The 123,283-nt window shown below is 41.3% G+C and overlaps 1 protein-coding gene and 1 pseudogene across 1 annotated transcript; both read left to right on the top strand.

The window, feature by feature from the left end:
- Nucleotides 1–16,162: 16,162 nt before the first annotated feature.
- On the top strand, nucleotides 16,163–122,605 carry USP13 (ubiquitin specific peptidase 13). Its single transcript, XM_069472896.1, has 21 exons — nucleotides 16,163–16,330; nucleotides 38,005–38,130; nucleotides 44,092–44,152; nucleotides 52,016–52,137; nucleotides 57,190–57,332; nucleotides 59,259–59,443; nucleotides 72,105–72,199; nucleotides 73,335–73,522; nucleotides 78,648–78,719; nucleotides 79,070–79,163; nucleotides 87,967–88,092; nucleotides 89,507–89,660; nucleotides 91,971–92,145; nucleotides 98,530–98,618; nucleotides 101,180–101,302; nucleotides 102,678–102,704; nucleotides 105,650–105,793; nucleotides 107,531–107,697; nucleotides 109,218–109,371; nucleotides 120,651–120,735; nucleotides 122,482–122,605. Exons 1-21 carry the CDS (start codon nucleotides 16,163–16,165, stop codon nucleotides 122,573–122,575), a joined length of 2,592 nt encoding a protein of 863 aa, XP_069328997.1. The 3' UTR covers nucleotides 122,576–122,605.
- Nucleotides 63,108–65,153, top strand: LOC138386467 (mitoguardin 1-like; annotated as a pseudogene).
- Nucleotides 122,606–123,283: the final 678 nt, after the last annotated feature.

Genomic DNA, 123,283 nt, shown 5'->3' with positions numbered 1-123,283 from the left:
TTGTTGCCTGTGCTTTTGAAGTCTTACCCCAAAAAATCTGTCCAGGCCAATTTCCTATATCATTTCTCCACTGTTTCACCAGTTTTATAGTTTAAGGTCTTAACATTTAAGTCTCTATTTTGAGTTGATTTTTTTGTATGGTGAAAGATGGGGATCTAGTTTCACTCTTCTGTATATGGGTATCCAGTTTTCTCAACACCATATATTAGAAAGACTGGCCTTTTCCCAATGTATGTTCTTGGTGCCTTTGTCAAAAATCAGTTGGCTTTAAATACGTGGATTTATTTCTGGATTCTCTATTCTGTTCCTTTGGTCTATGTGTCTGTTTTTATATCAATATTATGCTCTTTTGGTTATTACAACCTTGTAATATATTTTGAGATCAGGTAGTGTGACACCTCCAGTTTTGTTCTTTTTGCTCAGGATTGCTTTGGCTATTTGGGATCTTTTGTGGTTCTGTATGAATTTTACGACTGCTTTTTCATTTTCTGTGAAGAATGTAATTGATATTTTGATAGGGATCACATTGAATCTGTAGATTGCTTTGGGCAGTGTGGTCATTTTAATGACCTTAATTCTTCCAATCCATGAGTATGGTATATCTTTCCATTTTTTTGTGTGTCCTCTTCAATTTCTTCCTACAGTTTTCCTTGTGGATGGAGATCTTTCACTTATTTGGTTAAATTTATTCCTAGGTATGTGTGTGTATGTATGTACATATGTATGTATTTACTTGCTTGCAGAAAATAACCTTTAGAGTGCACTTAATCCAACCAAAATCCTCTGGGGTGGTTGCATTTTCCTATTTCCCCAGAAGAGGGCTGCCTTGCCCAGCTCCCAGATTTTGTTTTGAGTATTCCCTATGCAATTTTCCAAAGGATTTGAGAGAAGGGCATACTGTTCCTAAAGCCCCTGCTTCTGCAAACCAATTTTGTAGGAGAAGGATAAGGAGGATGGAAATGGGTAGGTCTTGGTTCACAGTGATAGTAAACATGTTAGATCTGTACACATTGGTATGTATACCTTTTTGGACCCTACAGGGTTTTTTTTGACAGTAGCAATTTTTACTTTATTTTCTTCTTTCTACTAGTATAAATGTAAGAAAAACTTAGCATAGAAAATATGGAAAGTAGACAATAAATACTGATAATCCTACCACCCAAAAAGAAATTTGAGAAATTTCCTTCAGTCTTTCTTTTTTTTTAACATAATTGGGAATCTATAGATAGATAGATATCAGGATTGGCTGCTTTTTTTAAGTTGTAAAGTATTTCTTGGGGAAAAGTGTTAATAAAGCTAACATATATGGTTGTATTGATTCTTATGCAAACTTTTCTTATACAAATATTTAAGCTTATTATAAATTGGTCGCTATACTATGAACTGGAAATAAAGTGGTCAGCTTTTTCCAAAGAGTTTACTCTTTAGCATAGACAAGAGACATTAAATCAGAAATTATGATGCATTATGTTTGAGAGGGAAGAACAGGACCCTTCTAGCAAGCCGTGGGATCCCAGGCTAACCCAAGGGTACCTGGAATGACTGAACTGTAACCTAGGGATGGGTACCGGGGAGGGGAGAGTACTGTAGTCCAAATAATGAAAGTCAGAGGCAAGAGAAAATGAGAAATGAGAAAAGGCTAGTCAGGTCTGAAATGTGAGTGGGAAAAGTGAGAATGTGGATCAGATTATTCAAAGTGTTGCAGCTCTTGTTGAGGGTTTGAATCTGATCCTAAGTGCAGTTGAATGTCCCTCAAGAATTTTCAATGGAGAAATGACACAGAGTTGTTTTTTAAAGATCATGCTGGATATGGAGTGGAGAACAAATTAAAGGGTAGTAAGTAAAAATCATTCATTGTCAATGGAATCAATATTACCCCTAAAAGGAATGAAAATTGGTTCTTGGGCAATGAAAAATATCTTACTCTTTTTATGTACAAAGCATATATATATACATATATATGCATACACAGCTATACAATACCTTTGTGGTATTAAAATTTCATGAAAGGAGGGGACAATTAGGGGAAAAAGTCTAAAATGCTCCAGAAGGTATGATAGTGGAAGAAAGGTTGAGAAAAACTCATTCAAATACAGGGAAGACCAGTTAGAGGTTTGTTGTGATCATCCAAGTGAGAGATGGTGATCACGTGGTGAAGGCAGTAGCAATGGGAATGGATGAAAAAAGTGTAGGGATTTGAAGACATTAACAAGACTTGATGAGTCAGTTGAGTGCTTTGGGAAATGGAAAGAGGGAGTAAAGAATAAATCCTGAGTTTCTGGCTTAAGCAATGGGATATTGCTGCTATTTGCTAAGATGGAGAGCACTGATGGTAGGAACAGGTTTAACAGAGAGACAAGGTCAAGTCTGGACTTTCTTGATTTGAGGTGCCTCCAGGCCTGGGCAGACTTTCTCCCCTGTGTAAAGTAGGAAGATAAAAGGACCTAGGATGGAGTCCTGGGGACAGAGCAGTATTTATGGCAGAAGAAAATGAGAATGTGGTGTCATAGAAGGTAAGAGAAGAAAGTGACTTGAGAGGAAAAAATAAGGACTAAAAGATCAGAAGTGTCTGATTTAACAACCTGGGGTCCATTAGTGCCCTCGGTGGAAGCAGACGCTGTGGTAGAGTGACACAGAGGCCAGTGTCGGCAGAGGAAGATGGGAAGTGATGGAATGGTGAAAACTTCGAGCAATTTGGCTATGCAGAGGAGAACAGTGGAAGGCGGGTATTACAGAATGGGGGGGGGGAGCTGGTCAGTGGCCGGTGTGTGGGGAGAGGCATCCACATACTTCAATGCTGGTCAGAAGGGTCGGCAGAGAGGAAGGGGTGGAAGATCGAGCAGAGGAGGGGGGCTTCACGGGCTGAGATGCCCAGGTAGTGGGCAGGGAATGAGGCCCCAGCCAGGTGAAGGGACAGAGGCTTTAGAAAAGAAGAGGACATGTCTTCCATTTAACCAAAGGGTCAGAGGAATAAATGAGTGGATGCTGGCACGAACAGGGCTGCAGGCTTGGTGGGAGAAGGCAGAAGGAGTTTCCACCCAGTGATCTCTTTTTTTCCAATGCAGGAGGGAAGGTCATCCATCTAGTGAGAGTGAAAGGAGAAGTGGGACTTTGAGACAATGAAAAAAGAAAATGGTTGTGGAGGAAGGGAGAGTGAGATAACACGGGGAAGGGGGTCTGATGACTGAGACCAGTGACCTTTTACGAATTGTGGCACTATCTGTAAAATGGATGGCCTTTTTTGGCAGCACTTAACTAACTGAGTGCAAGGGCAGGGAAGGTAGATGTTGGGGGTTGGAGGTGGTTTGGGCAGGAGCAATGGAAGGACAGGGGAAAGGGAATTTACAGCATTAATGAAAGAGTGGTTGGAGCAATGAACCATGAAATAAGCTGCGTGGGGGAGGAAGTGAAGCAGGAAGGTGCTTTGTTTACATTGAAGTCTTGGTGTATTATGCATAATTGAGCATGGAAGCTGGAAGGATTTGAAGATGCCTTCAAAGAGTGGGATGTCATTCAATTCTGCCTCCTAATTAGCTCTTTATACCCTCCCTCCCGCTCACCTGGTGTAAATCCCTCTTTCTCAACTGGATTATAACAGTTTCCTTGCTTCCAGTTTTTCCTCACTGCAAACCTTTCCCTGCACTGTAGCCTAAGTGATTTTTTAAAGCTTATAAATCTAATCATGTCTTGTGATAGTTAAAATAGCCTTCAGGTAGTGCCCTCTAACACTGTCTGATCTTACCTCCCACAATTTCTCCCATCACTCTGGCCCATAAACTTACTAAGCAACTTGCTCTTCCCAGAACAAGCCACACTGTCATCTCTGCCATCTCATCTGCCTCTTGAATGACCAGCTGTATTCTCATTCTTCAAGTCTCTGCTCAGAAGCTACCTCCTTTATGAAGGCTGATGGGAATGCATACCATCGTATATTGTTCCACAGGATCATGTTTTTAAAAAACTCTTATAAAACTTTCTACATTGTATTATAGTTATTTACAAATAGTCTGTGTCCTTACTGACCTGAGAAAAGGTGCCATGCTTATTCATTTTATTATTCCCAGCTCATTTTGTAGCGTCTGGACCATGGTAGACGGAGTAAAGATCTGATGAGTGAATGGTGCATGGATAACCCACTGTTCTGGGTTATCTTTAAATGACCTTTTTTCTTTTTCTGCAATTCTAGAGGACCGAGCATAGTGTTATAAAAAGGCATGCCTTGGATTGAGCAGACTTCAGACTAAATCCAATTACAAGAAAACATCAAACAAAAAAAAAGAAAGTAAACATTTTATATTTGAAAAGCTGGGTGGACTGTATTCATTGAAAGTGTGAACATCATAAAAGACAAAGGCAGGCTGTGGAAATTTTCCATATAAAATGAGGATGAAGACACAGTCAACTAAATACAATACTTGACACTACCCTGAATCCTGTAGTAGCAGAGAGAGAAATGTTATAAAGGACATTATTAGATCAACTGACAAAAACTGGAATAGGGAAGGAAGGTGGGTTAGATAAAAGTATCATATCAGAGTGAATGTATGAAGTTGATAACACACTGTGGTTATATAAGAGAATATCTCTATTCTTAGGAAATACACACTGAAATATTTAGGTGTGGATATTCAAGTGGGATAGATCACATACATCAAATGGTTTGTACATGTGTATATGTGTGTATATATACATACACATGCTTACACAGACATAAAATATACATATGTAAATATGTGTTGTGGGCTGAATTGTGTCTCCCCTAAATTTATATATTGAACTTCTAACCCCCAGTACCTCAGAATGTGACTGTATTTGGAGATAGAGCCTTAAATATTTAATTAGATTAAAATGATGTCATTAGACTAAGCCCTAATCCAACCCACTATGACTGGTCTTCTTTTAAAAGAGATTAGGACACAAAAGAGAAAGACCATGTGAAGACCGAAGGAGAAAGCCATCTACAAGCTAAGGAGAGAGGCTTCAGAAGAAGTCAACCCTGTTGACACCTTGATCTTGGACTTCTAGCCTCCAGAACTGTGAGAAAATAAATTTTGTTCTTTAAACCACTCAGTCTATGGCACTTTGTTAGGGCAGCCTTAGCAAACTAACACTATACAAACTAATACTATACTATACATATATCTATGGTATATATACAATATATACACACATATATATACATAAATACAATACATTTACACATATGTACATACACACAGAGAATGAACATAAGAGCAGATGAAGTAAAAGGTTTATAGATAATCTGGGTGAAGGATATGTGGGTGTTCCTTGTACTATTTTTATTTGTTAACTATTTGTAATTTTAAAATGACTTTCAAATTTAACATTAAAATAAATAAATGATATATTTAAAAATAAGTACATGTACACCACAATGGCAAATATGAACAAAACCTAAAAGTGAAAATAAAAAGATAAAATGGTTGCCTTAGGGTAGAGGAATTCTTTTCCCCTTAAACATCCAACTTTTGTGATATTATTTTATTGCTTTTTACATTGCTTTTTAAATAAATTAAAAATAGCTACTATTTATTGAGTCTAGTATATAGCAAGCATAGACTAAGCACTTTGTATAGTATATTTTACCCTATTTATTTCTCACAATAATGTTTCAGTGTAGATGTCACTATCCTCACTTAAATAAAAAAACTGAGGCTCAGAGTCTAAATAAAGTAGGTAACCTAAGGCTACATCTAATAAGAGTATCAGATTTTTAAAAGGAACTGAAAATAAATAAAAAGTCCACCGGTCTTGGGAAAGAACTGACAGAGTGGGGCTTTGGCAAGTTGTAAAGTGACTCTCACTTGGCACCTCCGTCTCCCTAAGTGCCCGGTGGTCTCTTCATTTTCCTTGGATGTTTGGATGTGAATAATTTCTTTAATGATACCCCCTTTTGACATTTATTTTACTTCTAATCTCATACCTAAATATTTGTATGCATTTTTTTAAACACAGGGTCTCGCTGTGTCCCCCAGGCTGGAGTGCAGTGGTGTGATCATAGCTCACTGCAGCCTCGAACTCATAAGCTCAAGCGATCCTCCTGCCTCAGCCCCCCAAGTAGCTGGGACTATAGGTGCCCACCGCCATGCCCACTGTATGCATTCTTGATTGGTTCCTTAGTATAAACTGATAGAAGAAAAATATTTGGTCAAACAGTATGTTTTTAGGCTTTCGGTACATGTTTCAAGGCTGTCCTACTGCAATGTTGTACCAATTCACACTCCCATTAGCAGCATAAGAGGGTATCAATTTTCTTAAGCCCTAAAGTCTTAAAGGCTTCAAGTCTCCTGTCAGCCTGATGGTAGGATTTTATGACATAGTTTCTTTCAACACCCCCAAGGTCTTGTGAACAGTGTAATTCTCAACATGATGTTTCCCACTCTGCACAGACCTTATACCTTTGCATTCCAGATTTTGGCAATTTGACTCTGTTTATGAAATTGTGTGATATACTCATTGAATTGCAATAAAATATAATTAATCCTAACAAAACAAACTTATTCAGAAAGTAGTCATCTGTTCCCTGAAGTTATTTTGTGTTTGATTTCTTTAAACACGATAACCATAGCATTATGGATTCCCTATAGCGAGCAAGAATGCTAAGTTCTTTGTGGGTAGAGACACTGCATTTGTCAAACACCTACTAGGTGGTCGGACTGAAGGAGAAGATGGAGATGGTCAACGTGTTCAGCACTGTGGCTTTGCCGTATTCCACTTTGTCTCCAGTTTTAATCAGGGCCATGCTCTTTAGGCTTTCAGTGGTGCCCCTGAGATCTTGGTCGTGATGCCCTAGGATGGAAGAAGAAAGTCTTCCCAGGCCCAGACCAATGTTTTGGGCTGACTTGTGTGTGACTTTGCATGGAACTATGACATCAACACAGACAGTGGCTGGCACCTGTTTGACAAGCAGCATGGCTCTAATTTCAATGAGTCCTTCTTGGAAAACATGAAATCCACTTTACTCTGGCTATGAGGCCACAGTTTCTCCAGATCCAGGCTGTTTTCCATGGGTTTTCATATCACAATGTTCTTGCCCATCAGCACCAAAACCTAGGCCTAGAGGAAAATATGGATCTGCTGCAATTGCTTGGAGCCCACATTTTCTGCTTCCACAATAAATATTTTGGATAATCTTCTAAAAGTTGAATGACTTTTAAGAAAGAGATAGAATTCTAGGCTGCTCTGTCTTCTCTGGACATCATGTCAGTGTACCAGCTGTGACACATGAGATCTAAAGATGATGTCATGCTCCTGAGAATGCCTGGAGAGAGGAAATTAATTCTTATAAATTCCCCATTATAGATCATGTGGTCCTGGAACCATATCACCATTAAGACTCCAGAGAAAGGTGGAGATTAATGCCACCTTGAAGGTAAGGGAAGTTCTGACCAAACAGGAAAGGAAGAGAAAGAAAAAAAAAGACCAAGACCTCAGATTCTTGGAGGGAGGAAGGGGGGCAGGGGAAGAATATGAAAAAGAAGAAAAACAGGAGGAGGAAGAGGAAGAGGAGGAGATGGGGGAAGAGGAAGGAGAAGGGGAAATCAAAAACCAATATTCTTTCATCTCTACCTACTAGAGGACAAACGTGTGTGTGTGTGTGTGTGTGTGTGTGAGAGAGAGAGAGAGAGAGAGAGAGAGAAAGAGAGAGAGAGGGGGAAGGGGGAAGAGAGACGAAGGCATGCTGTAGTGGAAATATACAGATAGGTGTTATAGACCCCAAGGACACTGGCGCTAGTAGCCTGCTTCCCTGGAGAAGGCAGTGAGCCTCCTGGGAAAGCTGCCTTTGGCACAGTGCCACATTTGTCCAATGTGGAGCAGAAGCAGGCACGGGTATCCTTGAGGTGGAGATGTAAGAAGGGAAATTTCCAAGAAATAAAGGAAGAACCTAATCTGAAGATAAAAAGGGCACACTGTGTTCTAGGAAATATTGGAACACTAGACGCTAAGACATATCCTGGTTAAATGATTTAATTTTAGGACTTAAAAATAGGGGTAGGGGAAGATTTCCAGGCCAAAAACAAAACAAAACAAAAATCAGGCCACTTATAAGGTAGAAAAATCAATCTGGCTTCAGGTATCATGTGTTACCATTTTTGTAAAATCATTTCTTTTTAGCCATCCATCTGTCCATCCATCCATCTATCCGTCCATCCATCCATCTCCTATAGACACATCCATCCATTCTCCTATAGACACATACAGAGATACTGTACCTGGAATGAAGTTCATATAGTATTAACAATTATAATTCTGAGTAAAAGAATTTTGGATGACTGTTATGCTTTATTCCTTGTAACTTTGTTTTGTCTTGATGTTTTTATATTGTTTCTGTTAAGAATACTATGGTGGAAAATTTTGAGAATCATTTCTATTTGAGTCAACTAATGTTCAGTTTAACAGAAACATTTTTGACTATATTCTTCAAAAGTAAGAAGGAAGAGGGATAGTCTAAAATGCCTTTAAAGGATATTGCTTTTTGTCAGGGAAATAACAGAAAAGGGAATAAAGTTTAGCAGGAAACCTGACTGCCTGTAGCGATATTTCACATTTTAGTCTGGATTAGTCAACTTCTGATGTGGTAACAAACAATCCCAGCATCTCAGCAGCTTCAATAATGAACAATTATTTCTTGGTCTTAAAGGCTGAAGGTTAGCTTTGGATCTTCAGGGCTCTGCGAGTAGCATGTATCTTTTCTTTCCAAGATCCAGACTGAAAGAATGACCTTTGATGATACTGGAGTGAAGAAAATATTCAGCCTACATGTAAGCATGAGAAGCATAGGGCTAGAATGAATAAGTTTGAATAAATACTGCAATATACTACCTGGGCCACCTTGATTCCATACTGTCTTATTTCTTCATTTATGTCACATAATCTAAATTTTGCCCTTCTGTGAAACTATAAGCTTCTTGGGGACAGGTGTTAGGGCTTTGGATTCCAGCTCTTTTATTTTCTGTCTGCTAAATGATGACAAAGGGCTAGATATTTCTTGCCATAATACAGGGGAAGGGACTCAATAGACAGAAATGCTGAATTTGATCTATCAACTATGTCTCCAATGGGGCCCAGAATCTTTCAAAGGTAATGTACTAATCATTCCATCTGGCTCAAAAATCTGGGACAGGAGTTACCCACGAAGTGGGCTTTCTGATCCCTGTGGGGTTGAGAGGAGTCCTGGGTGGACATTGCAGGTGGCAGCAATTCGCTGCCAGAAGGAAAGCTGGCGCAGTTACGCTATCAGGCAGCAGTCCAGACATGATTAACAGATCTCAGGGAATGGCTCATTTGTAGCTAATTCTGGCTGTGGTTCATCAAAAGGTTCCCAGAAGTATAAGCAGTGGGCGTACCACTAAGATACCATATCCCCAACTCCAAGTTTAGCAAGCAGAGGCCTGAATCGAGCCATCGTGGTAGGTAGACATGGTCACGGAGAGGAATTAGTTGGCACACTTGGAGCTCCTTGATTAAAGGAGAGGCAGGATGCCTTGAGGAAAGATGCTGCAGTACTATCAAATATGGACAGTGTACATCTAGGTGAGGTGGTGAGCACCTGTAGTCCCAGCTACTCTGGAGGCTGAGGCGGGAGGAGTGCTTGAGCCAGGCGTTAGAGGCTGTAGTGTGCTATGATCATGTGAATAGCCACTCCACTGCAGCCTGTACAACATAGTGACACCCTGTCTCAAAATACATATATATGGACAGTGTGAACCTTCCTCCTGGCCTTCTCTGTGGCCACTCCTCTAGTGACTGTGCTGTCCAAACCTTTTAGAGACTATTAGAAACTGGCTCTGAGCAAAGCTGGAGCCTGTTGGCATATGCCACTCCCATGTGCCAGGGCGGAGGTTTATTGGGGGCAGATGATATATGGGATTCTGACCCTAGTTCATCTCATGGGATGACCCTAGTTCTAACCCAGGTTCATCTCTTAGGCCCAGTGGGACCCTAATCTCATCTTGTGATATCTCAGTTCCTGAAAGTATTATTGTCATACTTAGCTCTAACTCCAGAATCTCTGCATTGACTCCCTGACCTGTGGAGTAACAATTAGTATAATAGGAAGGACCAAGAGGATGAACTGGTATTCTCCCTCCCGCACACAACAGAAGTATGAAACAAGACTGCAATCCTAGTGAAACTGTAAGAATTTGGGCCATTATCAAAGACCAGGAAGAAACAGACTTGGTGATTCCTACCATGTTCCCACTCTGTATCCTGGTTTCAAATAGAAGGAAGAATGATGATGATGGTTAACAATGTGGTGATTTCAAGTTGGCTGATATTCCAGAGATGACCTTCTTACTGAATCAAATTAATATATCCCCTGGCATTTGGTTTGCAGCTACTCATCTGGTAAAAGCATTTTCTCCATTAGGATAAACAGGTTTGACAGTACCTGAGGATAAGTAGCTCCACTTTACTCTTTTATTCAAGGTCATGCCAATTCTCTGATTCTGTATCACAACATACAGCCTGCAGGGATCTTGGCCCCGGTTTGGCAAACTTTTCCTGTAAAAGATCAGATAATAAGTAGTTTGGGCTGTAGTCCATATGGTTTCTGTTGCAACCACTCAACTTTGCCACTGTAGCACAAAAGTAGCCATACACAATAAGTAAATGGATCAATTTGGCTGTTTTCTGACAAAACTTTATTTACAAAAGCAGGCTGCAGGCTGGATTTGGCTCATGGACTGCAGTTTGCCAACTCTCAGTCTTGACCATCAACATCTGTAGGACATGGTGTTAATCTCTAGTGTGATGACAATGCGCAGATGGGACCTACAGAACAGGAAGTGGCCGGTGCCCTGTGACAGATGGCGGATATATTCTGAGGAAATACAGGGGCTTACCATCCCAGTGAAATTTCAGAGTGGAGTTTAATCATTTAGAAAAGTGAAGGTCAAGTTCTTCATCTTTAGCACTCTACCATTAAGAATGAGGCATGATCTTTGGTGAGCTTCTTTGGATTTTGGAGGCAATATTTGTATCATATTTAAATAGTTTGTTCTGACCCATTTACTGGGAGATCTGCAAAGCAGCCTTTGGCCCAGTGCTGAGTATTTTATTACTATGTCCACATTGAGCTTCTCTACACCTAATTGGAGGACAAGTCTCTCTGTGTGTGCAGGGAAATGGTGGTGGACATGAGAAGGGATGGTGTTGTCCGATTGGCTTGAAAGACAATCTGCCTACCTCTGTGAGTATCTTATGAGTCAGGCCCCTGGAAGGACTGCGGGGAGTGCTTCACATCATGGCACTTGAAAAGGTGAACAGGCATCTCAGATTTCCTCTGAAGCTGAATAACAGCTTACCTCATCCCGATGTTAAGAGCTGCTCAGAGAGTTTGCTCATTCCAATGTGAACCTACCTTTTAGTGAGGTGGATTTTCTATAAACCTAATAGCAGAAATCTGCTTACTTTTAAATGTGTGGTCAAGGGGGGCAAGCAGGTAAGAAAGAGGACAGGAGGAAAAGAAAATTGATATGATCAGTGGTAGTGTAAAAAGTTAGCACCTCCCTCTTATTCAAAAAAATAAATGGATGCTTAATGTAAAAGACTTAGACACCACAGAAAAGCACAAAGAAAACAATAACAACATAAATAATTTTATTAGCCAGGGGTGGTGGCACATGCCAGTGGTTCCAGCTACTAGGGAGGCTGAGGTGGGAGGATTGCTTGAGCTCAGGAGTTTGAGTCCAGCCTGGGCAACATAGAGAGATCCTGTCTCTTAAAACAATAATAATAATTTTATCACCCAGAGATAAACACTGTTAAAATATGGCTTGTTCCAATCTAGTCTTTCTTCTATGCTATGGATATATGTGCATGTATGTATTTAAACAGAAAAATATTACATATGTTTGTAGCCTGCTTTTGAACTGATCATCTTTCCATGTCAATAAGTATTCTTAATATTACATGATTTTTGTGGCTACATAGAATTCTCTCAAACAGAAAATGCCATACATTTCTTAACCAGTGCCCTATTGTCCTACATTTAATGCTACTTACAGAGGCTACCTGCCATTATAGAAAATTTTATGAATGAGCCTCTACAGCAAGTTTCACCATATATGGCTTTATGGGATCACTGCATATTATTGGAAGACATCAGAGGTCAAGAGTAATTCCATTGATTAAAATAATTAAGGTGTCTTTTTTTCTCTGTGGATTTCCCCAATTCCCCTTTTTGACGTTAGTCATACTAATATTCATATCACATTTTAATGTAACCTCCGTCAGCTTTTTGAATAACATTTGTGCAGCAATGAATTTTACCTAAAAGACACAAAGCAGATTGCAAAACAATTTTATTACAATGCCACTGATGTGAGTCATTCATTTGGTAGGTATTTACTGAGTGCCTAAAATAAAACCATTCTAGGAGGGCAATATTCCACACACACTGAACTTCTATAAGGTATAAGGATATTAAGATATATAACTTTTTTCAAAGGATTTGCTTTCTATAAAGAGGTGGAAGACACGGAACCAAGACTAATTAACAGCACTAAAAGATATCATAAGGCAGTTTCCAATAATGGGTACAGGCTATTGCTGTAAATGGGCTGTTAATTTTTTAAAAATCGGTCCCTGAGGGTTGGAGTAGTCAGAGAAGGCTTTATGGAAAAAACACTGACTATTGAAAGGTTTGAGAAGATAGAAATGAGAGAGAAGAGCTTTCAACTAAGTCTAGGAGACAAGCTCACTTCTCCTTAGGGGACGGTAAGCTGAGCTCACGAGAAGTGTAAGAGTAGGAGGTAAAGTCTGTAGAAGATGAGTGCTAGGCAGGGAAGCTCTTGAATGCCAGGCTTGCTGTCAGAGCCCTGGCTCCACCGGAACAGCATTGGAGGAGGCTTTTAAGCAGAAGAGTGATGTGGTAGCCAGATACCTTGTTATGGTAAAAATCAGTTCTTAGGCTTTATGTCTTCTGAAATCTCTGTAGTAAGACTTTAAATTTATATTGGAAGTTAAAATTATTTACCTATCATCACTTCTTTACTCTTGACCATTGATTGAGATCCACATGCAGAAACCAACTTATTAGTAAAATAGTCCAGTTTTACACTTATATGTAGAATTCGCAAAATTAAGTTTAAAAGGCCCAGTAATTAAATCAGAACTTTTCCCTAAAATGTCATGATTAAGACAGTGATCTTAATTCAGTGAAGTTTCTTTTACTAACATTTTTGTCTTGATAACTTTGTATTTTATAAAACAAATGCAACATTATTAGAGATATTTTCAAAGTAGAAACAAAATCTTACACATAAATCCCAAACATAACTATTCAAGTTTTACATGTATTTCCAGTCTTGTCAAAGTGCAAGTTTATTTGTACCCAGTTGCAATAATATTATTGTAAGCATTGTAAGCATGTTAAGCAATATATTATAAACATATTAAAACAATCATTTTTCATAATGATCATTTTAAGATTTGTAAAAGCATCTTCGAGTATATGTACCCAATTTAATCATTGCTCCATGTTTAAGTGTTTTCCATTTTTTCCTGTTTTGATTAGAACTGTCTATGTGGTGTATGCTACTGCCATTCTGGTGTGCAGATTCAGGCGCAATATCTCCTCAGTCCTGTGGGAGGCCATGGATGGAACTGGTGACTGGAACCCCCACACGCTCTGGCTGTAAGAGACATCCTTGACTGATTACTTCAGTGGGTTGTACAAATATCTCTGATGTGCCATTATATGAAAAAAGTTGGGATGCATGTTTATAGTGATGCAGTAATCATCTTCACCTTCTATTACTATTGCTGGTCATTGAACTTGGAGTGTAGTTACAAATGAGTGTTTTTGTGTGTGGGTTTTTTTTTTTTTTCCTTGAGATAGGGTCTTGCTCTGTCGAGGGCAATGGCATCACCACAGTTCACTGCAACCTCAACTCCTGGGCTCAAGCGATCCTCCTGCCTCAGCCGCACCCAGCTCCCACCCTGTCCCCCGTCCCTGTCCCCCCCAGTACCTTGGACTACAGATATGTGCCACCACACCCAGCTAATTTTTTTGGTTTTTGTAGAGGCGGGGTCTCTCTCTTGGTTAGGCTGGTTTCAAAATCCTGGCCTCAATCAATCCTCCCACCTTGGCCTCCCAAAGTGCTAGGATTACAGGCGTGAGCCACTGCACCTGGCCTGCTTTTTTCATCTAGTAATGTGATTTGGAGATTATTCCACATCAGTACATGTAGAGCAACTTCATTCTTTTCAATGGGTACTGTATTTTAACTACTTCCTACAGATGGATCTTTAGGTTGTTTCCAGACTTTTGTTACTATAAACAGTGCTCCAACAAATATTCTTATATAGTGTGAATTTAGCTGTGGCACAAATGTCTAGACAAGGAATTGCTGGGAAAAATGGCATAATCTTATAAAATTATGATCAGTATCATTAAATTTCCTTCCAAAGAGGTTTACTGTTTTTACTCCCACTAAGGATACATATGAAGGCCTATTTCCCAAGCTGAGAATAACTCGATATATCTTTATCAGCTTGAAGGATAAAAAATGGTGTCTCACTGACTTGATTTGCATTTAATATAAGATTAAATTTTGTTTTGAACATTTTGAACCAAGTTTTTCTCTGTAATTACAGAAAAAGTCATCTATGAATCTGAAACAGGCACAGATACTACTAGAAGGTGATAAGCTGATGAGAACAAATTCAAAGCAAAAGCTGGTTGGGAGCACTGCCAAAGATGAGGATAGCAATAGTGTTTCAATTTTTGCTCTGTGCCACCTCCCCTTCTCCGTTTCCATTTGCAAACAGGTAGCATTTGGGAGTTACAAGAATGTGTGGTGTGCTTGAGCCTCGCTGAGGGCATGGAAATCTGGAGATACGTCTGGAGAACCAGGGCGAGTAACAGGGAAATAATGTAAGAAAAAAAGAATTTAAGGACTATTTGATCAGGGAGAGGCTTACAGAAATCAGCGTTTCGGTTCCTTATGTATTGCTATTTCTGCATTTCATTAACTGGCAGGCATCCCTGCCTTAAAAGTATGTTGGGCATAGTTGGGGAACATTATTGGCATTGAACCCGTCTTGTGAGAGTTTCTTGGAGAAAATGAGAGTATGTTGTGAGACATGCTCTGTTCGCAAATTATCCATCCCCCGACTCAACCCCATTCGTTACTGATTTTGAGGAACTGATGAGCAAGACAGGAATATGTATGTCTGCACATAAGATCCTCAAATCAAGCCACTCAACGTTCGACATGGACCTTGAATCAAAACAGAAGGTATTCCAAAGGTAGAGAAAAACATAAAGCCTCCCGACGCCCTGAAAAAAATCCTAACCATCTCTCACCTCTCCCAATATGTAAGAAAAACCTGTATTATTCCAAACAAAACAAAACAACAAAAACAAAAAAACTGCCTCTATCCTCACTGTATTCTATTCTATTCTAGTCTGTTTTATTGAGCTTTGGATGTTAAAAAAGTGAGGAACAAGGCTTAGTGAGGTAACACCGAAGCGTATGGCGCAAATTCAGACTTGAGCCTCACGTTGGATTCCAGATTTGCACATCGAGTCCCACCCCTGCCCAACCCGGGGACGTCACCGCTCTTGTCTTCCGTTGTTTTAAAAGCAAGCGGTTTTTAAACCCCCAGTCCTGCTCTTTGTGTTGGCCTTCTCCGAATTGCCCCCTCACAAGCTACCGATCTAGGATAGCAAGCACCGCGGTGGCGCCCCGCGGCAGCCGGCCGGAGCGGGCGAGGCCCCATCCCAGCCGAGAGTCGCGCTGCCCGCGCGCCCGGGGCTCCCGCGCCCCCGCCCCCGGGCTCGCCCTCCGCCCCCGCCGCCCAGCCCGGCCCGGGCGCGCGGCCCCTCTCCGGCGCCCCCTCCCCGGCGCGCTGCGGCTGGTGCTCCCCAGCGCCCCGCCTGACGCTGCAGCTGGGCCGGCGACTCGCCATTGGATTAAAAATAGCAGCGTCTCCCGCCCGCCCCAGGCCCCGGGTGCCCGCTCCCGCCCCGCGGCCCGCTCTCCCCACCCGCCCCGGCCCGGCTCGGCCGGCTCCAGTCACCCGCGCAGTCCGCCCGCCCGCCCGCTCGCTGGCGCCGCCGCCGCCGGCAGACCCCGCGCTCCGGCTCCGGCTCGGCTCGGCTCCGCTCAGCCCAGCGCGCGCCGCGGCCATGCAGCGCCGGGGCGCCCTGTTCGGCATGCCGGGCGGCAGCGGCAGCAGGAAGATGGCTGCAGGAGACATCGGCGAGCTGCTGGTGCCCCACATGCCCACGATCCGCGTGCCCAGGTCCGGAGACAGGGTCTACAAGAACGAGTGCGCCTTCTCCTACGACTCTCCCGTAAGTGAGGCGCCTCGAGGGAGGGTCGCGGCGCCGGCGGCCTGGGGCGGCCGCGAGCCGCGGAACTGGGCGGCACGTGAAGCTGGGGGAGAAGATGCGCAGTGGCAGCCGGGGACCTCCTCCTCCCAGCAGAGTTGGCTCGGGGGCACTGCAGTTCGGCACACACTTAGTGAGCGCCCCAGGGCTGCTGCCGCTGAAGCCCGGGTCGTCAGGGTGGTTTGCTCCACCGGCCTCCCTAGGCTGAACGGGCCTGATTCCCAGCAGCCTGTCCCCAGCCCCGCCACCGTTTAAAGATAAGAGTTCCCCATTCTGAGCTGCACCGTGCAGATTGTTTGCGTCTTCCCCGGGGCGAGAGCGGAGGGCGGGTAGGCGGATGGGATTGCACCTCCACGCACTCCCGGACGCACAGCGCGTCTCTTTCTGGGACCGCTGGCTTTGCCCAGGGATCCCCACCCCTGGGCATTTCTGATTTCCTCTTTGAGCTTTTCTTCTTCCACTTCTCATTTCTCCCCACTCCTTTTCTTGCCATTAGCATGTCAGAAGAAACCTTCGGGTGCCTCCACTCGCGCAGCAGAAATAGGGGATCTACTACTGGATTATGATGGTTTTCTTAAGCCTTTCCCACTTCGCCGTCTAAATGAGTCGCTTAGGCTGACATGCACTAGTATAAATTATTAAAAGTTCAATCCTGAGTCGTGACCTCAGAGATCGGAGGGAGAAGTTAGGACGGATCACCACCTTCCACCCAGGGCGGTTGCCGGTGGTTTTCACCTGGTTGTATGTGAATGTTGAGAAGCAGAAGCAGGGTGAGTGCCCCTCACAAGAGTCAAAATGGGCTTCAAAGTGACTCAGCTGTCTGGCGTTTATCATGTCTTTTTGAGGACCAGGTTATTTTTATCCACCCACTTTAGATCTCATATGTCACCCGGCAGATCTCAATGCATCGGGAGGTGCATGGGTCAGAGGGACAGTGGCAGGTCTTACAACAATAGTCTGACACATTTTATTCATAGTATGTGAACTGTTGTCAGAGGCAAAAAAAAAAAAAAAAAAAGAAGAAGAAAAAAATCTAAATGAACAGTGAATTTCCCAAACTTTCCTTTATTATATGTGGGTTGATTTTGGCTGGTTTCAAAACATTTTTGTTTGGTATGCATTGGAGTACCAGAATTAGTATACTCTCTAATTGTGACATTCAGTTTTTCTTTTATGCTAATTCCAGGTCATTTCAGGATAAAGTCTAACTTATTTGTTGATTAGTTATTTTTTTTTCTTTCAAAAAGATCCACAGAGTGGAGTGTGACTGTCAGTAGTGTCTTTAGATCCTGTTATCCACAAAGTATTCGAAAATGTCATTTTCAGATTGGCCAGTGTTGGGCAGGTTCCCACTAACACCTCCTAAGGGTGGAGAGGGATGATAGTCCTAACTAACTTAAGCAACTGACAGATTGAGAACTCTAGGAAGAAGAAAATGGCCTAAGTTAGGATAGCACAGAATGTAAAATGGGTCAGACAACTTTCTCCATGTTTGATTTGGGCTGCTCTCCAGGTTCTGCTTATAAACTTGGCTATTGGAAATCTTTGCCATGTTGATACAGGGTATAGCAGTTGTGAAAAAAAAAAAAAAAAGCTGATCTTTTTAATTCACTTCTGCAAGTAGTTATTGGGAGCTTATTGTGTGCCAAACAGTATTTTAGAAACATCTTGTCCAGTGTAAGCTGACGATTTCATTCATATCACAGTAGTTTGTTTGGGGAGACTGGGATTACTTACAAGGCTGATTAATTAGTATATTTCATTATCTGTGTTTCAGGGGAGAAAGAGAAGGTTTCATAATAGGTTATCTCAAAGTATGGTGCCTGACAGTGGAAAGTCTATGGTGTTAAATACTTAACACTTCATTATGAATCCATAAGGGTTTCTTGAGCACTTCCTGTGTGCCAACTCATACGTACACGGCTGAAAGAGCCATAGAGAGCAAAATCCATTGGTGCTAAACACACTAGAAACTGTAGTCCACAAGTGCTGTGGGACTGTGTTAGAGAAAAGACCAAAACCAGCTGAATGGGAAAAAAAAAAAAAAAAATCATCCTTGCATTGTATACTTTTGAAGAAGGTCACAGACAAAGATAGATACAAAATAAAGGAGACTAACATTCCAGACAAGGGAAATTCCATGTGCAAACACAAAGTGTGAATATTTTCTACTAATTTGCCTGTAGTGTGTTTGTAAGAAAAAAATTGATTTGGCAAGTAACAAGAATGAGGTCAGGACTAAGCAGAGAATAGATGATCGGGGCCTGAATCCTGAAAAATATTTTTCAGGATCTCTGTTTTATATAGTCCGTTATGGAAAGCTACTGTAAGTAATGTGTTACGGGAAGACTGAATCAACAAATTTTTAATATGTACCTAGCATGTCTAAGGCACAGTCTGAAGACCTTTGCCATTCTTTACTTTTGTGGGATGTGAGAATTGGGAATCACAGGGGATTATCATGTAGAATGTGATGACTTCATTGACTGTGGGGGACAAACATGAAAGAGAGAGCGAGATTGGCAGGGTTTGAATCCTAGCTCTGTCACCTGGCTAGGTAGCTTCTCTGTGCCTCAGTTTTACCATCTGTAAAATGGAGACAGTAACAACCTATCTCAAAAAAATCTCTGTTTTGTGGATTAAATAAATTAATATGTAAAATGTGTCTGGCTATATGTATTTGCTTTGAAAAAAAAGGAGGAAAGAAACAAGAAAGAAAGGAAGAAAGAAGGAAAGATGAAAAAGAGTCAATCACAAGTTGTAAGGCCAAGTTTGGTTGTCTGGTGTTATGTAGAAAGTTTTGTGTGGTTAAGTGGAGGAATTATCTCGGTTCACGCTAGTGCTCACAAGCCTTCCTGGATCACCATGGACATCTCCTATCTCCTTGATTGTTGAGCTTTTCCCTTATCTAGGTGTACTTTGTCCCACCTGTTCAGTTTCCAGGTTGGCAGCTCCACTAAGACTGGTCTCTGGCTTTTGCTTTTCTAAGACCAGCTTCCTCTTGTGATCATTTTTCAGGGCTCTTTTTCAAAACTTCCCCTTCTGTTTCAGATTTCATCCTTTCCTCTGACTGCCTACATTACTGTGGCATGCAACACAGCGGTCTGTCCTCCATAGTTTGCTATCTTGTGCTAATTATGCCCCCTCCTCACCCGTACTGTGAGTGGAGCAGTTGTTTATACCTTGTCTTAGCTTGGCTCAACTGAATATGTGGAGGCTTAGACAAGGCTTTGGAACAGGCAGTTTATTTTGGAGCAGGGAGCAGATGACCAAGGGAATAGTGACAAAGGGAAGGAAGGAAAGCCAATCTAAAAGCAAGTTAACTGAGCTGACTTCCACAGTGGGCAGCTGGTGGTAAATCCCACTGGGCACTCTCTGGGGAACTGTAGAATGTGCCTCAGAATTATCCACTTGAGACATGGTGGAGGGGAGTAGAGTATTTATCCACTGGCTCCCACCCTCATTGGTCAAGGGTTACTCCAGAGATGGAAACACTCTCACTCTTCCAGGAGGATATTTGTGCCTGAAGGGTTAAGCAGGCTCCCACAGACTTCGCACAACCAGCAGCAGCTGAGAAGCAGGAGATCCTCCATGAAGCTGAGGCTAGGACTGTTGGGCCACACCTGCTGTGACAGTCAGCTGCACACAGTGGCTGAACCAAAAAGGTGGCCTGATGGGATAGGAGACTCAGCATAAACTGTGCCTCCCCAGCATCAGGACTATTTTGTTAGAAGGAGCTCCCCCCCGCCCCCCACCCCCCAACCCTGTTCTCCAAAGTTCTGAGATGGCTTGGTGATGTGGAGATGTCATGGTTGGTTCTCCGTCTTCCTGGGCATCTTTGCAAATCTCTGATGGACAGGGGCCTGGTAGTGTAACAGTGGCTGGCTTAGATATCTACCAGGAAAGACTCTGAGATCACCATCTACTGTGGGAACACTTCATGTTAGGGGTCCAGTAAATCCTTCTGTCCTTCCTTCTGCAAACATTTATTGATATTCCTGGTACTGTCTCAGGCATTGCCAGTAATACGAATGACAGCTGGTGTATATGAAGCAGTGGTTCTCAAAGTGTGTTCTCTGGACCAACAGCACCAGTATGCCCTGGGGACTGCTAGAAATGATAATTCTTGGGTCTCATCCCAGACTTTCCAAAACAGAAAATCTAGGGGCGGGAGCCAGCAATCTGTGTTTTAATAAGCTCTCCAGGTGATTCTGATGTATGGCAAAGATTGAAACCCAGTGATAGGGCACTTACTAAGTGCCAAGCATCATTGTAAGCATTTTAAGCATACACACAGACACACACACACACACACACACACACACGATTTTTTTTTTTTTTTTTTGAGACTGGGTCTTGCTCTCTTGCCCAGACTGGAGTGCAGTGGCACCATCACAGCTCACTGCAACCTCCAGCTCCTGGGCTCAAGCGATCCTCTTGATTCAGCCTCCCAAGTAGCTGGGAACACAGGCACGTGCCAGTGTGCCTGACTAATTTTTTAAAACTTTTGGAGAGAGGGGGTCTTGCTATATTGTGCAGGCTCATCTTGAACTCCTGGATTCAAGGGATCCTCCCATCTTGGTCTCCGAAAGTGCTAGGATGACAGGCATAAGCCAGCATGCCTGGCCCCATTTTAACCACTTTTAATTACACAATTCAGTGTCATTAAGTACATTCATATCATTGCAACCATCATTGCTATCCACCTCCAGAAGTTTTTCATCATTCCAAACTGAAACTCTGTACCCATTAGACAATAACTTCCTATTTCACCCTCCCCCTGGCCGCTCATAACTACCATTTTCCTTTCTATGCCTATGAATTTGCTTATTTTAGGTACCTAATATAAATGCAATCACATAATATTTGTCTTTTTGTGTTTGGCTCGTTTTACTTAGAATAATGTTTTGAAGATTCATTCATGTTGTAGCATGTAGCAAAATTTCCTTCATTTTTTTGAGACAGAGTCTTGCTCTGTTGCCCTGGCGTCATCAGGGCAGAGTGCAGTGGCGTCATCATAGCTCACTGCAACCTCCAACTCCTGGGCTCAAGCAATCCTCCTGTCTCAGCCTCCTGAGTAGCTGGGACTACAGGCATGTGCCACCATGCCCAGCTACTTTTTCTGTTTTTTGTAGAGACAGGATCTGGCTCTTGCTCAGGCTGGTCTTCAACTCCTGACCTTGATCTATCCTCCAACCTTGGCCTCTCAGAGTGCTAGGATTAAGGAGTAAAGCAAAATTGAGGAGCTTACAGACTTCTTTTTCCACTTTGAAGATGTAAACTTAAAGTAAATGTAATTAGTTTCACATGTCAAAAGTTCTCTTCCCGCTGAAGCATCCAGCTGAAAGATTGTTCTAGAGCAATGATTCTCAAGCATTTTGGTCTCTTTATGCTCTTAAATATTTTTGAGAACCCCAAAGAGCTTTTATGTGGTTTCTCTTGATATTTACCATATTAGAAATTAAAACTGAGAAAAATTTAACGTAATTTGAACAATTGCATTCTATTAGCTGTTGGAGTGATGATGTCATCAGATGTCATGTAGCCTCTGAAAAATGCCACTGTATTCTGTGAGAGAGTGAGAGTGAAAAAGACACATAACTAAATGTTATGAAAATAGTTTTGACCTCACAGATGGCTTAAAGGGTCTTTGGGGTGTCACAGGGTTCCCAGGCCATACTTTGAGAACCAAAGTTCTGGAGTTTAGGCCAGAAAAGTGCAACCACTTACTCCAGTCACGTACCTCACCTGAAGTGTGGCTTTTATGGGTTTATATTAAGTTGTTATCTTAATCTTAGCTCAGCCATAGATGTCATATGTTGCATGCACATTCTTTTTGAAGCAAATTAAAATTTAGAGAATTTGACACCTTTTGAAAGAATTGGAACTACTTGATTTGGGAATTGTTGGCTGTCTCAGAAATAAGAATTCTTTATTCTGTTGACTGTGAGTTTCAATGTAGGGTGGTCTGGCTGGGCTTTTCTTTGGGGAACCCTAAATGTTAGTATCTTAATTTTTTTTTCCTGTGGCTACTGGTTAGGAGACTTTTCTAATCTCTTGTGAAGGCCTGTCTGCCAGTACTGAGAGTGCTGAGTGGGAAGAGAGAATAAGTGTCTCAACATCTGGATATTGGATGCTGACTGGATTTTGCCTGTTGGTTCTCAACTGTGTCCCTGCTTTCTAAGCCTTTTCCCATTATTTCAGGGGCTGGGGGCCTGGACATTGCACTTCCCAGAATCCTCTGATGGCCGATTGTGATATTGATTCTGCCAGTAAGAGATTTGGAGGACAAAAGAGAAGAAGCCACTATTGCTATTGCAGCTGTGGCACATGGCAGATGTGAGGTTTTCCTAGCAGCTTCTAGGTGTTCTCCTGGGAGTCAGAGCCACCTCAGTGGTGGGGGACCTGAGATCATCTGTGCAGTTTCTTGTGATGCCTGGACATCCTGATTTCCTGAACATGAGCAGTGATTTCTCTGACCTTGGCTTTCACAGCCCTTCCCATGATGTTATAAGCTTTTAATTTTCTGTATTAAATTCCTTCCTGCCTGAAATACCTAGAATAGTCTATTTTCTGACCAAATCTGGACTGTTACACATACGTTCTGTTAGTCCCTGTGTGTTCAGGATGGTTCCCTATTCTTAATGGAGCCCATTCTCCCACAGTCCGGAGACCTTTGTTTTTACCTGCTTTAGAGAATGAATCTCCAGTAGTTTGCCAGGTGGGGGAGGGGCTGCTTGGAGTGGAGGAGGGATCTGGGGCTCTGACTGCTACTTAGATAGATTTTCAACCCTTTCTGCTTATTTTCGCCCCTGGTTCACGCCACCTTCCAGAGTTATCTGGAGCTGCCCGTCCTGGAGTCTTTTGGAAATTCTGCGGTATAAATCAGTTTGGATCTTGGCTTTCTCTGCTGCTGGCCCAGGATTCAGCTCTGTCAGCTCGTCCTTGGTCCTTTAGCACTTACCCATCTGCAGTCCAGCTTTCCAAACTTTATTGCTACAGATTCTGTTTTGAAAAGATCCCTTGACTGTCCTGTTAATGGGGTTTCAGAAAGGAGTGAGATAGATGTTTCGGCGCCATCTGCCCTGTACCCTAAGGTACCTGCTTTTCCAAAATATTAATAATAATCAAGAAATCACTTGCTGTCTCTTTTTGACAGCAGTTAATTACCTTTAAAGTTGAACAATTTTTAGAGTTTTGGAAAGTGAGAGATAGTGCTGATCCTGTCAGGAAGCCTTTGGGGGAAGTTGGTGTTCCCCGCTCACTGGGTACCGAGCAAGTCTGATTCCTTCCCTCCCGGCCTGGAGCTTGCTTACAAGTGCTGCAGAGCATTTTGGTTCCCCAGGTTGGGAGATGTGCAGTATTGTCCACTCTCCCTCCTCCTCTCTCTCTATTTTATTTTTTTTAATTGTGGTAAAAATACACATAACATAAAATTTACCATCTTAACCATTTTTAAGTGTACAGCTTAGTGCATCAAGTACATTCACATTGTTTTTGCAGTTATCACCACCATCTGTCTTCAGAACTCTTTTTGTCTTGCAAAACTGGAGCTCTGTACCCATTAAACAATAACCCCCCATTCTCCTGTCCCCTCAGCCCCTGGCAACTGCCATTCTACTTTTTGTCCCTGTGATTTGAAGTACTCATATAAGTGGAATCATACATCATATGTCCTTTTCTGACTGGCTTATTTCACTTGGCATAACGTCCTCAAGGTCCTTCCATGTGGTAGCATGTGCCAGAATTTCCTTCCTTTTTAAGACTGAATATATTCCATTGTATTAATATGTACATATCACATTTTGTTTATCCATTCATCCCTTGATGGACACTGGGTTATTTCCACCTTTTGGCTACTGAGAATTGTGCTGCTCTGAACATGGGTGTCATCTCTCTTTCTTTTAACATCATATCCCATTAGTCCCCAGATTCGGGTAGAGGATCCCTCCCCCCAACCCCTGCCTTGCACTGTGAGGCTCAGGCCCTGATCATCTCTTGCCTGGACTCTTGCAGAAGCCTCCTAACTAATCACCTTGCTTTCCCTTGGTCTGTCATACTGCACTCTCATATATTTTTTTAAAACATGAGTCCGATCATGTCATTTCCCTGCCTAGAACACCTCAATGGCACCATTTAGACCTTCCTAACACAGCACATCAAATCAACTTACCTTGTTGACCCAGCTTTCCTGCCCTCCACTTACATTCGTTCTGTCCAGAGAACTTTCCGTCCTGTAGGTACTCTGCGCTCTCACCCTGTGTGGGTTTGCCCATGGTCTTCCGTTGGCCTGGCATGTCTTCTCCAGACCCGAGCCCCACCAGGGAAACCCCGTGGGTCCTCTAAAGCCAGCTCAGTGTTCTCTCTGAGGACTCCTCCCCCTGCTCTGGTCCCCCTAGCTGAGTTAGATACTTATTTTCCTTTGTTTTCAAAGCACTTTGGACAGCTCTGTCATAGGTGGGATATGGATTGTTGAAGATATGGAATAGCTGAGGTCTTAGAGAATTAAAAAGAACAGAGGACCGAAAACTGTGCCATTCGTGAACCTGTGCTATTAAGCCTGTATCTTTTCTGCTTTTTTTTTTTTTAAAAGATCACAAGCATATCTTGTGGAATAAAAAGCGTTATTAATAGCCAATATGGTATTTTTATTTTATCATAGTATCTGAAAAGTCATAGGTTTGACCGTTGAAAACCCAGGGCAAGGTGTCTTGGGTACTTGCAGAGTGTTTTATGTGTTGTGGTTCGAGATGCCCGGGGCGGGGGTTTGGTAGCAGATCCCACACTGGGCCCCTGAGGGAGCTGACAAGAGGGCTGGTCTCTCTGGATGTCTCCCAGGCCTCCCTCTGGGCTGCTGCTCAGTTCAGTCTTGTGATCAGATGAGGACTCCCCTTGTCCCCACACACAGGGAAAATGTGAACAGGAGCACCTATTTTTAGGGCTAGAACATGAGGGAAATGCAACAATGACCGGAATTTAATGAATCTGGACGTGTCTGTGGACTAGAGATGTTGCTTGAGGTGAGAATAAATATGAGCTTCCTGTGACAAGATTAAAAATGAAACATTTTGTTTTGTGTTAATTAGCAAGTATTAGTGCTTATTTAGAGTCAACTATGCACCCAGCACTGTGGTAGGTGCTAGAGGGGATGGAGAGGGTGTGAGTAACTGGGAGGGAAGCAGAGGACCGCAGGAGAGAAGAGTGGCGCACGGATCCCTATCATGATGGAGTGTGCACTGATTTCAAGATTTCAATGTTATGAATCAAACATTGGACTAGGTACTTTTATATACATAATCTCATTTCATTATGATAGTAATTGGCTTGTAAATTATAGTAACTATTGTTGCCCCTGTTTTTCAGATGAAGACTGAGAGTCAGAGGGGTTAGGTAATTTGTTGAAGAACTTGTTCAAAGACTAGTGCATGACAGTGATGGGATTTAAACCCTAGTGTGTCAGGAAGTTAGACCTTGCAGCACTTGTAGAATATATGTATATATATATTTTTTTTTTTGTTTTGGAGACAGAGTCTCACTCTGTTGCCCCGGCTAGAGTGCCATGGCGTCAGCCTAGCTCACAGCAACCTCAAACTCCTGGGCTCAAGCGATCCTCCTGTCTCAGCCTCCTGAGTAGCTGGGACTACAGGCATGCGCCACCATGCCCGGCTAATTTTATATATATATATTTTTAGTTGTCCATATAATTTCTTTCTATTTTTAGTAGAGACGGGGTCTCGCTCTTGCTCAGGCTGATCTCGAACTCCTGAGCTCAAATGATCCACCTGCCTCAGCCTTCCAGAGTGCTAGGATTACAGGAGTGAGCCACCGCTCCGGCCCAGCACTTACAGAATATTTGTTTTAAACAATGTGGTGCTTAAAATGTGTGAATGGAGATTTCAGGCCTGGGAATGGTTGGTAAAATCTAGAAGAGTTACTGGCCTGGACAACTAGATGGAATCTAAATAGGTGGCATTTTGGAGGAGGTGGAACCAATCTTGGCATGTATGTGAGGGAGTAAACTGTCTTATGGAAGAGAGGGATACTGGGAGAGGGATCCTGGGAGACCTCAACAAGGTTGAATGCTCTGTGGGTGGTAAAGGAGGTTGGTCTTCATAAGGTTAGGAGCAAGTGAACAGCATGAAGGCAGTGGTCATTTAGCGCTGCTGTCCTGGAAGTGGAATGAGAAACAGGAGGCTACCGGTAGCAGGGGAGAAAGGAATTTACATATTGTATCCTTTGTGTAAAACTGCTGAATCGGTCCTTTGGCTGTGCCATTTGGGCAGGTTCCGCCGTGGACTCTCCAGCCTGAGCTTTGGAAGGGGCCTCAGTTGGTGTGGGTTCTCTCTCCAGGTCCCCAGTTTTGTTGCTAGACACAAGTTGACTAGGGTGGGTGGACTGTGGGGGCTGCTGAATCTTGCAGCTACTTGGCCAGTGTCTTGGAGCCAGCTCCTTGGGTCTTGCCACTGTTTACGTCAGGGAGCTGTCAGCCTGGAGTGGCCACCTCCCAGGGACTCCAGCTGTCCTTTTGCGTTTGGGGAGTGGAGCAGTGATGGTGGGGGTAGAGGGGGGCTGTCAAATCCTCTCACCTCCCCTGTAGGAAAGCCTGGCAGAGCGCCTGGCACAGGTTACTTACTTGAGTGGGGTGGCTCTCCTTGGCCTGTCCCTCCTGTTTTCCTTGAATGAAACAGCCTTGAAAAAAAAGAAGGAACTACTCTTTTCCTCAAGCCCCCACGACAGTGTGTGCTTGCTGACATCCACCCACCTGGCTCCTGCCACCAAAATGACATCTGCTTCTCAGTTGCACCAGGCAGCATGTGGGGGGCCAGACTGGTCTGGGTTCAAACCCACCCCCACTTACTACTTAGTAGTCACATAACTTCAGCAGATGCTGCAATTGCACTGAATTTCTCCGAGCCTTGGTTTCCCCTCTGTAGTACCTACCTTGCAGGGCTGTTGTAGTCGTGGCTGTGTCTTAAACATTCCTTATTGCTGTTCTCCCTGGAGCTCTCCCCTCTCTGGCTCTCACTTTCTAGCCAGGAGATCTGTGGCAGAAGGTGCTTGCCATTTTCTTTGGGGTGTGGTGGGGGGATCTCTCTGAGAAGAAGGTGATGTGGCATTTATGGGGTCTTGGGGTTGCCAAAGAAAGACATCTTTTGCTTGGTAATTCTGCAGGGGCTGTGCCCTACAGTGAAGCCGTGGGCACGGGCATTTTCCAGCCTCTTTGTGGGGAACTGTGCTCAGGACTCTTATTCCTACTCAAACTCAGCTCAGAGAGATGGGTTCTTATGGGTGAGCCTGGAAACCCAATCCTCAGGTTTAACACAGTTTATCAGGGGAATTGCATCCTGAAGAAAACCATCTCTTTTTAAAAATAAAATAAAAATAAGAAAAGACTATAAAAGGTTGTACTGGTGACAAGGTGGTTTCACATTTTGTTTCTTTGGATATAAGCGGGAAACTGCTGAAGGTGCTCAGCTCAGAGTCGTCATCCATCTGGTTTTCCTATTGCCCATTTGTCCCGTGAGCCTCGTAGTAGCTGCCCCAGCCCTTCCCCAGCTGTGGCGGGCCACAGCATCCTCATCACTCAAGAGGATGGATTCGGTTTTATGCTTAGGAAAGAAGTTACTATAATAGATGATGCCTCGGTGGAACAGTAAATTTATAGTAGAGTCAAAACGTAGTTGTTCGGACTCTGCCGTTAGCTGTTTGGGACCAGGCTGTACAGTCCTAAGGCGTAGGAGTCCTCTGCAGAAAGGAGTACTTTGGAAGTCGGAGCAAGCTGGAAGAATCATTATTGCATCAACATTTCTATTTTTTTCTTAACATTTCATGGCCACAAGCATTTATCAGTGTTTATCAGAGAGGCTACACTCCCTTGGCATTATCTGCATTTGTTTTGTCTATTTAGTTTATGTGCACAAATTTACTTGGCTAGATTTGCTATTGAAACTAGGGTGTTAGATTTTGCAACTATTCTATTGGTAATTCTGTTTTACTGGTGGCCTGTTTGGGTCAGTCCCTGCTCTCCAGCCTGTTTTCTCATAGTGCTTTATCTCCATTATATGTCCCCTTTCTGTGTGTTGCATGCCTGCTGCACTTGGTCTGCAGCTTTGTTTTACTTTCTTACTGCACATTTGCTTCTCATTTGCGCATACTTAATTTTTGCATTTTACAACTCTTGTCTGGTTTGCTCTAAAAGGCAGAAGATCCTGGGGATCTGTGCTCTGGTTACTGGAATAATCATGTCTGCCATTCAGATATGGAAGTACCTGAGAGGTTGAATTAATAGGTAGATGGTTGCTCGATGAAAGCAAGAGTTGAGCAGGGAGAGGGGATGGTCTCACGGAGTCATGAGTCGAACTTTTTGGAGTTGTCCTTGGTTCCACCCTTTTCCACGCGTCTCTATGTCTAATCCATTTTCTGTGCTAGGTGGGCTCTATGCTAACATTGTATCCTGAGTCTGCCCAAGAGTTCCCATCTCTGCTGTGAACCCCCACCTCTCTTTTTCCTGCCACCGCAGGCTAAGCCATCATCTGGCCTTGTTTAGGCAAAGGCTGTCTAGAAAAACCTTCTGTGAATGATGGCTTTGTTTTGTGTGTGCACTGTCCAGTAGAGGAGGGTAGCCACCAGCCACATTGGGCTACTGAGCGCTTGAAATGTAGTCAGTGCAATTAAGGAACTGAGTTTTTAACTTAACTTTTAAAATGTAAATATCCTCATGTGGCTAGTGGCTACTGTATTAGATATAAGGGTCTGGACTATATAATAGCTTTTTTTTTTTTTTTTTTTTTTTTGAGACAAGGTCTCACTCTGTTGCACAGGTTCAGCCTCCCAAAGTGCTGAGATTACAGGCGTGAGCCGCCACACCTGGCCAATGATAGCCCCTTAACTGTATGTACTGCTTAATCCTCCCCATAATTCTTCCCCAAGTAGCCAGAGTGATCTTTGAAAAATGTAGGTGGTATCGTGGCACTTCTCATTTTTAGAGCCCCCCCAGTGGCTTCACCTGCTCAGGAGCTCCCCAGCTCTCCCCATGCCTGTGATGTCTCCTCCAGCCGCTCTTTGCAGCCCTCTCCTCCTCCTGTCCTGCCCCCTCCTCTCTCTCATGCTACTCCAGCATCCCGGCTTGCTTTCTGTTCTTTGAAGGAGAAGCCAAGCTTTTTCTGGGGTTGTGGCCTGTGTGCCTGCTGTTTTGTCTGCCTAGGTGCACTTTGCTTGCCTGGTCATTCATCCTTGAGATCTCAGCCTCCCAGAGAGTCCTCCTCACCTGGCTGTATAAAGACCCCAAGCCCTCAGGCTCCTCTTATCACTGCTGGAAATTATCTTCTACTACTCTTTCTTACTTATTTTTGTCTGGCTTTCCTAGCATGTACATGTCATTAGGGCACCAGCCTTGCTAGTGTCGCTGCTGTTGTCCTGCCCCACTCCCCCTTCTCCTTCCCTTGCCCCCTGGAGAAGACATCTCAGCCTCATTCTTTCCCAGGGCTTCTTTTCCATTCTCTAGACCGACCACCCCCTTCTGCATATGTGGGTGGCGGCCACCTGGGGTGCCGTGTCCCTGAGTAGTTTCATTTTTCTCAGTTGTAATCACAGTCTCATTTGCCTCCCTGAGACTACACTCTTCATCACCTCTATTTTACTTGTGTGTTCCCAAATTTCCTCAGCTACAAATCTCAAGATAATCTCTTAATTATTGCCACCACACTTTACTCTGAGTAGCAAGGGTAAGGCTGTGCAGTTGGGTTGCTGAAGCCTAATGGAAGCCAAATTTAAGAAAAGGGCACACTTGAAAGACTGTTATATTCCATACAAGTACATTTGGGTTCTAAATACATTCAGTTAAGAAAAATTTTATTTATTTTTTAATTAAAAAATGAATCCATGTTCCTGAAGAAAAATTAGAAAATTCCAAAAGACAGCAGGAAGGAAAAAAAAATCCCACATTATCTCCCCATGCCTAGACAACATCATATACCAGGCAGGTGTACACACTGGGTATAACATTGTACATACTGTTTTCTTACCTGCTCTCTTACTCAAAATACCATGTATATCTTTTCCTATCCTTAAATACTCATCCACAAGTCAATTTTGAATGGCTCAAGAATGTTACATTTCCTGGATGTACCCTAAATTATTAAGCAAATCTGTTCTTGGGTGTTGGGGTTACTTCCTTTTCACGATTATAAGCATTTAATTTAGTTAATTTCTTTTTTTCTTTTTTAAACAGTCAATGTTCTGTAAAAGATTGTGTTCTTGTCTTCTTCATCTTTCTTTAGCAAGGGCGTGTGAGTCACAGTCTTCCCGTGGTGTTAGTATGTAATTTGTCCTGGACGTGGATTTGTTGTGACTCCATCTACCTACATCATGTTTCTCTTTGTGGCAATGACCGCTTGTTTTCCACAGGAGACACTGTTCTGTAGTTATAAAAACAAGTGTTACGCAGCTACCCTGTTTCCTGAGTGCATTGCTCACACATGCTCACTCTCCCTTCCTGTCTTCCAGCGGGGAAGCTGGTCTCCAAGAAAACACCATCGTAAACAGTTCTCTGCAAACCAGCTGATTGCCAATGTAGTGTATTTTTATTTAAAATGACTGTTCACTTGCTACTCTGAAACATGTTGTAACCTTGACCTTTATTCTGGCCACTGTTTTAACATGCTTTTAAATGGCAGGCAATATATTAATAAAAGGAGTAATTTTGTCCTTGATGTTATTTCTGAATAGAATGTAGGGTAATACAATGTAAAATAATCAATGAATTTATATATATTGAAATGCATTGAAGCGTGGGTTTAACAATACATGGACTTCTAATGCTGCTTCTTTCTTTTGTGGTTTGATTGTGGGGTGGGAGAAGCTGTCAAAAGCAGTCATTATAGAGCCCTGTGTGGTATTTGTTGCTTTCCTTGTGATTGCAGGTGTTGAAATATTCTTGCATCTTGGTCAAGTTTCTCTTTAGTACATCATGAAAATGATCCTTAGACTCCTATTTAGCTTAGAGCATGAAGAGAACTGTTTATTGGTCATTCTGGGCTGGATGCCCTCTGAGAGTGGGAGCCGGATAGGGTCCAGGGTGGAATGGGGGTGTGGAAATGGCAGCTGCCATCCTGAAGAAACACGTGGGGCTGGCTTGGTTACAGCCTGTAGGAGAGCTGGGGCAATGGGGTTCAAGAGTCCAAGCTGCTAAGAGTGACATTAGCCAAACAAACCTGAAAAGCTAGTGTTCCTGCTGGTGCCCCAGGCTGTTTTTCTATCCGTGACCGTCAGTTTTATTTTGATAATCTCTGTTGTTTAGTTATGCCAAATGCTTTAAATAGAACCTGTACTGTGAAATATTTTAAATTCAGATCAGAAGGGCATTGAAGAACGATTTGAGAGAGACTGAGAAATAATGACACAAAATTGTCATTCATTTCCACAAATGGTTGTTCAGTCTTGCCCTGAACTGGGTACTGTTTTTAGGATTCAGTAATGAATATGACACAGTTATCCTACCCTCAAGAAGTAAATGTGTGGTTCAGCTTCCGAGTGTACTGGCCCCAAATGTAGGAAGCTTGAGTTTCTCGCAGCCGCAGGTTTCAATGAGCATGACGCTAACAATTGTGAAGTGATAGTGGATTTGGAGTCAAGGACCATCAGAACAGAAGCTGAGCAGGGAGACGTGGGAATCATTCATGGGCAGAGACTGGCAGGGTGTGGGATCTGGGGAGCAGCTGCAGTCTTGTGTAGCCGGTGTTGATGTGGGCTGCTCTGAAGGCTGGGGGCCTCACCTGTGTCCTGAAGGTCCTTGAGGTGACACTTTCTGGTGACACTCTTTGACTTGGGGAGAGTTCACCTAATCCTAGACCAGTGCTACCCAAAGTGTGTCCGCTGACTGGTGCCGAGAGATAAATGCCAACATCGAGAGTAGTGTTTAGAGATTTCTATAGCAACTTGACATTGCAGCCACATCCCAGTACATGACCTGAGAATTTGTTTGCCCAGGATGTAGACCCATTTGGGTTTTGTGGAACTTGTAACATGTATGTGAATACATCCGCATCTGGCAAGAGCTGTGAACTAGTCACCTGCGGGGACCACGCCTTCTTCCTTAATGGATACAAATGAAACTAAACAAAAAACAAAGCAAAACCACCTTTTCCTTCATGACCCTAGTTGGAGAAGCACCACCCTAGAGCAGGCAAGAATGCAGTGGGAGGTGAGGGTGTGGGCAGGAATGAAAATCAAGAACTTAAATAAATATAAAATTGTTTATCCCATTCCAGTTTCATTTCAGACCTTTGTCAACGCGCCAACTTCCCGTCCCCTCACCCCCTCCCCGACTCGTCATCAGCATGTGTTCTTTTTTCATTAACGTTATTTTTCTATACAGATTTATATACCATTCTGTACATATTCTCCATATACATACACACAATTCATAAATTTAACATTTTAAATAATGTTACAGTACTTTGTTGTGTTTACATGCCACAGTTTCTTAACTCCTCTATGTAGGGCCATTGCTCCATTTTCCTGTTATAAATAGTGTATCTGTGAATATTTTTGTACAAAAATTAGGGTTTTTTTTTCCCTCTTTCTTTTGGTTTCTTTAAGTCTATACCTAAAGGGGAAATACCATGTCAAAAGGTCATGGTTTTATTGCTCTCTAGAATGACTGAATCAATTTATATTGTAGTAGGGGATATACAGGTTTTCTTTGTGGCTTCAAGCTATGCGATTTTAATAGTTTTTCCTGGTTTACAAGGTATATACTCGTGTCTCAAGATCGTTTTAATATGCTTACTTCAGGAAGTTGTGAGGATGTGATGATTTGATTTTGAATATTTTCTCACATTTAAAACCAACTGATCTTTTATGTCAAAATAAAATTAAAAACAAAACAACACAAAAACATTTTTTTACTAAGTTGAACCTGAATATTGACATCTTATAATTTTATAAGTTTTTACATAGTTTGGATATAAGGTTTTATTCATTATACTTTACATCTTTAACATTCTGCTGTTTTTCTACTTGTTTCATTACATTGTATGGTGCAAAACGTGGCCACCAGTGTTTACATTTTTATACTCAACCAAATCATCTCTGATGATATCCTTTATTTTCTTGACCATAAATTATTTTCCCTTTCACAAGTGGGATAAATATGTTATTCTGCTCTTTTCTAGTTTTTAAATTGCTTATTTCTTGGATCTGTCTGGACCTTATTACAGTGTTTGGTATAAGATGAGGATCTAGGTTAATTTTCTTCTATACTGATGTAATTATCCCAGTAACTTTTATTAGTAATTCTTTCCCCCATTTTTGTGTTTCTTGTGGTTTGACATTTATTAAGTAATTGTCATAGAATGAATGTATTTCTGGAATCTCCATTCTTATGCTACCATTTTAAAAAACTTAATACTATATGAATTTCATTTGTAATCTATTTTAATGTAATAGCGCACTTCTATCACCATTACTCTGAAAAAGTATTATTTTGTATTCTTTCCCCTGATTCTTCCAGTTGCATTTTACTGTCAACTGGTGTAGTTCTCTAACCTGCCTGATTTCTTGGCTGCACTTTGGGCCACATGGGGCAAGTGCTTTACCATGCTTTCTGGGGTAGTGATCTTAGTGGGAGTGTGGCTGGGGCTGATTAATGAGAAGACGAGTTGAGGGTTTGAAACTCTGAGTCAGTTAGCTTAGCTTTGATCCCGGGCTATATGCCAGGGTCTGTGCTTTGGTCATAAGGGAATTGGGAGAGATTTATCAACATAGACTTGTCATCAGGATTGAAAGAAGTTATTCGGAGCACATGCCATGGATATTGACTTTGTGAAAAAAAGTATATTACAGGACCAATGTTTAGATGTTAATAGGGCAAGAGGGAAGAAAGCATAGATCGTTAGATTTGGGTGTGTTTTTTATATGTGGTAGCTTTGAAAGAGTTTTATGTCTTAATGTGTCCTGAAGGTTTAGAACTGCAGGCAAGTCTGTTGGGCAGTCCCTCTGTCTCCGCACTGCCAGTGAGGAGGGGCATGTGCTGCCTCGGAGGACAGTGTGTGTCTGATGGAAGGAAGATGCTTGTGGATGTTCATGATAGATACCTTCCCTCTGTGGCCATTCCTTTCTGGGTGTCAAAACATTTTTCTCTTCTTTTTAAAAAAAATTTTTTTTTTTTGAGACAGAGTTTCCCTCTGTTCCCTGGGCTAAAGTGCAGTGGCGTCAGCCTAGCTCACAGCAACCTCAAACTCCTGGGTTCAAGCGATTCTCCTGCCTCAGCCTCCTGAGTAGCTGGGACTACAGGCATGTGCCACCATGCCCGGCTAATTTTTCTATTTTTAGTAGAGACTGGGTCTTGCTCTTGCTCTGGCTAATCTCGAACTCCTGAGCTCAGGTGATTCTCCCGCCTCAGCCTCCTACAGTGCTAGGATTACAGGCGTGAGCCACCTCGCCCAGCCTAAGTTTTTGTTTTTGAGAAAGGGTCTCACTATGTTGCCCAGGCTGGTCTTGAACTCCTGGCCTCAACAGATCCTCTTGCCTCAGCCTCCTAAAGTGCTGGGATTACAGGCATGAGCCACCACACTTAGCCAAGAATTTTTCTCTTTGATGATGGACTTTGTGACAATATTAAGTGACTCCAAAAACTGAGAATGAATGTTTGGCATATTAAGTTTCTATCAAATTCCCTAATAAGTCAAACTCTTGATAAGAAAATTAGCAAAGACTTTATGATCATCCTAGAAACTACTACGTAAACTCTTGCATTATAGAGCAATTCTGTATTTTTCTTAAGGAAAATCATGCTCTTGAACATGTTTCTTCATTTTTGCTTGCTAATTTCTTGGTTCTTCCACTAGTTGCCTAATTTTTTTCCCTTACAGATTAATATTTGTTATCCCCGGCCTGTGTGGCTGTCACACTTGCTTATTATTCCTTCCTAAAATGATTGAGCTAACAGGGTGATGATGATTAGCCCATAATAAATAATGACCAATGTTTATGTAATGCCTTGCAGTACAGAAAGCATTTTAACATGTTTCATCTACTTTAAACTTCATGCTCCCTCTGAGGTGGGAATTATTGCCACCACCTTGTTTAAGGAGGAGAACCCTGGAGCCCAGAGACAGGGATGACAACCTGCCTCAGGCCACAGAGATAGTTGGTGACAGTGCAGACTTCTGTTACAAATCCCATATTTTCCCCGGTGTATCTTCTGGTTTGAATTCTTTGGTCAAATTATATTTTATTGAAGGAGAATGAAACTGTTATTTTTTTTTGGATCACAATATGTGATACTTAATTTAATGGGCTTAATGAATAAGTGATCATGTACTGATGCAATATTTTTTTTCTTAAGGGTTCCATGCCAAAGAACATGTTTATTTAAAAAAAAAATCTTTTGAAAATAACTAATCTGTTAATCAAATGAATGTAATGTGTTTTCTCTAGTTAAAGAAATTTTCTAATTTTATTCAAATGATCCCATTTAAAGGGAAAAAAGTTATCCACAAGCACAAGTTATGTACTATAATTATGGGTTTTTGGATGCTATTTTGTAGTCACATTTTAAAAGTTTCATTTGCAGGTATGTGTTGCTAGTATACAAAATTGCAATTGACTTTTGTCTATTAATCTTTAGCCTATAACCTTTCTAAATTCACTTATTAGTATTACTAGTTGTTATTTTCACTAGTTTATAGATTTCTTAGTATTTTTCCATATAGACTATATTGTTGTTAACAAATAGAGACCATTTTACTTTTTTCTTTGTGATCTTAATATGATCTTAATATCTATTATTTATTTATTTATTTAGCTTTATTGCAATGTATGTACTACAGTAAGAGGCACATATTTGAGTTAATGCTGTTAAATATTTTCACTGGGACAGGACTTCTTTATATCCTGGCTTATAAACCATAGATACGATGTTAGAAAATTGTGTGGTCAGCAATTTTAAAAAATTTAGTTACTGGAACTTTAAGCAATTATTTTTTGTATGTTTGTGACGAGCATCAATGTCTTTTGTTATTATAATTTGTACTCTATAGAAATGCAGTGTAAGGAGCTAGGCATGGTGGCTTATGTCTTCAACCCTAGCACTTTGGGAGGTGGAGGGGGGAGGATCACTGGAGACCAGCCTGAGCAATAAAGTGAGACCTCATCTCTATAAAAAATAGAAAAATTAGCCAGGCGTGGTGGCGCACACCTGTAGTCCCAGCTATTTGGGAAGCTGAGGTGGGAGGATCACTTGAGACCAGGAGTCTGAGGTTGCTGTGAGATATGATGATGCCGCTGCACTCTAGTCTGGGTGACAGAGCAAGATCCTGCCTCAAAAAAAAAAAAAAAAAAAAGTGGTGTAAGGAACTTGTAATGTGTTTGTTGGCAATTTTGACAGGGGTTTCAAAGTTAGGTTTTTCATTATTTGGAGGAGTGAGACTAACTGCAGCTTAATAAAATCTATTTCCATGGAGGAAAGGATGGCTAATTTTATAGCCTACGTTTACAGAGAGGCAGGTTAAGCAGAGTGAGAGAAAAGGAGAAATGAAAGTTGGATAGAAAATCAGGTATCTAAAATGTAAACAGTATCCTTGACTGTTCATTTTAGCAGTGTGTCTTTAATTAATATTATGTGCTTTGAAATGTGGCATAGAGGAATAAAAAGAAAAATAGGTTCAAATCTAACTCTGACACTTCCAAGCTGTGTGAACTTGGGCAAGTGACTTATCCTTAGTTTTTTTTAAAAACCGTACAGTGGAAATAATAATAAGCAGCTTGCAGGCATTAGAAATAGTACATGTAAAGTACCTGGCACATATCAGACATGCAATAATATTAATATGTATCTATGATTTTTATAGAACTCCATCTTTATTATTTACTTATTTTTATTGCAGGCTGAGTATCCCATATCCAAAATATCTGGTGCCAGAAGTGTTTTGGGTTTGGGATTTTTTTGGATTTTGGAATATTTGCATTATACTTAATTATTAAATTACAAATATAACTTCAAAATGCTCTAAAATCTGAAACTTTTTGAGCACTGACATGATGCTCAAAGGAAATGCTCATTGGAGTGTTTCTGATTTAGGATTTTTAGATTAGGGATACTCAACCTGTATTTATTTATTAAATTGTTATGATTTATTAATGGATTCCCTAAAATACTATATGTCACCGAAGGTAGGGAACAATATCTTTGAAGAACCCTGTCCTACTAAAAAGACCTAAAACTTTATGTTCCTGGAGACTTGAACTGATGACTGAGGAAGAATAATGATAAAATATTACAGTGATGGTCGCATTGGATCGCTGTCAACTTTCTTCCAGCGCTCTTCCCCTAGCCCATATTGGAGACTCAGACAAGCATGTTTATTTCCTAGGGCCTCTGAGGATCTCACCTGACTGAACGTAGCCAGCATTTGGTACACGGAGTGCTCAGCTGTCCAGGAGCATCTGGACCTCAGGGCTGGAGTGGGAGCTGCCACTGTGGGTGTCTGTGGAGCTGTTGGAGGGTCACTGATGGTGACTGCAGGAGCAGCGGTGGCCCTTTGCCAGGCTTTGTCTTCATCGTTTGCCTTCCTTCCCCTTCCTTTTTCTATGTCTAGACTACTTGGCTAATGTTGTGCTCTGTCTCTTCCTTCTAGAATTCTGAAGGTGGACTCTATGTATGCATGAATACATTTTTGGCCTTTGGAAGGGAACATGTTGAAAGACATTTTCGAAAAACTGGACAGAGTGTATACATGCACCTGAAAAGACACGTGCGAGAGGTGAGATATATTCACTTTTGGAGAACTGGCCTTGCTGCCTTTCCTGCAACATTGCCTTGGTGTGTTTTATCACAGGGAGATTTTACTGTGTCCACGTAACTTCTGATTTTCTTGGATGATGGGAAACAAAAGCGGCACTGTTTGCAGAAATTCAGATTCCCCAAACCTTATATTAACCAGTTTTATTCTTCTTCCTCTAACCCTCTGATTGGAGTTTTTAAGACATGTGTTGACTGATTGAGAAAAAAAATTAAAGTTAAAAAATACAGAAAAGTACAGAAAATAAACCCAGTGACACTTAGGGATCCAAAAATCAGAAATAAAAAACATTTGGGTGTTTTTTCTTCAGACTTTTTTTTTTTTTTTAAGTGAGAGAAATAGAGTTTCCCTAAAAGTTCAAGTTCCTTTTGTTCCCCTTCCTCCTTAGAAATAACTACTGCTGTGAATTTGTTTCTTATTGTCATTCATGTCATTATATTTTATTAACAAATGTGTATTCATGAAGAGTATATAGTATGAGTTTATATATTTTAAAGATGTAGAGAAATGCTATCATATTGTTAGTTATAATTTTGCAAAGAATTTTCCCCCTCAGTGATGTTTTTGGAATCTATCCCATGTTGAGATACATCTGAATGTATTTAATTCATTTTAGTTGTCATTTGATATTTCATTTTATGAATACTTTGTAATTTATTCTGTTCTGATGAACATTTAGATTCTTTCTATTTTTTGCTACTCTGTTTTATTTATTCTATTTTTGCTGCTCTGTCTATTTAGTCTCCTATTGATGAACATTTAGATTGTTTCTATTTTTTTGCTACTCTAAACAATGCAACAATTAATGTTTTTATACACTTCTCCTGGGAGTACATGTACAAGATTTCTTTAGGAAATACATCTATAATAGAAGTGGTCTTGCTGACTCATGAAGTGCTTATCTTCATTTTTACTGGATATTGCCAAATCTCTCCCCAGGGTGATTGTACCAATTTACACTTCTATCTGCAGTGATTATGAATTCCTGTTTTCCCACACCCTCACCAACCCTTCATCAGAGCTCTAATTTTTGCCAATCTAATGGTTATGAAGTGGTATCCAAATATTTGGCATTTTCTTCTTTAGAGGTTGAATATCTTTTCGTGTTTATTTTCCATTCTCTTTTCTGATTTGCCTACTTACATTTTTGTCCTATTTCTCTATGGGTTTATCTTTTTCTTATAAGTTTGATGAGTTCTTTTTACATTTGAGATACCAAACCTTTGTCTGTTATATACTAAATTTTCTTTTACTTTGTTTATGAATTATTTTGTAGAATAGAAGTTCTGATTTTTTTTTTTTAAAGAGATGGTGTCGTGCTTTGTTGCCCAGGCTGGAGTGCAGTGGTTTAATCCTAGCTCACTCCTGGGCTCAAGTGATCCTCCTGCCTCAGCCTCCCCAGTGGCTGGAATTATAGGCATGAGCCATCATGCCTGGCCCAGAAATTTTAAATTTTGATGTAGTTAGATTATTAAACTTTTTCTCTCATGAGTTGTGCTTTTTGTATCTTGTCTAAGAAATTGTTTCCCAACTCAAGGTCATAAAGATATTTCTTCTAGTTTTTTTTAAATTAAGTTAGTGTGTATATGTGTATGTGGGTATGTTTTAATGTTTCAGGTTTTTTTTTTTTTTTTTTTTTTTTTTTTGAGACAGAGTCTCACTTTGTTGCCCAGGTTAGAGTGCCGTGGCGTCACCTAGCTCACAGCAACCTTAAACTCCTGGGCTCAAGCAATCCTCCTGCCTCAGCCTCCCGAGTAGCTGGGACTACAGGCATGCGCCACCATGCCCGGCTAATTTTTCTATATGTAGTTTTAGCTGTCCAGATCATTTCTTTCTATTTTTAGTAGAGACGGGGTCTTGCTCTTGCTCAGACTGGTCTCGAACTCCTGAGCTCAAACAATCCGCCCGCCTCGGCCTTCCAGAGTGCTAGGATTACAGGTGTGAGCCACCGCGCCCGGCCGTTAATGTTTCAGGTTTTTAATCCATCTATAATTTTTTTGTATTTGAAGAGTGGGAATATATTTTTTTATATTGACAACCAGTTGTTCCAATGTTAACAGGATAATACAAGCTTTGCCAGTGATTTATAGTGCCACCCTTTTTATATATTAACTTGGCATTCACACTTGGGTCTGTTTTAGGTTTCTCAGTTGTGTTCTGTTGATCGTACTTTTCTGTCTCTGCTTAGGTATGGCAAGCCTTGCTGTTTGGTAGTGCAAGTGCTTCTTCCATGTTCATTTTTTCCCAGAGCTTTTGTGGATATTTTTAGACATTTATTTTTCTCTATGGAAAGACAAATGTCTTTGATTTAAATAAATTGATTTTTGTGGAATCAATTTATTTAGTTAAAAAAAATCTTGTTGAGATTTTGATCACAATCACATTGAATTTATAGATTAATCTGTAAACCACATCATTGTGTAAGCTCCCTGAGGACAGGAACTTTTGTCTGTTTTTTTTTTTTTTTCTATTTTTTTTCAAAAGTATTTATTGTCTTTAGTAAAAAGAAGCTAAACCATGATTAGATTCACTGCGCACTCATCTTATACATCCCTTATCTATGGACCTGGACTAGGACCTATTTTAAATTATTTCAAACCACCTTCTCCTGTGGTCTTCCCCATCTCAGTTAATGCAGCCTCAACCTTGTAGATGCTCAGGTCAAAATCTGAAGTCTATTTTGTTCGCTACTGTGTCCTTAGCACTTAACAGTGACTGGCATATGTATTAATAGTAGGTGGTTCATAAATATTTATTGAATGACTATTTAACATGGCGTACCTCTTTATTCAGATCTCTTTTATGTCATTCAATAATATTTTGTAGTTTTCTGTAAAAGAACTTATATTTTATTAGATTTTTTCCAGTACTCTATATTCCCTATAATTTTTGTTACTAATGTTACTGCTTTTATTTTTTATGTATTTAATTGGTTATTGACAGTGTTTGGAGAGGTTATGAATTTTCAAATGCTGATTTTGTATTTAGTAATGCTGTTCAACATTTACTTTAGTCCTAATAGTTGTAGACTATCTTGGATCTTCTCAGTCATCAATGCTGATTTGAATTTCATCTAATCCCTCATCCTAGCCTACCTAATATGTTTTCTGTTTAAGTTCCTAACAAAGGAAAGATCCCAGAATTGGACAGTGGGGGAAGTAGGAGAAAAAGGAGGAAGAAAGGCCAGCAGGTCAGATAAGCCATAAATTCAATGCTTAGGTTTAAAATAATTTAATTTTGCCCCAATATTATGTGATTTATACTTACTACTCCTGCATGTAGTACATAAAAATTCTCATGAAGTCTGTTTTGTTCCATATGTCTTAGTGTAAAGTGAGGAAATTACAAGAAACTCAAAAAAAAAAAAAAAAAAGAAAGAAAAGAAGCTGAATTAACTTGCTCAGGGTCACAAAGTCAACAGCAAGACTGTCCACCTTCAAAAAGAACACGCCACAAAACTGTCCCTCTACTTTGTGTCCTCCTTTAGTCATCGCATCCTTCCATTAAAGCTTCCTTCAAAACTTCTCTATTCTCAGTGTCTCCACTGTGTCCCCCTGTTAAGGCAAAACCTTGCAGTTGGATTGATCTTGTCAATCCACTAAAACTGCCCAGGTCATCAGTGACTTCTTAGTTGCCCCACTTGGTGCACATGTTTTGCGGCCTTGCTGTTTCTTGACTTTTTGAATATTTGAGCTTCTTTTCCTTTGGAACTGTTCCTCCCCTGCTTTCTTTGGCACCATTCTTTCTTGGCTTTCCTTCTGCCCTTTCTCAGTTTCTTTAATGAACATCTCTTCCTTTGTTTACTCCTTACTTATCAGCATTGCCTAGGATGCCATTTGCCCATCCTGCCTTCTTCCTCAGGATGCTCTTCCTCATCAGTGTTGTCCTTGTTTAACCACTCTCTCTAAGCTCATGACTTCCAAATTAATATCTCTCCAGAGATACCTTACTTCTACTCTCAATACTCTTACCTTTTGTACTCCCTGTGGTCAGGATATCCATCCATCCATCCATCCACTCACCTACCTATCCACCAACCCATCCATTCATCCATTAAACCATCTATCTACTCACTACCCATCCACCTATCATCATTCATCCATCCATCCATCCATTCATCCATCTATCCATCCACCCATCCATCCATCCGTCCACCCATCCATCTATCCACTCACCTACCCATCCATCCAACATACATTTACCAAGTAGCTGCTACATGCTAAGACTGCTGTTCTTCTTACCTGACCAACCCTGCCCCCACCCTCACCACCAGATGAACTGATCATTTTTTTTCTTATAATATGATTTTACCTTTTCTTGAACCTCTCTTAGCACTCACTAGAATCTGTTGTGCTGTTTGTTTATGAGTATGTTCCCTTCATGTGCTGGTGAGCTCCTCAAAAGATAAAATCTGCCTTCATTCAGTTTGTACCCTGAGCTCCAGCCCAGAACCTGATGTACGAGCACAGTTGTATTTGGTGACCAAGAAGTTTTAGTTTTTTAAACCCTGTTGTTGACTGTGTAGGAGCAGAGGTGATGGTCTTTAGAAGGAAGTCTTACTTTTTTTTTTCTCTGAAAGGTGGTGGATCTAGTGCAAGTCTGAGGTGTGAACCCCGCAATTGGGGACAGCCTTATGTTCTAGCAAGTTTTCCTGGAGCCCCTGCCCGCATTCACCCTCCATCTTTGTGCAGGGAGGGAGGGGGCAGAGAGATCGGGACAATTGAAAGGACACCATAAACTTCCGTAGAGAGATTTCAAGTGATCTCCAAGACTGTTAAATGTGCCTTTGGAACAGGTTTTATTGTATCCCTTTTTGAGGCAGGTAAGTGGAAGGGAAGGACAGAGGCTCTAAGACCATGAGGAGAGGGATTTGGGGAGAGGAGTCATGCATTTGACATCAGTATTTGGAGGGATAAGTTTTTGAGCTGAAGTGTTTTATAATTTCCAGATTCCTGAGATGTGAACTGTAAACCTACAGTAGAAGCTGTAAAAACTTCATGTGAGAATCACAAAGATGAGTCAGCCGTCAAAGTCAAATAACACAATGTGGCAGAGGAGCCTTAGGACTGATGAGAGGACAAACTAAAGAAGCAGCCAATGCGCAGCAAGGCCTTAATACATGCAGTTGCTGGAAAAGTGCGGGGTAGACTCTTACACTATGGTCTGTTGGAAACGTGCTTTTTTCCAGTAACTGAAAAAACACACAATATGGAAATATGGTTTTGGCCATTTGAAACAAAAATTAATATAATCTATTTGAAAGTAAAATGTTTTGTGTGAGCATCAGATGAATGACCTCTTTTGTATAACCGCTTGACGGGTGTTTATTTCCTTGCTGCTGAGGATGCTAGCATATGTAGAAAGTACATGTAGCTTAGGATAGGAAACATAACCACCTGTTGGTGCTCCAAATATGTTTAGGGAGGTTAGATTGAGGTTTAATATGACCGGAATATCAATGACTATATATCGATATTTATTAAATCTTTCGAAAATAGTTGAAAGGACCAAGCACTGGGGACCCACTGGGTAAGCAGAAGAAGAAGGTCCTGACCTCCTGGAGCCACCACCATCTTTCCTGAGTCTCTCATCGTCATGCTTGGACTCTAACCCTCTTGGGAGCATGTGCTGATTTGAAGTTTAGGCATCTACTTCACCTTGATCCCTGGTTTCTACTTCCCTTTCCAGAAGTGCTTTCCTTATAACTTGGTAAAAACAATTAGGTGGGACAATAGCATTGCTCTTCACCTGCCTGCATTGACCTGGGTGAGGTTCACGTTTATCCTGGAATTGATAGTCCAGGTTGAATATTTCCTCTTGGCCTTTTTATAAAAACTGGGAACCTCTGAGTTGTACTTTCCCCACCCCCCAAATTGTTTATTCTATAGGGTGCATTTTAATGATTTCTTATTTTCTTTTCAGAAGGTAAGAGGAGCATCTGGTGGAGCTTTACCAAAAAGGAGGAATTCCAAGATTTTTTTAGGTAATGTAAATAGTTATCAATAGTGTGCCCAGATTTTCTGTGTGTGTGGGTGTGTGCGTGTGTGTATGTGTGTGTGTGTTTGTACGCTCATGTGCAAGACTGATTTGGAGCAATAGGTTGTTTATTGCTCTACAATTTAGGGACAAGAAGCACAAATTTAACTTGAGAGTCTCTGACTCTATTTTGCATTTACCTACTATTGAAGGATGCTTTTAGCACTCTTAGTTTGGTTTAGTGCTTTGAGGCAATTATACTTAAGAGTGACTAGAGAGTAATTGTGATTCTGCTTCTGGTCTGTTTTAGGCTGACTTTAAAGAGCCAGTTTTTCTTTTTTTAAAAAATTATCCAAGCTACAGACTTATTCAGATTTCACCATTTTTTCCACTAATGTCCTTATTTTTGTTACAGGCGCCAATCCAGGATCTCACCTTGTATTTAGTTGTCATGTTTCTTTAATCCTTTCCAGTGTGTGATAGACCTTCCGTCTTCCTTCGTCTTTAATAGTTGTGGCACTTTTGAAAAGAGTACTGGTCAGTTATTTTGTAGAATGTACCTCAGTTTGGGTGTGTGTGATGTTTTCTCATGAAAAATCTGAAGTTATACATTTCTGGCAAGAATACCACAGAGGTAATCCGCCCTTCTAAGTGCGTGATACTGGGAATACATGCTGTTGACGTGTCTTCATACTGGTGGTGTTGAACTTCACTACTTGTTAAGGTAGCGTCTGCTGGGTTTCTCCACTGTAAAGTTATAGTGTAATTATTAATAATAAATATCTTGGGAGTGATAACTTTGATACTGTGCTGATATCCTGTTCCTCCTCAAAGTTTTGCCTACTCATATTAGCATCTATCAGTGGATATTGCATGCAGCAATTATTATGATGGTGTTTACCTAATGGTGATTTTTAAATTTCCCTCGTTCAAAAGAGCTAGTTTTATTTATGCAAATGACTGCTGATTTCTATCTTATATAATTGTGGTCATATTTTCTTTTGAGCTTCTGGTATGGTTTTCTCAGGGGGAAAAAGAGGTTTGATAATATTTGACCAAGAAAGTTTATATTCCTAAATGTCTGGGATTATGTTTGAAAGGAATTTCAAAATTGTTTCCATAGTATGATTTTATTTTGGTTAAAAAAATCTATATACACATATACATATATGTATGTGTGTATATATGCATACATGTCTATATGTGTATATATACATGTGTGTATGTATACGTGTATATCTATGTGTGTACACACACAAGTATTCATATATAACTGAGAGACTGGAAGAGCCTGGAAGAATATACTCTAAATTGTTAATAGTAGCTCTTTCCCAGGAATAGGATGGGAGTGATTCTAATTTTCTTCGTTTTGCTCATCTGTATTAAAATTTTTTCTTTAACAATTGTATGTTGTTGTAATGAAAAGACACATTAATTATTTGAAAAGTGAAACCATTGAAAACAGTTAAGGAGCTGAGTTTCCTTCCTGGTTTGATTCTCTGTTACTTTGTGCTGGGCCTGATCTTGCTGTTTTCTCCTGCTTCTCAGCTTATGGTTTTCTGTATGAGGCTAACCTGCAGTTGGTTTTTCTACCCTGGCCAATCTTCCTGACTTCGCAACATGCCTTTGGACCACAACCCAAATCAACCAACTGAACCCAAACCAGCCTAGCATGAACCTAGCTGAATGATTGAATGTATTCTGGTACTTTGGTTACTAGCCTGCTGGCTCCCTTCCACTAATATGGGTAATCTGATTTTTTCCAAATTGAATGACATCTGCATGACCTTCTTGAGGATGGAAATAACTAAACATCTTGACTTACCCATTGTTATTTTTTATTATAATTATTTTCTTTGGTTGAATGAAGAAATTAGCTGACCTCTTGGCCTTTTAGCCTTTGTGTATTTTCCTCAACAGGCCTTGAGGTTTGATTTTTCTAGTGATTATTTTGGTGGTAGAGGATATTGTCAAGGAACTTTTAAAAATTAATTCACAAGTCAGCACTGAAGTTTTGTGCTTCATGTTGTGTGAACCCCTTCCATTGTTCCCTGGGGGTACTACCCAATTTAAATTAGTTCATTCATTTCAGTAAGAATTTGGTTGTACAAGCCCTGATTTAAAGTCCCCTCAGCTGGAGCTTCTTATCTCCCAGGAGTTGGCACTTTTCTCTTGTCACATAGATCTCAGCTCTGTGTTCAAGTTGATGTTGCCAGCAAATCAATTTCAGTGAGGGTCTGTATTAGAATTACATCCGGCTTATGTAACAGAAAACTTAAAATATTGGTAACTTTAAACAAGATAGACTCTTATTTCTCTCTCATGTAGAGGATGTTGGGAAGCAGTAAGTGCAGGATGACATGGTGGCCTCATGTTCATCAGGAATTGAGACTCTTTCCATATTTCTGCTTCACCCTTTATCCTAGCCTGTGACTTCCACCCTCATGGTCACTTCATTGGTCCAAAACGGCTGTTGGAACTCCAGCTATCACATCCACCTTCTGGAAAGCAGGAAAGAGGAAGGGGAAAGACAAAATAGTCAAATCTCCCAGCAGAGTCACCTTCCTTTTGTCAGCCTTCTCGTAGATTCCCGATCAGTTTATACCTCTCTGTCAGAACTTGGTCACTTGGGCTGCCCCTGGCTGCATAGGAGATTGGAAAATGAAGTCTCCTAACTGGCTTCACTGAGTACAGTTGGAGGTCTCTCACTAAGGAAGAAGGGAGCAATGGATAGCCTCTGTAGCCTCTGCCACAGACTGCTTCCCTAAATGGGACAGTGGGGTTGTCTCTTCATGGAGAAGAAGAGAACTCTGACCTCTCTTGCAATTTTTCTGTTTCTTTGACTAGAAAGTACTATTTGCTGGTACTGAAATGTTATGATACCCCTTTCCCCCGCCCCTGTCATGAAACTGATGTAGATGACAATGCTTTATCCCAGACAGAGGCTTTTTTTCCCATTCAGTTGAAGACTTTGTGAATAATTTCTTTTCCGTTGGCTTAACATAACATTGAAACCATTGAATCATTCGGTTATAACCTTCAGAATTGATTTTATAAGGGAAGCTGATGCCATTAGCTGGTGCTGAGTGGCTTGCCCAAGTCTCCTGAGCACCGCCTGCCCCTCAGCGAACGGTCAGGCCACTCTTCCTCCCCATCATCTCTGATGTTCATTTAAGTGAAATGACCTCAGCTCTAGCTTTTGCTGGTATTTTCTTTTTTAAACCAATAAGTACAATTTTTGGAACTTTTTAAGTCATTTAAATTCTTAATTTTTTTTGTATTTCAGATTTATTTTTTGAATATGTACCACATGAACAAAGCTTAAATTTGAGAAGTTATAAAGGGCCGGGCAGTAAAAAGTAAGCTTTTCTCCCTCCCTTCCCTGTCTCTCAGCCACTTGGTTACTCTCCCCAGAGACAAGTAGTTATTTTCTGCACTTGATCTTGTATGTGTCCAGTGATAGTCTACACCATGCTTTTAGAACGTTTTTCTTGTGGGCACTGGGAAGCCATTAACCCTTTTCTTCCCAAACTGTGCTTGGAGGCATCCTGGGGTGCTACAGTGAACTCACCAGCGAACTGAGGGATATTTTAAATCCTTGAGGGAACATAGTGATGTTTGAACATTGCGTGAACTAACCTCGATGTAGTTTCAATATTAGTTTATCCTGTATTCCTAAAGAAGCTGGTTGTTTGGTGGTTTCTATAGTAAAAGGCAAGTACTAGGTGAAATCAACATGGAACAGGAAATAAAGGTAGCGGCGGCTGATCTGATTTAAAGAGAAGTTGTGTGGTGCCCAACAGGTGCACACATCCCGTTAGTAAGGAACTGTCTATTTCAGAATGAAGTAAAACATTTTTTGTTTTAACTGATGTGGATTATTTTTTTTTTCAAATGGTTACTAAATTGTTAGAACATAAGTACTTCCCAAGTTGTTTGGACCTGAAGAGAACGACTGGCCATTTCCTGTGGTTTAGGGCTGCTGTGAAAACCGTGCTGGGATGCTGAGGGGTGCTGTCACCTGAGCAAGTCTGGGTATTGCTGCATGAACATTTTTTATTTTTTATCTTTTTTCTTTTCATCATCCTCTTGTTGCTATATGCATGAACATTTTTAAGCTAGAAAGAGACACTACTGGTTGACTTTTAGAAAAATAACTTGCAAAAACATGAAAGTTTGTGAATTTGGGGAATAAGCTGATATAAAACTTAGCATTTTTTTGAGATACAAGGAGGGAAGGAGGGAGATAAGGGAGTTCATGATCCTGAAAGAAATACCCTAGGGCTCGCAATGTGATTCTGGCCTAATTGTGCATAAATAAAAAAATATATATATATTTTTACAATAAAGAGACAAATGTGTACAGATGTGTAAATAACTGCTAATGCGTTTCACTTAAGAAATATACCATATCTTTGGTATGTCATAAAAACAGTGTGAAGTTTTCACATTTTTATTAAAGCCCTTCCCCCACCCCCAATTTTCACAAATAGGAGTAAATGAATTAAGTTCTTTTGTGTCTGGAGAGCCGAACTCAAAGAGCTACTGATTAACCTGGGAGAGCTTAAATTCCACTCTTTTGGCTTAGCCCTGGCATTCATACTCTATGAGAAACAGGTTGAAAGCAGAAAATGTGTGAAAAGTTTCAGGAATGGGAGTGTTCAGAAAACTCATCTGAGCCTCTGATGACCAGAAGGTTCAAATAAGCTCCACAGCGCTATTTCCTCCTGAAGCGGCCAAATAACACGATCTGTGATCTGTGCTCAGGGCCTTTCCCTGGTACCTTCTTTTGAAGTGGTTGGTCAGATTTGGCAGCCCTGGGACACACAGGTTGTTTGCCTCCAACAAATAAATTAAAGTTAATACGGTCAGGCTGAGAGAACTCTGACCTGGGAATCAGAGCCCTGGTTTTGTTTAGGAGAAGTGGGTGTTGTCCCAGCCACTTCTCTCAGGGATCTGGGAGGACCATTGAGGGAGAGTTGGGGAATAAGTTTTTGTTTTTTTGTTTTTTAACTTACAAAGAGCTCATCTGGGTATTGCCAGTTGAGCAACAGTGGAAAGTACCAGCCGGGAAGTTGGGAGTCTCAGTCCCACTGGCCCTAGGGTATGGTTGCTCTGCGGGTTCCTCAACTGGATATTTGTAGGGTGGTGAGACATGACTTAAAGACATGTGGAAATTAATTTAAATTATACTTAGGGCTGTAGGGTCATATACATTCAGGATAAAGCTTGAGTTTGTCCCTTAAGATCAGAATGTATGTTACCTCTGCCGGACTTTTCCCTAATTTAGATTAAGATGTTTGGGGAAGATAGGACCCCCTTCCATTCCATTAAATTAAAAATGAAAATTAAAATAAAAGTAAGCTATAAACTAAGTGTAAAGAAGCACAACAAAGTTCAGCGATTAAAATACACGACAGCATTCTTGCTTCTTTTTAAACATATATCAGTTGCTAATTAAAAAACAACAACACAGCAAATCTTTTGACATTCTTGCTTTGCAGTTGTCCTTAGCATGTTGGCGTTGTTGACGTCCTGAAGTCCCCTTTCACACGCTAACTTTAGAGTGTGTGGTGTGTGCAGGGCACTATGCAGGGATAGGGGTCTGGAAGGTGAGTAAGACCTGTTTCCCACTCTCTGAGCTGACAGTCTTGCAATCTTCTAGCATTTGAAGGTCATAATTTCTCTACACTCAGATCACATAGAAGATCCGTACATGATACCGTGGTCTTCCTGAAACTTACTTCGGGATTGTTTTGGAGCTGGGGCAGCCAAAGGGAAGGGAAAGCACTCTTGATTGTAATAACATTAGTTGTCAGGAACGTAGAGAAGGTGATGATGATGATGATGATGGTGACAGTGGCTTTTGTTTGTGGAGTCTCCAGTACCTACCAGATCTTATACTAGGTGCCTTAAAATCTTATCTTATTTGATCCTCTTAATAAACTTGTGGAGTAGATAATACTATCCATGGCTCATCTATGAGGAGAATGAACTTGGAAAGAATTTTCCCAGGGTTACATAGCTAGTAAATGTCAGAGTGGACTTTGTTTTTTTATGCCAAGTAAGATTTGAATTGGCATTAAATGAATATGTTTTCTGTAGAAAAGAGATAGTATCTTGTGTGAGCCAAATCTATACAAAAAACCCGAAAGATTTGTGCTTTGGTTACTTAAATTTGTTATACATACAATAATAATAAAGAAACTTTTAAGAATAGAGAGAAAAGTTCACCCAACTCATTATTTTCATTTGTTCAGGTTTCTTTCCAATTTTTGTTCATGAGCATAGTGCAAAGTTGTCTTTATAATGAATTTTTTACTTTTAACATTAACATACCATAAACATTTTCATGTTTCTGCATAGTCTAAATAACTATCATTTAAATAATATTCTGAGTTGAATAAGATTCTCATTGAACAGTTAGGTTCCAATTTTTAAAAAATTATAGATATTGAGGCATTCAGTAGAATATCTTTCTTTGAATTATGGAGTCTCCAGTACCTACCAGATCCTATACTAGGTGCCTTAAAATCTTATCTTTCCTTTAAATAAATGCCTTTAGTTACTTCTTAAACTTGTAGAATCTTCTTTAAAATTGCTTTTTGTCAAATTAACTTCCATGGCTATCTAACAACGTTGTTTGTTTCTTTATTTTGGTATTTCTGATTAGAATCAGTCTCTTATTTAGAATCTTTTATTAAAATACTTGGACTGCATTTTAACTGCATCTTATTTTTTACTTTCAGCACACAAATATATACTAGGTTTTGGTGGGAGGTATACATAAGGTGATAATGGAATCTAGATCCTTTTGTTCTCTGGCGGCTGCTTCATCTAGTAAAATAACTTTCTTTTATCTCCAGAGCCCAAATTTCTGTGTGTGTGCTTGTATATGGGAGTAGAATATAGTTTAGTAACTCTTTGTCACCGTAGTTCTGAACATACAGGTATACAAATGTGATTTGTGATGCTGGCATCCCCATGAATGTGAAGCTGAAATGTCCATGTAAATATTGTGATAAGACATTTCTTTGCACCTTCACTTAACCTTTACCAGAGCTTAGCCAAGCAAAGAGGTGATGACTTGATAGGTAACAGGCTGGAGGAACTCATCTTTCTCGGCTGCGGAGGGACAGCAGGACCACTCACTGTACAGGGCTTCCGCCTCTGGTTTACTGTGCAAAATCTAACAACGCTTACAGAGACGGACAGACACATATAGAGGGAGCAAGAGGGAGATTTTATTTTTAAATAATAGCTACCATTTATTGACTGCCTCTTATATGCCAGGTCTCTTGTCTACAAGTTCTCATTTATCTCCTATATAAATGTGTAAGAGAAGTGCTATGATCTTCATGCTACAAATGGCAAAACTAAGGCTGAGAGAGTTTGTGACTTGCCCAAAGTTTTTAGAGCCCATTAGGTTTTTCGAGCCAGAATTGAACCGAGGTTTATCTGCTGTCAAACGCACGTGCTTTCTTCCATATGACAGTGTTGTGGAAAACTGTCCAGCCCATTCTTGAGAAATCAGGAGCCAGGTACCTGACAAATCACAATTACCAGTCTCTTTCTTTAAAAATCTCTAAGAATTGAGTATCTAGCACATATATCTATTTTAACTGTAAAGCTTTATGATACGACACAGGCTTCTTCATACATCAGTCGCTGATAAATAAGTATTCCTAATTTAGGAAAGACGCCCGTAATTCCTGGGTTGGGGCAGATGGATGGTCCTGTCAGAGGAGGAAGTTGTGAATGTCACGCCCTTGGGATGTCTTCCCTGTGGATTTCTGGCTTTCCCAGTGAGTGCTGCCTGTGGGATGTTACTGTCCTCACTTATTGTTCTCTGTTTTTGTTTTCTCCTCAGATCTAGATACTGATGACGATTTAAATAGCGACGATTATGAATATGAAGATGAAGCCAAACTTGTTATATTCCCAGACCACTATGAAATAGCACTACCAAATATTGAGGAGTTACCAGCCCTGGTCAGTGAGTGTGCACGGCTGCTAGCTAGATGCGCGTGACTCTCTGTGTCAGGTGTGTGTGCGTGTGCGGGGTGTGTGTGTGGTGAGCGTGGCGGGCGGGTAAGGCGGGTTGAATGTGAGACGAACATAAGAATGAGCATACCTCTTCTCTTTCATGACAAGGGTCTTGCAGGGTGACATTTCAAGAGTGTTGGGCCATTGGTACCCTTTGCTGCCTCTTCCTTCCAGTGCTGTTTGGTCTCTGTAGCTCGTTAGGCTGGTCTCCTTCAGGATGGGCTGGCTTCTTGCCCCCTGAATCACAGTCTGTTGCTTAGATTTTCACACTGGGCACCCCAGCCATGCAGGGAGTGCTGGAGGGGGACTGTCTTCTGATCAGAGGGATGACAACATTTTTATCATGTTTATTATGTTGGCTTTCCATGTAAGATTTTGTTTGGAAGAAATAAACGTGCCTCACAGCTAAAACAACAGCAACACAGTTATAAAAAGAACCAAACATTTATACATCACAGATCCGCAGGAGCTCCGGGATTAAGTGAACCATCTTTTCAGTTTTGTCTCCTCCAAGGACTAAGACTACTTTCTAGATTTTAGATATTTTTAGTGGTAAGCTCCCCCGCCCCCTTCTCCTTTCTTCCTTTTCCTTTCTTTCTTGGTTCAGTTTGTGGAGGGACCTTAATTGTCTGATCGGCTTGGAGCTGGGGCTGGTGGTGGTGCTGTGGGGAAACCAGGTTTTGTTTTCCTTTGACTCTCACGTGCTGTAAATGGGCACAGAGTTCCTGCGGGGACAATAACTGTTTTTCCTACTTTCCTCATTTCCTGTATTGCCGCCACCACTCTGTCCTTTTTTCTTTTTTCTCTTTGGTTTCTTTTCCTCTTTTCTGCTCTGTGCACACCTAGAGCCTGCTGCAGATGGCAGCAGGGCCAGGGTTGGTTGGGTTTAGACATGCCAGCTCATTTTTTCCCTTCTCAAACTCTGCCAGAACCAAAGCCAGGTCTTTAGGTCCGCGAGTCTCCTGGACGTTGCGTGACTCTGTATCTGCAGCCATCTGCTCACTTGCCCCTGCCAGGAGGGGACATTTGTGCTTGGGGTTTCCGTGTCATTACTGACTGGGTTCCCACCATTCAACCTCTTTTGTTTCTGATCTACTTTTTTATCTAAATGTAAGACCATGGAAATGAGAATTTTTGTGTACTTATTTATTATAATTCTAATTATTAAATGTAACGCATCCTTTTCAGTCCTAAGTGCACAGTGTTCGGTAAGGCATGCAGAATTAAATTACCTTTGCTGTCTCCAGTTCCCTGTGTTGACTCATGTGGCCGTTACCAAGGATAAAATATATTAGTGGATGAAATGGCGTTACCTCATCCTAGTACCTGAAATTATATACTAATGCTTATATCTCTATAATACTGAGAGTTCTTGCTGCCCTTGTTTAATATAACTGTTATTTCTGCTGTCAGAAAAGAAGGAAAGAAGCATATTATGAATAATGTTATGAGAAATTATTTTCCTCTCATTCCCTCATGAAGAAGTCTTTATGTGAGAAAAGTTAATAAAAAAGCCTTTTATTATTTTTGTACTGAGAGTATAATTTGAAGTGTGAATACTCTTATTTAAAAGGGAAATGCCATAGAAATCTGAATCCAGCAAGATATACTATAATTTTTAATAACAATCTTTTATAATTAAGAAATACTTTAAGAATGAAAAAAGAGAGAGACAGAGTTATTTGGAAGATAGGGGTGGGCAGATTGAAGGAAAAGCCCGTATTTATGTGACGGTAACCAATAGGATTTATCTGCATAAAAGGTGCTAGTTACTATATTTCTTTTAATGCCTTTGCTACACTCTTGGTGTTTGATGATTCTCTTTTTAAATACCAAAGATTACTGAGCTCAAAAACACCTAACCAGGTGACTCCTCTTTCATCTCTAGAACATCTCAGCATAGAACAATTTCCATTTTGAAGAGTTACTTTATAGGTTCTCCAGAGAGTTAAACCACATTGGAATGACTGGTGATACAGGGGTCGCAGAGACATAGCACTGTGAGCCCAGCAGGGATCCTAGAGGCTGAATTCCAAGGCCTTCGTTTTCGACATCAGAACTAGAGCAGTGGTGTGCTTGTAAATGTCTAACAACAGGCTCCCTGGGGGAAAAGCCCTGTTTTGTAGTGTCTGCTGATTCCATGGTGTGCATACTCCCAGCACGGCTGATTTCAGGCTAACAACGTGATATCACCGAATGCATTGTTGGAAAGAGATGTGCAGATCATTATAGAATCCCCACCATTCGGCTAACATAGGCATAAATAATCTCAAGAGCACAGAGATAATAGTGAGATATAGGAAAACAATTAGGAAGTGAAGAGTTTTTGAATATATGTCGCCTTTTAAAAAACATTTAATTGTAAGTTTATACAATTTGATTTTTAGTAATGACTATGTTTAGCAACCATCTTGCAAAATTTCTTAAAATTTAATGAACTCTTAGGAGCCAGTTCGAGCCAGTTCCAGCACACCACTTAACTCCAGGCCTATGGAGACTTGGATGGAGCCAGGACTAGTACCAAGGTCTTTTCACTTCACTCCAGAAAACAAGTCCAAGGGAAAATAATTCACAATGTAATTAGGATTACACTGGATGATGTAATCCTAGGATGATGGATCCTGACCTTCAGTTATGACCCATAAAGAGGGCCTTTAAGTGATTTTAGTTGATATTGGGTGTCACCAGAAAAGGTTTTTCAAAGAAAAAAGAGATTATATCTGAATCTTGTTCTAAATCATTGTGCATTGCAAACCAGAACACTTAAAAAAAAAATCTAATGAGGGTGGAGAAAATCCTGAGGAGAATAAAGAAATGATCAGGTAGACAGTGAAACAAAGAAGTTATAACGGACCAGCCTAGAGAGATTAGGATGCCATAGGCGGAAGTCCTAAGGTGGCATGTCCCAAAGCCATAAAATCTAGAAGGGGCCTATGGTGAACTCTGATGCCCCTGTTTCCCATGGGCGTCCCTGGCAAGGGGTGGGTGATGAAGTTTGCCGATGGAGAGGAAAGGCTGATTACATGAAAGGGTTTGTGGTGAGGGATGAATGGGAGGATTTCTTTGGAAAAGTTTAAATGTATTAATATTTATGAATGACTGATCTTAATGGATTATAAGCTTTTTTAGGGTAGGGACCTCTTCCTTATTTCTGACGTGTAGCCCAGTGTCATCAGCTGGTGTAGTGTTCGGCGTAACCTCGAGAGTTTTAAGCTGGGGAAGGATAGGATGGATCACGCTGGCTGCGGTGCAGAGACGAGGGGCCGGAGTGGAGGAAAGACAACTGTACGGAGGCTGTTGTGTAGCCGTCAGGGGAGCCCTGACAGTGGCTGGGACTAGGAGGGTGGGCGAAGTGGACAAGAGGTAGATTCCAAATGTGTTTTGGTTCCAGGGCTCGTGGGAGTGGGCTGGGTGGGGGTGGGATGGCGGCTGAAGGAACTTCCTCTGTCGTTTCTTACTTGGTTCTAGGATCAGTCATTAGTGAGACTCAGGGGAAACAGTCCGTTCATTGTGCAGGATGTTGGTGATGTAGAATACAATTTTTAAAAAAAATTGTGTTTGTTTTTTTTTTTTTGGAATAAGGCCTTGCTGTGTTGCCCAGGCTGGAGTGCAGTGGCTATTTGCAGGTGTTATCACGGTGCACTACAGCTTCGAACTCCTGGCCTTAAGTGATCCTCCTGAGTAGCTGGGACTGTAGGCATGTGCTACTGTGCCCAGCTCTGTTTAAACATTTTTTTACAATTCAATGGCTTTTATTATATTCAGAGTTGGGTATCTATTGCTACTATCTAATTTTCAAATATTTCTCTTGCCCCACAAAAAACTCACACCGTTTAGCCATCACCCTCCAACCCTACATCCCCCCAGCCTCTGGCAATCACTAATCTACTTTCTGTCTTTATAGATTTGCCTATTCTGGACATTTCATGTAAATGGAGTCATACAATATGTTATTCTTTGTGACTGGCTTTTTTCCACTTAGCGTATATTTTCAAGGTTTATCCATGTTGTCACTGGTATCAGTACCTCATTCCTTTTTATTGCCAAATAACATTTCATTGTATGAACATGCAACATTTTATGTTACATTGTTTAGCATTGATAACCTTTTGAGTTGTTTCTGTGTTTTGATTATTATAAATAATGCTGCTATGAACGTATGTGTACAAGTTTTTGTGTGGACACATATTTTCATTTCTCTTGGGTATGTACCCAGTAGTGGAATTGCCAGGTCGTGTGGTAACTGCCAAACAGTTTTCCAATGTGGCTGTCCCATTTTACTGTGCCATCAGAATGCAAATTTTTAAAAACAACTAGAAATAGCTTATAGCATTTAGCAAATAGCAACTTTGGTAACAGGCCTAGGCCAGAATCAGTAGGGTTTGGGAGCAGGAGGAGATCCCCTGTGGTCAGTTGGTGCTAAGCAGGACGTCACAGATTTGCTCATGATGTGGACTAATCTGGCATGGAGACACCAAGGTATGTCCCTATCCAGGGTCACATTTGCACTAGATTAAGAAGTGGAGCCATGCTGCTTACATTCCATTCAAGTGCCCTTGACCGCACGCCATTATGTGATGAGCTGAGGATATTGGATATCTGGGTGCACATTTGTTAGGAGGAAAACACACCACTTGGGTAAATCCTGGGCATTCCTGTCTCCAGTTTCACCCTTGTGAATTGTTCACCTCATACTTTTCGCCAGGCTTGCTAAGTGGCAGGAATTGTTAAATCTGACCCCTAAGCTTGAGCTTACAAACTGAATTTAGTTCCTTGCTATCTGTGTCATTGTCCATACTATAAACTCTAGGTCAGGGACAAAGCCTAGCTAGATCCAGGGGAAAGTGCAGGAAAGCAGGGTCTTTCTATTGTGGTAACTGTGCGGTTTGAGTTGTCTTCAGTTAAACTGTACTTATTAATAAGCTTTTAAATTCATTTTCTAGAAGTTGCTATTCTCTCAAACTGTTCTTATATATTACATCTGGTTTTGTCTCATAGGTAACAATTGCTTGTGATGCGGTTCTCAGCTCAAAATCTCCATACAGAAAGCAGGACCCAGACACATGGGAAAATGAATTGCCAGTATCGAAATATGCCAATAACCTCACGCAGCTGGACAATGGAGTCAGGATTCCTCCCAGGTGAGAGTGAGATAGCAAAATGGAACTTTATCCCCTAAAACTGGCCAAAGGAATGTTTGTTTTTCTACCTTTTCTCTGAATTAGCAGTTACATATTTTCTTACAAGACGTCTTTTATTAAAATAATAAGCTTAAAACATCTCTCCAAAATTATCTGTGCCTTTGTAGCAGATGCTGAATGTGTCCAGCCCATACCCCTAATCCCTTCCCTGCCCTAAAGCTGCCAGTTGTGAGCACTTGGAGCTCTTTGCCTGAGTGCTGTCTCTGCCTGCTGAAGCCGGCTAGGCCGATCCATGGGGCAGTCAGAAATGCCACAGAGTAAAGCTCCCTCCTCTCCTCCTGGAACAGCCCTCAACCAGTGACTGTGGATGGAGTGGGAGGATAAATACCCCAGCTCCCTGCCCCTCCAGGTGGGCCATCTGTCTCTGGCAGTCCCCTGGCTGCCTGAGCCTCGGTGGCCCATGGTGATCATTTGCTCACTGATGTACCCTGTACCGGCTTCCTGCCCTTTCTTATCTCTCTTCCCTAGACCCCTAGGATCACCTCCCACACAAGCCATTTACATTCACATCTTTATCTCAGACTCTGTTCTGGGGGAACCCAATTTACAACAGTCATTGTCTGTCACATCTTGGCTGGAATGCTCTTTGGACTACATTAGCATCTCCTTTAATTAGGTGCCGCTGGGTTTACAGAGGCAGCCACTGGACAGAAAAGGAGATGGATGAGGAATGTCTCTGATTTGGTTGAACCCTGACTGTTGTACTGCGTTCATGTCTGTGTGCTCTTAGGAAAGAAGTGTTACTTCTGGGCCTCAGTTTCTCCCTTTGTGAAAATGCGGAGGGTGATACTAATACTGTTTACTAGAATTAAATGATGAGACTTCTGTAAGGCACCTGGCACATTTAACATTCCCTTAAGTTGGTTTCCTTTCTAGTTAATGTAGATTTGCAGTCTAGTAGGGTTTTATTTAGACTGGTTTTACCATGTGTGATTAATGCTTTAGAACTTTAAATGCTTATCACATGGACTCCTTAGTATCTTAAATTTGTTCAAGTTCCATTATCTCTCATGTAGGAATTTCAAGGAAATGACCTCTCCTCCTGTCCCCATGTTGTGTGTCAGTTTCCTAAAGTAAAAGAATCATCTGAGATGCTGGAGGACCTTGTCCACATCTGGGAGGCAGGCAGGGTGCTGAGTGGTCCTGCTACTCTGGGAGGGGTAGTGATAATGTTCTGCGAGGAGGACATGGGGAAGCACCGTCCCTTCTTCCACTGAGTGTTTGTTGTGACCTTCCTGCTTGAGATGCTCTCTCTTCTTAGATGTGGAAGGGTGAATGACCCAAGGGACACATTTCACACACAGGCTGAAAGTAATATGGCTGGTTTATTCACCCGGGTGCGGGTGGGCTGAGTCCGAAAAGAGAGTCAGCACAGAAGGGGGTTTAGTGAGGGTTTTTATAAACAGGGATAGCCGACCCCCTCCCACCTGCCCTGTTCAGTTCTTTGTTACTGGGCCAGACTGGCACGTGAAGAATTGCTTCCTGCTACGTGCAGCAGAGGACGGTGGGCAGAACAGCTGTTTGTAGTAAATTCTTCTTCAAACAACCGACTCCTACGACCCGTTTGCCGCAATCGCATCCATCCTTCTATTCTGGCGTCTTGTTATCAGGAGCGCTAGGTTGGGATGGCCTTGGTCTCCATCAGGGAGGGAGGGGGAGGAATGCTGGCTGCAGCTGTCTGTCAGATCTACAAAGTCCAAGGACTCCCCAGACTCCTGCGGCTATTGTTTCACAAACCTAAGTTTTGCGTTAACCACATTCTGTCCCATACGTACTTTTCGGGTTCCCACCTGGAATAAACCTAACAAGATGTTAATTGTTTTCTTATGCTCTGGTTGTTCTGACTGTTCTCCAATGGCTTTCCAGTGGTTGGAAGTGTGCCAGATGTGACCTGCGGGAAAACCTCTGGTTGAATCTGACCGATGGCTCTGTCCTGTGTGGAAAGTGGTTCTTCGACAGCTCTGGGGGCAACGGGCATGCGCTGGAGCATTATAGAGACACAGGCTACCCTCTGGCCGTGAAACTGGGAACCATTACTCCTGACGGGGCAGGTGAGTGTGCCTTCACTGAATTTGGGAACATGCAGTGGCTTTCCCTTAGATTTAACCAATCTCTTAATCCCTATAGTTGGAAAGTGTAGCTCTAGGCTCAAACAGCCCAAGTTTGAGTCTTGATTCTTCCTCGTATTAGCAATGAGTTCCTGGACAAGTTTTCTAATCCTCCTGAGCTTCGGATACCTCATCATGAGGATAACAATGGTACCTCCCTCATCTGTTTGTTAATGTGCATAAAGCATTTAGCCTAGTGCACATAGTAAGGTCTTAATGAAAGTTAGCTGCTATTGCTGTTATCCGCTGTGTATCTCTTGGCTAAGAAGACAGAAGCAGAAAACAGGGTTTGTGAAGTGAGTGTGCATAATCAAATCCACTATGAGAACAGCAGGAGGAAGCCTTGGAATCCATTTATGGAGATTAGTATCATTTTAGGAACAAATGGATTCATTATGGAGAAGATGAGTTTTAAAGGATATGGTGTGTTAAGAGAGTCCCTGAAATCACCTGGCATTAAGGGTGTTCACGTTCTTTAGAGGATTAGAATTGTTTCCTCCTTGTGCTGTCAGCCTCAGAGTCAGGTCTGTTTCTGTTTGTGCTCACACAATGTACTCTGAAACATTAGCTTCTGGCCACGTTTGTACCGTTAATACCTTCTACCATTTTGTGAGGGAAAAGGGAAAGAATATTAGAGTCAGTAATGAGAATCTTAAATATTGAGTAGTGGCTATAAGAACCCATCATCTAATCATCATTGGAAACATTTATTAGACACAGATCTGGACCCACACCCAGCCCACTTGTCCCCATCTTTCTGGGATTTATTTAGTCTCTATTTCTTCTTTGCTTTAAGGTAAGATGTTGTTTTTAGGAAAACTATAAAATCTATCTTCTTCTTTTCTCTTCTTCTCTGTTATTTTTCTATGACTGAATTAGCCTGCCTCAGAGTTAATTGGCCAAGATCTTTTTGCTAAATAAAGGGACACTTCTCACCCATCATTGCTTTTCTATTGAACTGGTTTAGTTTCTCATTAATTCTATAATTGAGGGCTGGCAGTAAGGTTATGTCAGGATTCTTTTGTTTCACATTTTAGAGAATTTTCCTGCTTCCAAATCTTATGGAATTATCTTAACTCATTAAAGAAAAGTAACTGCAGGAGTTCCAGGTGGTACCAAACATTTTCCCCCAAAGTGAATGACCCTATATACAAGCCAGGTTTCATCCTAAATCTTCCAGGATTTAAAGAGGAAACACAGGACATGCATTGTATTCCGGGTTACAGCATGATGCTTAGAGGCCTTTCACTGAGTGGGTGTTAAATGGCTGTTGTGTAAGACCTTCTCCTTATAGGGGGTTATAGAGAGAAAGGTTTGCAATGTAGGAGTTCTTTGGGGTAAAATTGCCAGGGGATAATAATTCATATTTTCCTTCTTTCTATGCTATCTTATGTAGTGCTTTTATAGGACCAGTTACTAGAAACCCAGTTCTCAGAACTACTTGTCCATGAGTATAACTCTTTGTAAATGTGTCTTAGTTCTTCTAAATTTTCAGTTGTTTGAAGGCAGGGCTGTGTCTTACTCATCTTGGGGTTCCATGCAAAATCTTACACACATTAGGCACAAATACTTTTAGTACATGAACCAAGTGTTCTATAAACATTTAAATACAGTCATGTGTCACTTAAAGATGGGGGATGTTCTGAGAAATGTGTCGTTAGGCGATTTTGTCATTGTGCAAACATCATGGAGTGTACACAAACCTAAATGGTGTAGCCTTCTACACACCTAGGCTATATGGTACAGCCTATTGCTCCTAGGCTACAAACCTGTTCAGCATGTTACTATACTGTAGGCGATCGTAACACAGTGGTATTTGTGTATCTAAACATAGAAAAACTACAGTAAAAATTCAGTGTAAAAGATAAAAAGCAATACACCTGTATAGGGTACCTACCATGAATGGAGCTTGCAGGACAGGAAGTTGCTCTGGGTGAGTCAGTGAGTTTGTAGTGAGTGAATGTGAAGGCCTAGGACATTATCGTACACTACTGTAGACTTTATAAATACTATACACTTAGGCTATACTAAATTTATAAAAAAATATTTTCCTGTATTCAATAATAAATGAACTGTAACTTTTTCACTTTATAAACTTTTACATTTTTTAACTTTTTGACTCTTTTGTAATAACACTTAGCTTAAAACACATTGTACATTGTACAAAAATCTTTCCCTTTATATCCTTATCCTATAAGCTAATTTCTATTTAATTTTTTTTTTTTTTTTACTTTTTAAACTTTTTTGTTAAAAACTAAGACACAAACACACACACATTAGCCTAGACCTATACAAGTTCAGGATCACCAATATCATTGTCTTCTACCTCCACATCTTGTTTCCCTGGAAGGTCTTCAAGGGCAATAACACGCATGGAGCTGTCACCTATGCTAACAATACCTTCTTCTGGAATATCTCCTGAAGGACCTGCCTGAGGCTGTTTTACAGTTGACTTTTTTTTTTTTTTTTTTTTTTTTTTGAGACAGAGTCTCACTTTGTTGCCCGGGCTACAGTGAGTGCCATGGCGTCAGCCTAGCTCACAGCAACCTCAAACTCCTGGGCTCAAGCGATCCTACTGCCTCAGCCTCCCGAGTAGCTAGGACTACAGGCATGGGCCACCATGCCCGGCTAATTTTTTCTATATATATTTTAGTTGTCCATATAATTTCTTTCTATTTTTAGTAGAGACGGGGGTCTCACTCTTGCTCAGGCTGGTCTCGAACTCCTGACCTTGAGCGATCCACCCACCTCGGCCTCCCAGAGTGCTAGGATTACAGGCGTGAGCCACTGCGCCCGGCCTCTTTTTTTTTTAATAAGTAAAAAGAGTACACTCTAGAATAACAATAAAAAATATAATATAGTAAACTCATAAACGAGCAACAGTTTTTTTTTTTATTATCAAGTGTTATGTACTGTATCTAACAGTATGTGCTAGATTTTTATACAGCTGGCAGTGCAGTAGGTTTGTTTATATCAGCATCACCAGAAACACATGAGTAATGCATTATTCTTCAATGTTATTACAGCTATGACATCACTAGGCAGTAGGAAGATTACAACTTTGTTGTAATCTTATGGGACCACTGTCATATATATGTGGCCCATCATTGACCAAAGCAATGTTGTTATTCAGTGCATGACCATGACTATAATTAGATTCTAGTTAAATGTATGCTAATAATAAATGCAAGGGTTAATTCTATTCTCTATGCATCTTTAATTTTCCAGAGAATTTTTTCTAATGGGGAACTTACTTGGAATCTATAGTGTAGTTTAAATGTAAAGTTTCTTTTCTTTGAATTTGAGAAAGGGAAGTTTTATATTTTCTCCTTGATTAGATAAGACACAGGTGTTCAGTGTAAATATAGAGAAAATAGAGAGAAAAGTTTAGACAAACAAATAAAAATCCCTGGTAATACCACCCTCCAGACTAATCACTGTTAATAATTTAGATAGTTCCTGTGAGTCCTTTTCTTTTTTTAAGGGCTTAATCAATTCTTATACACCACATCCCCTGGCCCCTCCTCCCCCCACCGGCCACATTTTTACAAGAATTGGATCTCAGATCTTCCCATTCCTAACCGTAGAAGGACTCTGCCTCCTCCCAGGCTGTTGCTCAGTGCCGGGTGCAAAGCAGGCATGGGCAGGCCGGCCGAGCTCCCAATTAGAAGAGGAGTCATGTCAGAAGAAACAGTAAGTCAGTCACGGTTTTCCTTGAAGACAGCAGCCCTAAGAGTGTTTGATCTTCCACTCTCTTGGTACTATTCTCTTTCCCATGTGGAATGATGCTCTCCTGTGTGCATATACCACATTTTGCTTATGTGTGTGTTTGCCGATGGACATTGGGTTGCTTCCATGTTTTTGCTAACGTGAATAATAACGCTGCTATGAACACGGATATACAAATATCTCTTCAAGACCCTGCTTTGGATTCTTTGGGGTATATACCCAGAAGTGGAATTGCTGAATCATATGATCAAATTTTCACTGGTAGCTAAAAAGTTATCTGTGATTATTGCAGTGAGTGCTACATCTGTAATTTTTCTGGTCCATTGCTTTAAAAGAAAATGTGGAAAGAAGAAAGAAAAAATATTACCATGGGAACCAGAGCACCTCATGCTTGAATACACTAAAAGAACAGTAGCAGACAAAGGTTCAAGTTGTTCCAGTAGTGGACAGAATTTGACATTATCTTAAGTTCCAGCAAAGACAAAGAATCTCAGTCATGTAACTATGCTAATGGAGGACTTTTTAGTCCTAAATACTCAGGTTCTGCACAGAGTTTGGGCTCCATTCAGAGTGTCATGTCTTGTCATAGTTTATACTTGTGTTCTAATTCCCAGGGGCAAAGCAGATGAAGATGTTACTAAACTTGCTAATATTCCTGTGAGCACTCCTCAGAACTTATACTTCATGGGTATGGCATTGTTTGAGAGGCATTGCATCAATGGGAATGAGCTCTAACCTTTCATAAGAGATAGGCTGAAGATGAAGCCTGCAGTTCCATTAAACTGAGTGCAGGAGATGCCATTGCTGAAGAAAGTGTAGATGACATTATTAGTATTGAATTTATTCATAAACTTGAAGTTCTGCTACAAAGAGCATATTGTCTCCAACAGAAGTTTGAAGCTAACCATGGGCCATCTGATCCTAATTCCCTTGTTAATGATACTGATAAAGATACAGCTATCACCGTGAGGGGGAGTGTGGATGACTCTGGCCGGGGAGACACTGTGAGTATCACAGCAGCTGATTGCTTTGCTTTAGCAGCGGAGCTTGCAGAACAGAGAACGGCACATCTATAGCCTGGAGTCTCTGTCACTGCCCTTGTTACGAAGAAGCCAAGCATTTAGTTGAAGAAGGAAAAAGTCACTCAAGAGTACTGAGAACTGAAATGTTGGAGTGCCTAAGAGACAGTGTTTTCTTGCCAAACTTCACTGTATTTGACAGACTTTTCAGGTCAATCTTTCAGAAATGGCCAACAGAATATTCCTTACTGAGAATGGAAGGAAATTTTTTTATCAGCTTTAATTGTGAAATCATGAAAGAATCCAAAAAGTTTGAAGATGTTTTTGATAAAATGATCTATTAATAAATATATTTTAGAGCAGACTGATCTCTGGCACAGTACTGAAATGGAATTTGCTGCTACAGGGGTGAAAAAAATCTAAATTTTTACGATGTTCTGGATTTTATATTAATGGATTCCTTAGAAGATTTAGACGACCCACCCACATCCATACAGAAGGTGGTAAATAATCACTGGAAACCACTGTGGCTTCAAGTTGTTGGTCGGTGCTGAAACAGAAAAGGCGACAAATGAAGATTCCAGATGGATTTTTTGCCCATTTTTATGCCATTTGTGAACACATCAGCCCTGTCCTAGCCTGGGGCTTTTTGGATCCTAGAAATTCTATGACATATGCTGCTTCTTTAAGAATCAAGTTCATTCTTTCTCAAAGACATTTCTGCCTTTGAGAAGGTGTGCTGTTCGAGTATGGAGACTTTGGCTGAAGACTTCATACAGTTACTCATTTGTCGTACTGAACTTTTACCAGCTTATCTTGGAGCAGATGCCCTGAGGCATACAAGTGCTTGTATAAGTAGTCATAGTCATGTGTCCGGTGGGCTGTTGGAAGCCAAAGTACAATAAGTGTCCTGAGAATCATCCAATTTGAGTGTGCTGTGAAATATTTTAAGGTAACATATATTACATAATTAACAGAATTGGTGGATGTGAACTCAAGGAGGAAAAAAATCTGGTAAAAAATGAGTGACTGGCCGGGTGTGGTGGCTCACGCCTGTAGTCGAAGTGCTTTAGGAGGCTGAGGTGGGAGGCTGGCTTGAGGCCAGAAGTTCAAGGCTGAAGTGAGGTGAGCTGTGATCACTGCTCTCTAGCCTGGGTGACAGAGCGAGACTCTGTCTCAAAAAAATAATAAATAAAATAAAATAAAAAAGGAAAGAAAAGAAAAGAAAAAATGAGCGAGTGTACTGTACTTATATAGAAGTTTTGTCACTGAATCCCTTTGTAGTGTATCCAAAGTGGCTTTTTAGAGCCTTTAGGTAATAATTTAATGTGGTGAATGTTGTAATTGTACAGGAATATTGTTTGAATTGAAGTCACTACTTGGGAATCAATTCATTTATTGTCTTGAAGCTGTCTGAAATGTCCAATGTCATTCTCAAAAGCTCTATTTTTATGCTTTGCACCTGGAAAATATACACTGTAGCCCAAAAAATTCAATCACATGCCATAAAGTTTTATTCCTTATTTTTCTCTATTTAACATTATGTGGTATTTTTCCATGTTATTTAATATTCCTCAATATTTCATGATGGTTCCACAAGTCATTTCACTATTCCCCTGTGAGTTTTTATAATTTTTTGCCATTCTGATGAACATCCTTTTATGTAGGCAAATCTTTGAGTGTTTGTCTAATTATTTCTTTAGGATAAATTCCTGTGGGAAAAAGGTTGAATCTTCAAAATTTTCAGTTGCTGAGATTCTCTTTTAAACAGGTGTAGTAATCTACATTCCCACCAGCAGTGTATGAGAGTACACATTTCAACAAATCCTTGACAACTTTTCGTATGAAGACTTTAAAAAACCTTTGTTAATCTGGTATCTTGTTTTAATTTGCTTTACTAGTGAGGCTGAACATTTTTCTTAAATTATTCTTGGCCATTTATAGTTCTTTCTGTGAATTTCGTAGGCAGATTTTCTAGTAGGTGTATGTGTAGGTGTTTTTCTTATTGTTTTTTAAGAACTCCTTGGCTATTAAGAATATTAACCCAATATCTGCTATAGTTGTTAAGGTCTTTTAGTGGGGAGGGTGAAGGAGGGGGAACTTTTAAGGTTTTTCTTATCATCTAATTGAGGATATTTGAATATATAATCCTATTTCAATCATAGAAAATATAAAACATTGGGCAACAACAATGCAGATCATACACTTTGTGATGAGGGTTCTTGAATTCATTTAGCTGATACAACGTTAACATTTTGAAAAAGATCAGCCTTTGATTCCTGTGTATGTTGTGCAGAGTTGGTTTTAATAAAAATTATTTTCTGCCTAATTATCATTTTATATTAGTTTATGGGATATATCAATTCTATTTTGGTTTCCCTTAAATCTGTTTAATAGATTGCTAGCTATAACTTACTGTTTATTTACAAGCCAAAGAAATTAATAAAAACATGCATGAAGTTTCCTTAAATGTCTAATGGCGAGCCTTGTGGACACTGAGGCCCAGGAGGTCAGGGTGCCGTCTATCTGGGGTAGCCACCTCCTGGTGAAGATACCGCTGCTGAGGGTCTGGTCTTTCACACTCGCTAGGCAAACTCAGGGTGACTCAACTCACAAGAGACAAAGTTTCAAAGTCAGGGCATTTGTTTTTTAGTTCAGAATGAGAACCACAACTGCCAGTACGTGGGATGTTTATGTCGGCTTGACCAGTACATTCCTTCCCTGTGGGAAGCTGAATTATATTTAGAAGATTGCTTGGTGAATATGGAATCCAAGAGGGTTGTGGACTCAAATATTTAATGGTAACATGATCCGATCATCCTGGTTTCCTTTCCCCCAATAAGGATATATCTGTTCAGCAAAAGTTTCTACTCATCCTTGAGGTCTTAACTTAGATTTTTAGTCCTTCAAAGAAGCCCTGATCCCCCAGGCCAGGCCAGTGTGGTAGCATGCATAGTAAAAATGGGCCCCGTATCAGATTCCACTCTGGGTCCCCATGGGTACAGCAACAAACAAACCAAGAAACAGATCACCACATACACAAACAAACAGAAAGCTTCCTCTATGGGAGGAGGCATTGTTTTGGCGAAGCAAGGATGAGGTTCTTGGTAGAAAGAGAGCAGGGTGGGATGGGGGCCAGAGCATGTGCGTTTTCCTTCCATTATGGAAACAAGTTTACCTAAGAAGGTGCTTCAGTACTTTGAGTGATTGCAGGAGTCTTCTAGAGATGCCCAAGGCAGCTGTGAAATTGCCTGTGTTATTGGCTGCACCAGCTCAATAGCATCTCAAGTTGGTCTTTCTTCTTTGGTCATCTTTACCCCCTGACCTGGACATAAGCTCCCCTGAGTTTCTCACAGCCTGAGGATTTGAAATCCAGGCATGGGCTGCTTCATTTTGGTTCTGACCTGGCTTGTGCCCCTCCTGTGTGCCTCTGTGGCACCTCGTGCTGCTCCATCGTGGCACTTTTCCCAAGACCCTGTAATTGTTTGGTGGTGGTCACCTGAGGCAGCAGGGCCTGAGTGCCACATTTTTGTGCACTGCTACACCGCTAGCATCTAGCATAGCCCCTCACCTGTAGTAGGTGTTCAGGAAATACTGTGGAATAAACAAATGGAGGAAGATACACCAAGAAAATCTGCTCCTCTGATTCACCTTGTTTCTTTCTTTTTTTCTATTTTATTGCTGTCTTTTTACTCTTACCTGTTTTCCTTTCCTGACTACAATCTAGGTTTTGTCTGGCCTGGGAGTGCTATTGTCACTTTAAAGTGATCGTACATGCCAACCTCATTCATTTTGCGTGTATTTTTCTAGTGTAGTTGCTGGAGTATTCTCTCATTTCTCGTCTTTGCCTGTCTGTGGCAGATGGCTTATATGCACACAAAGGTAAGCTCGTGCTGGAGAGATGCAGCTTGGGTGGGCAGAGCAGCACTTCCTCTGGGGAGAACCTTTCCCCATCCTCTCCTCTGGCTTACCGCTCGTGTTTGACCAGGAGGAGCCTTGCTTTCCCTCTGCTTGAGCTGTGAGCAGGCAGCCACGCTGGCTTCCCTGGTTTTGCTTCTCTTTCTAAACACAAGAACTTGTTGAGGTCCCTCTTCACCTCTTTCTCCCTTCTGCTTTCCTGTGTGGGAATCTGAGGGAGGATTTAGACTTCTGCCATTTTCTGGGGCTCAGGAAAAGAAAATCGCATGACTACACCATAGCCAAGAAGACGTCTGTTGAGGTTCTTCACACCAAAGTGGCATTTCTTCTAAGATGATTTGAAATATTAAACTTTAAATTTATGAGAGCAGGGACTCGGCTTATCTTATTTAGCATTACATCTTTAGTATCTGTATATGTTTGGTGTTCAGTAAATATATACTGAATACGCTGAAAGAGTGAGTTATTCTGTGTGGCTAAACAAGCATGGCCGGTGGCAGGCAGGCTGGTCGGTCCTAAGAGCATACCATCCAATAGAATCATTTTGATCTTTGACAATTACTTATAAAACATTTTTTCTAATCAAAATATTAAAATAAATTTAGAAAAAAGCAGAAAAGAAAAAAGAAATCTTCCTATTCAGAGATTGCGAATGACTATTACTACTTTGAAATGATTCCTTATAGATTCTCAGTCTTGGTTCCCGTTTCGGTCTCAGTCTCTACTCTCTAACTTTTCCCTTAATCTTTGAATTTATTGCACATACTATTTTCTTTTTCTTTTTTTTTTTTTAAGACAGAGTCTTGCTCTGTTGCCCGGGCTAGAGTGAGTGCCGTGGTGTCAGCCCAGCTCACAGCAACCTCAAACTCTTGGGCTTACGCGATCCTACTGCCTCAGCCTCCTGAGTAGCTGGGACTACAGGCATGCACCACCATGCCCGGCTAATTTTTTCTATATATATTTTAGTTGGCCAGATAATTTCTTTCTATTTTTAGTAGAGACGGGGTCTCGCTCTTGCTGGTCTCAAACTCCTGACCTCGAGCGATCCACCCACCTCGGCCTCCCAGAGTGCTAGGATTACAGGCGTGAGCCACCAGGCCCGGCCCACATACTATTTTCTAATATGCTGATCACACGAATCGGGTATTCATGTTCTAAAATTTTTCATTTATCTTTTCTGGGGATGTCTGCCTCATGTTCTCTGTGATTTAGTTTGTCATTTAACTTGAAATGAAACAATGACTGGTTTACTTCTAAAATGAATGTGGTTACTCAGCAGCTTGGCTATTCGAGGGAGGATCCCTCTGTGAACTTCCTAACTGTGTTTCTTGACTCCAAGTTTCAGGCCGAGTTGTTGAGCGTGAAGGGAAATGCTTGTCAGGCATTGCTTATTTGCCGCCATAGTGTCTGAGCCAAGACCAGATGTTGCTAAGCTGGAGTTGGAGATAAAATGAGTTTCCCAGTGAAAAACACATAAAGTAGCATTTGCAACCAATGTGTCCACTTAAATTTTTTTCTATTACTATGTATTTATAAATTCTTCATGTGTGCCAAGTGGGATCACAGTTCATTTTTAGGTTTCTTGTACATTATTCACTAAATTGTTTTTGTCATTGGGATAGTAAATAACTATAGTGTTTGACCGAATCATGTGGTATCTTTGGAGCAATTAGTGATGGGAGCATTCGAAATGTTATTTTCTTAATGTGGCAAGAGCCTAATGAGTTAAGAACAATAGATGGATGTGTGATTTTCACTTATTTCAAAATCCTCGGCCAATGCCAATGGTGCAATTCTAGCAATTTTATTATTTTCTAACAGAGCTCTGTTAATTAGAGGCTTACAATTTCAAGTCTTCAAACTATCTCACTAATTAATAATAACTAAAGTTAAAGTGCCTAGGGAATGCCATTTTCACCTTCCAACTAGTATTTGAGTGATATTTTTCTGTCACTTGTCATAGATTAAAAATACTGTTGATGTATTTGTTTCAAGTTACAGTTCAGGGGCGGGCGTGGTGGTTCACGCCTGTAATCCTAGCACTCTGGGAGTCTGAGGTGGGAGGATCGCTCAAGGTCAGGAGTTCGAGACCAGCCTGAGCAAGAGCAAGACCCCGTCTCTACTAAAAATAGAAAGAAATTAGCCAGACAACTAAAAATATATAGAAGAAATTAGCCGAGCATGGTGGCGCATGCCTGTAGTTCCAGCTACTTGGAGGCTGAGGCAGAAGGATTGCTTAAGCACAGGAGTTTGAGGTTGCTGTGAGCTAGGCTGATGTCATGGTACTCTTTCCTGGGCAACAGAGCGAGACTCTGTCTCCAAAAAAAAAAAAAAAAAAAGTTACAGTTCAATAGATTTTTAGGGTTTTTTTTGTATTTAATCTTTTTGGAAATTTAAAAAATTGGTTTGGGATTTTTTTCTTTTGCTTTTGAGAATACTGTATTTTATTTAAAAATCTCTAAATGAGGGCTGCTACCACCAGTTATATTGGACCTCTAGGGGAAGAGGAGTAGAAAAGAAAGCTATACAATGTTTAATCTGTTAATAGAAGGACTGATTTCCTGTGGACAGCAGTGAGTCTCCTGTGCCTAGCTGTGGGTCAGAGGGTCACCATAGCTAATGTGCATTACTTTTTTTTCCTTGGACAGTCTAAATTTTACTGTCCTAAAGAGTGTTATCGTTATATCTATTTTCCTTGTCATACATTTTTGTCTTTCTAATTTAGGAATGAAGAAATTATGGTTTTTGAGTCTTCATTCCTATTAAAGGCCTAGAATAGTGCTTCACAGAGTCTGTTGGTATCCTGATGTATCTTAAGAAATACTCTGGTGTAGAGGGAAGAGGATTGGGCCAGGAGTCAGACTGCCTGGGTTCTGGGCCACCTGTGGGAGTTAAGGCAAAATCATTTACCCTTTATGAGCGTCTTTTGCTTATTTGCAAGACGGGCTTGAAAATGTCTGTTCTGTGTCTCTCATTGCGGTGCTGTGTGAGGACAGGGTAGTGGATCGGAAAGCTTCGGAAAACACTAAAACGTTCTTCTCAAACTTTACTGTGCAGTCGAGGGTCTTGTTAAAACACAGATTCTCATTCGGTAGGCCTGGGGTGGGGCCCAAAATTCTGCATTTCTAATGAGCTCCCAGGTGATTCTTCGAGTCCATACACCCCACATTGAGAAGCCAGGTTGCATCTAAAGCATTCTGTTGTCGGGTGGGATTATTATTATCCTGAGGAGAGGCACCCACCTCAGCACAGAGCTGGAGCTTCCTGAGTTCCCCTGGAGTACTAAGCATATCCTCGTTTTCTATGTGTGCTACGAGGTGAACCCATCTGGGAAACACTACAGTCTTCACAGATCTCTCACTAGTTCTGGGAGGTGCAGGCTGGTGAGGTGGCAGGTCTGAGAGTATGGAGATTTCCACAAGCAGAGTTTTGTTTTGTCCTGCACTAACACCCTGACCAGCCATTCAGCTGCTCCCGAGGGCCTGTGTAGTGTTCTCTGTGTTCAACGCTAGGTTCCCCCTGCCATGGGTGGACGGCTGTCACCCTCCTCCTTCACCCTTCCCTCTTCCCAAGCTTAGAGTCTTGCCACTGTGGTTTTGGCTAGACAAATCAAGTGTTAGATGTTTATATTTGCATAATTTAAATTTATTTTAACTTTAAATACTATTCTTTTTTTTTCTTTTTTTGTTCTAGAAAACTTTTTAATAAAAGTTTCTACAGTGTCAAAAGAATTGATGATATGGGTATATTTACAAAATGTACCTATATATTGTTTATTGGTTGTCATCTGTCTTTCGCCCTGTCGGATGTTGTGAAGTTTTTGTTTTGTTCAGTCATATATCCCAAGCCTGGTGTACAGTAGGAGCTCCAAAAATCCATGTTGAATGCTTAGTGACTTGATTACAGATCTCAGTGCTTATTTTCTCTTCACCCTCTAGATGTTTATTCTTTTCAAGAAGAGGAACCTGTTTTGGATCCTCATTTGGCCAAGCACTTGGCGCATTTTGGAATTGATATGCTTCACATGCATGGGGTGAGAAGGTCTACTTTTGTTTCTGTTCCCGCCTTGTGGGGGGTCGGAGGTTAAGGAGTTGGAGATGGGGGTAGGGGGTGGAGGGAGAGGGAACTGTTTGGTTTATTTAATATATAATTCCTCTAACATAGATCGTTTTATAGGTTTCAGCTTTTAATTATTGCATTTACTTCTTGAATTTAATTAATGTGTATTTTCCTTTGGTTAGCAGCTTAGATTTTTTATGTTGTAATAAAAATGGCACCTCATCAAGTACTCCTTTGGTTTAGTTGGAGTTTACTTGCAAAATTTCTTTCTCCTTTGGTGGGCAGTTGCATGACCCACTCTTTGCTCACTAAAGGGAGAAGGTTCCAGGAGAAGATCTTTAAAATGATCTGTGACCAACATCACTTTAATTAATTTCAGGAATGGAAGCAGAGCTCATAAGGGGCAGAATGAATAAGCCAACACATTACTGTTGACTGAAAAGCTTTGCTTCATTTAATATTATGTTTGCAAGTTGATGTCATGCCTATGTAACATTTTTCTCTCTGAGGAACTATTTAAATGTGCATTTTGTTTCAGCCCTTTGCTCCCAAGCCGCCGCCCTCTCATGTTCCTATTGTGTTTGTCTCCCCGTTGTCACTCATTTTCTCTTTTTCATTCAGTTTTCTCTGCTGTTTTTTAAACCTCCCCCCTCTTTCAGGGCACTCCCACGCCTGTGGTTTCATCCTGCACCCCCTCTCCTGCCCTGCTTTCTGTTTGCTGCGTTGCATTGGGTCTCCCCTTGAATTTAGTCCACTTGCTCCGTTTTTGGCTTCCTATTTGTCTTTCATCCTCCTCCTATCTCCTTCTCTCTCTTTCTCTTTCTTTTAAAAATCTTTTTCATGTGTGTTTTTTTTAATAGATTGTGATAAAATACACATAACCTAAAGTCTACCATTGTAACCATTTTTAAGTGTACAATTCTCTGGCATTAATTACATCGTTGTGCAACCATCACCACCTCGCAGTCTCTTTTAATTAGATTGTTTATTTTTCTGTGTAATTGGGGGGAAATGGCAGAAACATCCATGATATTAGAAATAACTCATGGGACATGATCTTTGAACTGGAATCACATGAAAGTTGTTCTTCTTCAATGACTTTGCCTCAGACAGAGAACGGGCTCCGGGACAATGACATGAAGCCGAGGGTCAGTGAGTGGGAAGTGATCCAGGAGTCGGGGACGAAGCTGAAGCCCATGTACGGCCCCGGGTACACGGGTCTGAAGAACCTGGGCAACAGCTGCTACCTCAGCTCCGTCATGCAGGCCATCTTCAGCATCCCCGAGTTCCAGAGAGCGTAAGTGCCCCGCAGGCCCGGCCCACTGCGGTGTGCTGGGACCCTATCTTCATCACAGCAGGGCGTGTGGCCACCTCATCCATGGCCTGATCTCATACTGAGGCTGCATGGGAACACTTGTCAAGTATTATGGGGGTCTGGTGAGGTAAGGAGAGATTGGTAACCGAAAAACACCCTGGGGGGTTTGTTATGTTAACAGTGGCTTCCGCTTTAAGACCAAACCCCTATGTGCCAGGAATGTATTAATCGTTAATCTTCACTGCAAACCTGCCAAATCTCCCTTCCAGATGCACCAGGAGAGATTCAGTGATTTGTTTGGTCAATGTCTCCCTTTTGGTGGAGTGGAGTTTCTCTGAAGATTTAGGGTTTTTGTTTTTTGCTACTCAAAGTGTGGTAGACGGGTGCTAGTCCGTGGACTGCTGGTATGGGTCTGCCACGAGCTGAGTATGGAACTTGAGAATGAGTGCTAAGGAGTTTCTGGAGCAGTTTGACACTCCCTGTCGTACAATTGACATTTCATTTTTCTAATAATTTTTCTTGATTCTCTTTTCTAAAGGTATCATCTGTATGAGTTGACGTAAACAAAAAAGCTAGCCCTTCACCACAGATAATTTGGGAGGCACTGAATAAGGGCACTTCCTACCTGGGGCAGGCTGCCTTCGTCCTCCCACACCTGGGCAGAGCAGCTTGGTCTGTGGCCATTTTCTTCCTTAGCTTGTGCTGAGGACAGGGACCCCCAGAGCCCAGGAGCTGGTGCACTCACGGGCAGCCACTGCCTAAGTTTAGAGAATAATCTCTAGCGTGTTCCAGAGTAGGTCAGTTTCCACCTTGGTTCAGGTGGAAGAGGACACGTGTGCGCCAAGCACAGGGCAGCATTTGACTCACACGGAGCTGAAATCCTAATGGCTTTAATAGTGCTCAATCAAAAGTATGTCAAATAAACTTTTCCTTTCTCCATGTTTAAAGACTTATCTGTTCTTGCTGTTTTCCGACTTTGAAAATTTATGGTTAGTTTTCCAGGTCAGTTTTTCTTTTTTTCATCTAGCCGTTAAAGAATGAGTTTCTGTTCTGCTCAGCAGCGTGCTGAGTGTGTGTGCGGGTCCGTGGTGAACCGGAGGACATGGTGCCCACCCCGAGGGAACGCACAGCCACTCATAGAAATTGGTGTTGAGTAAATAATCAGAAGAACAACCGCACGCTTGTAACCATGGTGCATGTCATGAAGGAGAAGGGAGGAGGTGGTCAAAGAGAGCCTTTGAAGAGGGGAAACACTGACAGATAGATGTGCGGGAGGAGGGAGGCAGAGGGCTTGGCTGGAGGGCAGGGCGGGTTTGAAGCTCTGAGATAGGAAATGCTTTTCTGTGGTACATATCAAGCATGGTATTATTTTTATAAATTCTTACCCAGGCCTCATACCTGTATTATTACCATTTGATTGGGGGAGCAATGTAGCTTCATCTTATATGACTCAGGCTCCAAGATCTTTTTCTTTGAAAATGTTGAAGGAACGTCCTTCTGTTAGGTGTTGTATAATTATTATTTTTATTTTTTTTTCAGGAAAGTGGGAGAGAGAGAATGAATCTATTATTTCTTTTAAACTAGAATGGAAAAAACTTGTGTACTTTTTGTTATAAAGCCCAACAACATTTTTAGTGCTTTACAGCCTACAATTTAAAAAAATTCTTTCTATATTCCAAAGTTTGATGAAAAATTAACTTTCTGGATTTTTTTCTTTAATGAAAAAGTGTCATGTCTCTGTTTTGAATTTAAAATTTAAATCTCTCCCTAGTCTTGTTTCAAGAGTTTTAGACTAGCCAGGTGTCATGGCACACGCCTGTAGTCCCAGCTATTTGGGAGGCTGAGGCAGGAGGATCGCCTGAGCCCAGGAGTTTGAGATTGCTGTGAGCTAGGTTGATGCTATGGCACTCTACCTGGGGTGACAGAGTGAGACTCTGTCTCAAAAAAAAAGTTTTAGAATTTTACATTATAGTATGTAATGTTTTATATTCTATTTTCTAAACATTTACTGTGTGTATTAGAACATGAGCAACCTACTCTTCATATCCATCTTCAGTTTTTTCATTATTTGACCAAATGTCACTGAACTGAAATGCTTGCTCTTCAGACCTCTTTTCCCCAGCAGTCCTCACTCAGTGGAGTTAGATCAAGGAGCAGTGTCTTCATTTTGAAAGTAGAAAGAGTGACTCATAGAAAGATTAAATGACTTCTGAACAGCCACGGTGTAATTTGGGTGCATTAGCTTGATGACTTGATGCTCTGTCTGCCACTGGAACCTAGTGACCATTTTAAGATAATTCTCGATGAAGATCAAATCTAAATAAGCTTGAGTGCAAATTGAATGACAACTAAGATGGATTGACAGGTAGTGAAACCATCTTTTGGAGAATCACTAGATTACAAACTGAAGGTCCCATATGTACTTTAACGATTATCTAGCATTACTTCTGCATTTTAATTTAGTTTTGTTATAATGGTGCATATTCCTCATCAATTAGAATATGAATACAACTTACTTGCAAATGGACCTTTCTTTCTTTTCTCCTGGCCTCCAGTGCCAGCAAACTGGATGGACTTTCCTGACGTCAAATATTTACTCCCTTTAATGATGCTCTTCTCTTCCAATCTTGCCTTAAAGCATAAGCCTTTTCACTAATGTTCATCTTCTCAGTGAGTTTTTTGGCTTGTTAGATTTTGAGATGTGATAAAAACTGAATCATAAGAGAGCTAATGAGTTTATCATGTTGTATATTATTAGGAATTCTTCAGTGCAGCCTCTATATCTATATAGTTTAGCTCCAAAGTTTGGTTTATCTCTTATTTGGCTCTTGGTCTTTTGAAATTTTCTAGGGGAAATTTTTGCCCTAGTGGTACATCCAAAACCATTTGAATGGGACTGGCCCAGAGAAGCATGCTCTGTTAATTTTGATGTAGGTACACAATCTAGGCTATAAATTCTGAGTTTGTGGACAGGAGGTGTCTAGAAGTTCCTAGCAGTTGGGGGATCCAACTAGAGGTCATTGCTAAGTGATAGCAATGGCTACCACTATGGCTACCACCAGAGTGTATGGCAGACTCTGGCTACAGTTGGAATCACTTGGGGAGCTTTTAAAAGAATTCCCAGTCCCAGACCTCAGAACATCTGGGGGTGGCTCTGGCTTTGGTATTTTTTAAAGAACCTCTTTGGGTGATTCTAACTTGCAGCCATGTTTCTCCCCTAGGGCTTCATTGCAATGATGCCTTTTCTGTCATTCTGTCAGTTATTGATGGTCAGCTATGGAACATTGGTTATGTGATTACATGATGTGAATGTATTCATTCAACCAATATTTATTGAGTGCCTTTTACATGTCAGATGCTTTTCTAGTGCTAGAGATGCAGTGATTTAAATAAAGTCTCTGCCTTCGTGGAGATTACATTCTAGTATGTAATCTCTAGAAATACAGACACTAAACAGGCAAATAAATAAATTATGCAATTTCAAATAGTATTGCATGCTAAGAAGAAAGCCAGAAGCAGGTGGTAGGGAGTAAGGAAGGGTGGGGAGTGGCTGCTCTTGTTTTGGCTAAACATCTGGGGAGGTGACTTTTCAATAGATCTGAGAAGGAGCCAAGCAAGGTCTGTGGGGAGAGCGTCCCAGGAAAGAGACAGCAGAAGGCGTGACTTTGCAGCAGGTGTGAGCTTGGCAGGCCCTGGGGCAGCAAGAGGGGCAAGTGGCCGGCATTGTGGGCTGGGGGAGAGTGGTGGCAGATGAGGTTAGAGAAGTAGTCAGAGTGAGGCACATGAAGGGCCAGAGAAAGGTGTCTGCTTTTGGATTCGTCTTCCTGGATCTGTCAGGCTCAGAGAGTCAAAGCCTGAAAGGAGAAAGAACAGCACAAAGTGGAGGGTGTGAAATAGGAAATGAGGTTAAGATGAGAAAGGAGAGATTGTGCATTATGATTAGAGATCAGCGTCTAAGTTAGCATGGCCCTGTTAGGATAAACTGGCCGGGAGGAAGGATCGTGGCTGCTCAGGGCAGTGGTGGCTGGTGCAGCCAGCAGAGTGGCTCAGAGCACAGCTGTGGGGCTTTGTCACTCCCTCCCTGGGAGACTTTGGCAGCTGCCCAGTGAATTTTCATCCCCATCTCTCATCTCTCAAATGGGGATAATGATAACAACAATCCCTTCCTCATAGGGTTGTCATGAAGACCCAACTAGCTAATATAGGAAGCCCCCGGGAAATGGTAGTTGTCACTGCTATTGCCATTCATTTTGAGATTATGGGAACAATTCCTAATGTCAAAGAAAAAAAATTATCCAAACACTTGTTAAAGATGGTAAGGCAGACTTTATTCATGGGGGCCCATGGCGATAGGTAGAGGGACCACTGCCATGGGGCCTTACAGTGGGGAAGACATTGGACTTGACCCCGATTCCAGCAAGGACAAGTCGGGGTTTACAACCAAGGAGCAGGGGGTGGGCTGTGGATGGAAATCACTACGAGGAAGCATCAAGGATAAGGGGTTTCTGGCCACCTCGACTTGATAGGATTATTGCTGGGGGCAGGCCAGGGTGGTCACTTACCAACGCTGGATTTTCACTCAACCGACTTAGCAGGATTGTTACTCAAACTGGATTCCGCAAGGATGGAGAGGGAAGCCCATGCCTGGGTCCAGTCAAGCAGAGGACTTGGAGGAGCCTGATTAAAATTTTGGCCAAAGTAGAGAGTCTTGTCACTAACTAAACCGTTTGTTTTTGACGTGGCGATTGTGATGACATAAACCAGGGGTTCTTGACACTGGCTACATGTTGGAATCACTTGGGGAACTTTTAGAAGAATTCCCAGTCCCAGGCCTCAGAACATCTAGGGGTGGCTCTGGCTTTGGTATTTTTTAAAGAAACTCTTTGGGTGATTCTAACTTGCAGCCAGGGTTGAGACCCACTGATAGAAGCATAAGCATTTCGAGAAGTTTTGTGGGCAGTAGAGGTGGGATCTCAGGAAAAGAGATCTTTGGGTGGATGGTTTAATTTTGACAAAAGGACAAGAAGATCTGAGCAAGAATGATGGCTTGTTTGGTTCTGTTCCTCTCTCAGTTGCTATGCTTTAACTGTTGCTTCTCATTTTCTAGCTATGTAGGAAACCTTCCAAGAATATTTGACTACTCACCTTTAGATCCAACACAAGACTTCAACACACAGATGTAAGTGCCAGATTTTTTTTTTAATGATATTCAACAAAGTGATCATAGTGGTTGTATCTGGGTTGCAGAATTAAAGGCAATTCTTTATTTTCTGTATTTTTTAAAAAGTGTTCTAAAATTAGTATGTGTTACTTTTATAAGAAGAAAGAAATGAATAAAGTTATCTATAAAGTAAAATTTGAACATGAAATCAGTACCAAGCAGAATCAAATAAATAAGTTATTTGTGAGTAATCCAGATAAAATGCTCTGCCTAAGAGCAGCTGTACTTATTGAAATTCATAGATAATTTTAATATCTCTATGGGAAAACAACAATGACCTTTTGTTTTTGTTTCTCTGTCCTGGCCAGGACTAAGTTAGGACATGGCCTTCTCTCAGGCCAGTATTCAAAGCCTCCAGTGAAATCTGAGCTCATTGAACAGGTGATGAAGGAGGAACACAAGGTATGTGTCTGAGTGTTTGCTGTGTTGATATGTAGGTAGGAGGGACCTTTACCAGCTAGAATGTGGATTTCCTGTGCTTTGGCAAATGGTAGCTGTAAATTTAGCAAGTTGTCAGAATAGCGGCTTTCATTTCAGAGTCTAGGGTGCCTGTCAATATGCTCTTAAAATTGTGATATGGAGTAGCCAGTGTGGGGTTTCTAATGAGAGTTGCTTCGTGGATTATATGTGTGTGTCACACTAACAGTCCTCAGAAGCAGTATTCTTCATACAGTAGAGCTGAGATAGAAGGAATAAATCTTATAAAAATAAAAAAATCTTATAAAACATTTTCCCCTCGGTAACACAGTCTTGGTCCTTATAGTGTCTTTCTTCTCCTAAGTCTCGCTTTGTTTGTTTCTTAAGAGGCTGGTTATTAACAAACAACACACAAATTCCTCAGCCCCTCCCTAGAGCTGAGGATTTAGAATTTCTGGGGAGAACTGGGCAGGCCTCACTCTTGGTAAGCTGCCGGGTGGTTTCTAAGCACGCTCAAGTAGGAGAAACTCAATTGGCCAGTCATTATTAACTGATAGAATGATTGAAAGACGGGCTTGGTCTCCTAATAGCCAGACCTGCATTTCCATGGGCCTACATGATGGGCTACTGGCTCCTCCCTAGGCTGCTCTGTTGCACAACTCTAGGGGGCGCTACTTGTAACTTGGTCTTTTTTGAATGGTGCCTTTGGAATTCTGCAGGGCACAGTGTACATGGCTGCATTTGGCACCCTGGGCTCCTGTCACCGCAAATGCCCCTAATGGAACACAAGCCCTGCTTCCCCACCACCTGCTCTCCCTTTAGAGTACCCTGTCTTGACTTCCTGGGCAGGCTCATTCAGTTCTGTGTCTCAAGTGTTTGACCCCTGTGCTCGCCTCGCACCTTAAATCAGTCCTCCTTGACTGTTACTCATACCGGTAGACTGAGAGCAAGAATCGAAAGTGAATGCCTTCTTGTTCGTAATGAAGCCAATTGGTTGTGGAAATGGAGCAAACAAGAGGAGGGGGTGCTGCAGGGAACACACAGAGGCAGTGTCCGGAGCCGGGGGAGGAAGTAGGTTGTGAAGAGGGTGGAGAGGGAAAGACGTTTGACTGGTGAGCCCAGACCAGAGTGGCGTGGGGGCAGGAAGAACTTAATCCTCAAGTTGTGTTGCTCTCTGTCATTGCAGGATCTCGAGGTCCTTATCACCAGAGACTGGAAGACTCTTATGTGGGATGCAGTTTAGGAGGGGGACTGGGTGTGGGGCTGGAGTGTGGGCTTCTCCAGGCTTCTCCAACCTTTGAGCACCTGTGAGACTTTGGACACGTTATTGTGGAAAAAAAACTCAGTCCAAAATTTTGCTTCGATCCTGTTTGTCCTGGGTTTTCATCCAGGCTGTGTCACCCCTTAGGTAGCTCTCCAGGGGTAGAGCCCACCTCTCTGGTGGAGGCGAAGGAGACGGGATTGGCACTCAGGAGCCTGGCTTCCTCTCCTGCCTCTGCAAGGAGCCGTGTGACTGTAGCAGGTCATGTCACTTAAAATCCCAGCAATGAATGGCAGAATGGGTCTAGCTGGTGGTTGTGAATATTTCAAGCATGGGAATCTCCTCTCTAACATAAATAACATCTGTGTATGTTACATGATTGTTGTGCTCTAGGGGTCTCCTCCTTTGAGAAAATGTGAAATGAAAAATTATCAATTTAGTGATGTTTGGAAATAAAATTTGGTTTTGTTAATATTATAATGTCCTTTTACGTTAGAACAAAAGGAATTCTTATATGAGCAAGGCACGCTATTTATTCAGTCTACGGATAGTGACTGCTTGGAGCCCTTGTCTCTCTTCCTCCCCATTGGATTCAGTGGCCGTTGTGCAGTAGCTTAGATCTCCATGGGTCTCAGGCTTGGAGGTGGGAACCATTGTTCTGTCTGGATCGAGGTGTGTAACTTGGCAGCACTTGGGCCATACCTGACCTGCAAGTATGTTTTGCTTGATCCACATATAATCGCTGAATTTTCAGCTTCTCTTAATCACTCAGAACCTCTGGCAGTCCCAGGTCCACGATGGCAGCTTGAGCCAAGTGGTAGCCCTCCCTTCATGGGACACACAGTCCCTAGCTGGCTCTCTAGTTCCTTTGTGACTCGTGACCTGACTGGGACTCTGGGTATTTGGGTTTGTGACCTTTGATCTAGATGACTTGTAAAAGCCTTTCCAGCTCTGAGGTGCCATGATCTAGTGGTCTTGAAGAGAGAATCCTGATCGTGATCAGTGTAGAACGAGCACCCTGGCAGTGGTGGGCCAGGCCCGTCCAGCTAGGTGGGAAACGAGTGGATCTTTCGTTCAAGTGTCAGTAACATTCCTTTAACACTCAAACAGAGCTTGAATTGACCATGATTTTCTTTGTGGCCCTGGGGGTATCTGTTTCAAGCTGTTACTCAAACAGAAAACAATTTATAGCAAAAATCTCCACTCCCCTTGACAGTGGAGGGAATTAATTTCTGAGGCATCAGGATTTTCACTGGCAGTTGGTTTCAAAGGAACCAATTTGTGAGAATCTTCCTTCTCCCAGGTATCAGGATCCCTTTGGTCAGATGGTCCTGTCCCAGGCCTCTGGTGTTTGTGACTTGTAGTTGAGGCTGAAGCCCTGAGGGAGGAAAGAGGATGCACTGAAGCAGAGAAGGGGATAGGTTATGAGAGGAATGTGTGGTGGGGAGGAGAGAGCATGAAGGATGGAGCTGAGCCATGTGGCAGAAATGCGTTTTTGCAGGGCCACCCCGCCACCAGTGATACAAGTGACTCGCATCACATAACCTGCTTGCAAAGGGCGAGGTTCTTCCTGTATGTTCACTGATGGCCAGTGAGTGGCAGAGCTGGGAATTACACAGACACTTTGGCTCCCGAGTCTGTGCTTCTGACCACTACACTGTCTGTCCTACGTCCCTAACAGTTGTTCCAGGACTTGTTGCAGGCTCCCGGTGCCTCAGTGTGTGGATGGTGGTCGGAGAGGATGACATAGGGCAGCGGTCCCCAACCTTTTTGGCACCAGTGACCGACTTCACAGAAGACAATTTTTCCACGGATGGGGGGCGTGGGGAGGTGGAGCTCGGGTGGTGATGCACAGTCTGGTTCCTAACGGGCCATGGACAGGTACTGGGCGGGGGCCTGGAGATTGGGGACCGCAGACATAGGGGACGTTTGAAGTTTGCAGAATCACTGGGTAGCCTAGTAATGTGGGTTTCTCACCTGTGTCTTACATCTTGGGACATTTCTAGGGTATATTCTCCCTGATATTAAATTGGTCTGCTGTAGACTAAGTGAAATCTAGTTTTTAACATATGCATGCTTAATAAACATTGTTATCTATAAAAAGACTTGCAATATTTGTTTGAGGCACTGCCATTTTTACTTAAATTTGTTGAATTGATTTTTAAGAATAAATTGCTTGTGCAATGGGTAACACTTAACTATAAAAGGGTACTTTTTTCTTCAAAAAATATATTCCTGATCTTTATGCATTCTAAGGCAGTGCTTTCAAATGTTTTAAAGCTGAATACTCTGTAACTGATTTCTCCTTCCAAAGATAACATGTTTTAAATAGGTCTGTATTCCAAACACACAGTCTTTCTTAAGTAACAATTTACTTGATTTCCCATCTAAATAATCCTTGACACATAATTGCTGGTCTCAACTTTTTATCAACATAAAATAACCAGTGTTCTGCTTTGAAGTGATTAGTTTTAGCTTTGAACATAAGAGCTTTGTTTTCCTAGGTTGGGCAAATGTAACATTTGTAATTCACCTTTTTGAATAGCTTGGGAATGCCTGCTCTTCTCCTAGTTTAGGAGATTTGGGGTTTGGGGCTGAGTTAGCAACTACTGGTCCAAGGTTGTTGGTTTAAGGTTAAAAGTTGAAATTAACAAACTCCATATACCTGTTTTAGGAACAGGTGGAGATGTATCTATCTTCCTTTTATTCCTGTGGTCTTCTAAGTATCTATGCAAGCATTGCTCTAATGTGATAAAAAGCCTCAATCTTGCTGATCGCTTATTAATTAAAGCATTAGGATCAGAGGAATACAAGTGGACAGTGTCTGGCTGTCTGCATGGTGCACTGTGTTAAACAGAGAGTCCTGCGTAAGCATTTGGGAGAGATTCTGAACACTGAAGTCCTCTCTCTAATTTTAGCTGATCTGTTTTGCAATTGCTGATGGAGAAAGTAAGTACAGTATCCTATTAATATGACAGGTTCCTTGGGTGGTTGCTATTTTGGAGACTCTCTGGGCCTCCCTATTATAAAGTTAGTGGTCAGGACTAGCCATTGCTTCAGGTGTCCAAGAGCCAGCTGTCAAGTGAGCATGCATGCTCCCTGAGGGCAGGCCTGACTCCTGGTTGACTTTGGTCTCTGCCTCTTGTGTTAGGCCCCTATAGGACACTCAGGTGATATCCCTGACTCATTGCTAAGTAGGAAACATGCTTCGTTTAATTCAATTCTTTGGTTCTTGTTTTGAAATTTTTTTTAAGGGAACAGCCTTATCCAGAGCTTGACTTATTTTTTTAAAGGAAAAATTATTTAAATTTGCATATGTACGTAAAAGTAGCAAAGTGTAATGAATCTCCATGCACCTATTGTGCAGCTTCAGTAATGACCATTCTGCCAGTCTGGTTCCATCACCCCCGTAAACCAACTCTCCCTTTTCTTTCTGTCTTCTCTTTCCCTTTCCTCCCCTTCTGCTCCTTTCCTTCCCTGCAATATTTTAACACAAAATCCAAACATCCTCTTTTCACCTGTAAATATTTAGTTATATATCTGTAACTATAATACCTTCTTTTTTCATTTAATATAAATATTGTGTTAAAAGTTATTTAAAGTGTTAAAAGCACACCAGCAAAATTAACAGTCATTCCTTACTGTCATCTAATACCCAGTCCCTATTCATATTTTTCCCTATAGTATCAAAGATATCTTTCTAAAGTCCCCTTCCTTTTCTTTTTGAAAGCTATTGATTTATTGAAGGAGCCGGATCATTTGCCCTAAGATTGCTCTAAAGATTGCTTCCTTGAGATATTGTTTGACTTGTGTTTTGTATAAGGTAGTGATAGATCTGGAGGCTTGATAAGATTCAGAATTAACTTTTTTAGAGCCCGATTTTATGCCTAGATGAGAGGTGATCGTAGTAATAGTTGAGCATGGGAATGAATAAGACCTTCCCTCCGAAATCAAAGGTAGAATGGCTGTGGGGCATGGGTAGGCAGAGGGGGCCAGCTGGTGATCAAGGCATTAAGCAGAGTAGCTGAGTTTGAGCTAAAATGCTCCAACCCAGCTGTGAACCTCAAGTCTGCAGTGTGAGGTGGAGAGGAAGAGATAGCATCTCTCCCGTTAAGAAGCTTTTTCAAATAACTTCTCAATGAGCAACAATTCTCAAGCAATGGCTTGACTTTTGAGCAAAGGATTAAGTAAAGTCAGTTGAAGGAAAACAAAGACATGAAATGGGTACAAAACAGGAAGAGGTGCGGGAGGGGAATGAATGAGGCTGGGCCACAGTCCAAGCGCAGGCAGGCTGAGTTTGTGGTGTTTGTTGTAGTCTCTGCTGAAACTCCTCCCGGTTATATGACCATACTATGGCACAAAGTGGCAGCAAGCCTTGTAGAACCTACTGACTTGATAAACTTTCCAAAGCAGCTTCTTTCTGTGGTGAGTGCTGGGGACTGGCAGCCACACCAAGCAGGAATCACAGCTTGTAAGAAATAACACCATTGGCAACAGGCAGTGAATGCATGCTTATATGAATGCCTAAACAAAAATGCACAAATGTGAAAAGATTCATTGCAAGTGGTGCCTCCATACTGTGGAGAGTGGAGACTTAATTGCTGGACTGGCCTGTGATGTTGTCCCTAGAGGTATGTGGGCAAGAAAGCTAACCCAAATGCTGAGACATGTTGTCTTCTCTTTTTGGCAACTAGTAGGATGGACTCAGGGACTTTGGAGATGATGTGTAGGCACTTGTGTACCAGCAACAGCATTAGGCCACTAGGGGGAGGGAGCAGAGAGACTTTTCTAGCTATTTGACCCTGTACCAGTTCCTTAACACTTCTGTGCCTCACTTTCCTCATCTGTCAAGTGGACATAATAATAATCATCACTTCATGGGGTTGGGTGAGTTAAGCAAAATACACATATAAAATGTTCAGAATGGTTCCTGGCACCTCGTAAGTATTCATCCAAGCACCTGGAATTGTGCCTGACATTTTATAGCACTCAGTAAATATCCGTTGAATAAATGCATAAATGTGACGCATGATACGAAGCTAAGGCATTGTGACTGATCGCATGCTTGTGTCAGCTGATCCTACGTGGACACACATCAGCACTGTGAGTGAGGAAAGTTACAACTTCTACATAGTTTTTAGGAGGTGTATATACAGGTAGTAAAATTAATTGTCAGGTATAAATTGCTCTTCCCCTGGCAGTGGCAGCACAACTAAAGCCACGTATGTGTGTAAGCTGGTCATCTGTATATAGGTTCCGAGTCCACAGGTGCCCAAATGCTGCCACCTGGGGGAATTCCTCGTGAGCTACCAGCACTGATTCGGGCCCTCTGTAGTTCCCTAACATTTCTTATAGATGCGTGTGTCTCTCATCTCCTCTGTTGTCTGTAAGCTCCTGGAGGGCAGAATCCCCAATAGTGCTCTGCATGAAATAGGCAGTCAGTAAATACTAGATGACTAGACCAGATATGTTTTCAGCAAGACAGGAAAATTCATTGGATTTTTATTAGAAAACATTGCTTAGAACATGTGCATTGGAGAGATGTTATATAGAGAGCTGCCACTTGGCCTCAGGGAGTCAGATAAAAGAATTTTGTCATACCTGCGGCATCCAACTGTGCGATTCTGCAAACCTGTCATGGCCCCCAGACCACAGGCATTGACCTGGATGTCCATGAGAACTCAGAGGTGTGAGACATGGCCTCTACCTGCTAGGGCTGTGGAGATGAGCCGGAAACAGCCTGGAGGTCAAAGTATTAGCTAGAAGGCAGTTTGTGCTCTGGACTTCAGAGGAGAAGAATGTGGCCTGGAAGCTGAGCAAGGGGAGGCTTTATGGAAAAGTGAGTGGGTAGCAGCCACAGCATTTGCAGAGAGGATTTCATGAATTACTTCTTTGGCTGGCTGACAAGGTGAGGTTTGTTTTGCTGAGTGCTAGTGTGTACCTCAGGGCCTACTTCTTTTTTTTGCTGCAAAGGAACTCGAGTTCTGAGCCGAACCTGGAGTCCATTCTGGTTCTGCTGTGTTAGCTGCAGGACAGTTGGGTCCTTAAGACCACTTTGAGTTGAAAGACCTATCTGGCATTTCTCTGCCTGTCTCAGTTCCCCCAGGTGGGATAAGAGCAGTGCCTACTTCCTAGGTTATTGTGAGTGTTAATGAGGTTGTCAGCTGGGCTGCACTGGGAGGGAGCCCCCAGGAAGCAGCTTTACCAGGTGCTCACTCCGTCACGAAAGGTGATGTGGAATCTTCCCGCCCTGCCTTTTCAGAGCATCGTAGACAGATTTAGATTTCCAGTGATTTCCTTTAGATTGCCAGTATGAAAAAGGCCAGTTCACATCAGGGCCAGTTTACTGCTTCTCTCTTCTTCCAAGCTCAGGAGTCTGAGAAAACAGGAGTGTGAAGGGCTAGCACCCGTGTCCTGGTTCTTTTTTTAATCCTTGCTCCACCTCTTGGCCTCCTTCCACCTTCTTTTGGCTCCTCCCGCCAAAGGCCAGTGGATGGGGAGATGAGAGAACTGGCAGAATCTTCACTTGGGCAGAATCTTCACTTAACCGGCGCCTTTTGGCTCCCTGTTGGCTGCCATGTGTTCTCTGTTATGGCCACGCATTAGCAGTTCTGGAGAGCTGCCTGCCCCCCCCCGCCCGCTCCCCCTACCCCCTGTCACCCCAGCCTCAGGGACCTTACAGTACCTTTCCCTGATGCCATGTCCAGCTGACCTCTGTAACCTCTACCTGCTCCCCAACCCGAGCATCATCGGCTGGCGGACAGCCCACCTCCTTCTGCAGGGTCCTTCTGAGCTATTCTTTTAGGTCCTGGGAAAATCCAACATCCTTGTCCTGCCAGAGTTGTCCCTGCTGCCTGCTCTTCCCACACTGCCTTCCTGGCAGCTGCAGTCAGCCTCCTTCTGCTTCTCCAGGTGGGGGACAGGGCCCCCCACTCCCCACAGCTCCTGGGAACTCCCTGTGCTCTGGTCCAGAAACAGTGCAGGGGGGGGGGTTCCATGAGCTCGAGCAGCTCAGCAGTGGTTCCCCGGGTGGGGCAACGCCATTGCCCTTTCTTGCGAGTACTTGCGAGCTGTGCTTTACCAGCGGTTCTCTCCTGTACCCTCATGGGGAGGGAAGGGGAAATGCTGTGGAGCTCTCTTCCCCTGCAACTTCCTTCAGAGGGCCCTTCCTCCCTTAACGAGTCTCTAGCCTGCTCTGAAATGGGCTGTGACATTGGCCACCATGTGGCAAGTCCTGCAAGGATGGGTTAAGAGCCTGTCTTTAGAAAGTGGGGTGTTTATCACCCATTGTCCTTAGTCTTGAGTCACCAGAAGAGTCCCATCCTGTGCTTCGTGAGGTTCATAGTGCAGGGCCTGGTACACACTTAAATGTCCAGTTACTGTCAGCCGTTATCATTATTTACCCTCTTTGGGCTTCAAATTTGTCATCTGAAAAATGGGGTTTATGATAAGCCCTGCTCTGCTTGCCACTTAGGGCTGTTAATATGTTTGAAAGTATTGTAAATCGATTTTATTTTTATAATTTAGCCTCAACAAAATGGAATCTCTCCACGCATGTTTAAGGCCTTTGTAAGCAAGAGCCACCCGGAATTCTCCTCTAACAGACAGCAAGATGCACAGGAGTTCTTCTTGCACCTGGTGAATCTAGTAGAGGTGAGTAAGTCAGTTTTCACAAGTGCTCAGAGGGGCTGTAAGGAGTGTGCCCAGCTCCCTGTGCCACAGTGGCTTGACCAGAACGCCCCCCCGCCTGTATTCTAACCCCAGTCTCTCCCCATTGAAGTGGGTTCAGAATTGGTTTCTTGGAGGCTGTCTCTGCTCAGCCCACTTGCTGTGACCACTCCCTGCTTTCCAGACACATGTGCATCTTTCTGTGCTCCTTTTAATCTGTACACGTTACAGGAGAGGTTGTTAGTTATTTCACTCACCTTTTTTCCCCTGGTCTCGGTGACAAAGCTACTTGAGAGCCCTGTGTGGTATTTGGTGTCCTCCTGCCACTGCTCAGAGATGGTCACGCTGTGCTCACAGCAGAATCAAATCGTATTAAATGCTGTGGTTTTTAAAAGCCACTGAGAATTCCTGAATAAAGGCTTTTTTCCCCCTTAAAAACATTTTTTTCCTGATTACAACAGTGTTGTTTGTGGAAAATATAGAAAATGCAAAGGAGAAAATCAAAATCCCTTATAATACCAACTCCCACAACCAGGGTGCACTTGCTGCCTCTGCCCGGCCAGTCACCGCCCAGGTCACGGTCATTCCCTGTGTGCTGTGCTGTAAGCGGTGCTTGCGCTTACCCTGTTGTGAGTGTTTTGCCGCATCATTACATATGCTAATATAGCATGATTTCTTTTTTATTTGTATTTACTTCACATGAACTGATTTATAGAATCATATCATACATGTCTTTATTTTTCCAGGGCATTCCTTTATTTTCTCCCCTTTCTCTTGCATTATTTCCTTCTCCTTTCTCCTCATTCCATCTATGTCCGTCCCTCTCCCATGATTTTTTTTTTTCTTTTGAGACAGAGTCTCGCTCTGTTGCCCAGGCTAGAGTGAGTGCCGTGGCGTCAGCCTAGCTCACTGCAACCTCAAACTCCTGGGCTTAAGCGATCCTCCTGCCTCAGCCTCCCGAGTAGCTGGGACGACAGGCATGCGCCACCATGCCCGGCTAATTTTTTCTATATATATTTTTAGTTGGCCAGATAATTTCTTTCTATTTTTAGTAGAGACGGGGTCTCGTTCTTGCTCAGGCTGGTCTCGAACTCCTGACCTTGAGTAATCCACCCGCCTTGGCCTCCCAGAGTGCTAGGATTATAGGCGTGAGCCACCGTGCCCGGCCAATTTTTAATTTAATAATATTGTAACATTAATTCACACGATGAATTATATTTTATTTGGACTTTAGATAAATTCCAGTGTTTTGCTATTAAAGTACGCCAGTGAACTGGCATGCCCAGAGGAAATGTTTAGCAAAGTTGCATCTTTACACCAGATTTATAGTTGATTTTATGCCAATTTTTAATGGCCTAATATTCATACATTTACTAACCTGATGTAATCCAATCTTCAGAGGAACCGCATCGGCTCAGAAAACCCGAGTGATGTTTTTCGTTTTTTGGTGGAAGAACGTATTCAGTGCTGTCAGACCAGAAAAGTTCGCTACACGGAGAGGGTGGATTACCTGATGCAGCTACCTGTGGCCATGGAGGCAGCAACCAACAAGGGTAACAATTTCAAACTGGGAAATTAGCAATGTGTGTCTTCATGTGGGAAAACCCTCTAATCGGCGATAATACGGTTTAGTCACTGAGAAGTTGTATCAGGAGCAGACCCAGCCAAGACGATGTCTGGTTTGCACATCTGTTTTCATCGTTCCTTAGTCCCCATGTGACTTTCTCTTGAGAAAAATCAAATGCATCACAGGTTTTATGGAGGTTTTTATGGACGGAACCTACTTCCCTGCCTATAAGTTTGACCAACTAGTTGGTTTGGAGTCAGCATAATTTTGGGGCAATTATTGGTAATGATATATTTAGAAGATTGTTTAACAGCATCATTTATAAGTTGTGCTATATAAGTCCTAGGGAAATGGCCAGAACTGCATTTTTTGAAGTTAGACATTTGAGCAGAGGTCTCTTGAAGTCGTCCAGCTTTGGCAACTGAGTATTTAAGATTCCTCTCCTGGGAGATAAACTGTGACAGGGCTCTTTGTAGGCGCAAAGCCCCTTAGAAGGGCCTGTGGACTTCAGAAGAGAGAAGGAGGCAGAGGTGTGGCAGCAACGCTGGGTTCTCAGGGGAAGGTTCTTTCTTCTTCCATCAGACTAATCTAGTTCTTCCCAGGCTAACTGGACAAATGGTATTTCTTTGAATTAACATCTTAGAAGCAGAAAAGGGCTAGATTGCTTGTCTCCTGTGAACTGGTCATTTTTATGAAGTTCAACAACTCCCTGGGTGGCCTTTTTTCCTCTTTTTCTGGGGGGAATTGATCAATTTATTATGCCAATTGGAAAGTGATGATTATGATGATGTTAAGATGAAATGATTTCCATTTTCTATAAGCTCATGTGGCTTTTGACCAGTTTTCAAATTCTTATCTATTATATACGGCAGAAATAAGGGAGTGGGGTCTGTGGTTTGTTTCCTTTTTAGAACTAGGCTTAATTGCTTTCCTTTCCCACCTCGGGGATACCGACTTACATGTTGTGCTCAGTTCTAAGATCTTCTTTCACTCACTATTTATAATTTATGAGTGGTGACTATTTTTTCCAGAAAGGAGATTTATAATTTAGTCTCTGGAAGTCGATTGCTGGGAACACCTAATGTTAGCACCCTATATATAAGTATATCATAAACTGTGGACTGGGGAATGAATTTTAAAAGCATATTCAGGTATGTTCAGGAAAACACATATTGCATAAGAGTACTTACAGATTAATAAATCAGGAGTGATTGGCCGGGGGTGGAGTGTGTGAAATACAAAAGAAATGACCAGAAAGGCCATTCAAAATCCATTCAAAATTTTGACTATAGGTTTCCAGGAGCAGATCTGCTGACTTTTGGCAGGTTCATGGCCTGTTCATTTCTTTTTCCCTTAATATTTAATCAGCTGAGTGGGGATAGTACAGAGAGGCCTTCGAGGTGGGTAGCCCTGATAGCTGGGGTCTCAGCAGTGGTGGTTGGTATCACGAGATGTGTAATGGTGGATCACTACAGTCCTATATTTATCCTCCTCCTTGGCCCCACACTCTGTGGGACCTATGACCTCTAATCATAGCTGCTGGTGGAACAGAATCGGAAAATGTGTAACACTGGGTCTGTTCCTGACAGGGAGCGCAGTGGTAGTTCTTTTTGCTTTTATCTGTTTTTTCCCCCCCTTGATCATTTTATTTTAAAACAGCTTAAAGTTAACAGGAATGTTTTTGTTACTTTTGTGTGTGTGTGTGTGTATGTGTCTCATCATTGGCAAAACTTGATCTCTTGACACTCCTTAGCATCCCTTTCTGGCCTCATCTGTAGGGTAGCAGAGGGAGTGCTGGCCAGGGTTATAAGTTCAGCTTTGTCAGTGATTGACTGGTTTTGACCTTGGGCCTCAGTTCACTCAGCAAGGCAGTGAAGGGCCTGGGAAGAGGTGAACCCTCGGATCTCTTTCAGCTATAAAATTCTCTGATGTGAAGGCTTTGTATTTGGAGGATGGTGTTTGAATAATCCCAGGCTTGACCTTTGGACAAATGAAAGACCAAGTTCATGTGCATTTATGTTGGCGCATGGTCTGAACCTCTCACCCGGGCTCACAGGGCCTCCTGCTAGTCTCAGAGGGGAACAGGCAAAAAGATGTGACTGGCTCCGTGTTGCCTGTCAGTGCAGCTCTGAAGACAGCCCGAGAATAGCCTTTCAGGCCTTCTGTGACTCTGTGAAGGGAAACAAGTGAGCAAACCTGGCCCAGACCAGAAGCCTTCGGGGTGTCCAAAGAGGGTGTTTTTCGTTTCTAAAAGATAAGAGTGGTTGTGAGGTCATTCATTTACTCTTTTACTCAGATGAACTGATTGCTTATGAATTGACGAGAAGGGAAGCAGAAGCAAACGGAAGACCCCTTCCCGAGTTGGTTCGTGCCAAGATACCGTTTAGTGCCTGCCTTCAGGCCTTTTCTGAACCAGAAAATGTTGATGATTTCTGGAGCAGCGCCCTACAAGCGAAGTCTGCGGGTGTGAAGTAAGTGTGTGTGCGGTGTGGTGCCAATGAGGTGAGGAGGGGCTTGGAGAGGTGGGGACAGGGGTCGGGGAAAGGTGGCCGGGTATTGTATGAGTCTGTGTGTGCTTGCTCATGTGTGTGGGATGGGATTATGATTCATACACCCTAACGGTCATTGACTTCACTTGTGAGACCTGTCTAATAAAACAGGCTTGTGATTTATATTATGTGCTAGGGAGGGGGGTGTCCTTTTTTTAAAATATAAGGTTGTGGTTTATCCTCTGTAGGGAATTTGCTTTTCTCTCTTTCTCTGTCTCTCTCTCTTCTTTACCAACAGGGTACAGCCAAGAAACACCCCCTACCCCCAAATACCAAGAATGTTATTAATGAAGAAATTACAAAAATACTTAACGCAGACTTCAGTATTTAAACCCCATTGTGATTTATTTTATTTTATTTTATTTTATTTTTTTTGAGACAGAGTCTCACTTTGTTGCTCAGGCTAGAGTGAGTGCCATGGCGTCAGCCTAGCTCACAGCAACCTCAAACTCCTGGGCTCAAGCGATCCTCCTGCCTCAGCCTCCCGAGTAGCTGGGACTACAGGCATGCGCCACTATGCCCGGCTAATTTTTCTATATATATATTTTTAGTTGTCCATATAATTTTTTTCTATTTTTAGTAGAGACGGGGTCTCGCTCTTGCTCAGGCTAGTCTCGAACTCCTGACCTTGAGCGATCCACCCGCCTCGGCCTCCCAGAGTGCTAGGATTACAGGCGTGAGCCACCGCGCCCGGCCGATTGTGATATATTTTAATTTCATAATTAAAGATTTGGTCTAGAACTTGGTTGACTCTGTTCCTACTTGGAGACTAGGAGTCTTGGGGCATCTCAAAGTGGACTTAAGGGCTCCTGAGCATGGCTCAAATGAGCTGCTCAGGGTTTGCTCAGGAGATGTCCTGTTTTCACACCGTGAGGCTGGTTGTTATGTATATATAATTTTTTTTTTCTTTACTTGACATCTTAGTTCATTTGATACAGTTGAGTCTTTGTCAACACACTTTATATTGCTGTACTTAATTGGGAAAGAAGTGCTTGTAGTGCATAAAATGAAGGGAGGTCTGAAAGTTTGGCTCTAGGAATTTTCACTACTTTTAGATATTCTTTGGCCACTTTTCTTCAAGGCTCAGGTGGAGCTCTGGGTCAATGGTAAAGGTGAGTAAAGGATGAAAGAGCTGGCTGTTTTCACTACAACATCAAATATCAGTCAAACCTAAATCATTTATTCTCTGTGAAATCCATCCTTCAGATTTCTGCTTTGTTGAAGATTATAGACTTCATTTGTTAAAAATGGTAAAGCAAAACCAATTTATTTCAAACACTTAAAAAAAGCCATATTTTCTTAAAATAATTTTTAAAAAGCTCTATATCCAAAGAAAGATTAATAGTAGTTCATTCAGTTATCAGTTGTTCATTTTGGGGTAAGTTTTCGTGCTAGGATTGCTCAGCTGTGGTGCGTGGGTGTTTGTATGTATTGTGTGTTTACATGTGTGCATATGTTCATGTGTGCACGTGTGGGGGTGTGTGTATGTCTTTGCAGATAACAGTTGGTGAGTTGAAGTGTTAGTAATAAATGTGAGCGATACACTTCATTGCCACTAGGAGACATCTTTGGGCAGTTAGAAATCTACACACTCTGATAGTGGTGGAAACGATTTCTTTAATCATTGACAATGGGTTGAAGATTCCTTAAACATTTATCATTTTCTGTTTGTGCTTTTGTTCTGATTATCTTTGGGAGGTGGAAGGTGATTCTGGGGCCTGGAAGCCTAGGAAGCCCCCAGTGCCAAGTGTGAGCTGCAGAGTGGGGGTGGGCTTCATCTACCCTTCCTGTGGCTGCCCCTTTCTGCTCTTCAGAAAAGTGGCCTGATTTCTTAGAAGTGCAGGCTGTGACATACTCTCTGGGCCTGCCTCTGTCTGCCTGTTCCCTGCCCGGGGGGAGCCTTCTCAACATTTGGAAAAGGCCCATCTTTAAGGTGGAGCTGGGAGGCATTAACTTTCCGCAGACAGATTCTCTGGGCCCAGGACTAGTGGTCAGATCTTGATTCTTCTCCTGTGTCCACTTCCCACCTTATCTTCTGTCCTGGGGCAAAGTCGCCACCTACCGTCCTTCTGTCTGTAATGGAGCAATGACGCTTGCTGACCTGAATTTCTCCTCAGATGCTCCCAAATATTTAGTTGTAGGCAGTGCTAACATAACTATCTGGACTCCTTGAGAAGGGGTTTCTGTTTTCCTTAGTCCTTCAAAGGAGATATTAAACGTGTTTGTTTTCCTTTTTCTCTGTATATATGCATGCTCTTGTATGTACCTTTTATATGCGTGAAAAGAATTAGTACTGGGTGTATCACAATTGTAAGTAATTGAAACTGGTCCTTGTGGGAAAAAAAATAGCAATATTTGGAAAGAAAAAACAATATTAAAGGTAATAAAGCAACTGTCATTTATTGCACATTTATTATTGCCATGTATTTAAGCACTTCCATCAGTTGTCATATTTATCTTCTTGGTAGTATGAGGCAGTTACCATTATTTTCTCATTTTACAGATGAGGAAATAAAAGAAGTGATTGGCCAGTAAGTGGCAGACGTGGGATTCGTTCAGGTCTGATTGGGTTCCAGGTGTGAACTCCTAGTGCCGGTTGTATGGGAGCCCACACTCCTGTCATGCTTGCTCATCCTTGCACCCAGGAGCTTGGCTCATTCCTTATTATGCTTTATCACGTTTCAAATATCACCTTTGCAGAAACCAATTCAGTGGATTTCTAAAAGATCTTTTATTTTTATTTCCCGCAATGTAGGCCATGACTCAGCCTACATTTTGTTAATTTGGGGCCTTGAACTTTTGTTTTGTTAGAACTGGAGCCTGAAAGACCAGGAGGGGGCAAAAGGTGCCCTAAAGATCTTGGTGGTCTTGGGTGTGTATGGGCCAGACATAAAGACCCCTGCACTAAATGATCCTGAGCAGACTGCGTCTGGGAAGAATATTAGTGTTTCAAAGGTTCATTCACCCAGCAAATGCTACTGCTCACCCAGCGTATTGTAGGCAATGGGTGGAACAAGACCTAATTCCTGCCCTTGCTCAGCTCACAGATTAAGGGTTGCTGGGGGAGAGTTTTGCTTAACTGCTATTTATGAAGAGAGAAGCATGGTGTGTGGTTCCAGAGCACAGACTCTAGGTAGGTGGGCAGTGTTTGAACGCTCAGTGTGGAGCTTACTGGTATGTGACCTTGGCCAAGTGATCTTACCTCCATAAGCCCCCGTTTCCTTATCTGTAAATGGGGGATAATAATAGTACTTCCTTTATAAGGCTGAGGTAAGGCTTAAGCAAGATAAGCCTCGCACAGTGCCCGGCACAGGGTAAATATAAGATGATGCAATTGTTATTACTATTATCTTTATCTTTCCTCCTTTCTTTGGCCTTCGGTTATATAATCTGAGTGTGGTTGATTATTATATCATATTTTTGACATATTTAGTGGAAAGGGTAGAATTGTCTTTTTTTATTTGCCAGATTTTCAATACAATAGACAATATTAATGTCAGGGAGAGGTACAGTTTATATATTTTTTCTTAATCAAGTCTTCAGGGTACTTTTGCCTTAATTGTAGTTAGTGAACAATTGATATATTTTAAATAATGTTTTTTTTTTTTTTTTTTTTTTTTTTTTTTTTTTTGAGACAGAGTCTCACTCTGTTGCCCAGGCTGGAGTGAGTGCCGTGGCGTCAGTCTAGCTCACAGCAACCTCAAACTCCTGGGCTTAAGCGATCCTACTGCCTCAGCCTCCCGAGTAGCTGGGACTACAGGCATGTGCCACCATGCCCGGCTAATTTTTTGTATATATATATTTTAGTTGTCCATATAATTTCTTTCTATTTTTAGTAGCGACGGGGTCTCACTCTTGCTCAGGCTGGTCTCGAACTCCTGACCTCGAGCGATCCACCCGCCTCGGCCTCCCAGAGTGCTAGGATTACAGGCGTGAGCCACCGCGCCCGGCCTTAAATAATGTTAATAAGTTGTCACAGACAACACAATAATTTTGTCAGGACCTATTCTAAGTACTTTGTCTTAACTCATTTAATTCCTACAACAGCTCTTTGAAGTAAATTTGCCATGAGTCTATCTAGACCTTTTTGAATAATTAACATTCTAATGGTCTTTATTAAAAATGTATAGCTTTCCAAGAAAAATTTTAATTCTGGGGTTAATTTTTAGGAATGAAAGAGTAAGCAGACCATAATTTATACCTTTACTGGATTTAAGTAACAAACTCGATGGTCCCAAACTGCAATAAATAAATGAAGAGTATTACTTTTGAGATTGATTTGAACAGATATATATTGAGCAGTTACTGCATGTGTGATTCTACCTGAGACTCTATAGAGGTTACAAAGATGAATAAAGAATGTGGACACCATCTAAACCTGCTTCCTAGTACTCTGAGGTGGGTAGCTACCCCTAACAAAGTGGTATGTTGTTATCCCCGACCCAGCCTCAAGTTCCTCCACTGCCCCTCCCGGGGTATCGCTGGCTGGTATCTCACCTAGGTACTGACCACGGGGCAGCTCCGAGAGTCTCAGGGCTCCTGAATCATATTTTGGAAATTATTGATTTACCGATGACTTTTGGTTGATTTCACTGTTATGTGTTTTCCAGACTTTAAGTTAATGTGGTAAGAAGAGGAGGGCAGAAAGGTAACATTTTACTTTAGTTGAAAATATCATAATACCAGATGGAGTTTGTTGATTTTTGGTGCAGTTGAGACTTGGTAACATTTAGATAAGAATGATGTTTATTACTGCTTCTCAGAAGATAGGAAAACCTAATTAGATATAAAATATAATTTCTGGAGAGTGAGGCAGGACAATAATAGGCTGACGAGGCTGCTATTTGATAGAATGATAAAGCTCCTGTTTTCTGAACAGCTCCTTTATGTGATTGACTTTGCCTTTCTACCAACCTTGTGCTGAAGAATTTAAGATACAAAGAGTTTAAATAACTTGCCTGGGGGTAAAATACAGGTCAGTGACAGACCAGTTCAGTGTCCAAGGCTCCGTGGATTCTAGCTCTTTCCTGACAAAATAGTGTTCCTAATAACTTAGGTATATGTAATGCACTACTTTCTAGTGTGGCAAATGGTTTCACATCATTTCATGAGCATTGCACATCCCCGGAAGTAGATATTATTGGTAAAAATCCATATTGTAGATGTGAAAACGGAGCCTCTGGGGGGGTCAGTGATTTGCCCAGATTTGGAGTGAGTGAAGTGACATATCCGAGACCCTTCGACTCTTTTTTTGGTCCAGCGCTCTGTACAATGGCTTCTCTTCTACGCTAGGGGGCAGCAATGCACTTGCATTTGTTTTCCGAATTCTGAGACGATGCATGCCGCCTGGAAGGCAGTGACTTAGATTTGAAAAGTGGGGTCTGGGGGAGGGTGTTCTAGAATCTTTTATTTTAAAAGGTACCTGTGATACTTGTCAACAGCTTGCTTTCTTTTTTATATGTTTCTACCATACCCACATGGACAATCAAATAGAAATGGTGGTTAAAAACAAAATGATAAATGCCGAGTGAGTGAGCTGGAATGGGGGCATGAATTTGGTGTACAAGTTGAACAGTCTGTTCATAAAATTGTCAAATCTAAGTCCAGGCAATTAAGCCTTTCTGTAAGTTTTAAGAGAACTCAAGATATTGCTCATAAGTATTAATTTTAAACTTTAAGGCCCAGATTTAGATATTTTATATACTTACCATATATACACATACGTATATACATACACACACATACACTCTCCATATATTATGCGGTAAGCATCCAAAATATCTAATGTCTTCCGCTAGGATCCAGGTGACCATGGATGTAGGTACAGTAGTATTTTCATGGTAGAGGTTCTGTGTGGGAGTGGAGGTGGGGGTGTTTCAGGATCACTTGGGGAGCTTTTCCAAACCCTGCATATGGATGCATAATGCATGCATGCCCATAAACACTTACAAATATATATACTAAATTCTAGCAAGGATTTTAGAAACATAAATGGTTGAAAAGCACTTTCAGAAATGTAAAATGTCACAGCAAAGTACAAGTACTAATTTTGAAATGGCTCCCAAATCATTCTCAAGGCACAACATTCTCCTACGTTAAACATTTTCTTCTTGTGAAGAAGCCAGGACAAATGGGCAGGAGTGAGTGAGTGTGTGTCACCTATATGTGTGTGTTTGAGTGTTCCTCCTCTTCAGTTCAGTCCCTGGAACAGCCAGGTGTGCCTCAGACAAAGCTTATGATGCTTCATGAACTGTATTCACAATTCTTATTGCTTGTTTCATTGATATATCCCCTTGTGTTTCCCAGAACATCTCGCTTTGCCTCATTCCCTGAATACTTGGTAGTGCAGATAAAGAAGTTCACTTTTGGTCTTGACTGGGTTCCCAAAAAATTTGGTAGGTATCTTTTGCATGCTTTTGCTTAAAACATCAAACTAGCCATTTAAAAAACATGGCATGTGAAAGAGCCCATGTAGTTGGCTGCCACGAACAGTTCTATTTCACTCTTTTTCCACCATTCTCACCTTTCCCATCATATACTCTTTTGAATCAGAGTATATGATAAGCACCAACAATAAAAACTACCACCTGCTAACCCACCCCTTCAGTAATGGGTTCTGGAATGACTGGATTCTGAGAGTGACAACAGAATCCTTACGTTGTCAAATAAACAGCAGTTCTCAAACTTTAACGTGCATTAAATTACCTGGGATCTTGGTAAAATGCGGATGCTGATTCAGCAGGTCTGAGATGGGTCTGAGGTTCTGTGTTTCTAACAAGCTCCCATGTGGTGATGCTGGTGCCGCTGGTCCAAAGGCAAACTTTGAGTAGCAGGTAGTTGAAGACATACTCTCCTCTGAGCATCTCTCCTCCGCCTCTGAGGCAGGCAGTTGTGGCTAATGACATGCACTTAAATCATACAAATTTTATCAGTGATAAAATAGAAGTAGTCAGTTGCATTAAGCAGTCAAAAAAGGAGTGTGATTTTTGTTTTATTTGGCCTTTCTTCTTGCTAATTTTAAAAGCCCTAGACCACTGTTAGAAGTTAATTTTCCAGACAACGCATAAAAACCCTTTCTCTACCACTATGATCTAATATGAAGGATGTTATTATGTTGTCCTCAGGGGTGTGGAAGAATGTACAGAACCCTCTAGAAACCCCCAGCACTAGTAGTTCCATGGCACCTGCTTGCCACGTGAAGTTGTGCTGGGCTGTTACTGACTCTGCGGGAGACCCTTGCGGTTCCTTGTAGAATGGTTTTGTGAGCAGAGAGGAGGCAGAGGTCAGGATGCTGATCACTGGCTTTTTTCCCACGGACCTGAAATGTACCTGAGAGAGAAAACTGACTTGTTCTAAAGGCTTTGAACTACTTTGGAAACAGTTTTCTTATTTTTCTTTGCCCTTGGAATTTCTGTAAAAGACCAAAAATTGAATCGGGTGTCATTGATTTGCTGAATTTAAAGGAGCCTCAAAGTTTTCTTTAATGAACCTGAATTTTTCTCTTGAGTAACAATAGTATTGATTTGGTTGGTCAGACTTTTTCTTTGGTTTTGCTGGCCCCCCTGAAATTTAATTTTTTTAAACTAAGCTTTGTTCTTTAGGTGGTTGTTTTAAAATAGGACATACATACCTGACATCATAACTGATTTGGGGGGCAGTATTTTCGGGTTTTGTTTGCTAGCCCAAATGACATATCCTGTACCAACATTTGAACCCATTTTTTGTTGTTTCATCTGAATATGTGTAGTACCAAATCTTGACAGGCTATTATAAGACTGATAAATTTTGTATTTGAGTAAATCAACACAATAACAACTGAGCCAAGAAGTTAAAAAATGTAGTCCAAAGACTAATACACTTGAGATTCAATTAATTTCTTTAAAACTTCATTCTTTATTTAATACCTTAGTTAGAATATCCACAGTACCTGTCATGACCTGAGAAAAGGTGTAAGCTAGGGGTTGCACACTCAAATGCCTCGCCAGGACAGGGTAACAACCTAAATGAAAGGCGTGGGCTGGGCATGAGAAACATGTAGCTAGCTATCTGGGTCCTGCTTGAGTATTCCCACTTTGGATAAAGACGTGGATTAGAAAAACATTACTATGAGATCAGAACAGCACAAATGTGATGCTCAGGTCATGGATGTGAAAGGAACAGTGGGATCTGTGTCACACTGTTATAGAGGGCAGCATCGTCCAGAGTAGAACCTGAAGACCAGCTCTAGAAGGTTGTTACCATAAGAGAATATGCTATAGCTTTATGTTGTTCAAAATAACCTGGACATCTAGATTTTTAAATGAAATCTTCTGATTTAAAAATTGGAACTTGTTGCCAACATTTTTTTTTTTCTTTGGGACAACGTCTCGCTCATCCCCCTGGCTAGAGTGCAGGGGCATCATCGTAGCTCACTGCAACCTCAAACTCCTGGGCTCAAGCAATCCTCCTGCCTCAGCCTCCAGAGTAGCTTGGACTACAGGCACATGCCACCATCCCTGGCTAGTTTTTCTATTTTTTGTAGAGACAGAGTCTAACTGTTGCTCAGGCTGGTCTTGAACTCCTAAGCTCAAGTGATCCTCCTGCCTTGGCCTCCCAGAGTGCTAGGATTACAGGCATGAGCCACCATGCCCGGCCTTATTGCCAACATTTTTGAAACATCCAACAGAATGTGTCTGGGTCGCAAGTGGCCTATGGGCTGCCAGTTTTTGACTTCTGGCTTAACTGATTTGTTCTTGTTACATGTGAAATCCTGCTACCTGCTGTATGTTCCCCAAATTCTCAATTAACATATAATCAGTCTTGATGAATTTGCTGGTCCACCATTGTATTACAGGGAACTGAGCATCCCTTAGCTCTTCCTAGACACAAGTATGTAGAGTTAGTAGTGCTGGTTTTATAATAAGGTGATTATGGGTTTTAGGAGAGTCCAGTTAATATAATCTCTGTCATTTTGCAGATGTTTCTATTGATATGCCAGACCTACTTGATATCAACCATCTCCGAGCCAGGGGGTTACAGCCAGGAGAGGAGGAACTTCCAGACATCAGCCCCCCCATAGTCATTCCTGATGACTCAAAAGGTACCATCTCCTGCCAGGACCACGTTCTCTACCTGCCCACCTCCTCAATAGGAAGAGTCACTTTTTTCCTACCACTCTGTTGCTGCCACCACCACCCATCAGGGGGTCCCTTGGCTGCCTTCCTGGGCTATAACTCACCACAGACGCACAAAGGGAGGCATGGCTGCAACTGCAAACTTAAAATAGACATTGTAAGAGGCACAGATCCATTACGAGTAGTTGAAATGGACAGGTTTTAGGTTATGGTGCCTCTGGTTATGACTCCTTCCCTCCCATCCTCTACTTTCCCCAAATGGGAAGAAAAGGAATGTGTTTACCCCCGTTGGGAAGAGAAGGAGTGTGTTTTCAGTAGGTTCTTAGTCTGGGGGAGTTGAGTCATTCTTGGGAGTATCTTTGGACAACCAGTAGGGAAAATTCAACAGTGCGTGTTGCTTGTAAAAATCTTGACTACATCTCACCTCTGCAACTCATCACTGCTTCATAGCAAGGGAGAGGTTTGAGTTTCTCTTTCACTCTGTGACCCCTAAATTGGTCTTTGTTGAGAATGCATAACTTTTTAAAGGAAAAGGACGTGCAAAAAATAATCGCCTCACCTCTGTGTGTTCAGAAACAGTGTCAGAAAAATTTTGGTTTAATTATTAGCTCAGTTATTCCGATGAGATCCGTTTTATTCTGGCTTTGTTTGAGCACCTGTTTACTGTTCATGTTCCTAATGGGTTCATTAGGTAAATTAACTCATAACGATAGAGCACCCGGGGCCCTCTAGCAAAGGTTTTCCTTCAGCTGAGCAGTATATGTTGCTGGTGACCATGGCCAGGTGCAAAAGAAGAGTAAGGTGAGTCTGGGAGGAGCAAGATAGGATTCAGATAGGCATGTGTGTTATGTTGCTCTTTGGCGAAGTCAAGTGCTAAATTGTAGAAATGGAGAGTAGAGAAGGGATATCCTGGGTCCCACAGTATAGGTGGTTCATTAAAGGAGTTGAAGAAGGAAGAGAACAATATGAGCATCAGAGAAATACAAGATGGTTTAATAGTCCTGCTCTGGCTCTCTCTGATGTTCATATTAGAATCCTTGGTTTGTAATTATACAAAGTTCTTAGAGATACAGGGAGAGAAATTTTTAGTTCATTAAAATAATAATCAGAACATCATGTTTTATCTGATCTAAATGCCTAACACGTGTTATTTGCTCTCGTTGCTGTGATGACTTTATGTTATGGGGGCTGGGTGGTCTGTGTGGGGGTTGAGGGGCTGACGACTGTGTGGGGTCGTCTGTGGGCTGTGGGGAGGGTGGGTTGGAAATGTCCTGGATCAACCATTTTTCTTTCTCTAAAACTCTCTGACATGGTTTGGTCTCATTTTCTGTCCTCTTCCAGATCGCCTGATGAACCAATTGATAGACCGTATGTATCTTTTAAAATGTTTCTCAGTGTCCTACCATTGTGATTAGTCTGACATTAGTCTGTGAGAGTGCAGTAAAGAGGCACTGTCCTGTACGTGTGTATGTGCCGCCTTCCCTGGGTGGCAACGATTCTTTGTCTGCAAGTCAAGTAAGCAGCAAATGTAAACCAGTGACATGCTGATTAGGTAGGCCATGTGGTTCAGGACAGTGACCATTAGCCTGAGAGCCTTGGGTTGGAATCTTGGCTCTGCCATTTATGACTGTGTGACTAGGGTAATTAATTAACTTACCTTCCCTGAGCCTCGAGCTTCCTCCTGTGTGAGTGGGGGATGATGACACCATTCCTCCCCTCTTTGGCCACAAGAGCAGGCCTGTTTCTGCAGTGAGGCGCACTCATTGGAAAAGTGGGCAGTCGCTGATGCCAGACACATAATGAAGACACACAACCGAACAGGACATGGTAGCATTAATTAATCCTCTTGAGGATATTAGTTTGATTGTATTGTTTGTTAATTTTATAGCCTTTTTGTTCCTTAATCCTATGGGAGTTGATACTCATGCTTTTCCAAAAGGAACATTTAAAAAACCTGTTTATGATGAATATTTAGATATTAATTAGGAGGAAGAGGAAGTGTTTAACACTAAATACTCTGAGTGAAATCTTTTTGTCTACAAAATCTTTCAAGAGACTCACTGTTGCTAATTTAGGAGTTTGAATGTCACACATTGCAATGATTGCTCATGTAGCTTACTTAGACCTTTGTGTTTCCTTTCTTGGGTCAGTATGATTTGCTGGTTGTCAGAAGAGCTGTTAAAGTCAGCAAGGGTCCTGGCTGTTGAACAGTCTGCTATGACCTAACATGTGGTCTAGTAAGGTTAAGGGGAGTCTGGGACAAACCGTTGCCACTGTGAATAATCTAATTGTAATAATGGCTGATAAAATTTTTGAATGCTTACCACGGGCCATATTGCATTTATTATTCCATAAATTCTTTCCACAGTCTGTAACTTTACTCTTTATGCAAGGTCTCAGATCTCATTTGATTACCACAGTAAGATTGGCAGGGCAAGTAACTTTTTTACAGATGACAAAGCTGAGATCCGAGAAGGATCAGAGACCCAAGGGCTGGGACCAGAACCAGGGCTAGGAGTGAGTGTGCTTTTCCCGCCACTAGACTTTCCCAGGATGTGAGAGGTTTGCTGGTTGCCCCTAATCCTGCAGAGAGCTGGCCTGCAGGGTCTCACCCCAGGGGAACTGATGGGTGGTTGAAACTGACTGTGCCAGAGGAGTCTGGTTCTGACTGTGAGCACATGGCCATTTCCCAGTATTACTGGTTTGGCCATGTAGTTCCTCCTGGATCTAAGCACTCTGTCTTATCAACCATTGCTTATAATCAACACGAGAAATTAGAACTATCTGGGATTAATTGACATTTGCATCCTACCTTTCTCAGATTTTTAAAAAGAATAACTTTGGTAATTTTCTTATTATGAAAGTAAAAAGACATTTAGAAACCATAGATTAGCAAGAAGAGTCATTCATGGTTCCATCACCACTATTAACATTTGGGTTATAGCCCTCTGCTGTTCTCTACTTGTGCCTGGCTCACTTTATTTTTCACAAAAATGGAATTATACGTTTTCACTCGAATGTTATATGCATATATATACTCCTTATTAAACTGCACTCTGGGGAACACTAGAGTCTTATAAGATGTTGAAAGGTGGTCTACACAAAGAGTTTCATAGTTTCTTTACTGTAGTAGGATTCTTTATTACAGAACTTTTGAGTTTTCACTATGCTAAGGCACATTATGAATTTCTAAGGGCAGAATAGAATATGTAGGTTTTAAAAACTTATTTGACCATAGAAACCCCCTGTTTTTGATTCAACAATTGTATCTCTCTTAGAACACTAGGATGTCATAGAACACAATTTGGGAACCACTGTTGTCCCACATCATTTGTTTTTAACATTTGACCTTGATGGGGGTTCTGTATATCTTCCTGGTAAGAGGGAACTGTGGGAAATGCATTTTAAATATAATATCTGTAGAATAGATATCTCCATTCCTCAGTTCTTCTACTGATTGCCAGAAAATTGGCAGAATTTTCAATAGGGTCCGCAGGACGTGGAAAACACAAGGGATATATTTTGCGTTGCTGTTTTTTCTCCCCTTTTGGTATAATTTGAGAATACTGTGTACGTGTGTGCATGCACACACATACATGTATGTATATAATATGATATAGCTATGTATTAATACACACACGTATGTATATACACATGTATAAACATACAAACATGTGTATACATATATGCCCACACAGATGTACACACACACATCTACCCATATCTATATAGTATTAACAAAAGAAAATGTTTGAGCCCCAGTTAGGTTTGTAAAGCTCTCTGTTTTAATATTTTAAACTTATACAATTTAAAAAGGCATTCTTTCCTTATATACTTAACTTGGGCTCTCAATTTCCCAGAGCTGATTACTTCCATTGATTTCTGGATGTATCTAAAGGCCTGCTGTAACTGTCTGAGAGAATTAAGGAACAGGCTTTTTGGCCTATAGATAATACTTTTCTCTTCAAATTTCAGTCATAGGAGAGGCTGCTGTAGAGGTCTTGAGAATGATCTGAGAGGCTGAAATGGCTCTGGGAATACACTAATTCTCCCCCATATGAAATTAGAGAATTGTTTTTCAGTGCTTGGATTGTCCAGGTAATTAATATAGTTCCTATTTAGGTCAAAGCTATAAACTCAGCCCACATAGCTTAATATTTGGATGGCTTAAAACAAAACAGAGTAAAAACATTGTCTACACACCCAACAAAATAGTACTTTCTTTGGGTAACGTGGATGAGAGGGTGAAGAGCAGCTGAGACAAGCAGAAATAGTTTACTGTTTCACCCAAGACTCTCCTGTGTGCTCCGCAGCATCCGACATCGACGAGTCGTCGGTGATGCAGCTGGCCGAGATGGGCTTCCCCCTGGAGGCGTGTCGGAAGGCTGTGTACTTCACTGGAAACATGGGCGCCGAGGTGGCCTTCAACTGGATCATTGTTCACATGGAAGAGCCAGGTCGGTGGTGAGAAAATACAATGGCTTTGGCATCCGACATGGTCCTCAGTGACGCTGAGCCTTGGTCCCTCCATTTCCCCTGTGGACGTGCCCCCGGAAAATGACTTTTCAGCTCATAATCTGCTGCAGTGGGGGACAAAATCATGACATTCATCTTTCTTCTTCTTTTTTTAAATAATAGCTTTATTAAGATGTAATTCACCCCTTTAAAGTGTGTAATTCAGTGGCAAAAAGACCATTTGAAAGATGTGGGATATAATTTAGCTAAGAGATGATGAGGACTTAAAATGGAAAAGTGAACTTGAAGAAATGGAGGCCAATATAGTCACCCATTTAAAGTGTGCATTTCAGTGGTTTTTAGTAAATTCACAGGGGTGTGCAACCATTAACACTATGTAATTTTAGAACATTTTGTACCCTACAAGAGAAATCCCGTACACATTAGTAGTCACTCCCCATTCCCTTGCTCACCCCAGCTCCTGGCAACCACTAATCTGCTTTCTGGATGTATGGATTTGCCTGTTTTGGACATTTTATATAAGTGAAATCATATGAGGTCTTTTGTGTCTGGTTTCTCTCATTTAGCATGTTTTCAAGGCTTATGTATGCGTAGCATATATCAGTACTTCATTTCTTTTTATGGCCGAATAATATTCCATTTATTCACATACTACATTTTATCCTTTCATCAATTGATGGACATTTAGGTTGTTTCCACTTTTTGGCTTTATGAATAATGCCACTACAAACATTTCTATACAAGGTTTTGTGTGGACATTTATTTTCATTCCTCTTGAGTGAAACTGCTGTGTCATATGGTAACTCCATGTTTAACTTTTTGAGGAACTACCAACCTGTTTTACACAGTGGCTGAACCATTTTACATTCCCACCAGTGATGAACAAGAGTTCTAATTTCTCCACATCCTCACTAACCTTCGTTATCTTTTTTATCATAGCCATTCTAGCATGTGTAAATTGGTATCTTGTGGTTTTGATTTGCATTTTCCTAATGAATAATGATGTTGAGTGTCTTTCTATATATTTATTGGCTATTCATATATCTTCTTTGGAGAAATGTCTATTCAAATTCTTTGCTCATTCTAATGAGGTTTTCTTTTTATTGTTGAGTTCTAAGTGTTCTTTTTATTTTGTGGATACAAATTTCTTAGATACATGATTTGCAAATATTATCTTCCATTCTGCCGTGTTTTCACTTTCTTGATGATGTCCTTTGGAGCACAAAAGTTTTTAATTTTGATGAAATTCAATTTATCTGTTTTTTAAAAATCTTTTATCACTTATGCTTCTTGAGTTGTATCTAAAAAATCATTGCCTAACCCAGTGTCACAAAGATTTACTCCTGTGTTTTCTTCTAAGAGTATTATAGTTTTATTTCTTACATTTTGGTCAGTGATCCATTTTGAGTTAATTTTGTTTATGATGTGAGGTAGGGGTCTGACTTCATTCTTTTGTATGTGGATATCTAGTTGTCCCAGCACCATTTGTTGAAAAGACTGTCCTTTCCTCACTGCTGGTTTTTTTGAAAGTCAATTAACCTTAGATGTATGAGTTTATTTCTAGAATCTCAATTCTATTTGATTGATTTACATGTCTTTCCTTATGCCAGTACTGGACTGTCTTGATTATTGTGACTTTTCAGGTATTTTTCCTTCATAGTATTGTTTATTTCAAGACCAAAGAAAAGAAAAAATCTTAGTGTGATTATTTTTTTCAGATTTTGCTGAACCACTGACCATGCCTGGTTATGGAGGAGCAGCTTCTGCTGGAGCCTCTGTTTTTGGTGCTACAGGGTTGGATAACCAGCCTCCAGAGGAAATTGTAGCTATCATCACCTCCATGGGATTCCAGCGAAATCAGGCCATTCAGGCACTACGAGCAACGGTAAGCATGAGAGGCTGTGTGTGAAGGCCCTTCTCTTGTTGGAGGAGGTTTGTATTTCTGTTCATAGCAATTGAGACTTTCCAGTGTCCTTTGATCATTTTGAATCATGTTTGTCTGACTCTATACCCCACTGTGGCCCATAAAGATTTATTTGCATATAGTATATATAAAGCTAAAATGAATGATTGAGGAAATCATACAGAGAATTTAAGAATAAGGAGATAATGAAGCTGGAGTAAGAGGTCCAAACTGAAAGAAGCTTTGTAACATCTTGAATGTTTGTTAACAGGGGCCACAGGTTTGACCTGGAGCTTGCTTGTGGCCTTAGAGCAAGGCGGGATGCATGAGATCACTTGTTAGATAAGAAAGTTCTTTAAGAGAGACAATGCTTTTCTGATGCCAAGACCCTGGAGAAATGTTTCTCAAAAGTCCTCATAGAAGACTGAAGGGCTCCTTGGAATTCTCTGCTGCTGTTTCTCTCTGTAGAAAGAGAAGGTTCTTGTAGTAGTCATGAACTTCCTGATATTATCGGGAGAGAAGGGACCATGAAACTACAGGGTAGAGAGAAGTCTTCCTCCTGCAGTACATATACTTGTTTAATACTGAAGGAAAGTACTTTTTTTTTTTTTTAATTAAAAACCCTATTCTTCCTTGCCACACCGCAATCCATTTTTGAATGAGTGTCTGCAACTGATTACTTCTTGCCAAACTGACTGGGTGCTGCTAGGATCTATTGCTGAGGTCACAGGGGCTCTTGACTGTCTCACAGGAATGTGGCTGGAATGATCTGTTTCCCTTTAAAATGTTCAAAATATCTCAATCAGAATTTGTTTTACTTGAGGTACTTTTTGTGCCCTGCTTATTTTATTTGCCTGTTTCCTTAGTGCTTCTGACTATGTCTAAACAAATTCTTTAACCTGCCAGTGCTATAGCAAACAGGGGAAGATGGAAATATATTTATGGTCAATTAGTTTGAACTGCGTGGGGTTCAGTTTAAAACAATTGTGCTTAACTAACCAGTGTTGTCATCATTAATCGTGTCTCTACTGCAATCCAACCATTCTACCAACATTCAGGGAGAAGAGGCTCTAACATCATACTCACATTGGCACCCCTCTATCTTGCAGAGTTAGCTGCAGAAAATATGGTTGGTAGAGAAAGTAGTGGTGTGTGCAATTGGTGTGACTTTAGAAAGGGTTGCACTTCATACCCTTTGGCATTCTTCACCCATCATTATCAGCATCCGCCTACAGAAATGCTGAGCTAAGACTGATGTAGGCTTTGGAATGCTGACCTGCTGCTCAGAACTGTTTTCCAGTGTATCCAATTGCAGACCCCAGTCAGGGAGACTTGCAGAATGCCAACTGGACGTGCATTTCATATGCAGAGTCAGAGCTTCTTACTCAGAGGCACTTGGGACTAATGAATTCAGGCCTCCTGCCCTATCTGCTTGACATCTGGTTCAGGATATAGTGAGGCCTGAGGGCCGCATGCATTGTAAAAATGTTTTATTTTATTAGAATCATAACCTGGAAAGAGCACTGGATTGGATCTTTAGCCACCCTGAGTTTGAAGAGGACAGTGACTTTGTGATCGAGATGGAGAATAACGCCAATGCAAACATTATTTCTGAGGCCAAGCCTGAAGGACCTAGAGTCAAGGATGGATCTGGAAGTAAGTTCTTGCCTTGGAGGTTGTCTGAGCAGTCATAGCTATGCATTCAGTGCGTGGCTTTCCCTCCTACCACTACATATCCAGACTTTAACCATCATTCAAAAAGTTAGCACAGATGCCATCTCCTCATAAATGGTGCCTTTTGCCACTTAGCATAGGCCACAGTGATCTGTTGAAGTCTTGGGCTTCGTAATATGTGTGCTTTGGTTTAGTGTCAGCTTTGACTTCATCTGTTCCTTTGAGGTAAAATTCTTTGTGAACCATGGGAGCTTTTGTCAAAAAGAGAGCATTCATTTTCATGGTGGTATTTTTTGAGTAGTAGAAAAACAATCTCATGTCCTTAAGTCCTTGACCATACTATTACCAATACCACCAGCTAATAACTTTCTGGAGGGCTGTTCCAGGATGACAGGAAGAGGTGCCATAGGCCATTGTTCTGCCTTTGAATAGCAAACACTTATGTGTGTCACTGCATGTCAGGCACTGTTCTAAGCACTTTGCATATCAACAGTCACTTGATCCTCACCACAACCGATTTTACAGGTGAGAATATAGAGGCACAAAGAGATTAAGTACCTTGCCCAAGGTCACACAGCTCTTAAGATGTGGAGCCAATGTTCAAATCCAGAATCCATGCTTGTAACCGCTGTGGTGCCCTGCTTCTCGGGCTGTCGTTACCGGTAGAATGATGTCAGACTCTTCAGCCTGGCATTCAGCACCTCCTGCAGTCAGGTCCCAGCCTACCTCATGCTACTTATTCTGCTCCCCCTCCACCTACAGCTGGGATGCCTGGTGCTGTAGCCACCCCAGCCTACTCAGCCATCGCCAGCTCCCTTCTCGCTTTCCTGCAGGCCTCTGCTCAGGTTAATCCCTATTTGTGAAATGCCTTTCTTTCCCATCGCTGCACGCTAAAATTCTTACCATTATTTAAACTTGGCCACCGATTCCATTTCTCTGGACTGCACTCCTAGATCCTTATCATAATCAGCCCATGCTTACCTGATATGCCAGTAGTAACTCTACCACTATTAACAATTTGTGCCCTACTTAATCCTCACAGTAACCTTATGAGGTAGATACCATTATTATCTTCATTTTACAGGTGAAGAAACTGAAAGGTTAAGTAGCTTGTCAATGTTACATAGCCAGTGAGGGGTAGAGCCGGAATTCCAGTGCAGGCAGTCTGCCCCCAGAGCTGTGCCTGTAGCCACTATAATGCGTTGTTACTATTCTTTTGTTAGAGGCATCAAATTGATCTTGTAATAAAATTATTTATGTAGGTTATCTATGTTTACCATTGGACTGGGAGGTAGTGGAGGGCAGAGGCCATTTTACTTTTATAAAGTTCATGGTGTCTAGTATTTAGAAAATACTGAGTAAATCATAATTGGGTTTAACTAAATTTACATTAGCAGCATTTATCCCTGTAATCATATAGTTGCAGATCTACTCATTAATTTTCTTACCAGACCCAACAAATATGTATTGATCCAGAACTAAAGAGAGAGAATGGGAGGGAGACTTTTTTCGTCTTTTAAATATAAAATAGGAATTTTATCAGTGAAATTGTTTTAATCTCAACTGGATAAGAAAAGGATGAGATATAGTTCTCCCAACTTCCATATCCACTTAAAGAGTCTTATATTACTTTTCAGAAATCACTAGCTTGCCTAAAATATTAAAAGCTGTAATGGACAAGTTACTCAATAATTGATGAGCAGGATTTATCACATGTTACATGTCTGTCTGTTCACTCTTCATCGATTTTCTGTAATAGACTTTTCTTTGGAGATGATGAGATCTTCTCACAGAAGGAATAAACCACAAAATGGGGCTGTTGAAACGCTGCCGAGGCATTTGGCTGTGGTGGGAGGGAGGGTCTGATCTTTAGGGTTTCCTTCCTTCTGATGGAGCTTGAAGGCACCAGCCACTCTCTCGCAGATGGTCAATAAAGATAAGGAGCAGCTACATCATCTCCTCAGGGCTTACTGTACCAGGGCGATCTGCAGATATTCCTGGCACTGCTGGGTTTTGAGGTGTGTCCAGGACGCCATAATGATGCTTTCCAGCACCCTCTACAGCACTGTGGGTCAGACTCCAGGGATTATGAGTGAGGGTGGGGAAGCAGCGTTGTGAGACACACGACCAGAAATCACATACAGGATATGCAGCGTGTGAAGGCAGTCGTAGTGAAAAATCTAATAATGGAAAAACAAAAACAGAAACCACTCTAACTCGCCAAATGCATCTTGAGTCTCGTTTTATAGTCTGAAGAACAGATGTTTTTTATATAGCATCCCCAGCACCGTGCTTGGCCCATGGTAGGGGATCAGCAGATAACTTGATTGAATGAAGAATTAAATGAATGCCAGGAGGTAGCAATCTCAGGGGTCGTGTTTTTGCTGCTTCCACTAAGTGCTATGCAGAGGGACTGGCAGCACACTGTCGTGTTACACTGCATGGGTCAAAGGAAAGGAAGAAGGTGACCTGCTGTACTCTGTGTATTAGCTCCTCAACTCATAGTCATTGCTGACTTTTTCCTTTGTAAAAAAATTAACATTTATATTGTTTATCTTTCTTATAATTAAAAGGATATATATTAATTTTAGTAACTTGAGAAAATATAAATGAAAGGAGGAAATTAGAAATTATAATCTTACCACCCAGTAATAATACAAAAAAGTTTTGTTTATATTCTTTAGACCTTTTAATGTAAATATATAAAAAGAATATAAATACATATATTTATAAACTATAACATTCTATTCTATACGTACTATTTTGTAACCTGCTTTTCCCCTTTGGGTGTGCCTATATATAAATGTATATCATTGAACATATGTTAATCATATAATCATATTCTATTATAAACATTTCCAAAATGTGTATACCTAATTTATACCTTATTTTAGGCCAGTTAGGTGTCTTCTAAATAAATGACTACAATATTGCAAGAAGAGTTTCAAATAATGAAGGTATTTTCACATTCAGAAGATGACAGCAGTGATTTTTAAATAATGAGTTTCTTAAAGGATGAATTCAGTTCACAGAAGTACAACAAATGCCTGATTTTTAATCCCTATCCCAGTAATAAATACTTAAACATCTTCCCTCCTTCCTTTCCTCCTCCCTCCCTCCATCATCCCCTCCTTCCTTCCTTCCTTGCTTTATTAGAAATAATGTTGTAACGAACAGTCTTGAGCCCTAGTAGGGTAGATTTCTGGAAATGAAGATTTTGAGTGAAAAATGCAGATTTTAAAGTTTTTAATGCAGATTACCATCACCTGACCCTCCAGAAACACAGCGCCGCTGGGCACATGCTGGCCACACTGGTGCCTCCGGTTTCCCCAGCGGTGCTGTCGGGTTGAGCACGTTTCATACTTTTAGTATCTTTATTATCTACTTGTTTTTCTTCTGTTAACGGCTTCCTCATTTCCTTTGGCCATTTTCCCGTTTTTATTGAGCTTGTCAGCTATTTTTTATTGATTTGTATGAGCATTTCATACACTGTAGATTAGTCTGGGAATACCCAATAGTTTTACAAAATTGAGTTTTTCTAGCCAGAAACATATTTTGCTGCCTCTTTGCCTCATCCCTCCCACTCCTTGCAAAGCTACATGGTTTTCTTCATAACGATGCTGTGCCTTTCTGGTTTAGTTATGCCTCAGAATCACATTTTCTGTGTTACTTATAAATAAAAAATCTCCCCATTATATATTCTAAATTATTACTGCTGAATTTTGTAGTTGCAGATCTTGTAATTGGCCATTCTGTAGGGGTTTGATTGCAAATACATTAAATTTGTAAGTTAACCTGGGGAGATATGTGTTCTGTTTAGGTAGGTTGTTTAAATTCCCAAGTTATTTCTTTTTACCTTCTTTTGGTTAGTATATGGTTGAGATATTTGACTTGGGGGTATTGAATACTCTTAAATGGTAAGAGTAATTGCTACTTAGGAGCTCAAACAAAGAAAAACAGCTTCAGTTTTGGGGGTTCCGTTGTAAGTGGCAGGAGGTCTGAGACAAACTTCTCTAAGCAAAAAGGGAAGTATTGTGTCATGAAAGCTGGCAGATCTCAGAGGGACCTGACTCCAGGCAGGCCTCGATTCAGGACTCAAACCCTTTTATCCAGATGGGCCCCCTGGGGTTGGTTCCGGTCCTGGGCAGGCTCTTCCTAATGGCCACAAGATGCCTGCCAGTGCCTCCCACAACTGCATCTTTCCAGGGCAATATCTAGCAGAAACAGTCTCAGCAAAGGCCCTGAGAACTTGAGACTTTGTATGTGTCCAGTCCTATACCAGTCACTGAGGCAGATTGACTCAGGCCTGGGTCACGGCCCTACTCCCAGAGGAGCCTGAGAGTGGAGACGTCTTTCTCCCCAGCACTTGAACTGGGAAGGGAAGGGCTGGTCTCCTCCTTCAAGCGCTGGTTCAAGTGTGGCTGGACCAGCAGAATCAGCTTCACCTGAGAACTTGCTAGACCTGCACCTTATTGGGCCTCACCCCAGGCCTGCTGAATTAGCAACTCTCTGGGGAAGCCCAGTAAGCTGTCTTAACAGGCCCTTCAGGTGTTTCAGATGAAGCTTAAATTTGAGAACTACCACCTTAAAAGCAGTATTGGCGCTTAAAAGTCTCAAGCATGTGACTTAATTAAACTTCAATTTCTGGAGTGTATAAATAATGAAAAAAAAAAAAAGCAGCAGTATTGGGTTCTTATTACTGTAAGAAGGAGGGGAGTGGCTCCTGGGACCTCATCACCGGCTTAACGGTTAATGGTTAACGCTGAAAATAATAAGGGAGGTGTTTGAATCGGACAAAAGTGATTATTACAAGGACAGGGATTAAAGAAGCACTTGTATCAAATTCTTCCTTTAGGGAATATGTTAATTAAAAATCACTATTTCCATCTTTCTGAATGAGGAAGTAATGTTACCACAGGGAACTTTTTTATTTAAATGGATCTGATTGGCTTAAAAAGGTTAATGCTATCAACTTGAAGTAGTGGCTGTCACTTATTTATTGAATGCTGACTGTGCGCCAGGCACCTCCTCTACTGCTTTTCCTTCACTACTTATAGGTAGGTGTTCAGATGAGGAAACGGTGACAAGGGATTTGCTAGCGGTAGGAACACTGGGTGGAGTTCAAGGCCATCCGATTTTGAAGCCCATGCGCTTTCTCCTTTACCCCGTATCGAATCATCTCCCTTCATGTTTTGTATTGGAATGGGGAGGTGAGAGTCTATTTTTCAAAAGGCTCTTTTTATTGCCACATTCTGCACATTTTAGGGCTAGCACCTAACTTTCTGTTGAGTTTTTAAAGATTTCAAAACAGTGGGAAATCAGGTCTTCACTCTGACCTGTCTGGGATTCTGCTATTTGCAAAATCGTTTCTGTTTTTGTGTTGCACTTAAAGAATGTTTAATTTTTTTTTTTTTTTAAAAAACCTCACTGATTGCCAATGTAATTAACTTGCGATTAGGCTGTGATTACTCAAAACCTGCTCTGGCTCCTTCAGCCACATCGCTGTAATGGTTTAGAGATCTGCTGCGGCAGCTGAGATTTTCCAGCAAGGGAGCAGAGAGACATTCCATTTGCATAATGGTGGGGCTCCTGATGTGCTGGGCTCCCTCAGGGTTGTCGCCCAAATGAGGGTCTGGAGAATAGGAGGTACAGCTCTTCCGGGGAGCTAACCCCCAGGGGTCTGCTTGAAAGTGACATAAACTTACCTCCTGCCGTGCCGCTGGGCTCTAATTCCCATCCCACTTAGCACTTGTTGCAATTCCTGTTTTTTCCGTGGTGCTGTTGAAAGTTTAGAGAAAGCCACTCTGTGGAGTAAGCTAATTTACACTGAAGTAAGAATGATTGAGAACTATTCAACCGGGAGGGAAACGTTTTATATTTGGAGTGTTAGGCGTTATTACAGAGAGACTGGTAATTTTGAGCTGGCTAGGGTAGGAGCGGTAGTTTGTAGAACCTTTAAGATGCCATGTTGCCAGCTGGCTTAAGATGTTATTGATTTGCTCAGGTCCTTTTCTCGCCTCCTTCCCTCACTGGGTTTTTCCTCAGAGCAGGGATGAGGGAGAGCAAGCTGTTGGCGGTAGAAATTGTTTGGAGATGTAGGATGCTTACAAGTCAAAGGCTAGTAAATTGGGGACACTATTCCCCTCCCCCAACCCCTTTGTGCGGAAGGAGTTAGAGGCAGATAATGATACAAATTATTCAAGTTAGGAAGATAAGAACCCAGTTTATCTCACCAACAGACTGGAGTCCCTGGGATCTTGATGGTTATTTGAAGGATGTTTTGATGTCTCTGTGAAGCACTCTCTGTAGACTGACTAAATAATGTGTCGTGCCCTGATGAGTTACCACTGCTTTGTAAATATATGTAGATACTATAATAGCTTATAAAAATAAAGTCATTTAGAGGCACTCCTGAATCTAAGAGAGTTGCTTTTGGTCATTATGTGTTGTTAAAGCATAATTTTCAAAAGACAAAATCGTAACTTTCAGGTAAATATAAAATGAACACATATCATAGATTTTCTTTAACTCATTAATTAATGAGAGAACCTGCCAGATGTCATTTGTGGTTTCAAAACATCTGTAAAGCTAGGATATATAAAGACAATTTAACAAAGAAATATCAGGATGAGATTGGTGGGTTAGATTAAAAATTAGTCTGCATCTATCAGGACCATAAATCCTTGAGGTTATGTGTTCCACTAGACAATTTTTTTCTGTCTTTAGCAGACAAAAATCTACAAGTTAACAAGTAGCTTCATTAAGTATCGGGGCCTTTAATAAGCAGTAAGCAGTGAGATGAACTAAGTTCATCCCCACAGACCAGGAGCCAGCAAACCTTTTCTCTAAAGCGGCAGATAATAAATGCTTTAGGTCCATAAACATGTCTATCTCATATTCTCCCCTTTCTTCTTCTGGGTATTACAAAAACAGACTGTGGGCCAGATTTGACCAGTGGGTATTTGCCAATGCCTCTCCTATACAATCTTTGGGTGGCCTTTCTTCCAGATGACATTGGAAGTGCACATTGCCTACCTCTTTTACCTTCCACGTTTCATATAATTTCTCTGATAGTGCTTTCTCAAAGAACAAAATCAAAAGAGTACAATTGCTATTAATGTTGGGTGGGGATAGTAGTAGTGAAATTTAGTATTAAAAATCTTCATTGGAAAGGTTGGAGGGATTTTCTTAGAGTTCAAAAAGGACAACTTTTATAGGGAGGAAGAATGCTAGTTGCAGACACTGTTTAATTTTGGCCATTTAGAGGGACACTGTCCAGAAGGTGTAGGACATAGTGGTATAGTGGTTTCGTCAGTTTTGTCTAGCTCTTCTAGGTACTTTGAAAGTCAACATTTTGAAATGCTTACCTTATTTCAAACTACTTTTTCTATTTACATAAGAAAGGGTTTCTATTTTTTTTTTTTTTTTTTTTGAGTAAATGTTGTTTTCGACTGTTGTGGAATGATATATATATATGTACAAAATTCTTTTTTTCCTTTGGAAGGAGGTCTCTGGGAACTTGGAGAAGAATCAGTAGCAGCTTCTCTGTCTGGTTTATTCACCTTGACTTTCTATTTGGAAACAAATATAAATTGAAATTTATTACCTGTTTAGTTTTTGCAAATGTGTTGAAAGACATTGTTTCCTTTGCTGTTGATTCCTAGCGGGAGGTTGTGAATAATGCATGGAATAGTTGTTTATGTTGATAAACATGGTTACTTTTAATTATAGGACTAAAATTTATGCTAACCTTTTAAAGGGGAACCTGCGGTCTTAAAATGAAATCTGGCCTTCCTGGTCCTTAAGTGCGGCCTTTGACTGAATCCAAATTTTGCAGAACAAATCCTTTTATTAAAAGGAGCGCAGCAGAGAAAGATGAAACTTTTCTTGCTTCCTTTGGTGCTTAAAAAAGAACAATCTTGAAGTCAGAAGGCCGCAGTTTCCCCACCCCTGGAGCCAAAGAGCGGAAAATACCTTTGGGTTCTTAATATTATGTTTGGGAGTATCGGGATGTATGGATTTGTCCTTTCTCTATGTCTAAATATTCTCGTCAACCCATCGGCTGTGTTGTTGTCTGCAGTGTTTCACTGATGTGACCCTGACTTGTGGTAGGAAGTGCTTGTTAAATACTCTGTTGAATTGCTGAAGTCATTGTTTGAGGGGACAGTTCCTTGGGAAAAAAGCTTTGATTGGGGTACAGTGTCCTTTCTATATTTTATGAAAATTCTCAGAGGGCAGCTGCATTTTGGCAGAGCAGCACTGTCTCTTCAATCGAAGGTTTGGCATTTGATATATTAATAGCATTCTTCCAGAAGGGCTTGAACACCAACAGAGCCCAAGAAACACGAAAAAGTCTCAGCCCACATCCTTTCTTGCTTACTGGGTGAGGTAGGGGTGGCTTCTTAGCGTGGGAGGCCAACAGGAGGGCAGACAAGGGCAAGGGCAAGGTCACTGTTTCAAAAAATAAGAACCAGGCAAAGTGATTGTCATTCACAGCAGTTTTTGCCTGGCTTCTGATTTCAAATTTGGAATATTTTTTTGTCAGTGGATTTGATGGCTAGCAACAGAAACTTAGTTAATGATGGGAAAGGCCATCTTCTCTGATTTGTTTCTGATTAAGTAGTTATTTCACTAGTTGATACCCCTTTGTATATAAAGATATATACAATATAATAAGATATAAAAACAAGTGAGCCAATGGAGTGAAGAGTCATTCTTTCACTCACTCATTTATTTACACATCTAACAAATACTTATTAAGTGCCTACCACATGCAAAGCATTGTTTTCTGTGCCTGAAATATTTCCAGTAAACAAACAAATCCCCTGGCCCTTTGGAGCTGTGTTCTAGCCTGGGGTAAAAGGAGATAGATGATAAATAAATGCTTAAGTAAGTATGTGACGTGGCAGTTGTTCCATCCTGCTCTATGGACAGGAAAACAGGATAAGGACAATTGGAGCAACAGGACTGAGGGTGGGTGTGGAGGGGAGGGTTGTTATTTTTAAGGGTGGCTCAGGAAGGCCTCTCTGATGAGGTGACATTTGACCCAAGACCTCAGTGAAGTGAGGGGTGAGTCATGTAACATCTGAAAAAAGAGAATTTCAGAGAGAAGGAACAGTAGGCATAAAGGCTGGAAGGCCAGAGCCTGCTGGGTGTGTTTGAGGAGCAGCCTGGAGGCTGGGGTAGCTGGAGTGGAGTAAGAGGAAGAAGGAGAGGAGGTGGGGAGGAAGCCAACGGCTTTTGGGCAGATCATAATAGACTTCCATTTAAAAAAGACTGCTCTGGCAGCCATGCTGAGAATAGCAGGTAGGGGGCAAGGGAAAAAGCAGGGAGCCCGGGGAAGAGGCTATTGTAATGATTCAGACAAGAGAGATGGTGACTCGCATCAGAGGTTACTAGTGGAAGTGATAAGAAGTGGTTAGATTCTGGATATATTTTGAAGAAAATACTGACAAGACTTGCTGGTAGATTGCGTGGGTATAAAGAGTGTGAGAGAGAAGTTGATATTTTTTCCCTGAGTTACTGGAAGAATAGAATTGTCATTGACTGAGATGGATAAGGCTGAGGGGAGAACATCTAACAAACTAGAAATGGAAGGGAACTTCCTCAACTTGATAATGAGTATCTACACAAAACCCACAGCTCATATCATAATGTGAGAAACTAAATACTTTCTTCCTAAGATCAGGAGGAAGACAAGGATGTTCCCCGCTTCTATTTAACCTTGTATGGGTGGTCCTTGCCATTGCAATTTGTCAAGAAAAAGAAGTAAAAAGCATCTAGATTATCAAGGAAGAAGTAAAATTGCTCTATTTGCAGGTTACATGATCTTGTATTTAGAAAAGCCTAAGGAATCCACTAAAAAACTTCAAACTAATAAATGAGTTCAGCAAGGTTGCAGGAAACAAGATCAATGTACAAAATTCAGTTGTACTTTTATACACTAGCAATGAACATTCAGCAAATGAAATTAAGAAGACAATATTACTTACTTCCATGAGACTAGATGAGAACACTCAGAGAGACAGTCTAGATGGGGTTTGGGGGTGGGTCTGGGTCCCAGGTCACCAACATGCAGAGGTCAGGGAGACAAGGAGGAACCTGCAAAGGAAACAGATGTGGAGCAAGCAATGAGGTAGCTGGACCACTAAGAGAGCCATGTCCTGGGGGCAAGTATTTGAGGAAGAAGAAGGTGATCAACAGTGTGTGATGCTGGGAAGAGTGAGTAAGATGAGGACCAGGGATTGACAGCTAAGTGAATGAGCATGCATGAAAAGCAAGAGAGAGAAGGAATGGGAGAGAGAGGGGGTGAAAGATAGGGTCTGTCCAGAACTAATACTTTTTTGGAAAATGTAATAAAATTTTTTTTCTATTAAATTCAAAGGACATAATACTACTCTTGATTAATATAAAAGCTTGTAAATGCGCTCAATGTCTGTACTATCTCATTGTAGTCTGTAACAGTTTGCTGAGTAGACTGGTACTAGTTCATGGAACCCACTTTGTGTTGTGTGGGTCTAGGATTAGCCAAATGTAACATGAACTGAGATTGATTCAACATGCATTTGATACAGAGTTTGGGCTTGATGGCAGGAGATACTTGTTAGAGAATCAAGATTGATTTCATCCTCTAAAAGGCTACATATCTCCTTGTTGAGAATGTTTCAAGCCTGGAGTTTGGTCCCACATAGGTTATAACGAAGAGCAAGTCAAAAATCTTGTGTGAAGCATTATCCCTTTCTATAAATGATAACAGCTATCTGCTCTCTTCCTTATAATTCTGACATTGTATGGTATTTTAGTCTGAATTGCTCATTTAAGTCTCATACCACCCTGTGAAGTGGGTGGATTTTTTTTTAATCTCCATGAAGGAACAGGCTCAGGAGAGGAAACAACTTGTCCACCCTCATGCTGTGTGGAAGTGATAGAGCCAGGATTAGCGTTTTAGACCCATGAGCTTGCCACCAGACTGGGCTGTGGGATTTTAATCCCCTTCTAGATTTGAATTTAACATCAGCTGTGCTTTGATAGTTTATGTCCTGCTTTTGTTATTATGCATTTGCAGGTTGAATTTAGTGTCACTCTGGGATGTATGTGTGTGTGTGTGTGTGTGTGTGTGTGAACATAGCAAGATAAATAGACTTTGCTTTTCTAATCTAAGCAGTTGCTGGATTATACTATTGTTGGTTTCAAATTCTGATCAGAAGTGCTCTGGATTCTAGAAATGCTGCTTTCTAACTGAGTTGTTTCCTCTTTCACAGTGTATGAATTATTTGCATTCATCAGTCACATGGGAACATCTACAATGAGTGGCCATTACGTTTGCCATATCAAAAAGGAAGGAAGGTGAGTCTTTTTAAGAAGGTATATGATAGTTGTGATTTATTGAGCACCTACTATGTGTCAGGCACTCCACTGGGTACACCACATATTATCTCGTTTGGTTCTCTTCTCACATTGATCTCGTGAGGAATATATATGCTTAATGCCATTCTACACATCAATATAGTGAGGCTCAGGGAGGCTGAATAGCTTGACCTTTGTTAGTAAGTACTTCATGGCTGTACCAGAGCTGGTATTCAAAGTCACATTCAACCATCATACCAAGGTGACTTCCCAAAATAAAGATGCTTGTTGCAGCAGCAAAATGTATGCCATATTTGGAACCTCCATAGGATTACCATATTTAGTCAACAAAACAAGAAAACCAGGATATCCTATTAAATTTGAATTTTAGATAAATAACAAATAATTTTTTAGCACAAATATGTTTCAAATACTGCATGTCTCAAATATTGCATGGGACAAATGCAACATACTTATGCTAAAAGTATTTATTCCTTACCTGATACTCAAATTTAACTGGGAATTTGTGTTTTATCTGGCATCTCTAAACTGTCATTGCTTTGCCTTATTACAGCCTTGCAGTTGGCTTCTTGGCTTATTAAGTAGAATTGTTAGGTGTGTGGTGAACCAGGAATGAGACAGTTATGGAGTGGAAGGCTGCTGTTCCCTTTACAACCTTCTTCCTGGGCCGGATCCTCCCCACCCACCAAGGGGATCGGTGTGTGTGGTGCCCTTCCTGTGGCTCTGAACTGAGCAGCTCGTGGCTTAGCGCTCCTGCTTGAGGGCAGTGCTCAGGCCACACGGTCACCGGGGAAACATGTAGGCTTGGCCCCGTGCTCCATGCCTCCCACTGTGGGAGTAGCCATGTCCCACGTGGGCTCGATTGTGTTCTTTTTTGGTATGTCTTTGGTTTTGTCTTCTCAACTTGATTAATAAGATAGTTGAGCATAGAGACTTGTATTCATAGGGAATTCTTATTACCAAGCATTGTAGCTCTTTTAAAAATACTTTTTTAAAGAAAAATAGGTTAATTATAATTTAAAAAGCACTAAAAGTCATTGTGAAGAATTTATAAAATAGAAACATACAAAGAATATGTACCCTGGAAGCCTAAAGATAACATAATTGTCTATATTATGATATATTGTTCTTTTATTGGTCTCATTGGAGGAAGGTGTATATATATCTATATACACATACATTACATATAAGTTATTTACAGCTGTATTTACAGCTTTTCTAAAAGCTTAAAGTAGGTGCAGAGTACATACAATTTTGTAACTTGCTTTTACCTATTTCATATTGTGATTATTTTCTCACTTCACCAAATATCCTTTGAAATGTTAATAATCCTGTAATAGCTCACTGCGTGGATGTTTAATTCTGAATTTTAGCAGCTTTATACCTACGGCTGAAATAAATGTTGTTGTACATAACACTTTGAGCCAATTTCTGAGGCTATCTATGGATTTCTACAGAGGGAGCTGTGGGGTCAAAGGTTTAACATATTTGGAGGCTCTTGATAGGTTTTAGTAACAACTTTTTGATTGAGCTCAAGAATCAAAAAGCTGTTGTAATTCCTCATCAGCACTCTGTTCCTTTTGTATATAACAAACTTGAGTTTGGTTGTCTTAAAACATCTTATTGTTATTTTAAATATTGTGTTCCATGTGATGCAGTAACTTCTTTATGGAGTTTCCTGGAACTGACTTAAATCCATCAACTGCTTCTGTCTTTTGTTTTCAGATGGGTGATCTACAATGACCACAAAGTCTGTGCCTCAGAAAGGCCCCCTAAAGATCTGGGATACATGTACTTTTACCGCAGGATACCAAGCTAGACCTCAAACATGCAAGTCGGCGAGAAGAAGCCATACACGTTTTTAATTTGCCAAAAAAAAAAAAAAAAAAAAAAGTTGAGACATCCAGATGTGGAGGAATACATGGGGTATTTATAGTTTTATTTAAAGAGCACGATCATTTGACGCCTTCTGAAATAGAACTGGGGAGAAATTTCTATTAGGGATGATACACTATTGTAGATAGTTTTTATAAATGTTCAAGGAGAGGATGATATTTAAAAAAAAAGTATTCATATTGCTGGTGGGGGATCTACCATCAGCACATCAAAAATGGGGATGTGCCCCGGCCCTCTGTTTTGCTTTGGGGGTCCATGGTAGTGGCCTCCAGAGAAACCGATTGTGGCCAGTGGCATGGCCTTACTCACAATAAGTGAAAAGCCCACTTTTGTTTCATACAGAAAATCAGCAACTGGGTGGAGCTTTATTTGTGACATAATTTTTTTCATTACATACAATAATTTCTGACCTCTCCATCCATGTATAATATAGCATCTGCAGTGAAAGATATTTTTAATTTATCATATCAAAATTCATAAGATGATTATGCGAATGTGTGTAAGAGTGAGTGAGAGTGTGAGACCTTTACTAGAAAAGTGAGTCCACTAGAAATCTGTGATGAGTTGGTTTTTAAAGGCAAAACACTTGGTATTAAGCATATCTGAAAAAAGCGAGTAAATATTTAGTGAA

This window comes from Eulemur rufifrons, chromosome 7 (genome assembly GCF_041146395.1).
Source record: "Eulemur rufifrons isolate Redbay chromosome 7, OSU_ERuf_1, whole genome shotgun sequence".
Taxonomy (NCBI): Eukaryota; Metazoa; Chordata; class Mammalia; order Primates; family Lemuridae; genus Eulemur; species Eulemur rufifrons.
This window is presented reverse-complemented; position numbering and strand designations above follow the sequence as displayed.

What these genes read in the sequence shown, in the direction of transcription:
- USP13 (XM_069472896.1), top strand. Translation starts at nt 16,163, where the DNA reads ATGCAGCGCCGGGGCGCCCTGTTCGGCATGCCGGGCGGCAGCGGCAGC. An exon ending in CCTTCTCCTACGACTCTCCC is followed by an intron (nt 16,331 to 38,004) that starts GTAAGTGAGGCG and finishes TCTTCCTTCTAG; the next exon opens with AATTCTGAAGGTGGACTCTA. An exon ending in TTGAGGAGTTACCAGCCCTG is followed by an intron (nt 52,138 to 57,189) that starts GTCAGTGAGTGT and finishes TTTGTCTCATAG; the next exon opens with GTAACAATTGCTTGTGATGC.